We start from the raw sequence: 131,993 nt of genomic DNA, 5'->3' as shown, positions 1-131,993 counted from the left end.
AAAAAAATTGAGACACGGTTCCCCAGATAATATAAGTATGGTTATTTTCCATAGTTTGATGACAAAAAAATAAAAAATGACTTTGATATGACGATTTAAAATTTTAGGATTTTTATTCAAAATCAATCATTTTCAAAGGCATTTTTTTCAAATATGTTATTTTTTATGATGATCAACGATATTTAATGCACAAAGATTAAATAAATAACAATTATTACTAAAATAACTTAGTTTAAATGACATTTATGTGAATACCAAGGAAAATGTCTGTTGTCACCTTAAGGAAGTAATATTCTGATACCGTTTTGTGCACCAAACCTTGTCTGAAATCCTTGCAATCTATTTGAACTTATAACAGGAATAACAAGAATATGTGTTTGATAAACACAAATGCCCCCGCGCTCACTGTTGTCAATAATTTAACTTTAGAGAGTGAAGTAGCTAATTTGTATGTGTCTTCTCATCTGAGCATGTTTAACTCTTTCCTACAGTTTCTTTTCCATCTTAGTCTTTTCGTCTCAAAAGCCTTAAGCTATTAAACTCGGTAAGTAAATGCCTTCATTAATTGTTAGCACTTTTTTTAAATGATAAGGAAGAACAATTTGTTACTAAGAGATGCAAGCAAATTATCGCAGTTCGTGAAGAAAACCAATCATGTGTAGAAATCTGTAATTGGTACCCTAGACCTTGACCAACTGACCCTTACCTCTATAAAAAGGAAGAATATCATGCAAGTTATTTTCCTACCAAATATGAAATAAATCTGTCAATAAATAAAGGCTGTATGGGCAAAAGTGTAAAAAATCTATTTTTAGCACTGGTGACCTTGACCCAACTGACCCCTAACTCAATCCAAAGGAAGAATATCGTGCAACTTATTTTCCTACCAAAAATGAAATAAATCTGTCAATATATAAAGGCTGTATGGGCAAAAGTGTAAAAATCTATTTTAGCAATGTTGACCTTGACCCAACTGACCCCTTCCTCCATCCAAATGAGAATACCTCAATTTATGTTCCAACAAAATATACAAGACATCTGTCGATAGAATAAGGTTAATACACCTGTAAAAGTGTAAAAAATCTATTTTTGACATTGGTGACCTTGACCTAAATGACCTATTACTAAAGGAAAAGGAAGAGGACCTCCCTTGGTATGACTATTATAAACATGAAAGACATTAACTTGAAAATAAAGGCTGTATGAGCAGAAATGTTTAGATTAATTTTTTTACACAAGTGACCTTGACCTTGACCTAGAGACGCCTTACGCCACAAAAATTAGAGGACCGTTAAAGGTATCCACCTACCAAATATGAAAGATATCATTAAATAAATTAAGTAATTAGGTGAATTCTTTTGATAAATCCAACTTGGCGGAATAGGTTTACCATACACGGCCCTATTTTCAAAGTGATAAAAAGGGAAATTACTGGCACATTTACATAACTAGGCAACATCATGTACATTGTATTGATAAGTAAAAGTGAAAATTATTAAAATATGATAAACAAGATCAACAAGGAAAGGCGGCGTTCAATGAACGCAACCCCCATATGACCCAGCAACAAGAACCAACGGCAAGGAGCCCAGGCGGACCCCAAACATAAAAAGGACAGGGCAACGACATGTTAATCATTAAATGATAAACAATTTGTAACTGATTAGGAATCCAAAGAAAATAATAATAGGCCCACAAAGGGGAAGGGGACAGGAGACCGGGGAAGGGGGGGGGGTAATCAAAGAAAAAAAAACTATAGGCAATGGGGAAAATACTTACCGTAGACGAGAAAACAACAAGGGACACAAGCAAAAGTGTCACCAAAACAGTATGAAACAACATAGACATACATCTGAGGAACACAGTGGGGCGCCGCCTTGGAACGGTCAGCAGCATAATAATGACTGCTGGGGAGTTTAAACCGGTTAATGGTGCACCAAACCTCGCTCTTAGCCCCACCATATTCCTATAAACGAGACAGTGTAAATAAAATGAATCCCCGCCAAGTGAAATTCTAACAGTTGTCATGGTTACAATAGGTTAAATAAGTTAAACACTAAAATGATCATGTAGAAACATATAAAAGTAAACCCAATGACCATAACAAAAGTACTATTAAGCCATTAGTTCAGATAGAACATGTGATATTTCCAACTTGCCGGTTTAGGTTAACCATTATTCATTTCCTAAGTGCTAAAAAGGGCCATAACTAGGTGCAAATGGAAGCCATAGTTATGTAACTTGCCCAGATCATATACTTTGTATGGATTAGTAAGTGTGTAAATTATGAAGCCATTGGTACAGGTAGAACTTAAGAAAAATCCAACTTGCCGTTCTTGGTTAACCTCGTACGGACAGACGGACGGACGTACGGACGGACGGTTCAATTACTATATGCCCGGGGGCATAAAAAGAAGGATATTTTTAAACAATAGCCTGACCTGTGTATACTCCTGGTCACCTCTAAAGCTACTACCAAATATGGTAATAGGTTTGATATCACCTCTCCTAGACAAAATCTGTTGTATGGTTGCTAATGTACCATAATTCTCTGTTAACAGAAGCAGGTATCTACTCTCACTATTTTAGATAAAACAACAACAAAAACTCAGTGTTTTACTTTAACATAAAACGATTTTTCAATTTATCAAATTTATACACTAAAGGCTAAAAATTCGTGTTCTATAACTTGTTCAAACATTGAGCGATTTCTCTTAAACCGGTCTTTTTCTTCATCTAACTAACTTAAAAATAAAGGCTGTATGAGCAGAAATGTTTAGATTTATTTTTTTACACAAGTGACCTTGTCAGGTGAGATGTGCATATGATAAGCTAAGTTTAAGCAAACATAAATTAGAATTTAACGTTGACATAGCTGGATCCTAGGATCTTACTCGTATTGATGATACAATATATAATTTAGCATTATCAGAGATCCCGTCTGCAAAACGGAATTAAGCTCATTGAATAACATAACAATGTTCAATTGACACTCCATCAGTCTGCACTACATCATTTACTGACTGAATAAAAAAACATTTCTATTATGTTGAGTAAAAACAAACACATACCTTTGTGTATTATTTGAGTCAAATAGACATGCCTGTACTAAGCTCAAAGGTCTGCAGTCTGGATCTGTTTGTTTCGGCTTAAAAAGGTAAAAAATATTTGTTTTATAAATCTGTGCATAATGCTTGATCAAATACTACCTTGCAGAAATCTTTGAAATATATATAATGTTGATGAATTTATGAGATATTTTAAGAAACACTTTCCTCTGCTACTAATGGTTTTAATGAAGTCTATTGATAATCCGCAATCTTTTAACAACTGATTCAGTTGATTTATCCATGCTTGTCAATTATAAACTGTCATTGACTAAATACTTTATTCGTTAGGAACATATTGTATATTACATGAGACATTCGTACCGAAGGAAAAGACAAATACTCTCAGCAAGTCTCATTTTTACCTTGCGCCTAAATTTAAACATCTTTTGTCAGCGACCTAGGTACCTTCCAACAAAAATAAAAGGTGCTGAAAAGAGTTATTGCCAAGTGTTTTTTGTTTCACTAAACATTGAAAAAAGAGTCCATTAAAAAGAATCACGTACATCTTTATATCGGTTTCATAGTATTGCATTGTAAATATGAACATGAAGCGCCGCAATGTGACGAAAACCAGGTTTTCAATGACCAAGTATTGATGTGACAGGAATTAGGAATGAAGTAAAGCAGTGAAGTAAAAATAATGCTGATTTGTACCTTCACAGAAGGTTTGTTTCAATATATCAAACTGAAAACAAACCAGATATCTGAGAAACAATGCCAGGGTGTATTTTCTTGTAAGCTTCACACATGCCAAATTAAGTATCAATAGGTCAAAGTGTACTGAAGTTATCGAGTAGAAGCTAAAAATGGTATTGTAAGCAAGTGACACAAAGTAACGCAGAATTGTGCAATTCAGTGGCTTAAACAAGCACCACAGTAAGTAAATAGACCAATATTTTTATTGTACACAAAATTGGAAGAAATTAATTAGCGTATACGGTTGCTGAGACATACTTTAAACCTCATCAAAACTATTTCCATGAAAGTGTTTTTTAACATCGTTCGTGAAAATGACGTACTGACTAGCGTATTGATGGCGAATTTTTGTTACGCTGATATCTTTAAATACAATAATGTATATATTACTTTAAGATTTTTATATTCGGAGTACCTGAGACATTTTCGAATCTTCTCGTGTCATATTACACTTGATTTAGCAGATAAAACGCAACTGATACCTTTTAATGAGGTAACGCCGAATACGTGAAGCACTGAAGCAACAGCGGTTATCTCATTAAAATTAGCTAAATCTTATTTTACCGGCTTTCTTTTATTGTTATACGGCACTTGTAGTTTGACAAATGTCTAAGGTATGCAGAATATGAAAAAAATGTTTTAAATGTGTTAAATGAACATATTAAGTTGGAGAAACACAAAAGTCAACATAAAAAGGTTGCCTTTCTCACGATTGATCTAATAATTAAACATATTTCAGGAAAAAGGTAATGATGGTTACATTGAATTTCTATTTTTAGCAACAGTGACATCGACCTTAATCATAATCACCTGGGTAGTAATCCCAAGTAGCGTCTTGATATAAGCTACCCACATACTAAGTTTGGTATCAATATGCCAAAGCAAACTGAAGTTATTGAGTGGAAAACTTAATTTACAATTTTAGCAATATTGACCTTGATTACAGACGCTTGCGTAACTATCTTGATCACAAGTTTGGTGTCAATAGGTCTCAGTAAACTTAAGTAATTACGTTGAAACTGATTTTCTATTTTAAGCAACAGTGACCTTGACCTTGATCACAAACATCTGTGTAGCAATTCTAAGATGCCTCTTGATATAAGCTATGCAGATAGATACAAAATATGGTAAACAAGACTGAATTTTTATTTTTAGCAACATTGACCATTACCTTGATCACAGACACCTAGTTAGCAATCATATGCTGCCTCTTGATATTATCTAACCACCCATAACATTTCGGGTAATAAGTCTAAGAAAACTTAAAGTATAGAGCGAAAACTTAATTTCTATTTGAGCAACAGTGACCTTGACCTTAAAGCAGCACGCCTCCAGATTCATGCTAATTTTCATGAAAATTTTGAGAATGTATTTGAATGTGTAATATTGTTAAATAACCAAATGAAAGCAATTTACACATTTTCAATGTCACTTAAAACCCACGCAAATTACCAAAACGTGGTCAAAATATGCATAACTAGCCCTTACTGCGTTAGTAACGCAGTAGAAATATAGTTGTAAATACTGAAAAATCAGTCATTTTTCGCACATAACATGTGAAATATTACTTTAATCTTGAATCATTTTACTTTTCCTAAAATCTTAGTACATATTTTTCAAGTTTGATTTTATAGTTTTTTTTACTCATCTGGATGCATGCAGCTTTAAGCTACCCATACATCAAGTTTAGTGTCAATAGGCGGCCAAACTAAACTCAAGTTATTAAGCGGAAACCAAAAGTTGGTGATCGCCTACCCGACTGCCTGCCAGACCGCCAGCTTCAGCATTACAATAACCAGTTTTCGATGAAAACGTAGTTAAATCAACCATGCAGACAAGGTGATCGAATTACTTTTTATCTAAATATTGGTCCTTATTAAATGATATCACAATTCACCGTTTTTCAGTCTATGGATTGAAAAAATGGTCTATGATCGGAAAAGATGGTTTGTAGATGGACAAGGGCAAATATGTATGACATATGCCATAAGAGGGGATATGTAAGTAGTATACTTACCCTTTCATCAAACTGAACAACTTTAGAAAGGTTCTCCCTAAAACTCCTCACAGGATTAACTTGGTCCAGACCGCCAAAGTTTCTCAAGATTGCATGTAACATTTCATGCCATGTTGGCCTTTGTTTGGACTTCTCCACAAACCCATACACCATTTTCACCAAACTGAAATATCATTGACATTTGTAACATTTGTAGTAATCATTTCTGTTCCTAACACCCAAATACAAGAACACGGCTATTCATTCATCTTGTTGAGAAATTAGCACAATTCTTTGAACTTAAAGGGAGTTTAAGATAAATCTTGACAAATATGAATTAAAAACAAGACACTACCATGTTCTCATCAAGAAGAGTAAAGGTTATTAAATAAAACTATAAATTTCTTATTATTCATAAAACAATTGTGGCATAAGGATTACCTGTAAAAATCTCTTAATCCATAAAATTCTCTCATGTTCTTTGAGGCTTTCTCAAAAATATCCAGATATGAAATTGCCATTGGCTCAATAAGTGGTTCAATCAGGCTGCCAAGTTTATCGCATGTTATACCACTGTAAACATTTGTAACGTTATTTGTCTTAGTACAAAAAGAAATTACTAACAAACATATTAATGATGTATTATCCGATCTTATTATTTAGAGGAACATAATGCATATGAAATATTTCATATAATGTTGACAACAAGAGATCATGATAATATCTGACTTTGATATTCTAGCACTTAAATATTGAAAAATAATGTTGACAAAACTCTAACTGTTATTAAAAAGATAATGGTACCACAAATGTAACTGTAGTTGAAAGACCATGATGACATAAAATATATTTACAAAAATAAATGTTTAAAATAACTACGTTGTATATTATAAAGCATATGTTAAAACTCTTCTATCGAAAAGATAATCTTGAAAACTTTAGTCACAAATTGTTACCACTGTTCAAGGAAGATAAAATAAATTGCTATAAATGTATTTCCGAAATTATTTCAATAATATCTTTATCAGAAAGATAATGGTTACACTAGTCTGTTTTTAGGAAGATGATGCTGAAACAACTGTAGATGTTTTTTGAAAAGTTTATGTTATCATAATTCAACTGCATCATACTTTGCACTATTTTTCAGTTCTTCAAGATCAGGTACTTCTATCTGTACCAGAATTCCTCTGTTCATGTTGGCAGGATCCAATGCCAAGTTTGAAATACCGATAAATGCAACCTTCAAGTAGAAATGTCAAATATACCAGTATCTACCTTAATTTTGATTCACTAATTCAGTTTTGGGGAAAAAACAAAAGGTCTGCAAAACAAAGGGTAAGCCTCATCAAAGTTGCATTAGTGACATAGTGTCTAGGACTATTTGGTATGTATTCCACAAACCCTATGACAGCCAGTTTCGAATATAACATCAGACTGGTATAATGTAAAGTAAAAATGAATAGGGTTAACTGACTATAAGTTGTTAAATGTAACACTGTCGAATTGGTGGTATTTGAAAAAAGTATATGTGAAACTCAACTTAAAACATTACAAATAGAAAAATCTTACACAAACTGTCAGCGTCACAACAACTTGAAATTAAAGCATGACCATCTTAATTGACAAAATGAAACAGAAGAAAGAATAATCCCTAACAAACCTTCATGTGTTTTTCTGGCTCTTCATCGCCTTGACAACCATCCTCCAATAATAGATGAAGTGTCTGGTTAGAAACAGAGTAATTATGTCAATCAAACTTTTTAAGAAATCTAAATCAATAAAGCTGTGTAACAATGTAGTTTACATTTAACCAAAACAGGTCATTCAAATTATAGAATGATAACACTGCCTGATGGAAAGAGGCTTAGATGGATGCTTTCTTGACAGTTTCTCTATTGAAATTATTCGTCATATCAGACCATTTAAATAAAATACGAGATAATAATTACAAAATTGCTATATTTAAAAGAAAATATGAAATAAGTTTTACATATATTGTTTTTTCGTCTACGGTAAGTATCTTCCCCCTTCACCCCTAGTTTTTATTTCTTTTATTACCCCCCCCACTTTCCCCGGTCTCCTGTCCCCTTCCCTGTGCCCTTTGACTTTGTGGGCCTGTTGTTCAATCATTTGTTTGTTTTCTTTTAATTCCTAATCAGTTACAAATTATTTATCATTTAGTGATTAAACTGTCCGTGCTGACTTGTGCCCTGTCCTGTTTTTGTTTGGGGTCCGCTTGGGCTCCTTTTTGCCACTTGTTCTTGTTGCTGGGTCATATGGGGGTTGCGTTCATTGAACGCCGCCTTTCCTTGTTGATCTTGTTTATCATATTTTTTGCAATGTATACTACTATTTCGGAACAAATTCCCATTGGAGTTTCCCCGTTGGAGAGTTTTGACATGGTGGGGGATTATTTCATTTCCTTTTCCACCCAGATAAAATATTTCAAACTGCACTAGAAGAGTTTTTGTCAAAAAACATAGGTCTCCTTAAAGTATTTATGGTCACTCATGTTTGTCAGCGAAACAGAACGTGCCGGTGATGTGAACATCTTAGGATGGTAATGATCACTCCTGTAAAGTTTTGTTGAAATCCCATGAGTAGTTTGATTTGTGCAAATCGGACAAGATGTTTCTATTTTAAGCTCTGGCGGCTATTTTGTGCAGCGAAGCAGAACGTGCCGGTGATGTGCACAAATACGGATGGTACTGATCAATCCTGTAATATTTGCTTGAAATCCCACCAAGATTTTGACATGTGAAGGCCGGACAAGATTTTTCTATTTTTAGCTCTGGTGGCCATTTTGTGCAGCGAAAGCGGAACGTGCCAATGATGTGCAGAACTAGAGATGATACTTATCACTCCTATTAGGTTTTGTTGAAATCCCACCAGTGGATTGACATGCGAAAGCTGGACAAGATTTTTCTATTTTTAGCTCTAACTGCATTTTTGTGCAGTGAAGCAAAACCTGCCAGTAACGTGCACAACAAGGGATGGTACTGATCCCTCCTGTAAAGTTTGGTTGAAAACTCGTCAGTAGTTTGACCTGTGAAGACCGGACAAGATCGTTCTATTTTGAGCTCTGGCGGCTATTTTGTACAGCCAAGCGGAACGTGCCGATGATGTGCACAACAAGACATGGTACTGATTACTCCTGTAAAGTTTTGTTGACATCTCACCAGCAATTTGACCTGTGAAGGCCGGACAAGATTGTTCTTTTTTTAGCTCTGGTGGCCATTTTATTCAGGGAAGCGGAACGTGTAAATGATGTGCACAACAAGGGATGGTACTGATCACTCCTGTAAAGTTTGATTAAAATCCCATCAGTAGTTTGACGTTTGAAGGCAGGACAAGATTGTTCTAGCTTTAGCTATTGCGACAGTTTTGTGCAGCAAAGCGGAACGTGCCGGTGATGTGCACAGCTAGAGACAAAACTCATCACTCTTGTAAAGTTTGGTTGAAATCCCATCAGTAGTTAGACCTGTGAAGGCCGGACAAGATTTTTGTATTTTTATGTCTGTCGGCCATTTTGTGCAGCGAAGCGGAACGTGCCGCTGATGTGCACAGTTAAGTATGGTACTGATCACTCTTGTAAAGTTGGTTGAATCCTACCAGTAGTTTAACCTGAGAAGTCCGGACAAAAATTTTCTATTTTAACTATGGCGGCCATTTTTGCATTGAAGCAGAACGTGCTGGTGATGCTTGTAAAGTTTAGTTGAAATCCCACCAGTAGTTTGATCTGTCAAGGGTGAACAAGCTTAACGAGGACGGATGGACAACCGGACAGACAGACGGGCGTACTTACGAAATGGTACTTATGTGACTTTTCCTTTGATCATTTAAGCCATTTTTAGTCACACAATGCTTAAAAAGACACACAAGTAAAAAGGGAATGAATAGGATTAAAGAGAATTTACTGTATCTATTGTTCTCCAAGTCACACAAGTACATCTGGGTTTGTACGGACGGACAGACATAATAACTTATATGTTATTTTTAGAATAATAATTTTTTTCTACAGGAAGTGTTCTTTTGCGGACTATTATACTTGAATCAGCACAATGAAACTAAAGGAATGTCAAATGTTGATGCAATTTATGTTTAATGTGAAAATATTTATAAGTTGTCATTTATGTTTCATATAAAAAATGAACACAAATCTTGAAATAATTAAGAGTTCTAGAAAACATTATTTCGATAAAGTTACCTTCAGTGGCATTCTTGGACTGTCTTCAGCCAATCCTACTTGATCAAGGACAACAACAGAGACAAATGTATCCAAATCTTTGTCTCTCTGGAACTGTGCACATTGTCTAAATGTTGCAACTATACCATCTGGTGTGGCCAGGGCACTACACTGGAATGACACCATCTGGGCCTGAAAAAATCATAATATAATAATGAGACCGTCGTACAGTCTCATTAGGCCCTATTAATTAATACTGTAGGTACTTTTTTTCAATAAAACAATGAGTCCTTACTAAAAATTTGTTTCAATCACATTTAAGTACAGTAGCTCTTATCTTAATTCAAATACTCAAAACCATTGAAATAATTGAGACTTAGGGTAGTATTGCAGCAATTTTGTCATTCAAATATTGCTGAAAGTGTAAAAATAGGAACTAATGATCTCAAGAGAATAGTTATATAAGGCTATTGTCATAGCAATGCATTTCTTAAAAAGAAAATTATTAAAAACTTGACATATGAGTGGAAGAAAATCTACATACAAATTACCTGTTTCAGTTCTCTAAACAGCTTTTCTGTTGCAGCATTTCCCTGCATAGCATCAGAAACAATGGTTTTGGCAAGAGATTTGGAACTTCCAGGTTTACCAACAAGGAACAGTGGGATACGTAGTTCTATACATACAACCATCATGAAAACATTCTCTCTCAGTGCCATGTTACAAGCTATATTCTTCTCCAGATGAACGTGATCTAAGAAAACTTCTTGACACCTTTTTAAAAAACAATAAGTTACTAAAAGTTATCTAAGGGAACATATTTGGATTCACATACAATTTAATTAAGAAGCCATACCTGTGAAGCCCATCAGCATTTCAAATATAATTGCATAAGCTGTTTACTAATACAAATCTATCAGATATTGTACAGATAAGCTTGTTTACCAGTATAAATATATTAGATATTTTATAGATCAATGATACAAATATATCAGATATTGTACAGATCAATGTTACAAATATCAGATATTGTACAGATCAATGTTACAAATACCAGATATTATACAGATCAATGATACAAATATATCAGATATTGTATTGTTGTCAAAATAGCCACTTTATTTATGAAAAGAAACACAAATGTCCGCCATTTTGTATTATGTATTGTTTTGACGTGACGTCACAATTGTGGCGTTCTATCCGGTTCGCGCGTTGTGTATTTATATGAAATGAAATTGGAAATAGAAAAAAGGAAGAAAAAAAATTGATTTAGCAAGAAGCTTCATATATTGTCAGAAAGCTGATTTTCAGCAAGCCTCCTTGTTGGTGAGCAGGTCCAGTGAAGGAACCGAATAAAGCAGCAAGTCTAGAAAACGGTCGGCTTTCTAGTGAAGAGTTGAGCCTTAGCAACAGTCCGCTTCCCAGTAAAGAAGCAAGTCTTAGAACGGTCCGCTTCCCAGAAAAGAAGCAAGTCTAAGGAGCGCAGCAAGTCTAAGAAGCGCAGCAAGTCCAAGAAGCGCAACAAGTCCAATAGTGCAGCAATTCTAATAGTGCAGCATGTCTAAGGAAAGCAGCAAGTCCAATAAGCGCAGCAAGTCTAAGGAGCGCAGCAAGTCCAATAAGTACAGCAAGTCAAAGAAGCGCAGTAAGTCTAAGGAGCGCAGCAAGGCCAAGAAGCGCAGCAAGTATAATAATGCAGCAAGTCTTAGGAGTGCAGCAAGTGTTAGAAGCGTAGCAAGTCTAAGAAGCGTAGCAAGTCTAAGAAGCGAAGCTAGTCCAATAGTGCAGCAAGTCCATTAGTGGAGCAAGTCCAATAGTGCAGCAAGTCCAATACTGCAGTAAGTCTTAGCAGTACAGCAAGTCCAGGAGTACAGCAATTCTTAACTTATAATCACAATACCGCTCAGAATATCGATAAAAATCTCATAAGTGAATTCCAAACTTGATTATTGTTTTGTATTGTATTGTATTGTATGTTGTATGTATACCTATGTTACAGGTTATATTGAAGAAACAGTTAATTATTATTTTCTTCCTCTTCACCAAAAAGCATATAGTTTACCTTTTACAAGACACTTTCAATGCTAAGTACAAACATTATTTCAGACATTTTTTCTCTGTATCCCCTTTCATTGTAAATGTTATATATTTAAAAAGTCATGCATATTCAACTATCCAACAAAGGATATATCGGATACTGGAGTTTAAACATATAGGAAGTGTCCAATATAGGGAATCAAAATGGATGGTCATGTAAAACAAAACTGAATTCATGCATTATTTAACTCTACTAATTAATTTAAACTTCAACTTACAAATAGATTATTAAATAAGAAGTTTAATAAGATATTAATCTAATTTTGTCAATCAACATACTTTTCTATCTCTTCCTGTATTTGATCGGCACCACCTGGAAGATGACAAGGTGCACGGAATTTTGGTGCAATGTGTGCACGATACTGCGGTCTAGTTTTCAGACAGGCATGATAGCAAACACCAAGTGCTAGCATAAGAGAACGGGTAATATCATTGACTCTGTCACCCTGTTAAAAATATTTTAATGTAGGCATTGAGAAAGCCACAATAAAACCTTAACAATACAAAAGCAACCAAAGAATGCGTTATAACATCCTAACATATTTGACGACATGTTATATAATCAGTAATAAATGTCTGTTATCTCATGTCATCTTAAACAGAACAACTAAACAGGATGTACAGAAAATGCAATGAATAGATGTGATGTATTTAAAATTCACCTAAACTTGAGTCATTTTAACTTGCATACATCTCCAAGTATTTGAATACTTTGATTTTTTTTAAAGTAGCCCTTTCTCCTAGCAATATATTTTCACTACCTTAAAAATGTAACATTAGTCCGTTTCTGTGGAAAAAAAATATTCTGGAAACAAAGTGATCCCTCGAAAGCAATAATCCCCACAAAATTACAAGATAATTGCAGACTTGGTTTGATTGAGTCTGTACATGAGTGATAATGGATGCGTGCAACTTCCTTCACGTCCCCTAGCACCAGCTTGAAAGGTACTCAATTCTCAACACTTAATACTGTTGGCATCAATGATCCCGAAGGACCAGAAAATATAACAACACTGAAGTGAAGTACGGGGCAACTTTTTACAGCTGCCACCCACACAGCACTTGACACCTGCTGTTGTGAAGTATAAAATTCTGGAAACAAAGTGATCTCTCGAAAGCATTAATCCCCACAAAATTACAAGAGAAATGCAGACTCGGTTTGATTGAGTATGTACATGAGGGATAATGGATGCGTGCAACATCCCTCACGCCCCATAGCACCGACTTGAGTCTGTGAGTCTCCATATCTTTTTTTATGGTATATATGGTAACCATAGTAACAGAATTGTCACTCTTACCCGTCCATCATCTCTAATCATTTGATCATTCTCCTTCTCATCATCATCATCTTCAGAAGTGAATTCGTCGTCACCATATAGTTTCTCGTCCATTAGGTCATATAGGGTTCTCTGCCCTTGACTCTGTTGGTAAAACCAGCTCATTACAGTCAATACTCTGTCAACATCTCGTAGTGACACAAAACTACACTCATCCTGCAATACAGTTGTAAGACAGTTGTAAATAACTCTAAAAAATAAATAATGGTTGCTGTGCATGAACTTAAAATCAATAATAAGACGATATGTGTCTTTTTAGTGAAAATGGCTATATTTTCATGATTTCCTTAAATTTTCACAAGTCGGAAACTACTCACTAACAATGACCCGACTAAAGAAAGTGAAGACATATAAAACATGTTATGTTTTTTGAAGCAATAGTCATACTTCAATTAAAATAGAAATATTTATCACAAATTATTCTCATTCATTTACCTTCTGTTCCCTCATGTAGTCTTGTGAGGAAGTTAAGATTGCACTGACAACTTCTATCAGACCCCCAATGCTAGGCAGTTTGTCTTCACGTATCTATAATAAAGATATATTCATCAATAATATCTTCCTTCATTTTCTAACTCAAATACTATGGTTTCTTTCTTTTCCCCATAAACTGCTGGATGACTTAAAAGGAACTGTTCAACTTAAATTTCTGGAACTGTCCATTATCAAGTACACATATGAAGATTCTAAGATAAAAAATCTAAGTTGGTCAGACAATCGTAAAGAACCTGGTCAGACTGTACTAAGGTACAAGCTGGCCTTGCTCTATACAGGTTACTTTCAAATCTTAAACAACTTTAATCTTATCAAATATTCTTTGAGAAACCAATCAAATAACTTTATAATGTTGCTACATTTAACTAAAAGATTGTGATGTGCTAATAAGTGATTGAAATTATCAGAAAACCAGCCATCGTAAAATATGTCAAGGCACTTGATAAAGATAGACAGTGAATATTCGGATAAAACTTCTTCAAGATAGGTGGTTTTAACGCCAAGACAATTTGCAGACCGCTGTCATTCACCTATCTAGTAACAAGTTGGTGGGTTAAAATTTCTATAAAAATGATAAATTAAAGTAATTGTTAAGTGATCAAACATCAACTTACATATCTTCTAACCATTTGTCTTATATAAAGGTCTTCCACTTGAGTGTTCAGCTGACCAAAGTCCCATACCAGGGGCAGTAAACTTTGTGGTAGAGGCTGGACCCTGTATACAAGACATCTCATTGGTATACGACCTAATCTGTTTGTCGTTTCATCAGCATCAACATGGAAACCAAGTCCTGCTTGCTCTAACTTTTTGATTACCTTTTCCGAGTGCCTTACATCAAAATGAAACGTGTATTTTAGACGGACCAGCCATATTTACTTTCATAAAACACTGTCATAAATAAAACGATGTTATAAAAATTACGTGTAAATTATCTTTATTTCTAATTTAAAAAGCCATGTCATAAAATCGCATTCTATTGAAAAACTATACACTAAAATAAACATCACTGTCATTAATTGAAGATGATGTAGACATTTTCAAAGCTTTTCAAATGTGTGATTTTCATATTAATGCTTATCCTGTCAAATTTGTGTAATAAGCTTGGTCTGTTTTGAAATAGGCATTAGGTCTGTTTTGAAATAGGCATTACTAATTATCAAAGAAAGAAATAAGTATAGAAACTCCGCTTATAACGAACTCATTGGGAAATTCGAAATATGTTCCTTATATCCGGAGTTCTTTGTAAGCATATAGCGAATTATTTGCTTGTATAGCGAACAGATTTACACATAACGAACTGATTGTTAACCATTGTCCTCCATTTGAAGAGCATTTGTTTGAGAACAATTAGCCATTTATTTCTTTTTTAGACACAATACCCGAGAGTATATTTTTTGAATTTGAAAATCCTTTGCTATTTCAGTTTTAGTTTTACCCTCTCTTTCAATTTCTTATGAAATATCATATTTTGTTTCTAAACCCAGTGCTTTTCGTGTTCTTTTTTAGATTAAGAATAAGCAAGATTTTCTATTTTTCATTCGTTTTATATGAAATATATAGATTTCTTATTATTTTGATTAAGCGTACTTTGAAGTTTTCAATGCATTAGCAAAGAGAAGCATTAGCAGATATTTTTGAATTCGTTATAAAAGTGTACTTTTCTGTAGTGTTAACTAAATTGGGACAAAGAAATGAGTTCCTTATAAGCGATAATTCCTTATAACCGTGTTCGCTATATCCGAATGTTTTTATTTCAAATAAAGAAGGACAAAATTCGGACCAACAAAATGTGTTATTTATAACCTGAAGTTCGCTATAATCGTGTTCGCTATAAGTGAAGTTTACTGTATAATGTTACTTTTTATCAAATATCAAACAGAAAACTTACTAAGTTCAATAATATATAAAATGTTCTTTGATTAATAAAGATAGACTGAACATGCATTACAGTTTTGCTTTAATTCAATCTGCATGCTGAATAATTTACATGTGGTAACAATCATAGCCAAACATACTTTCTGTATGGATTACAAGCAGCAATTATTTTCAGGTTTTCACATAATTTCAGTTTCTTTCCTTCCATACTTTTGTCACATATGATTTCTTTAATAAGTCCTATAGCTTCTGTTGTGTTAGCTTCATCAAAGAACAAAACAGTGTACACGTGGTCTCCATATTCATATTTGTTTGCCTCTGCAACTTTATCAGCTTGTTTTACTCTCCTAATTATGTCTTTGTTAGTTGTCCCCAAATGAACCTTATAAAAAATTCATATTATTTGTATCATCCATTTTCTTTATCGTTTTTTTGACATTTATTTCAATAAATCTAATATTCCAAGTGGAAAAGCAATAAGTGCCATAAAATTTATACGATCATGATAACAGAACTCTAATCACATTTCTTACGTATTGTACTAAATTACATATTGTAATAGAAAATCATACCACAACATTTAAACAAACTGTAACAAGTTGAATTATCTCTTCCATTTTACAGGGATGTTTAGGAAATAACATTGGATTATTTTTATTATTTCAATCACAACAAAAATACACTTTGCTACAGAAATTATTTTTTTAATCAAACAGGTACTGTTAAGGTCAAATGGCATATTTCTGAACATCATTTATGCGATATTTAAGGGTTTAGTAGGCATTTAAATAGAACCCTCTTAATAATTATAAATAAATAAGACCTTGCCCTTTTTGATGACCATATAACAGGATTTCAACGTATAATAGTTAAAGTCTGTTTTATTGCTTTTTTTGGGGGGGGGGGGGGGGGTTGCATTATCTTAGGGTCCAAACGATTATCCCCTTCTCGACTATTTGCCCTTTCTAAACTTTGCCCCTTCCGGATATTTTCCTTAGTAAAATAGTAAATAAAATTCGAAATAAAGCAGGCGAAAAGTGTAAAAATCTAAATGTTAATTAGTCAGTGCTGTCCGTTGTTATTGTGAGGCTTTACTCCAAGTGAAACCCTCTAAATGGTCCACCGATAAACCTCATCAACAAAGCCAGAAACCTCCGTTTATTCAATCCACAAGAGAATTTTAAGTCCCCGGTTTTGACATATGTTTTGACATATGAATCAATGTCACTGAAATAGTGTTCTGGTACTGTTTTTTGAAATCATCGCCGACATCAAGAAATTCTGGTTTCTATCAAGTTATGTCAAGTTTTGACATCTAGGGACACTCCAAAGTCATTTTTGGACTGTTGCAGTCTTTCTAGAATCTTTGTGCAAATAGATTTCATATCACTCGCACATATTAAAGCATCCCTTTTAAAGTATGCATAGTCACGTCACCCAAGGGGCACAGTTTAAGTTTTGATGTTATGAATGGTATATTCCTCCTTTTGCGCACTAAGTCCCGCTTAAGCAAAGCAAAATTATTGGTCAGGGCCCTCACCGAATATATACTTTTTCGATTAAAGTTGAGTTACTTAAATTTGGCAACTTCTTTTGAAGCATCCTTTAAAAATCCTTATTATCAATATTACCATATTCCCAATATATATACTATCTAATGAGAAATCAGCAGCAAACACATTCGTTTCAAATTCATTACAATCTTTAATAATACCTTCATGAGAATCATGTTTGTCATGTCAACACCAGGTGGTTGTTGTAGAGAACACATAAACTTGACCAATCTTGATTTACCACATCCTGTCTCTCCCATAATGATAACTGGTATATCATACCTTAAAACACGCAGAAATATGAAACAAGAGATTCAATTGTAGTACTTGTTAAATTATTAGATAAGCATTATATTCACATAACTTAAAATAACAGTAGAAACGTGTACAAACCTAAATATTTAATTCCATCATACATGTACAAATGCATTTTTCAACAATGCATAACTAATTGTGTTTCAAGAATTTCTGGTATTCTTTGTTCCGAAATAGTTTAAAAATAATTATTTTATGAATTAGTATCAGACATTTTAATTAATTTGCAAAATAACTATCTCCGTATGAGTCAAATTTTAATATAAAGATGGTCATACAATCTTTTGCAATACAGTAGCAGAAAAAGTTAATTTATCGTTTTGCAAACATACCTAAATCTTATATATATTGCCATGATTTTCTTCACATTGTCAGTTGTCAACTCATAGGTATCATCAGGATCATGAGGCATATCTAAACCCATACACTTACATAGCTTCACGATTTTTTCGTGTCTAAAAGCATGTAAAATTATTTATTAAATTAAAGCGACACAACATTAATTTATTATAAGGTAACAGGACTTTATTCAACAAGAATTTTCAAGTAGACTCCCTTACGTTCATGTGCTTTTTAACAATAAGGCATATCTGATAAATCACATTTACCTTAAGGTTGGAAGACGGATTACAGAAGTCAATCATTTTCAACAAAAAATAAATCATTGAAAACAACGTAGTGCAGAAGACTAAAAAATGTAACCTTAAACACATACATGTTACCCTTGGCAAAATTTGAGCAATCAAGAACATATAACAGCAACATAACACACATTGAATCATACTGGTGTACATAAACAATACCACACACACCAACGACATTTACACAATTTAAGTTGTAGATAAAATATCGGCCTTTGTAGCTGAGTGGATAATATCTAGGTATGTCTATTATTCGCAACTTGTCTCGGTGGACTGATTTCTAATTTGGATGTTTTTATATGAAAAATCTTTTCAATATATAGAAGGGTAACTTTACATAGTTAATTTATCAACACAAATACCAGTACCGCATATCTTCGATTTTATTTTTTTTCTTCTCACTTGTGTTAAAAATCTGAAAAAAGTGATCCCCGGGAAGCATTACTCACAACAAAATTACATATAAATTGCAGACTCGGTTTGGTTGAGTCTGTACATAAAGGATTATGATTAAGTGCATCATCCCTCACACCCCTAGCACCGGCTTGAGTGTTACTCAAGAGCGACACTCTATAGTGATGGCATCAATGATCCCAAAAGACCAGAAAAATATGACAACATTGAAATGAAGTAAGGGGCAACTGTTTACAGTTGCCACACAACACTTGACACCTGCTGATGAGCAGTTTAAAAATATAGAAACACAGTAATCCCTCTGAAGCATTAATCACAACAAAATTACATGAAAAAGTCAGTTTGATAATACCCACCCTAAATGCTGAAATTCCTACTGAACAAAGTTGTAAATGAATCTTTAAAAGATATCGTAACTTAATTTACAGCTTCAATGTACCTCGGCAGGTTATCAAAGTTTTCTTGTATTGGTGCATGGTTTCTAACAAGGAAGTCATACAAATTTTGTGTCATAATTCCTCGTTCTAATACTCTCCCTGTTTGTTGATCTATCAAGTTTCCTGAACTTTTCTCAATATAAAAGCCAAGGAAGGGGAAACTTAATCTGTCAGAGTTGAAAAACAGGTATGGATGTGGACTGAAAAAGTATGAAATATGTTTGAAACATTGCCATGTATACAAAATATATGAATTTTCAAATTTAAAATATTTAAACAAACTAGATGTTTTTGCTTTTTATACAAGGGTTTGTGTTTATATATCATTCATTATATTGGAAGCTAAGAGCATCATTGCTAAATTTAATAAATTATAGCCTCAGCATGAACAATTTAAAATACAATTGGAAAATGATATTTATAGTGCAAAATACTACATATTTTCCAGGATGTAAGATATCAAGACTGTATAATGCATAGGCTTGTGTTAAGGGCAAGAACAATTCTGCACCTTCCATTATCTTTCATGAACATATTTAATTTAACAGTCTCTAAATTTGGTTTTTCAATACTTGCAAGAAATTCCAAATTTCAAGAACTTCTCAACACATACTGTACTTAATTATCAAATAAACTGTACCTGCTCTCCCATGTTCTTCTCATCTGATATGCCTGTAACACACTATCATTATTATTTTCCGACTCGCCACTATCGTTCACCTCCTTTTCATCATCATTATCACTATCATCAATATCACTTTCATTTTCACCAATATCAATTTCCAAATGGATGTTATATTGTCTACTTTCTAGTCTAACTCCTGATGACTCTTTCTTTATATCCAAAGACCTTGTTGAAAAATCCTGAAGTGCAACACCTATCATTCATTTACCAATTTAACTCTCCATTTGCGAACGATTTGGCAAATACATGATTTGTTATTTGTTGTAATACTTTTTGTCATTATTCCATAAAATATTAACAACATTTTACAAGCATAATACATTTGATGACTTAAATACCAAAGAAATATCATTTAAGAACAACGTTGTATACCCGTACGAAATTTTTTCACGGATTCTGGGCGGAATTGGCACGGAATTGGCATGGAATCAGTGATTTCTGGGCGGACCAGGGACAGAAATGCAATTTCCGTTTCATTCAGTCTCACAAGGAAAATATTTTGTTGACTTTTCTGGGCGGAAAACTAGAATTATTCCGGCTAGAATTTTATTTCGAGCAGAATTTTATAATTAAAAATTCCATCTAAGACGAAATTATCAACTTTGAAATTTTCTTGGGACGGAATGGTCTTCACTATGGGCAGAATTGTATACTTAAACATTTTTCTTGAACAGAATTTCACATAAAATATTATAAGATGTCCAAATCATAATTCTACTCTTGATTTTGCACTAACATATAAGTTGTTTTGACCTACTTTACTTCTTACTTTTGCTGAAGTATGATATTTAACCAAGAATTATTACAGGTGTATTTTTAGAATCAATAGGTTATTTTTTTTAGACATTTAGGCCTGCTTAAAATGATATATTGTTAGAAAATACTAATTTAGCAAGTTATTTTTGTACTGAAAAACAACTGTAATAATCTAGGTGTAGAACTTGAAAACATTCACCTCCAAAATTCGTAAGTTTAAAATATAAAGATTGTTCATACAGCTTGTATATACATAATAATTATACTGTATTATGTAACTTTAAATATGATTTTGGGACATCATCTGAAAGCAACATTGAAATAAGAATGCTGTTTAAATTTGAATATACTGCAGAATATAGGAAAGCCTACAGAACTCATTTTAAATTCTAAGAATTCATGTTTTTGTTTTAACAAAAATATATATATATATATAATAATGATAATAATAATAATAATAAAATAAATAAATAATAAACAAAAACAAAACACAAACAGTGCATGAAATAATCTCATGTATGATACCCTTTTAATCTATATAAAAATTGATCAAGCAATATGCCAAATAATTGCTTTTATTTATGTAAATAAATACTATATACACCGAGATTTTACACTACACAGATCAAAGCTCTGGTAAAACTCAACTGACCAGCATTTTCCCACCATCTGTGCATGACTAATTTATTACATACTGTTTTACATACAGATGGACCTGCCCTGAGTTATACAGTTGTAAATTTTTAATTCTAAGATTCTGGGTCATTGAAGATTGCAAATTACAGAGGATGTACTTGATATCTTAGCAATTTGAAGATATAGTTTTGTTTAAGCTCTCAAAGTGTTTAAGTATTTTTATGGTAAATAAGTGTGATAACATGGGACAAGGATATGTACAACATAATCAGGTAATTATAAACCTTTAGTTACATTAATGCAGAAACAGGTTTTATATCAAACTATCAATGATAGCAAATTAAAATTTGTAACAAGAGATCAATGTTGTTTTTGTAACTTCATACATTTGTTTTTCTGATAACTGTTTTAAATCTATACATGTATATCACTATATAATTTGTAAGATAAAAATATTCAATGATTCTATATAATGATTGTGTATAGTGAATAAATAGCATGTAAGTAGATATTTTTCAATTCCTGCAAATTAAACAAATTAAATCAAATTGATAAAATAGGACTTATAATGAACTAGATTTGTCCTGAATAATTTACTTTAAGCATTATGACCAAATTCATTCCAAGCACTGTTGTTTTCTCTGTCAACACTTTTTTGGCTGAACTTATATTTAGAAAATTATCATACCCTTGACATCTGTATAAGAAATCGGAGAACAAACTTGGAGAATCCAGGAAGATCTTCTGCAGCAGTTGCACTAACAAAGTTATTCTCAAAATCTACCAGCTGTTTGTTCAGAAACCAAACAAATTGATGAAGCTCCGACCAAGATGGATCTTCTTGTCCACAATGTCTGGAAAAGGTAATAGTTTATGATTAATTATGTTTACATCTATCATGACATAATCACATAAACATACATGTATAATGTCATTCTGTTATGAAGCATCAGTAAAACAATTATTGCAAACAGGAACATGTATTTGGAAAACACAAGATAACGGCAATTAAGAAACTATTAAATCAACAAAACCAAGGAAATCGATCCTTATAATAAGTTATAAGTTAATAACAGATGAATGGCTGATGTCATGACAACAGAAAACGACATTTTACTTTCATAACATTTTGTACTTGTCATCGAATTAAAAAGTGTCACTGTTTCTTGTATGATGTGAAAAAGTTGCAAAAAATAAGAAAAAAACATGAAAATTGTTGACATGTTAAATAACTTAAACAGTGATTGCGTAAGCTAACTATTGGAAATGCCCTTTTAATGAAAATAGTTGTCAAGGTTTGACAACCTATCGCTGTTAAGACTTTCATATTTTCCTATAAAAAGTGCCAAACGCTGCAATTTTGCTATAATTTAGTTGACAAATAACCAGTTAATTAAAAATACTTTAGGAAGATGACTGTGAAAATGGATGCAAGAGTTGTATCTAGCAACAATCATGGCCATTGTATTTGTATTAAATTGTGCATTAGTAGTGTGTTTTGGTATGATGCAATTTATATATCTAGCTAGTAACAAATAGCATGACTCCTGGATTTGTAAATGTATAATATACGTTATGAAGTATAAAGCAGCTGGTTCAAACAAAACTTTATACATACTAAGTTCCCGCAATATATGTATTTTCAGAGTTCATAAAGAGGATGATGGTTAATGGTAACAAATAAATGTACATCACTGGCCAAAATTTCTACTTTTGAAATGACAATATGGAGGACTTGTGTATAGTTTTAAGCCATTGGTACAAGTAGCCAGTTTCAAATATATTTTGAACAGATTTCAAATGAAAAATGTTCTTCGGAACCTTAAAAGAGTTTGAAGGCATGTTTGTGGATCTTCTTCTGGATTGTCTGGCTTGACATCATCAAGTTGTCTCCCTTGATCTAGTCTCAGTAAGTACTGGAATGTACGCTGGAATACTGGGCTTCTAAACTGTTTCTCATCAAATAACTGATCAGAGTCCTTGTAATCTAAATATTTCAGACAAATAAAAAGATACTGTTATCATTTGTATACTATAAGGACTACATTTTAAAGATATCAAAACATACATCTGTGAGAACCGCTTTGTTTCCTAAAATTAAGAAAAATAAAATGTTCAACTTTGATAATTCTCAATTATTACAGAGTATGTCTAAGCTCAATGCTATTTACCTGGTTCAATCAAAAATATTATGGTACATTTTAATTAGGTCCAAAGCCAGAATTCAACGAAATGTATGGTATGTTAAATGTTGCAATATTCAATAAATTTAATTTTTGGTCTATATCCAATATCTATTTTGTATAACTCTAATTTTATGTGCTATACCATAATATTTATTCTATCTAAAAATATATGTTCATCAAAAAATATTTGTGTGCGATAATTTTCTATATGTATAGTTTTATATTTGAAAATATATATTGTATATTTCAAAATATTTGTTGGAAACAGTACTGAAAAATACCTATCCGATAATTTGAATCATGGGATAGAACACTTAGCAAATCAAGCCCCGCCTATAAAGTAAGCACGGATTTCTGATAAAGCGTTATCATCCTGATAGACTGTAGTGGAAATGATCAGTGTCCCTGTGAATGACACTTGTAAATAGTGCATATGCTTCGTCCTCCTTATAAATATACGATATGTATCGTATATGTATGTCTAAAAATGGAAAAAGATTTTAAAGTTTTCAAGACATACAAGGGATGATCAAAAAAGAACCGGACTGTGACTGTCAATTGAAGAATTATCAAACTATCACTTATTGTTATATATCACAATTGATCGGAAAACTATACCATATCTAATTTGATAACGCATATAGCTTGTACGTAACAGCGAATTGAAAAAAAACATGGCAACGCTCATCCGGCGCAGTGCATAAATTTGTGCTAGCTGACAATAGGCGCTTAATGAAGCGTATATTTTACAAGATGACACAATTAGATTTCAAAATACGAAACGTCATGAGCCATATTTGACGTTGTCAGAAAAAAATGACTTCATTTAAACCAGATTTATCTTTGCAATTACAATATGTCACTTGTAAAAGAAAAACTTGCGTAAAAATTATGGTCACGAAATTCAATTAATAAGAAATTGTGTCAACAGTAAGTCGAGAAACTGTCTAAAACATAGAAAGGAATAATGAAAAAAGGGAAAAGGTTAAGGTAGCCACAGCATAATTTTTATTGAAATAACTGAATAAGAAAGGGTGATTGAGAAATTGAAAAAAGAAAAAAAGGGACAGGCAGAAAGAAGAAATTTACAAGGACGTTGGTGACATCAATCGCCGAGAGAGACATTCAAAAGTGTCAGGCGATTGACTGTGGACGATGTTCGACAGTAGCTACGGGACTGTGCAATCAACTCTAACTCACCGTGCATATCCAATAACGCAGGAATGTGCAAATAACATAAAAGTAACGCCGATTCTGTGCAACGCTAATGCCAAAACGAATAACACAGTAAGTAAACGAACCAAACTATTTTATTCTAAATCAAATTTAAAGAAATAAATTAGCGCATACGGCTGCTACGATATTATACTTTAACCAGCATTACAATGTTTTTCAGGAATATTTTTATTTGTTTAGATCATTCGCGAGAAAGACAACCTGATTACCGTTTTGAAGGAGACTGTTGTGTTTCGTCAAATGAATATGTACAAAACATTATTTTTTCATATTCTGTAAACCTTTGTCAAACTACAAGTGTCGTATAACAATAGAACGAAGCTGGTAATATAGGATTTAGCTACTTTTAATGAGATAACCACCGTTGCTTAAGTGCGTCATTCACGAATGCAGCGTTACCTCGTAAAAATGGTCTCAATTACGTTTTATCTGCTAAATTAAGTGTAATAAGACACGAGCAGATTGGAAAATATCTCAGGTATACCGAATATAAAAACATCATAAAGTAAAATGTATGTTATTGTATTCAAAGATATCATCAAAACTAAAAATAGCCATCAATATGCTGGTCAGGTCGTCATTTTCACATATGATCTTGAAAAATAAACATTTTCATGGAAATATTTTTGATGAGGTTTAAAGTATAATGTCTCAGCAACCGTATGCTCTAATTCATTTCTTTCAATTTTGGTGTACAATGAAAAATATTCGTCCATTTACTTATCGCAGTGCTCGTTTTAGCCACTAAATTGAAAAATTCTGCGTTACTTTTGCACGATTTTTGTATTATTTGCACATTCTTGCGTTACTGAATATACACAGTGTTACTAAGGAATTTAACATGATAAATATTAATGCAATTATTATCAAACTGGCCATAGCTTTTGCAGAAGCGGTTGGTTCATCGCAGTGGCGGTGGAGATTTTGTCGCAGAAGCGGTGGATAAATTATGGTTGTTTGCTGCTGTCGGTAAATTTATGACTAAATTTTACTTTATGTTTTAATGTTTTACCGGAAACACCTAGTGAGACTGGAGTCCACATATGTACGTTTCAAACTTATTACACTCACAGGGTGCAGTTCATTGCCATTTGCTAACTCTTATGTACAGTTTGACGTGGGGACGCCACTTTTGCCTATTTAAGGTTAAAACACGTACTATTGTGTGCAAAAATAGCCCCTTAATACACCAGTATAACATCATATGTATAATACTTGCACCAAAACAACCATAATTTTGAATTTTGAAAATTGTTATTGCCTTTTTATAGAAGAATTGACAAAAATTGATTACAACGCAGACGGCAGTTGATTCGATTACAACGCAGTACGGTGGTCCCGATACCATTAAATTCTATTGTGAGGGTTTAACTTGACATAACGCATTTTTCAATTTAGAACATACCTTTTCTTACGTTGACATCAGAGACATCTTTGAGTGTTTAAAACATTATAATTATATGTTATAAGGATCTTACACTGGCTGCCGGTACAGACCGGAATGTCTTGCTCGAGGTTAACTGTTTACTACGGTAACGAGGCACTGCCGAGTTGCCGCTTAACAGTTACCCCCCAGCAAACACATGACGTTGTTTCAACGTTGCTCAGACGTTAGAGTCCGACGTTGGATAGACGTTGGAATTTAGTTGTATATGAAAGTTTTTTAGACGTCAGAGTCCGACGTCAATCCAACGTCATAAAATGACATAAATCCAACCTCTATTCAACGTATATACAACTACTTTCCAACCTATTCCCAACGTGAATCCAACCAGTTTCCAACATGATTCCAACCAGTTACTTACGTAATACCAACTAGTTTCCAACGTAATTCCAACCAATTCCCAACATAAATCTGACCCGTTTTCATTAAATAATTCCCAAATAAAGAGAAAATACAAAACTTTCTATACTCGAAAAGTGATTTTATTATTTTAAGAAAGTGATCATAAAAACAATTAAACAAAATGTATAACACAGTTTCTGATTTATCTATTCATGTAAAACTTAATATACAGTAAATATATATTTCCAACACATTTGTATAACATCACAAAAATGACTCACTTTTAATCATTTATAGTGATAATAAAATAAAGTTTGATATTTATAAATTGTATATAAACTATTAAAATTAAAAAAAATAAGAGCTACATGTCTTTTCAAAATTGAAGTTCAACATTTATCAGACCTCTTTCAGTCAATACAATAATACACATTTTGTAATCCAAAATTATAACAAACAACAGTCAACAAATCATTTTCATTTAAAGGTCTACAGTATACATTAACTATTACAATATATGTCAATTAAAGTATTCATGTTTACAACATGCTTAAAAAGGTTTTCTTTTAAATTACTCATAGAAAATGGAAATCATGGAAAATAAAGCTTTCTTTTGCAGTTGATTTCATCGGTAACAAGTGAGGGAAAATATTCCTTTCTGTCAAAATTAAGTGTAACACACAAAACAATAAATAAATATTCACATTTAAAGAAAGTAAGTAATTTTTTATCTTTATTCTTTCAAAACTAACTTAAAAGTATTAAATTTGGAGATATACTCCTCCATGTGAATAATTTTGGTATACTAAACGTCCACCACTGGATCCTGATTATTTTCATCTACGAAGACACTGTGTCAAACTTGTTTTGAGGTTCAACTTGTTTTTTTTCCTTGAAACTGCAAAAAAGAAACAGAAATAAATAAGTGTACATAACAACTAAAATGGTCAATTAAATTATATTAAATAGAAATATTATTACCAATAGATTACCCTAGCATATCATAAATTAAAATCAGATGTCGATTGATGATGTAGAACACTCAAAAACTGTAACTTCAAATATATGTAATTTGCAAAACAGTTCATGTAAAGGTGCAAATTCAATCATAAGACATTTCACGTAATTATTTTACAGAAATTACAGTAAATAACAAAATCAAAATCCATATATTACCTATACCTATATTTGATGCACTTATCATTCTTTTATGTCCAAATGGTGTTTTCTGCCGACTGTTTTTTCATGCAGCTAATTGTCATCACACAAAAATTAAGTGTCAGTCTATAAAAAACAAAACCAAATGATTATTGACAAAAAGTCATAAATTTACTTTGCCGGTATATTTATGTATTGATAGATCCCTACTTTGACCTTTAACATGTAGATCTATTTGAATAACAATAGATTAAATCTCAAATATTGACAGGTGTTCCTTTGTTAACAAATACGTTGTGGTGAAATACCTATTGTTATCTAGTCTATTAATCTGATAAATCGAAATAGAAAGATTAAGGTCATGTAGGGATCTTGGCTTAAAATGACAACACAAATAAAACAAAAAGTTTGACAGAATTTCAAACAATTTATATATCAATTGAATCCCAAAGTACGAGTTAAATGAGGGCGAATCAGACTACATCATTAACTGGTTTAGAACTGAGATACTTGAATATCATGAAAATATAATTATATTCCTAATGTAACTAATAATTTTTCAGTTATTATACTATGCATGCAGTAAGTTTAATACTAATCTACCTTCAAAAATATCACTTACTTTTCACTATGCGAGTTGTCTTCTATGATGTGCATAATGTCCTTCCTTTGTCTTTGTTTGAATTTGAAAACAAATTGTTGTTGTAGCCTCGTTTTGAAATTCATCAAGTTTCCATTATTTTTTTCAATTTATTTAATTGAAATACTAATATTGTTCCTTTTTATGGTCTAGTATAACAACAATTTTTTTTAAAAAATGTAATGGATGTGAAAAAAAAATGAATAACAAAGTTCGAATGATTATCTTGACCTGAAATTAGAGCCACCTATCGGGTTTATAAATCAGAACAGAGGGAAGTAACTCAATCAAGACTACTTTGTTGGATTACACTGAAATCCGACGTCCTATCGACGTAATTTCAACACGTTGATACGATGTCGCAAATACAACGTTGTTTCAACGTTGTATTTAGGATTTTGACGTCATGACATAAATCCAACTTTGATCCAACGTTGAAACAACGTCAGGTGTTTGCTGGGGGCCAAGAGCAAGACATTCCCGGCTGTACCAACAGCCGGTGTTTGATTCTTTTTCTTGCATATTACATATCAATCATTTTCAGAACAGATGTCGCAAAAACTGATATTCTCATAACGCGCTTTTTCCTTATAGTAGCGTATGAAATTACCACTTCATTCATAATGGTAAAATGACATCTTCCTAAGAACGCAATTCATTCATAAATGGCGCGCGGCAATGACGTTATTTAAAGCGAGCGACTTGTCTTACATGGGGGTGTTAGACGGATTTTTCTAGCATCGGTGTAAACGGTAGATAACCCTGTAACAATCTGTATTATACTGCATATAGTTATATAGCTTTATATAACGGATGCTGTCAATTTATGAAGAAATCATTTGTTTTTCAATAAAAAAAAATGCTTGCTGTATTATAAATTTGTTATGAAGATTTTTACGGGTTATATGGTCAAATATAATCGATTGCAACAAAACTTTAGCTTATCAGTTCGGCAACAAACGGCCATATAACCTGTCAAAAAACGGTCACATAACCTGTCAAAAATCTTTATAACTTCTATTATTATACTGCATGATTATCCAATGGAAATCGACGTAACAAACAAGCAGTATTATAAAGACATATAGGCAAAATTAAAGATGTTCGGCATATATTCTTAAAACGTGGCATGATGATAGAATATGATAAACATTTCAACCCAAACAACTTAGGAGTCACCGATCTCATTTTCTGCACATGAATTTAATTTATGTTTAGTTATTTGGGATAATCTCAGGGGCAGATACCTTATACATACGTCTGAAAAAATCTTTTTTTTTCCTTTTGTAATGTTTTCCAGTATATTTTTCCATATTTTCAACCAAAAAAGTCCATGAAATATTTCTGTTACATTTTTCATGAGAGGTAATTTGAAGTCTTTAAAGATATACCATTTTTGAAATTACATACCATTTTCTTCGATGAATGCCACACTTTAAGCAAAAGAAGAAAAACTTAATATTCTGTTCTTTACTAGTTACAAATACAGAGAAGGTTAGCTAATAAAAATAAGAAAAAAGGATCTTATTTACTTTTCATGTGATAAACTTGAAAAAAAGATCGGTGAATGGTTTTCTCTAATGCAAAGTTTAGAAAAATTTTAAATCTGACTCCAAAGAGGTCCTAAAATGTTACAGTTATTTCTTTTAAGTTTTGACTGTAAACTCTAATTATTTTGGAAATGTGATAAACGTATATTTTCTATTACCAGGGCTGGGAATCAAAACTGCGTCGTATCCTACAAAATGTAAACAAATGCTGCCATCTTGGAACGAAAAATGTATGTTTTTGTTTATAACTCCTTTTGTTGGAAATGACTGAAAACCAGATATATGTATTAACACGCTACACATTTTCCACTTCGTTCGGTATATGTTGCTTGCACAACTATTTTGTAAAACAAAAATTATAGCGAACTTGCAACACGAAGCGGAGCAGAATTTTTATGAAAATGTGTGGATACGACGCAGTTCATATTGCTTTATCTATCTTTTTTCCTTCAAATCAATTATATACTCGTTTTCAGAGTTCACCATAAACTTCAAAACATAATTTTGCATCATTTACTAAACTTTCATTAAGAAGAGATGTTTATTTTCCAAGAAAATAATGATTTTTACGAAATTACGACGCAGTTGAAAATAAAATATGATACGACGCAGTTGTATTTTTGGCGGTCTTTTCAACAGGAATAGTTTTGGCAATATATTTCTATTTTATGGAATAATCACGGGCTAAGTAAAAACCCCAGATCATTTGCGGTGTATAGCAATGTTCTATTTAGAATACATTGTGGCATGTCCAATATAACATTTAATTTGAAAGTTTACATTGCAGTTTTGATTCCCAGCCCTGATTACTTAAATCATTTATCGTTGGTTAAATAAAGTAGTAATATTTTATCAAACGTGTTCAATAATTCAGTACTGAAGTACTGAACCCTAAGCGACCATGTACTGCACAGTCTGAGTTAAACATTGAAACTTAAAAAATTGTTTTCCTATTTCTCAAATTATGTTTCTTTTCAACCAAATGTAAGACTGTAAGTGGCTATTGGTCTACAAAAGCTCTCTTGTATCATAGGCAAAAATAAAAACACGTTCCCTGTTGTCGCAATATGAAACTTTTTTCTATCGTAGGCAAAGATTAAAACACGTTCCCTGTGGACGCAATATGAAACCCCCCCACCCCCCACCCCCCAAAAAAATAACCGATGAACGAGCATCTAAATATGTACTCTCCCGTGCACCGGTCGAATATTCTTCTATCGATCACTTTCTTGTCTGAAGTAGCGAGAGTGTATTTTAGTGCCTGCGGGCGGAGCGTACTAAATAAGACATTTCTATTGTTATCCCTTTCACTGTGCACCAATCAATGGACATGCTTTCAAGTGCGGGTAACTAAAACTGCACTCAAGACAACACACTATGACCGTATACGTATACGATTGAACTCTGACACATTTTCAACAGAAAGGTCCCCAAACTATGATACAAGTATGAATTGGTGTTTTCAGTATGGTAATACAGTGTAACTTCCGAATTCCGGAACTTCTGAAATCCGGAAACTTCTAAAAACCGAACAATTTTTTCGGTCCCGATTTTTCCCCTTCTATTTTCTATTAATATAATACTTCTGAATTCCGGAACTTCTAAATTCTGAATTCCGGACGATATTTTCGTAAAATTAGAGTCAAATCAATGCAATTTTACCTCCAAAATCCGGAAATATCTAAAGGTGTGAAATACATTGTAAATCGAGAATGTTTACCCTGCAGGAAGATTTAATCTCCCTGTCAATTGTTTACTAATTAGCGGTGATCGTGTAATTGGACACGCGTTAAAATCACAAACTGAGAAATGGCATGTTTGAAGTGATGCGGTCAATTAAAGTAATTTACGGCGGTCAGTTAATTTGAAGTGTTTATTAGCGGATTAAATGACAATTAATTGGGACAATGTGTGCATCAAAAGTCTTTAGGGATTTTATTGCATTTGATGTACTAATTAATTAACTAGCATCGGACAATATGCAAGTTAAATTAAGTGTTAAATATCAATGTTTTCTTTCCTTCACATCTTTATCTTGATTAAAAGACTATTATATATGATATAATAGTAGTGGCCACATTTTCCTTGACATTTAGTGACATGTAATGGCTTAGTCTTGTCCACATTATCCGAAACCTCTGAATTCCGGAAACCTCTGAAATCCGAACTTTTTGACAAGACCCATGGGTGTTCGGTTTTCAGAAGTTACACTGTATACCACAGTGACATTCAAAACTGAGATAGTTTTTCATATTTAAGAAGCAGGTTCTGTTAATCTTTACAAGAATTTCTTTTATGTTTGTTGTTAAACCTCGAACTCAAGGTCTTTTTAAGTTCCAGGTTGAACGTAAACTATTCTACCAAAGAAATTACAATGGAAGGAAAATAGAAGCGCAACTCAAACATCTATTAGCATAAATAATCATATTATTTTAATTAAACACGTGTCTTAGAGGTCAAAGTAAGAAAAGTGTTGTATGCTATAAAAAAATGAGTTATCTCAAGTAAACCCTCATAATGGACAATTATTGTGTCGGGACAAACGCACTGCGTTGCAATCAAATCGACCGCCGTCTGCGTTGTAAACAATTTTTGTCAATTGTTCCATAAAAAAGGCAATAACAATTTTAAAAAGCTCCAAAATATGGTTGTTATGTGCATTTATCATACATACCATGTAATGTTGGTGTATTTAGGGGTCGTTTTGCACATACGTGTATGTGTTTTAACTATAATTAGGCAAAGGTGACGTCCCCTCGTCAAACTGTACAGAAGTGATAGCACAAATGGCAATGAATTGCACAGTGTGCGCGTAATAAGTTGGAAAAGTACATATGTGGGCTCCAACCAAACAGCAATATTTTATCCACAGGTTCTGCGACGAAATTTCCACCGCGGCTTCGATGGACCCACCGCTTCTGCGAAAGCTTTTGCCAGTGTGAGTATTATGTTCTTGTTTTACTATTGTATAAATCATTTTATTATTCTTCGTACTAGTCTAATCGTGATTGTTTTTACAATTTAACAGTCCTGTCCAAAATTGGTTATGCGTTATATTTTTTAAATAATGACAATTTTGTTCTTAGTTGTATTATTCTTTTATTTTCTCGTATGTATGATACATTATCATGCATCAAAATTATATTAATATAAGACATATAATAGTTAATTACATGTGCTATCAAATAACAGAAGAAAAGAAAGGAAGTTTGCGTCATTACAATAGCTCATTTATAATCATACAGTCTATAACAGTAACATATGATACCGACTTGTACAGATATATATAGGCAGTGGATCAGCCGCAAGAAACACGTATTAGCCTACGTAAATGTGTAAAGAGCTGCGGACATTTTCACAAAAAAATCTTACGATTTATCTCAAGTTGTTGACTTACGATAATCGTAAGTGAAATCTTAGATCATTTTCACAAAGCTACTCTAAGTTAAAAATTTATCATAAGATAAAAATTTACTTACGATAAAAAAAGCCCTAACAACGTTGATTTGATATTGATGTACCTGCTCTATATTTGGTCCCGGTTTTAAAATCGAGTAATAAATAGCTTGAAATATGTATTGAACACAATCAAGTTACAATAAGAAGAAAAATGATGTATTTTCTATCTTGATTGAATATTAGTTCTATGTATCTAAGTGATTAGGAAACGAAGTCTGCTATGTTATTCCTAAGGTACTAATAAATAAAAAGGTGAAACTAGTACATGCTGGTAATAAAATCGAATTCACAAAATTGTACAAATTATCAGTTTTTAAGAATTCTATCTGTAGTTCACATTTAAACTATTCATAACCCAAAACCATATCATTCTAAATTAGGGTTTGTAACGACGCTTACTGTTGTTTAACACAGATGTAAATAATCATGGAGCTTACTATAAGCATGCATATCTATAAAGAATAAAACAATATTAGAAATCTTCGACCATTCGGGAATTATTTTGCTTGAAAATTAATGCGCCTGTCTTTTGACCATCTTTATGCAGTGATCTCCCCTGAATTTTTCGGCATTAGTTTACATATAAAGGGAAGTATCCGCTTCAAAAAAGCGGACTATTTTCGGCATTTGCAATTAACAGCATTAGAGTCTGAAATTTCGCTACCATTATTTGTTTGGTCTGACGACCCAAACAAATAAAAACGATATTACGCTAATGTTAGCGGTCAACAGAGGCTCGCATAATATTGTTTTATTCAACAAGTTCAATAAATTTATTATTAAACCTACATTTATTCTATATCTTTTATTTATACGATTGCATGTCCTGAATACTTTAAAATCTATTTCCAATATTACATATACCTAAACATTTATAAGGAGGATTAAGCATATGCACTATTTACAAGTGACATTCTTAGGGACGCTGATCATTTCCACTGCACTATAGTGTAGTTTTATCAGGATGGTACCTAACGCTTTATCAAACATTCGTGCTTATTTTATAGACGGGGCTTAGTCTGGATTACCTGCCCTTTTCTCTCCGTTCAATAGATTTTATAGTACGACGGGAACCAGACTAAGACGGGGCTTAGTATGCTAAGTGTTCTATTCCATGATTTAAATTATCGAATAAACATTTTTCAATTGATCTACATGTATACAATAAATATTTTGATTATACAATATATATATTCAAATATTGAATATACATATAGAATATTATCGCACACAAATATTTCTTATGATGAACACATATTCAGCAGGATTGAATAAATATTATGGTATAGAATATAAAATTAGAGTTATACAATATGAATATTGGATATAGAACAAAAATTTAGTTTAATGAATATTGCAACGTTTAATATGCCATTGAAATGTATATTTATAATAATATTCCTTAGAATCTTCTATAAATATTTGTTTAGACATAAATTATACTATATTCAAAAATTAAGCAAAAATACTTCATTAACGTATACCTTTAAACTGTTCCCCAGAATAAATTTGTAAGCTTTCCTGAGGTGATCGACATGTAAGATCTGGTAGAATATTCAACATTGGGTGTACATACTGCAAGTTATCTCCCTTTATATTACAAACAACAGTTTTTCACAATACTAACCAGCAGCAAACATTTACAGACTTATTGTTAAACAATAAATACTGATCATATATTTCTAGTCACTTATGTATATATTGATGCACATGGCTTATATGCATTACATGATATATAATGCTATTATCACGAGTTATTGCCAATATTCAATATGTAGAATTAAATTGAATAAACACTAAGCTACTGAGTTTTCTTATATTATATAACTATGAGTTTTCTAAATACATCACTCCTATAATATAAGTTCTAAGGAAAACAGAGAGTAATGCTTATTATTTTTTAAAGTGAACAATGCATTTTTAAATTTGATTGAGGGGAAGTGTACAAAATACAAAATTAATTAAAAAATTTTCACTACGTTTTGTCCAAGTAGAAGTATATTAAAGTTGAAAATTTGCCAGTCCATTTCGCATTAACTGTCCTTTTTAACCAGGCATTTAAGTTACGTCTATCTGAATAAACCATACGCATGCCTAAGTCAAAGACTAAGTTCGTTTTACACTGATAGAAAAAGTTTCATCCTACCTCGCGTATTTTAAGCTGAAAATATGTTTAAATCTAACTAATATAAAACAGCAACAACAAATGAACGTATCATAAAATAAGATACAATTGTGTGCAAAAGTGTAAAATCATAGTTTGCTAAGTTGAGTTGCCATTCTGTTTCTTTATGACAAGATCATTACAAGTTGTAAATGGTTACCTTCCTATTAGCAGTCTGCATCATTAAAGGCGTGGTCTCAATGAGATACATATCGGTAGCAGATTTCCTCCAAACAAAACCTGTCTTGTCTGTCAAACAACCAAGAAGCAGAAGGTTGAACAGTAAATAGTCAACTCCATTTTCCACCTGAAAGATAATTGAACAATTTATCATCTTAAAAATGTATCTGTCCTACTTACAAAATGTACAATATTTTTATAAATAATAATATGAGTCGTAAGGATGTGAATCGTATTAATATAACTACCTCATGAGCTACATCAATATGGAACAGTCTGGCAGTGATCTCCCCTGGTTTTGCTGTGTGTTCTAGAAGTCTCTTTATCACATAATGAAGATTTATTGTTTTCTCTTGTAGTGGTATAGACACTGTCTCGGTATTAACTGACCCTTTGTTAAGTCGAGATACATCGGTCTCTCTCCTGTTTTTATATAAGGTTTTCCCAACTCCTGCTCTCCATGATTTAATGACACAAACAGAATGCCTACAATTAGTATGATAAACCTGTATACGAGTATTTTATTTCTCAATAATAAAATATCATCATTATGTTTACAAGAAACATAGTAGCACTGAAATACACTAATTCTAACTTCACTGAACGCAGGTCTGACCATTATCAATTCAACATTCATATCAATTTATATCTCAGAATATGCAATTTTATTACATTTTGGGTATATACAAGTAACATGTATCTATACATTGCTAAGTTATGATAAATTTTTACTAATTATCTGACCTTTGATGATCAACACTAGCTGCAGGTCTTGCTCCAGATATAGTTAGCTGTGAGACAGTAAGTTTGTTTGATAGGTATTCCCGTAGATAAGATATATTTCCCAACAATGGTTGTCTCTTGAATTTGTCCAGGGAAGAGGCCATTGTGGATTTATGCTCATTGTCAGAACCACAGATAACAAGAAGACGGTAATTCAAGTCTGAAATAATTTTATATACAATATTTTCAATCTGAACGATACTGCCAGCCTGCTTATTTTGGCATCTGGAATGTGGTGCCTAATTCACACATTATATATTCTTTCGTTTTAAAGTTGTAAATTTATCAAACTTTGAGATACACAATACTCTTTTAGTTAATTACAGTACTTAACTTTTTAAAATTCCTAAATAGATTATCTTTTTAGCAAAAATAACTAGCAGAAAAATAGGTGCATAATTTATTCATTTAGTCGCCCATTAAAACAAAAATACACAATTAAAAATACAGAATTATTATTTATTAAAAAATAAACAATAAATAAATGACATTGCAAATGAATGTTTATTATTTTGCAACTTTTACGTTTATGTCATATGCTTTGAAAATAAAAGATGGGATCAAATTTTTATAAAGCTTGACGTGAGCTTGAGGTTTGTAATCTAAATTGGCAATTTAATTATAAGGTAATTATCATAACTACAATAAAATAGCTGAATAAATTGGGCTCCTGTCTAACTGAGACCAGTTAACTACATGGCGCAAGCTAGTTTTAAGCAAGCTAGTTTTAAATTGCTAAAAAGAAGTGACAGGTGTAATGTACCTGTCAAACATGCCATTGAAAAGAGCAAACTGCAGTTATTTCTTTACGATATTTTATCTTGCTATGTATGAATTCTAGGTGAAAAGTCTGATAACCGAGTGCAGAAAAGCTCTCTCACCTAATAATGCATTGCCCATGTGAAATGTGCTGGAAGAACTTCCATGAAATTCACAGGTTATAATCTTAAAAGCATCAATTGTCCGTATTTTAATATTTAAGAATAATAAAAAGTACAATTTTAATCTCTAATATCTGAACATACAATCACACATAGATTTAAGCATACAATATTTAGAACTTGTTGAATTACATTTGATACAGCAATATAAGTAATTCACAACTGTATATCAGAATGATAAAAAATCTAGCATTTTTCTTTGAATTGTTTAAAGAGACTCCTCGTCATATGTGACAATTTTAGGATCCCTTTAAAACGCACATGCCAGTCTCGACAGTATTTTCATAAGTTCAGGTATCTAAATACCTTTATTGTGATAAACTTCCAGAAGATATTCCTCTAGACATCTCTCTGCAGCTTCACTGACATCATAATCTAACATGTCAGCATTTACCAGACAGTGAATCTTTCTTCCTCCATCAAATATTGCTCTCCTCCAAAATATATCAACCTAAAGAAAAAAAAATCATAACAAATTACACAACATCTGGGAGAAATAAAACTTTCAAAAAAAAATCTAATGTTTGAAGAACAAATGTCCCTGAGTTCTTTTTTCAATTCTTTCACATATACATGTACACAAAATAATATATGCAGGAGCATGTTAAACTTCCTGTCCTCAGATGATGATTAGACCAGTACTAAAAGAGACTTTACAATGTCTTCAATCAAATCACTGACAAGTTTGCTTAAACTTCTTGAGTAATAAAATAACAAATTTAAGATAATATATCAACAAGACGGCCAAGATGGCCCTAGATCGCTCACCTGACCAATCAAACTCATCAAAGCAAATAACTGAGGCATGCATCATGACCATGTTTGATGACAATTGAGTCAAAATTGTGCCCACTAAACAGTCAACAAGGTTAATCCAAATCTGGGCAGTGTGACCTACTTTTTGACCCCAGGTGACCCATATTCAAACTTGACCTAGAAATCATGCAAAAAAAACACTTTCAGACAAATTTCCAGGCTATTTGAATCAAAACAGTATCCACTAAAGTGTTAACAAGATTTTTCTATTTTTAGCTCCTGTGACCTAGTTTGTCATCCAAGATGGACAATGTTTAAACTCATGCGAGCAATTACCTAGACAAGCATCCTGACAAAGTTTGATGATGATTGAGGCAAAAATGTGACCACTAGAGTGTTAACAAACAAATGTTCAGGTGAACTAAAATGTGTTTTAAATTTGTTGTAATATAATTCTGTTAACTTCTTACTTCATCTTTGGTTGTGTTAGGTGTACACAAGAGTATTTCATCTGACATAGGTAGAGGTTGATCTCTGTCCATCATATATATAGATAGTGTGGTCATCAATACATCTCCTACAATATAAAATATTTCAACATTGTTATTTTTTGGTTGGGATCCAATAAGTTAGGAGGGTGAAGATTAGATACACATTTGTTTCAATCCATAAATGAAACAATACATAATACAGTCATATTCTGTGGGTTTGGCTTAGCTTTGTTATTTTGTGTTGATATTCAAGTTTAGAACAATCAAGCTTACCTGAGGGACATATAATCAGGTTGGGTTGACCTTCTTTGAATCCTAGTGGTAGTAATCTGGATACTTCTTTTATATCTAATAAAAGTAATCATAAAAAGAAAACTTTACAAATTATGAGTTTTGGCTTATGAAGAAAGCTGTAGGTAAACACGTTAGTTTGCTCCCTAGAAATAAGCAGTATTTGTTTCTTAGATGAAAGAAATCAGTGACCCAACTTGGGTTTGATCAATGATCCCTGGATTGAAAGACAAATACCCTAATCCTTACTCCACATTCCCTCTATCAAAATCATTAATTCCATTGGTTTTCTTACAACAAGATTATATGGACAAAATAATTGAAGTTGCTCATAAATCTCTATACCTACAAATGTAGTTAAAGAACAACAACTAAAATAGATAAAATGCTTTGTGATAAATGCTGGTAACTGCATGCATATACTTCATTTAAAAAAAAAAGCATGAAAAATACATTTCAGAAGAAATTGTAAATATATCTACTTAATAACATAACAATTTCACTCTGTATTTCAGATCACATTTCGTATATTTTCATAGTTATCATACCTTTTCTAGCAAGATATTTCAGTATAAGGCCAAGATGCTCCAGACTTAGATAGTCTCGTATATTGGAAGATATAGAATCCAGAAACTGTTTCCATAACGCTGTAAGATCACTGATCAGAGGAGCCGATCCAACATCACTGTAATATAAACCTTGATTTTTATAAATTTAGTCAAAATCACATGTTTATTTAAAGTTGCTAATGCATGCAAAAACTTAAATTCTCTCAATCACCATCATTATTGTAATAGTACATATTATTCAATTAGAATCAATGTTATGTTAATACTTTTTCAAGTTGACTTATCAGAAGGTATTAAAAAGAGCTACATACGTCTGCTTCCTCAGTCCAGATATGTTTGTTAGAATCATAGTTTGTATGTCAGTTTGTGATTGGCTCCAGCCAGTGAAAATAGGTCTCGGTGTAACCTGCTCTCTCATTGGTTGATTATCAACTTGCGGTTGTTCCACATAATCAGACATATATAAATCCTCATCATGATCCATACACCATACTATACCTGAAGTTTGGAGATAAATTTAGCCAATTATCAGTATGTAATCATTAAGTTTATAAAATGTTAAGATGACACGTAAGAAACATAGCATTTATTTAACAAAACAAATCTAAACGTAATATTCTATAACTTTATCAGTCATTTAAGATCTTTATATATGTTTTGACCGAAATTTAAGAAAAATTCCATACAATGTCAAATACATTTTGTATGTCAATGTAATTGCAATTCTTCTTAATGTAGTAAATTATATTATTATAATTTTCATTTTTAATATTGATTTGATTAAGATTTGGTAAAATTATTACCAGCAGTAACATCATCTGGACTTATAAACTGCAGCGCCCTCAGTGCAAGGGCTTCATCAAAACCTGCTATAACAAGTTCCTGTATAAAATTTTGTCTCTTCTCGTCTTCAGTGGCATCAGTTGGCATGTCCTCTCCCTCATCATCATCAGCATTTCCACCTACAGCTTCCATATCTACATCACCATCTATCTCTTCTTTAGCAGCAGCCATAGCCTCTATAAGGTCATCTAGAAATAGAATAAAGTTGATACGTAAATATCTTTATTTTTTCTCTAAGTTGCGTTATAAATGACTTTGGCAAAAAAATGTCAGAAATGTTAACAGTAACTATAACTAAGGAAAGTTGCATTAACAAACAAAGGAAACACCCCTAATTGAATAATAATAATAATAATAATAATAATAGATGGATAGTGACTGAGATTTCTTTGATTACTTTGAGATAGTAAATATTTCAGTATAAGACAATACCTGGAGTACAATTTTCTTTTACAGCAGACAACAAAGGGTACACCAGATGTGACGGCTCTGATTCTATTCCCATTTTAACCAGTTCTCTCTGAAGGATAACAAGTTGGTCTACAGTGTAGTAGTTCAAGTGAAGATAAGTCTTTCGTTTCTCCTTAATATGATCCAGCCATTCATCAAGACAACATTCCATAACCTTGGCTAGTTCAGGAATTATATCCTTCAAGTCCTCCTTCTCAGATCGTCTTCCCTTTAGTAAAACAATATATTAATTACGCACACAACTTGTAAGTCGATTGTTGCTATGGAAAGTAAATGGTTGCTATAGAGGTCACTGGTTGCTATGGAAAGTCACTGGTTGCTATGGAAAGTCACTGGTTGCTATGGCTGTAAGATTGTCTTCCTTATTGTACAAATATATATACATAACCATCAAAAAACTTTTATTATAATAGTTATACTTAAAGGCTTCTGAGAACAATTTTGTGATTATGTAAATACAGGTGTGAAAAGAAGCCTGCAAGACCAAGCTTCAGACCACTTAAACATCATTGCTATGGGTTAGATTTCTACAACATACTTAGAAATATTTCATACATAAAACCTCTTAAGCTAAGTTCCTGAAGGTATGTTGGATTCATTAAAGTGCCAACTTCTGTCTTAAATAATTCATGGGAAGCGCTAGCAATTTCTTTTGCCAAAAGTAAAGCTCTAAAGTCATCATATGACCTTTGCAAGGCAGGTTAATTTAAATAATAAATCTAGCTCAAAATAAAATGTTTTTGACTGTTTTAAAACTGTTAAAGATAACACTAAACATTGCACTGAAATAATGAGTTTATAAACGTTTATTCGATAAAAATTAAACAGGCTCATAATAGAGTATTATGTTTTAAGGCTTACCTTCAGCTGAGGTACACTATCACCTTGGCCAAACTCTAGTATGGCACAAACTGGACGATCAGGTTTAGGATAACACAGGAATCTTGCTGTCCAGTCTTTAAACAGCACACACCCAGATGAACAAAGTTTCATGTACACACTACTTACTCTAGTTATACTGTCAAATATCTAAAAGACAAATTATCATAATTTAATGATAACTGATTTATGACTATAAGTTATTTGGTAAAAAATGGGCATTGATGGTCCTAGATCGCTCACCTGAACTTTCCTTGAAAAGGTTAAAACCAGTAATGAGGTCACACTGGCTTCGTCATGTTTTTCAAGGCTGCTAAATTACAAAATAAGTGACCCCAATGCAATTTGGCAGTGTTACATGCAACTAATCTTAAGTATTGTCATTGTAATTTCTCGCAGGAAGACTGAAATGTATTTTCGCATACAAGTGTACATATGCTATGTGACCTCTGGTCTTTGCAAATTTTCACCTGCAAGGCATGATTTATATTTTTTGTAAAAGACCATACGTGATTTTACAAGCAAGATATCTGAATCTTGGCATTGTTATTTATGCAACATTTTTACTACAAGTCTAAGTAAAGTATGTGACATCCTAGACAGGGCCATCTTTTACCAAAGGGGTATGACTTGTATAACTTTTGTAGAGGTCCACGGTATAATGCTGCATGTTAAATATCTAAGCTGTATACATTTCAGTTTTACAATAAAAGACTCGAAGTATTTTTCTATTTAGTTTATATAAACTACTGGACAACATAGCGGGGTCAATTTTTCACAATTTTTCACCCGCGAGACCTGATTTATAGATATTGAAGACCACATTGTGATGATTTGTGAAAAAAAATCTAACATCTTACAATCAATTTTTCAAAAAAGATTAGATACATATCTACTTTACAAGTCTAAAAAAGAAGTCACCATAAGGTGTGGCAATTTTGTTACCAAAGGGGATGACTTCAGTAGCTTTTGAAGAGGTCTGCTAGGCAATGCTACGCGCTAAATATCTAAGCTAATGGCATTGTAGTCTCACAAAAGAAGACTTGAATGTATTTACTGTACATGCCATTCTTAAAACATTTTTTGTAGTGCTCCGGCCGACCCATGAAAATGGCCTCGTTTTCATTATTTTTTAAAGGGCTACCGAGATTTGTTTGCGATCATTATACATCGATTCTGTTAAAAAGAAGTTTTAGATTTGTGAAGTAGAAGAGAAAAATAATTTGAACCCCTTACCCGCCCCCCAAAAATATTATATATTTAAATACACACACGGTTTTCATTGATGTTTATCCAAAATTTTACGCCAAAGACCGGCATTTCACATTTGGCAGAAACGCTAACATTTCGCGAGAGAAAATTCTCCGTATCCAAGACAAACTTAGACAGAATTGTTCTTAATATATTCAATCAACATTAAGTCTATAGTAGTGGAGTTCCAATAGCTCCCTTTTGAAGATATTTGATAAAATAATTGCCGATCGGATGATTCTTTAACACACCGTGTGAAACTGTACTTCCACTAAACGCTGCCTACCTATATGTGCAGGAAAATGGAACCTAAGCGAATGTTTTACAAATATGAAGTTTTGGTCTTTAAAGTGGACCTATTTAACCAAAATAAATTTGAAATGAAGCTTACTAATTTATTTTTTGTTTTGTATAGGAGCGAAAAAAAATAATAAAAAAAGGTTGAATATTTGTTTCAAAATAATATGCATGCATTAATCACGTTAAAATGGATCACCGTCCGCAAGTAAGCAACCGACTGTATCCATATATTTTTTACACAAAATAGCAATATATATAATACAAGAAGAGCAATACTGTTAACATAAATAAAAAGTGCTGAAAAATACAAATCGAATGGTTAATTTTTTGCGGAAAAATTGCTTAAACTTTATCGGTCTTTTTCCGATTCTTGTAAATATTTTATGCCTGTGTTTTCTTCATAAAAATGATTATTTCTTTTATCTCATTTTCTTTTATCTTAAATAAATGGCCATATTTTCTAAACTTTGTGCTTAATTATTTAAAAATTATGCACTGTCCTGTTTTTTTTATATTTTGTTTTGCTGTTGCTGTTTATCAGAAAAATATATAAGCTTTCTAATTGGCTATATGACAAAATCCAATTGCTGTTCAATGCTCTTTTGATTCCACTCTTGTATACAATTACACAATTTACATGTATACAGAACACACTGCTTAATATGGTACCTTCACAAAATGTGTGACAGTCGAACACACAAATGTGTGACAGGTGTAATATACATAGTAATCTCTTATACTGGATAGCAACTGAGTTAACTAGGTCAATACAGCAGGGCCTGGCAGGGGCATGACCATCTAAATTTTCAAGGGAAAATTTAAAATTTAACAAAGGAGGTAAAACAATTACCAGTCAATAAAACCTAAGGTAGTAATCAAAGCAGGTGGTAATTTCAAATATTGTATCATTAGTTTTCAAAATAAAATATCTATACTTGTAGTGTAGATTGCATTTTCAAATTACAATGGAATATTAGTATTGAGTCATTCAATTCTGGTTGGTCTTTTCAGATGGCTAGATCTATCAAGTACTGAATTGCATATTTTCTCAGACGACCTGTTTTATTAAAGGTACATGTATTATACTATTTTCCAGAAATTGTCAACGTAGTAAAATAATACCAAAGTACAAATATTTTGTTGAAAGTTGAAATAAAAGTAAAACAAAAAAAAAACAACAACAACAAAAATTGTTTCATTGTATGTCTGTTAATATTTGAAATATCAAACAAAGAAAACTTCGACAGTGATACATTTTCCTTTACATTTGAATTCGTCTAGTTACATATTTAATGTTCAGTATATTTGACATAACAGACTATATACTGTGTATTGCTATATGCTCAATTTCTGTAAACTGCAATTTCAGAATTTTATTTTGCTCATGTGACCTACTAAGGTATCAGACTGGAACCATTTATATAACTTTTTGTAGAGGACCATCTAAGAATTATTCATTTCCTTGGTCAAAATCCATAAAGTGATTTAGAAGGCGAAGTTGTTTAAAGAAATTCTCGACAACGACGGAGAATGGGCGGAAACACACAGCCATCTCATAAGTTCACTTTGTGCCAAAATGTGCTTAAAACAACTGAGAACAAGGTCAAGATTAGGTTTTAACTTTAACCTAGGATACAACAATACATTGTACTTGCTTAAGTTCTATTCATTTGTGTTCGTTTTGTATACAGGACTGTTAACTGTAACAAATATTTCAAAGCACTGAGACATTTTCTTCACACACAAATGATACATATTATCCTTATCATCATGTTCACATAAAACGTTTCTAAAATTATACTTGCCATGGTAAATCTGTCAACACTATCTGAACCTTTCTCAGCCTTGTCTGATACCAACATAAGTCGACTCTGTAAATCTTGCAATTGAGAGAAGGTATAATTTTTCAACTCCCTTTTTCCTTCTTGTTCTGGCACTGTCAACTTCAGAATATCTGACATCTCCTAAAATTAAAACTATAGTTTCTGAACACTAAATGTCTTATCCAAACAATAACACATGCTTCGCAAGAATGTCTGTTAGGCTTGTTTAAATGCTGTATATAAAGATGTCTTTCCTTGTTTGATCTTCCCTGAGAGTGAGAAATAAAATAATAATAACTGCATCAAATTATATTGCCTATAATGACAAAACACTTAATATTAAAACTTACCATAATTGTTCCATCAATAAGTTGTGTCTGTGTCTCTTTCTTCCAAGTATTTTTACCCACTGTAAATACTCCATTAGCATTAATAGCTTCCACTTGCATAAGCATAAGGGATGTTATCTCTACTGACTCATGAGCTTTCTTGATTTCTTTTAGCCATTCTAGCTGGCGTGTGGTGTCTAGCTGTAAAGAAAAACGAAAGGTTAAATTCTACTTTAGAGAAACTAAACTCAGGGCAATAAAATGCAATAGTTTTCCAAAAAATGATATAATAAAGGTAACTCAATGTTTAATGATAACAAATAATCAATTTTATTACTATTTCTTTGAGAAGAAAAACAACTTATTTCGCAATTTGTTTTAACAAATTTATCTTGAAATATTATTTTAAGTATATGTTTAAGCAGATTTTGATAAAATCATTCTTCATAAATTAATCATGAATATGATGAAGCTGAGTTCTGGTTTACATCCTAGATAGAAATTCACTGAACATCTATAATTTACCAAAAATGGTCTTTTACATCAAAATTTGATTTAAACAAGCAAATACAAGTATTTGAAAATAAAAAAACACTTTCACTATCAATGGTTATTGCTTAAAAAATACCAATTGTTCCGGAAGGAAAGGATTTGCCTCAAGTTCTTTCCAAACAACAGCACAAAGATTTAAAAGTTCCTTGTAACCACAATTCTCATCCAAGTCAAATATTAGCGGGGTATATCCTGTCACAGCTGAGTGGAGACACTGAACGCGAGCAATGTTAATTGGTTCATCACCAGCTGACATAAATGCCTGGTCAACAAATACCTTTAACTCTTTTAATCCAGCTAAAAAAAACACATCATTTTTGAACTTATTTTACAGTAACATTTTTAAACAGAGCTACATAATTATGTACAAGAATACAAAACTGTTACAAAATATAATAAATAGCCGATATATTGCAACAAAAAAAAAGAGATATAAAAAGACAATCATCGCAAAATAATGTTTACAGTTTTATAAAAAAAAACAAGCATTTTGACGATTTTACAGCTTTAAACTTAGTTAATTACTTGTTTTAGCCTTTTAATATCGTTATGGGCAGATTCAATAGCGTACCACAAAGATTTGCATTTCTTTCTAAATAAGCTTGAAATTATACATCAAAAACTTTGCATTATTTATAAGGAGGAAGAAAACCAATGTAAAATAATTTTGTAAATAAAAATTAAGGCAGAGAAACATTATTACTGCATATACTAATATGTTTCTTAAATTCCACTTCTTAGTTGAACGTTCTTTATATTGTGAACTAAAAGTTTCGATTTAACCCAATTATGGCCGGAAAAGTCCAAACATATATATATTTATTAAATAAACGTCAAATAAATCAATATCTATGATAAGGAAACCATCAACTTATATTTACAGAGCTTTCGAACATTCAGTTTCTTCCAGTAACATTTTATTACAGGACATCTTTACTTGTTATGGATATATGTTTACAATATTTATTTATTTATATTATTTATTTATTTATGTCGTGTGGCGGCTGTTAAATGTCTCCCCGAGTATTTGATATGTGATATTTGATGTTATATTTCGATCCTCCAAGATCGTTCAGCACGACATTATTGCTATAAAACATGTTATGTGGTATTTTTAGTTCTTTCTATTATGGCTTTTTTCAACTTGGGTATTCCCAGTATTCGTACTTAAATACTGTATAATCATCCTTAGAATACGTTGACTGCTTTTTAAATTGTCTTTTGACGTCTTGTCTGAGATATACAGGCTTCATAACCTCAGATACCATTTCAAATTTCATATTGTTTCCTCATTTAGGGCACACGCATTTATTTTACTAGAGGACCATACGCCGCTTTTCATGGAAAAACACTACTGTCTCGCATTAAAGGTTCCATAAAAACTACCGTATGAACACATTTGCGGATGTTTCTAAATTAAAACCTTTACTTTTTTAATCCCCTTCTTCGTAGCGTAGGAATGGCCTTTGTCTGTAAGTCCGTCTGTCTGACCGTCCGTCTGTCCGTCCGTAACAGTTTCGTGTCCGCTCCATAACTTTTAAATCATGGAACATTTTTGGAAATAGCTTCAAGCTTGGCAAAATGATGACCATTATGAGACGATGTGCATTGCTGAATAATTGGGTTGCTACCCCTAAGGGCGAGGGCACACTTAAAGGTCATGTGTTAAAATGTGAACATTTCATATCTGCTCCATGACTTTAAACCGTTGAATTTTTTGTGAAATAACTTGGCACCAGTGACCACAATTATGAGACGATTTGCAGAGCGCATTAATTTGTTTGCTACCCCTAATATCAAAATCCTAATTAAAGGTCAAGTGTTAAAAGTGTACATTTCGTTCTGTAACATAACTTTTTAACCGCTGAAAATCGTTTGAAATAATCAACATTAAAAAACGATGTGCATAGCCCAATAATTGGGTTGCTACCAACAAGGTCAATGTCACACTTAAACGTGTATATGTTGTGTCTGCTCCATACCTTTAAATGTGCTGAAAACAGTTGTAAAATAACTTGGCAGAAATGAATCCCATTATGAGATGAAGTGCAGAGAGCAATAATTAAGTTGCTACCTCCAAGGTCATGGTCACACATAAAGTTCAAGTGTTAAAATGTGTATAATTCGTGTCCGTTCAATAACATTTAAAACGCTGTTTTTAAGATGGCAGAAATCATCATGATGGGCAGAACCCAACATCCAGTTTGCTACCCGTAAGGTCAAGTTTAATGTTCTTTATAACTTTTTGACTTTTTGGAAGATTTAAAATCACTTGGCATAAACAATAACTATCAATGTCATGGTTTGTTTAAGGTCAAGAAATACACATTTGTGTCTTCTGTGGAAGGGGATTTAGCTGTCATTTAATGTTGAATTCTGCTTGAGCCGGTGCTAGGGGTGAGGGCGGTAACTTGTTCTTTCACGTACTGTCCATGAACAGGCTCAATCGAACCGAGACGTCAACATTTTCAATTTTGCCGTGTTGGGTTTTCTTAAGGGATTCTGTTTTACTCTAAAAACTAGACACTTTAAACTAATAACAATAATGATGTTCAGAACGTCCTTTATTCTTTTGTGAAATGAATAACTGCAAAAAATGTCACTCATGCGATTGTAACATTTTGTGGATGACGTTGTCCTATTGTTTTCTGTAAAACAGATTTTGTTTCAATTAAATAAAAACTTTAAATCAAACATTATTTAAATGCACATAGGGAAAAGACCTTTCAGGTCCGCCCTGACTTATCTTGTACAATGGTTACACAAAATAAGTAAACAAGTTAAAGCACATAAGGACAACTGATAACAAGACCTGTACGCGGAAAGACCGCTCTACTTTTGTCAGCGAGGGATAGTTCATTAAAATCAACACAGAAAAGGGGCATAATTCTGCAAATGTGCTTAGCAGACTTACCTGCCCATGACAGACAAAAATATTTCAAGTAGTTTTCAATACATTTTTCTGAGAAAATAGCAAATATTCTTAGTCTAGAAAAGACGTACGTAAATAAGCAAATACGCTTCCAGGGTTATCTGCCTAAAAGAAATACATTTCAAATGTCATAGTGAACATACTTCGATTTTAAAGTAAATATGTTTAATACTTTTTGATAAATGTACATGAACAATTGTGCATGAAAAAAAATACATTTTGATAGTGAACACGTATATCAAGTTTAGAGTGTGAAAAGCTTTTATACTTCCTGAGAATATAACCTTAACAAAAAACGGTTAACCAGGACTGAAATCTAAGTCTAAATCTAAAGGGGCAAAATGTAGCATTAATTAATAAGTTCAACAAGTTTAAAGTTGAACTTTTATAGATTCTAAGAGAATGGACCTTAAAGACAAGGATTACCAAAGCCGAGGCCGGCGAGATGGTCATGACAATAATTCTTCTTTCTTTCTTGACAAAAATGGAACTTAAAAAATGCAGAGATTATATATAGACAATCAAATTTAACCTACATGTCTTCATTGACTCCTTAAGCCATTGTACAAGTGGTCCACATTTCACAAACGTTTCCAGGCATTTTTCCTTTTTTGGTGTCAACTCTTTGAGAAATTCACAGGCTTTCATCACACTGTTGTCAAAACTTTTCATGTTTTGATCGGTACTCTAATAATACAATAAGCTATATACATGTGTTTTTATCAAAATAAAGTTTTACGATACATATCAAGCTTACTGGCAGCCTTAGTATTCATTTACTCATAGTTCCTTCATCTTGAATCTACTAAGACCAAATAACAACAACAGTCATCTCCTTATTACTACCTTGATCAGAATTTCAATATTTTCCATAATAATAATAGTCACACACTTGTCATGCCCTTGATAATGATAGACTGTTCTCTAGAACAACAGGACCCTGAAGCGCTCACTTAAGATACATGCATTGCAAAAAAGGTCACGAATTTTCATATAAATATTTTAGTAATTAGCTGATATTAGGTTGGCATTTTGACACAATCCGCAAAGTTTTTAAAAATTGTTGAAACTAAATGCAAAGTATCATAGTTGTAAGCATGGAAATTTCATTAAAGAAGTTGTTTTACTAAGTTAGTCTGTCTATTTTAACTAAGAGGCCCTGTGACTGGAACCTGTTTTTTATCAAAGGGACATGGTTTACGTCAATGTAGTGCACTACAAAAAATCTAAGCTATTGGCATTAAACCTTGAGTTTCATACAAGCAGATTGTTAGTATTTCCCATATAAATCTACATAAACTAAGTAGCCCTGGTCTGGAGCCAATTTATTTTTGGGGACATGAAGTATATAACTTGTCTAGAGGACCACAATATGGTGCTACATGTCACATATCAAAGCTCTAAGCATTGTAGTTTCCAAAATGAACTTCTTAACCCTTCACTTCATATAGACGTGTTTTAACGGCTTTCTGCCCCACACCCCCCTTTTTGAGGCCCCAAACAGTGAAAAATGCCTAATTAAGGCCCTTAACTTTGTTTTTTGTTGTAGATATGTAAAAAAAGTGATCACATTTTCGGCGCCGCACCCTATCAATAAGGTACTTCAAGCGGTTGCCAAAAGGGGGATTTGTCCTTATCTGTTTCGGGGGTTTGAAGGGGAGGGGGCAGCCCCCCCCCCCTCATCGCCAAGAAAATTTCGAAAATGTGACGGGCTAAAAAATGACCTCAGGTCGATTGTTAGGTAACGTGTAGCCAAGGCTGAAAAGACATTTACTCTATCTCCAGCGATTTAGAAGTTTCAGCACTTTGAACTCAGTTTTGATGGTAAAAATCAATGCGAAATAGTGATTTTCGGCAATTTTGAGACGTTCCCCCGTTGCTATGGTTACAGGAAATTTATGATTGAGCATGCTGTTACAGGAGCTATTGTCCAGTCAACATGTGTGCCATGTTTCATTAGTATTTAAGCATTTTTCATAGTTTCATAGCAGTTTGAACTTGTAACAGGAGGCTTTTCGATAAAAACGGCCATTTTTTTTTCACAATATGCTGATTAGGTAAATGATTAAGAATTTTTTATCATGCAAGTCTAAATGATTTAAGTGACCCCCAGTGTAGAGCCAATAGCTTTCTTATAAACCTTCAGAGAAATACAATATGGCATTTCTACATGCAAAACTCTAGGGTCATGTCATAGTAACTGTAAACGTTACATCTGTAAAAAGTTGCCCGATACTTCACATTAGTGTTAAAGATTTAACATCACTATTGCCAGCGCTAGGGGCATGAAAGATGTTGCGCTTTTTATTGACTCATTCTAAAATACTTAATCAAACCAGGCATGCAATTTTAATACATAATATTGTTGTTTTCATTGCTTACAAGGGACCACCAATTTTCAGAACGGGAAAACAAAAACAAATACTTCCCTATATGTACCCTTAGAATGTAACAGCGGCATGTAAATCCCAGCAGTAGCTTCACCTGTCAAAACCGGACAAACCTATGCTGATCCCAGAACTACAGTTTGTACGGGATGAATCTTACAACGTTAAGGTGTACACAAAACCTTACGCTATACATTATGTATTAGTTATCCCCCTAGATCGGACAGACAATCGGATGTACTGGATGTACTGTCCTATATATATCCATATAAACTAAGTGACTTCAGGACGGGACAATGGACCAAGAGGTGATGCTACATGCCAAATATATAAGCTCTTGCCATTGCATTTTTTAAAAAGAAGTTTTTAAATACTTTTTTAAAAGTCAAATTTTGACCTACTGATACATCGACTGGAACCATATTTACAAAGAGGGTCACCTAAGAATCATTAATAAGTTTGGTCTACATCAACCATGTGAATAAGGAGGAGAAATTGTGGATAATAAAGACAGACAAACTTTGGCGAATCTATAAGCTATTTATGAACTAAAACACTAAGCTAGTCATGTTGACCATGGCCTAGAGTATAGCTTTCCAAAATAAAAAAGTCCTTCACTTCACATGAACTTGATTAAGATTTAAACTACTGTATCTTAAATATTTCAGTCAACTTACGGTTGCAATAACTCTTATCTGTGAGAAGTCTCCGTTCAATTTGCATTCCTTAGCAAATGTCAGTATTGTCTTTGCTACTTTTACACATGTTTCTAATTGTCTGAACGTTCTAAGCTGGTCAATACGCTCACTGATAACGTTCTCGGTGATACCCATTGTTCTTAACTCAGCTTTCATCTGGTCATAATCCTCTCTATACTTATGGCCAACTATCCTCTCAAAGTCTTGAAATTTTAGATTACCAGACTTTATCTTATTTGTTATTGTGTCCCATCTGTAATTTCATATCACAATAAAAACAATAAAAAACGAAATTGCAAATATTAAAAATGCACACAAAACAATTTTATGCAGTATGATGCCTTTTACATTATTTTCCAAATATAATCTTTCACTAGTTTGCAAAAAAGCGAATTCAAAATTTGTTATAGCAAACCAATTTGACAGATGCACTGTATAAAGTAATAATAAACTCACACTTTTATCGTTTTTACCATTCTGACACAATGGAAATATAATAAAAACTCACTGGTTTTTAACAAAGCTCCAGACATTTTGCATATCAGCATCCAAGTTTGAGCACTGGTTAACAGGAGCCACCACAAGGCGGGGACATCGCTCGACGTTGCCTTCAAGCAAACAAATAAATTGTTTGAACACATTTTTAAATGAAAATTAAAGAAACAAAAATTCTATCTTTTCTTATTTTAATATGTCTGTCTAGTAACACTTGTGGTTTTGTACAAGCATATATATCCTTTCCAAAAATAGATGCCAAAAGTAAGGACATATCAGTAAAATTCAATCATATGACCTTGGCGTTCAAATTCACTTAAAGGTCAAAGTCATATTTCACTTATTCAACAAGTCCGCTTGTTCACAAATGTTGTTTTGTCCACGTATGAATCTAATCTGTATATGAGGCATGATCAATTTGAGTTTGTTATACATAAATGTCCTGACCCAAAATATGTTGTGTCTAAATATGAAGTTTATTCATTTATAAATAAGAATATGTAACCAACATCTTCCTCGTAAGCGAAACTTTACTTGAAGGACAAATCGTGCAACAGACTAAATAATGGATCTGAATTTTGGACTGAATATTGATCAATGCTAAATTTGCATGAAATGAAATTGAATGAAATAACTACTGTGTATGTGTCAACAGAAATACATTTTTGTAGATGTTATATCACTATTTCAAAATTATAAAATGTAACAGATACAAAACTAATACAAACCATTTAGAAAACAGAGGCTTTGACCTCCAAAGAACAGACCATGTTCAGTTTTGATCTCCAAGTGTGATCTTGACCTTGCAAATAAGGGTCCGGGTGTTGCACATGATACATTGTCGTATATTTGAGATAATTCGTTTCAAATTTTTTTTTTAATTCTTTGATTGACGAAAAGTTAACAATATAACATACCATGTCAAGCTTTGACCCCAAGTTTGGCCTTGACCTTGAAGGTCCGGGTGTTGTGCATGACACCTCAGTTAATAATTGTGAACATATGTGCCAAGTGATTTTAAAATCTCTTGAATAAGAAATTTCATAATCACATAAACAATGAAAACATTATAGACCGGTTAAACAATGTTTAGCTTTGACCTTCAAGTAACATGTCGTTCCAGTATTGTTAATATTTCACCAAAGTAATTTCAAAATCTCTCTTATGTCCCTGTCAGGATTTGAACCCACAGTGGTGAAGGGCATTAACCATTCGGACACAGACACCCCACACACCCTCAGGCATAATGTTTAACATTTGAACAATTAAGTTGAAGAACACCTGTTCAATAATGAAAAACTTGGTGATAGTAGGATACTCTGGCCTCAATACAATATAAATTTAACTATTTTAAGCTCTGTTTATATACACTCACCAGATACATGTATAAATATTTATTGAAATAGAAATTAATTAACAACACAGGGGAGTTCCATTTCATACATTGATGAATTAAAATAACTACATTCATAGCATTGAAGAATGAATTGCAATTGCTATTAATTATTGTAACGTTAAACACCTTTGAATCATTTATTTATTTTGCAAAGTATATATTCTATTTCAATAGGCTTCATTTTATTCAAACCAGCAAAATCAATATTAATCAAAAGAAAGAGATTTTAAATGTCAATACCACAGCTTTTATTACAATTGAAGCCTTGGCCTTGTCAATAACAAATTCGCTGTATACAAATTGTTACTCATATATCCCAAAATTTCTCAAATATTTTAAGTAAGAAATATAAAGCACCATCCCAAACGCCGTATTCCGGTCAATATCGTACACAGCACTTGAATGATTAAATGCTAAAATCTCGCCTTTTCACTCGTCCGAAAGCTTTTTTAACATTCAATTCACATATTTTGAGAATTGGCGATAAAAGCGATATTTTCTTCGTTGTGATCATGATTTCAGCAAGCATCCAGTACGGCTTCAACACTGTAGCGAGTTAAATTTAAAAATATTGTTCGCCATATATTGCAAAAGAAATCCTGGCTCAGATCAAACTAACTTTAAAAAAAGTTCAGAATCATATCAGAAATAATAAAATAATTGAATAGTTCTGTCAACAATATATAATTTTTTTTTACAGCAGCCTATGTTCTTGATGGAAACATTGTTATTTTCATTATAATTATGACAAAAAAATATAATTTTCTTTAATACCTGTTTTGGCTTGTTGTTTCAAGTAATATCCACATTCCATACAACACTTTGCACTGTGCTCTACCACATTACCACATTGAGGACATGTATGTTGGAAAAGAGACTGATCAACTTTTGTCCCACAATTTTTACAAAATTTCTGATAAGGAACAAGTTCTGCTCTACATGCAGAATCATCATCTAGCTTTCCAATACAAATCACTACTGTATTCATTTTCTTCTCCACCATCTTTGATCCACACTCCTCACAAAATTTTCCATCACCCTCATTCCCACAACTGGTGCGAGAGCACCTCATCTTATTAATCTTATTAATCGGTTCACCTATATGCTTGTAAAAATATTAAGAGAACATCAAACTGTATTTTCAAATTATTTTCTGAAATGATTGTTAAATATATTGCCTCGATTGAATTTTTAAACCTGTAAGTATATATAAATGTTCATATTTACTGTTCTATAAAAGTTAGAATCGTCTCCAGAACTGAAGTAACCGGAAAAATTTCTAAATTTTTAGAACAGTAAAGGATGAATTATAATATTCCTAGAGGCCGATGAAAATAAAATTTAAATAAAAAAACAGCGTATCTGGTTCACACACAATATTAATGGCGCCAGTGATAAAATATTGCTGCAGTGATGAGAGAGATTCAAAATTAACAGATTATAAAAGAAATTTAGAGTTTCAAATTAAATGAAAATACCATTACAAACCCAAAATAACCCGTTAAAACCTGTGATAAATGTGTACTTATTTTTAAAGCAGTCCCTGAAAGTCTCCGTTTAATAACATTAACTTGCAAGTTGTTATAACGCTATTATGTTTCGATTGGAAACATATTTTGCAAGAAATATGATTAATTGATAATAAAAAAATATTTTTGTACCCAAGAAATAGAAGATAAATATAAAAAAAAATGTGATCCTTGAATTTATATATTATCAAAACCAAAAGTATTATCAAAACCGAAAGTAGTCTATAGTGTTACAAAAGCTGAATCTTACCCATTTAAGTACATAAATAATCCACTTGAATTGTTAAACCACAATCGATACACAATTTATGTAATTACACGCGTGGAAAATCAATTTCAACAAACTAGCAATACAACATTATACCTTTATGTAAAATTAAGTATGTCTACCAATATCTGTACACACCGACTTCAGATAGCTCAGTAAGAGGGTATTAAACCTGTGAAATATGCATACACATTTGGATATTCGTTTAAGCTTATCCTTTAAAATTATCATTTCAGCCATCTACATAAGCCGTTGTATTCAAATACTTGTTTATATTATCAGTTAAAGCTATGCTACTTCAATAAAGTTACTGTATATTCTAACACGACCCGCATTTTTCCCTATTGAAGATAGAAGAATGGAAGTGTGTGTAAACGGAAACAAATCAGGTGCAATTTAGCTTATTATCAGGTACAGTAACATTTATTGTTGATGTCGTGTTAGAATCAAAATAATATATCCAAATCGGTGATTTTATCGCTCAATAACATCACTGTTTGTCGTTCGGATGCGCATCATTATATCACTCGGGCTACGCCCTCGTGATATAATTCCTCGCATCCGAACTCCAAACAATGATGTTATTGAGCGATAAAATCACAGTTTGGGATATATTATTTCATAAATAACAAAAAAAAAAATAAATAAATAAGAACGTCTTACTTATTGACATATAGGACTAAGGCTAAAACGAAAGGGAGACAATCTAGTTCCATTTATGCATCATGTTGTAGGAGTGACATCCCTTATACTTCTGTGCTTATCTTTACTAAAATTGTAGTAACAATTGTATGTATGCAACAAATATTACTGCAGCATTACTTTATGATTACATCAACAATGTTTCTTACATCAATAACATTACTACTGAGCAATAAGACTAGTACGTTTATTATCAGCCAGGAAGACATATTTAGCAAGTTTACATAACACACCAGATTGACTGCAAGTTAACAGTGCTTGAAATTTCTGAATAGTTGGCCAATGGCAATAATATTGTGGGATACATTGATTTCTTATAGTACGATACTGCGGACAGACACGTACAAAATGATACTTGTCTTCTATGACATTCATGTTACAAAAGATACATTTCCTTTCCACCCTATCAATGTTTCGATAACGACCATCTTCTATTGCAAGTTTATGAGCAGAGCACCGCAGTCTAGTTAATGCTATTCTATGCTTATTCACCTTAATCGATAACAAATATTTTTCAATATTTTTACGTTTAGTTTCTACTTTTCGGCCATTTCAACTTGGGTGGTTCCAGTATTCCTACTTGAATACTGTATAATCACCCTTAGGTTATGTTGCCTGCTTTTTAAATTTGTCTTTTGACGTCTTATCTGTGATATGCAGGCTTCATAACCTCAGATCCCCTTTCAAAATTCCATTTCATTAAGTTCCGCCCATTGTTTCTCGTTTAGGGCAAAAGCATTCTTTTACCTGGGGACCATACACCGCTTTTCATGGAATGGCACTACTGTGTCACATTGAAGGTTCCATGATAACCGCCGTATGAACACATCTGCGGATGTTTCTAAATTCAAAATTTCTCCAGTTTCGTGTTAAATGTTGAATTCTGCTTAAGCCGGTGCTAGGGGTTGTGGACGGTAACATGCACTTTCAAGTGCCGTCCATGAACAGGCTCAATCAAACCGAGCCTGCAACATTTTCAATTTTGTTGTGTTGAACTTTTTTTAGGGATTCTGTTTTTCTCTATTTTATTTTTATAACTTTATAATGTAGTATGTTTAGGCATACTGTCTAAAGTACCAAAAAAATTCTGACAAAATTGACTATATAGGCATTCTATTACTTTACTTAATTGTAGGTCAGTAACAGATACATTATTCCATAAATAACTGAAACCCAAATCATCTAACAGTGATTTAACCCTTAGGGCCCATGATTCTTTCACCAGGTTAAGCTTATCATGCATAAAACATTTATGAATTAATGTATCCGGAGACCTAACAATCTTACATCAATACTTAAAAATTCTTTCTTTTCTTAAGATATCGAGAGGCACTTTACCAAGCTCACCATAGACAGTTGGTATTAAACATTCAAAATTGATTTCAAAAACTTAATATAAACCTTTTCCATATCTGGGGCTTTGTGGAACCCCCAAATCTCACAACCATAATGTAATATTGGCAGTATCATTGAGTCAAAAAAACTTGAGTTTTTCACTAATACCAAGACGTACAGCTTCAAATAAAGAATTTAATGTAAACAAAGCTTTTAAAGCCTGTTCTGAAACAGCTTTTTGAGCACCAAAAAATTTACCATTTGCAGACAATGTTACACCTAGATAACAAAATTTACTAACAACATCTAAACGTGTGTTATCGTAATATACATCAATATGTTCTTGCCTATTACCTAATTTACAGATCATAACAAATGATTTACTTCTGTTTACAGATATATTCCATTTCATACAGTAAGCATGTAGTTTGTTCATTAAAGTTTGTAAACCATCTACAGAGTAGGAAAATAAGACTGTATCATTAGCAAAAAGTAACATGAAAACTTGCAAATCGTTTAAGGATATGAAATCAGCATTAATATCAAAAACACTCTATTCCATATCATTTATAAACAATATGAACAATAGGGGAGATAATGTCTCACCCTGCTTAACTCCGTTGTAACCAACAAAATAATCAGTCAATTTACCATTGGTAAATATACATTATTATATATATACATTATTGTATATACTTTTAACATGTTTATAAACTTAGATGATAAATCATAACTTAACAGTTTATACCAGATACCATTTCTATAAACAAGGTCAAAAGCCTTTTTTAAAATCGACAAATGCATAGTACATTTTCTTTCTTTCGAGCTGAGTAATCCTATTAATTAAAGACTGTAAAACAAAAATGCAATCAATAGTACTTCGTTTTTGTCGAAAACCAAATTGAAAGTCAGTTAAAATGTCATTATTCTCAACAAACAGACGTGCCCGATTATCAAGTAATTGAGAAAATATTTTAGAAAAGATACTAGTTAGCATTCTACCTCTATAGTTATCTACATTATCGGTATCCCCCTTTTTATGGACAGGGACTAATATACCCTTTGTTCAAGATTCAGGGTGAATTCCCTTATTGTATATGTAGTTAAATAATTTACAAAAAATAGGAGATAAGATATGTTTTGAGTCCATAAAAAATTCTGATATTAATAAGTCTTCACCAACACTTTCTGCCTTTTTAATTCTTCAATAGCTTTATTCACCTCGTCAATTGTGAAATCACAATCTAGAAAATCAACATAACAATTTACATTCTGATTTAGAATTTCTTCAATAGCCTGATCACAATATACATCAGTATCAGAAAATAATCCTTTAAAATGATCATAAAAATCCTCCGCAGTTATATTAATGGTATTTTTACATTTCTTTCTAAATTTTCTAACAAGATCCCAAAACATTTTTGGATTACTTTTGATGCTGAATGCAACTCCTCTTTCTGTTTACTTACATACAATTGTTTAGCTGGACACTTAATTTTTCTATAAAAACGTCGTTTACCAATAACTACACAATAATTGTAATGTGTCCTTGACAAACGGTATTGTTTGTTAGCATAATTTAAGTCACGCTTGGTCTGCAGACAGTTCTCATTATACCATGAGTTAAACTTTTTTCTGTTACCCCCTACACTACCAACTGCATATTTTCTCACACCAAAAATCGAATATGCATTATTGTAGAGTATGTTCCCAAAATCTTTTATACCTTCATCATTTGTAATATTAGAAGAACAAATGTTTGAAACAATATTATTTAACTTTGAAGTATCAGCTAACATTGCTTCATTATATATGTTTACCTTATTTGCATCTTACACAAGTTTATTTACACAACAATTATCAGTACTAACATTATTACTCACAAAACTGGCCTTAAAATTCACTTGAATAAGTACATGTGTAGAGAATGAGTAGATATCATGAACAACAAAATTACTGACAAAGGGAAACAAGTAAAATGGTTTCCTGCGGTGAACATTTTAATGATATAAAGATATTTCATTTAATTATTTTCAACATTATTATTATTTATTTATTTTTTTTTTTTTTTTTTTTGGGGGGGGGGGGAATAAATAAACGTTTGTATCAAGAATATAGTTGACAATTGAATAAACGATCAATATAGAAGAAGCTAGGTCTTTGAAAACTGATGACCGTTGAAGACCGGAGAAGGTCGAACATAAAACAATTATTTCTTTTTAAGAAAATGATTAAATAGGCCTACCATTTTATGAATAATTCCGAGCAAAAAAATAATTAAAGTAAACACACAAGTTTACGCAGAAAATATCTCTATTTATTATGGCGGATGCCACTACGAATATTTTAACTTTGTAGATTTTCAGTATAAACAATTTATTGTTTGTAAAATTTGAGATAGATATTAAAGAAACATTGATAATTTTCAAACACATCATTCAAGTTTTTCCACCTTAAACGGTAAAATAATTATAGAAAATTAGAAAAATCACGTAATAGTTTTTGTTCTTAATTAGGGGTAATTCGGACTAATTTCCTACAGGTAAATCCGTAACGTACCGGCAAACGGTATTTAGCTAGGATTTCGAAAAGGTCAATTAACCAATCATGTACGGTTTACAGATCACAAGCTCCTCCATGTACCGAAAACAGGTCACGTGCTCCTCTATGCCTCAAAAGTTAAACGCGTACCAATACCCTGCGGTCTCCAGACCGCAGGGAATAAGTGATATGATTAAATTGCATAATCTATTACACTTTTTCCTTTATTATACATAAAAGTGAAGCGTCCAACATTTTCATCATCACCTAATCGGCCATTAGCAATTCTAAGATCACTTCTACAACATATATCTAATAACTTAATACCTGAAAAATTACAAATTTCATCTTCACTGTACCTTTGCTTAATATCGATAGGACATTCATCATAGTAACTGTCGATTGTATCAATATATCTATCAAAAATACAGAAGAAGGTACAATAGAATCAGTCCTAGATGCTGTTCTAGCATTTAGATCACCTATAATGCATATTTTACCAATCTTAGAATATTTAATAATGCATATTTCAAGCTGTTAAAAAAACAATGGCATGTGATTTACAATAAACAGAGTCACTAGGAGGTATATATGCAAAGGATATACATATATCTGTACTTAAACTAAAAAAATCTTTATTTAATTTTACCCATAAAATCCATGTTTATCCTTTTCTAAAATAGAAACACCTTTAAGAATGACATTTTTAATAAACAGACATATTCCCCCATGACCTCTGAAACTTTTCCTATCAATAGATACACTTTCAGCTCTAGGTACACAAATAGATGTATAACCTTCTAAGATAAATTCATCAGATTTCTTTTGCCAAGTTTCACAACAAAACATTAAATCAAAGTTAAAATCAAAGTTACAAACAAAATTAACAAATTCAGAATCAGATAGACAGTTTTTAAGTCCTTCAACATTCCATGAGATTCCCGAAAGTTCACACTCTTCTCTCCCGTCCTAATCCGAGTCTGGGGAGTATAGTATGTTGTTGATATATAGTTTATCACGCACAAGGTAAGCTCTATGACCTTTTTTACGTGCATATTCCATGATGGGAATGAGCCGCTTCCTTTGTTCCTGTACATCACGGGGGAGCTAGTCAAACAAAGCAAATGTTGTTTTTCTCAAGTCAACATGTTTTAACGCCTCTTTCACAACCATTTTGGACTCGGTATCCATAAAGTTTATAACAATTGGACGTTTTTTTCTTGTGACTGATGAGCACGATTTATGCGTATACGCGACTTTGCATCCTTAATGTTAAGAATTTGTTCACAAAATTGGTAAACTTTAGCAATACAGTTTTCAGGTGCTGCAGCACTCTCGTATGAACCCCTTGTCTGTTGATTTGTAGAACCTAATAAATGGCCACTGTCAGCTGTGGGTGCACTATGACCATCAGTTATATATGTATGATCCTCGTCATTGGGGGATGCATCTAATTGCATGTTGTTACTTTCAAAAATTGTTGTCATAGAATAGACTGAATCAGGACTATCATGTATGCATTGTTTAATAATAAATTGGCAATATTTACTCAAATGTCTACAAAATATTTTGCCTGGCGCTGACGTCACTGACTACACTGATCTGGACTCGAATATAAACTATTTATGTTTTTTCCTAATAATCTATTTTCCATAGCATGAGTTTAGTTGAAAGGCCATTCTTTATGATTTAATCACCAAATGAAACCTTTCATACAACAGAAATTTACGCACACTATGAAATGTCATGAAAATTTCATGATGAGAAGTTACTTCCCTTTTATGCTAGAGTTACGTTTCCCAATGTGTTTTTGGGCGTTTATTTTTGTTTCGACTTAATAAGAAGAACAAAAATATGTGAAAAATTTGACACCTTAGTTATTTATTATTTATTTAAAAAATAATGCTATAGAAAAAAGATTTTTAGGGGGAAAAATAAATAATTATCTTCAGTCCATAGAGTGTAGTCAGTGACGTCAGCTCATGGAGTGCCAGACAAAATTATTTGTTGACATTTGATTAAATATTGCCGATTTATTATTGTATTTTCTGATCGCAGATCAGGAAATACAATGCTGACATTCAATCTCTGGCACAGCGCTTCACGACAAATCTAACAACAAGTAGTTCTCAAAACAGCTTAAAATTAGCGATGTAAACAAGTATCCAACAAATTACAACGCATTCAGTTGTAAAAGTTTAAAAGAGCGTTGGCTTATAGAATTGTTAATAAATGCACATCACAAATTACGCGAATGAATATCATTTTAATCAATGAAAATGCTATTTTTAGCAATGTCTATTACCGAATACTTTAGAGCGTATTACACAAATAAATCTGACTGTCGAGTAGTGGAGTATATACATGTCAGATAGATTTGTCGAGAAGATTTTTGCTATATTATTTACATCAGTGTTAAACAACAGGTTTATCGTGAATATCATACCTCGAAATTAATAAGGAAACGGAAATTCTAAATTTAGAACTATTTGATTTTATTCAGGCTTCCTTCGTGGTGTAGGGGTAACGCGGTCGTCTCGGGTGTAAGAGGTCTAGGGTTCAAATCCCAGTCGAGGCATCTATTTTTTAAGAGTCTCTTTTAAGGAAGTAGCCGCGATATACAAGGATAAAGTGTGGCTGTCATAAAAAATGACCACAAATGAATTTTTGATGCAACTCTAGTCATGCAAAATTTCGTATGTATCAAACTCAAACTGTTATAGTAAAAAATCTAAATATCGGTGCCCTGCAAGATGAATTATAGTATATAAAAATAAACTTATACAGGAAAATACGTACGATTTAGATTGCAAAGATCAGAAAATACCACAAAGCTTGCAGCCCTTTCTTATGCAAATATCAGCGATTGTAAAAGGTATAATTTTGTATTGTTTATCGACATTGCCAATCTAGTTTGTTGAAATTGATTTTCCAAGCGTGTAATTAGACAAATGTGTATCGAGTGTGCAACAGGCGTTGCATTCCTTGCGTTTTTAGTATAGAGGGGTATTGTCCAACAACATTGACCTGGCACTCTTGCATTTGACCCTGTAATCGATATATTCCGTAACCGTTACGATTTACTTTTAAATCAATATGGATGTAAATATCCAATTGTTACAATGGTAAAAATTGAAGATTTCTCTTCACGCAGTTAGTAAAGGGGTTTCACTAGAAGAATGTAGGCCTAAACTGCATAGGTTCAAATCCTATTTCAGCGATTTCTTTTTTATATTAATTTTTAAGTTCCCATTCTCTAGAAACTATTGCAAACCGTTTTGTTCTGCGTACTTTCTGTGTAGTATTTTTAATACATGTAACTGCCTTTATAGCGTGTGTGAGCTAAAGCATAGTTTTAAGATTGCATAATGTCACAAAGAGTTCCGTTGAAAGATTCTGTAATGAAATAACAAAATATAGTTGTGTATAAAAACACCCATTAAAAGGTATTTTAAAACCAGTTGAAGTACAACGATTTCAAATTAATTCTTGAAAGTAAATTAAAAAAAATCATGACGTGATGTTGGTAAGGATTCAAACTAGAGACTTTCAGATCGGTAGTCCGACATCTATACCAATACACCACACCTCACTGACGAGTGAAGTTAGCAAATATATCGATATATTCGATAGATATTTGTCAGTGTTTATTCAAGTGACCTTTGCGAAAGTTAATGAAATGTCAGGTCAATATTGTTGGACAATACATTTGCCGTTATTTTTTTATTATTTGCTTATATTTTTCAATAATTGACAGAATGTCAATCTCATGTGGTTACACGTAACATTCACAAGTTCATTACAGAATAAAAGAAAATCTTAACACCTGTCCGATGATTTTCTCTTCATTTGTTTGTCCTCTTTTAACATACATTTCTAGAAAACTAAAAAAAAACAATAAAAAAAACAACAAAAATTTGGTATCTGCCTTAAAATACGCTGTACAATACTGTTATTACGCCTTTATATTCCGTATTCAACAACATTTTCCATAATGCTACGGTATTTGAATGATTACAAATAATCATATAAAGCTGACGTAAAAAGAAGTCATTTTCGAAATATTTATATGACGTAACGGTAATAAATTTAATTTTTTGTTTAAAAAATATTTTTTTATTTTACTCGCATAATACCAGTTTTTATTTATGTTCAACGTGCACGCTAATTCATAGCAGCAGCTGTACCTTAGCTACATCAGTATATTAAGACAACTAAAAGAACTTTTACAAAAATTATCGAGTTTAGGCCGGAATATGTGCAGATTTTCACAGGTCTACTAGTCATTTGATACAAAAAAAAATGTTCAGACTCAAACCCGGAATGGAAAAGGATTGCATTCCCGAGCCCATGGAAGCTCCTGAATATCACACAAAAGCTTAATATACCACATAATTGTATCAAAAATCACGCAGAGGCTAAATATATTAGACAGAGGATTATTGATCACACAGAGGCCTAATAAATTCGACAGAGAACAAAAAACCCACAGGTGCCTAATATATCAGACAGAATACTAATAATTCCACAGAGGCTTAATGTATCAGACAGGAAACAAATAATCCCACAGAGGCCTAATACATAAGATACCACAGAGGTCTAATATATCAGATAGAGGATCAATGATCACTCAGAGGCCTAATAAAATCGGCAGAAAACAAAAAATCCCACAGAGGCCTAATATATCAGACAGAGAACAAAAATCCCACGGAGGTCTAATATATCAGACAGAAGACTCATAATCAATCACATAGAGGCCTAATATATCAGACTGCGGATTTTTAATCACATATTGACACAGACTCCTTATATGTCACAAAGTAATTTAGTAAACCACGTGTACAGAGTCATAATATATCACACATATCCTGTATGTTGTGATTAAAGTGGTTAACCACATTAAGTGAATTCATATACATATATATAATTATGCTAATAAAACAATTTTCAAACATCAAAGAATATGTAAAATATGTACTGCAAATATTTGTGCATATTATATGTCATCATGAAAATATATGCATTCATTTCTTACTGTAAATTTGACTCAAACTTGATAGACAATAAATTTCTAATTACCTCTCTTTATATACATGAACGTTAAATTTGGTAATATCTTTAAATATAATGCTTTTTAGAACATACAATATTGTTAAATTTTAATATGAATATCATATTTATGATTTAAAACCATAACAAATTGTGTTACAGGATCTTTAAGCTTTTGCCGTTGCAAGTCAGACCAAGCAAATGACAGTTAGCTTCAAGATTCACTTATAAGTCTCGTTGATCAGTTATTTAAATGACACATTTTGTAATTCATTAATGAGTGTTAGTATTTTTTTCGATATCAGCAAGCTCTATTTATAGATGCAATTACCATAACTTGGAGCAGAATGATAGCTCATGCTTACCCCATAATTCGTTTGATACCCAAAGTACTTCAACATATTGCTCAGTATCCGGATTGTCAAGAAATATAAGTTGCACATCTGTGGCCGTGAAGACAATGATACACATCATTAATTCAGTATCTACCAATCATGAAAAAGTTACTAATTTTACCTAAATCACAAATATTTCATCCAAAATAAGTTAACAACATGGCTGCTTTTAGGCAAAAAGCATTACTAGACGGGTGAGAAATTTACTGTCCGCATCATGGAGATCTGGCACAAGGACAAGTTATATATTTAGGAGATACAATAGCTTGAGTAGTGAAAGGGAAAATATTTCTATTCACTCTATATATGAGGACTTTACAGAATTTCTGACGGTCCACTTTTTATGATGATAATTTACAATATAGAATAATAGCTGGTAATAGGTCAATACTGTCTGCAGTGTTACCTCATAATTTTAATGTTGCTGTTGGTCAACTCCCATATTTCATTAAGGGGTATATCTAATCTAAGAGCTCCTGTCAAGAAACTAACTCCAGAATGAGATATATCAAAGGTGTTAAAGATTGTACAAAACTATCCTTTTGAGCCAATTAAAAATACATCACAGTTTTTTATCATACAAGTCTGATTTTTTTTGTAGCAATCGCGACATTTAGACGGTATGCAGACATTCAATCGTTGCAGCTGGGTGGATATGTTACATAAAGCTAACATTTTATTCCTGAGGCAAATATCATCTAGGCAGGACTGACATGGACATTCAGGAAGCAAAATTTGGGCTCCAGCATTTGTTGACAATACAATATTAGACCCAAAGAGAGCATTAGCAATTTATTTGAGGAGAAGAACTAAACAGTTCAGATCTAGAAGTTATTATTATCAAACCAATTTATTTTTATCTTTCATAGAGCCACTTAACCCAGTGTCCACACGAACTATAGCTAATTGGACTGTGATGTCTATGAGGAAGACATTAAATTTTATGTTCATTCAACTCGTGCAATAAGTACATTTTTGACTATATTTTAAGGTGCATCATAAGCATCAATTTTGGAAGCAGCTGACTGGAGCCGTAATTCCACTTTCATTAATGTTTATTTTAGAATCGGATCGCTAAAGGCATTGTCATGAAGTAATATCTCTGACGTGTTGCTGGTAGTCAGATATCTATTGTATTAGATGGTACATTCATTCGAGAAACGAGTACAAGTGTACATATAATAATAAGCCACCAGAAGATCGGGATTTATTTATAAGAATATTTCAATTATTGTATAATTATGATTAAATGCTAAGCAAGACTTAAGTAGGTAAACATCAATATGCTTCACTTGGACGACAATGTGTATAATTGTGGATTTGTAACAGATGTTATATTTGGATAGACAAAAATACTACCACAGGCTTTGTAATCCTATCCTTATGTATTTTGGGTACAATAAGTTAATAATTGGTTGGAATGAAATTAAAAATTTTGTTATCAAATTATAACTTAATTAATGAGATTATTAACTAACCATACCTATTACCACAAACCAGTGCCCAAGTATTCATTTCAAGGTGTCGCCTTGGCGCCTGTATTAACTGAAGTTATTAGGCATCTATCAAATATTGACTTGATTGTTGCGCTTTTCTGATTGTCTTTCGTGTGTCCAATTCACTTTAACCGGAGTATATCCGAACGTATTTTTCGTATGGTAAGTTATAATTTGATAATTTTTCAATGGTTCTCAATTTAACATTTTGTTGTATATATGTTGATAATAATATTATTATGAAATATTGGAAAAGTGACCTTTGGAATATTTAAAAAGATGGTTGCATCTAAACATTTTGAAGCTTATCAAATAGAATTTATTTCCTTTAAGAAGTTACATTTGATCTAATGCATTTACCATTATTCATGTTTTAATCAAACACTCAATAGAATTTAGGTTTTTTAAATATCTTTTTGTGAACACAAGTTCTTCAAATATTCATAAAAATATTTCATTTAATCATTATTATCATAAGATCTAATGTATCATAAAACAAACTTAGTTATTGGCCGACTACCTATGAATGTATCGTTTCTAGGGCGAATAATTTGATAGTTGTATTTGCCAGAGCATCTCTTAAATGGGAGTCGGAAGTATGAGCATTTATAACTACCGTCTTTTATTCAGTAAACAATATCTAATACATGACGTTTGTATGATATCTTTTAATTTGAAAAACGACTGCCAGAACTGACAAACCACGGCCGACAAGCCTACTCTTGACTATGATCAACTGGTTCGTACATAACAAAAGTTCGTAAATACTCTGTCTTATAGTGTTGGAGCGTCATGCATGACTTAAAATCGTTTTACGATGTAAATCGAGGGGTGAAAGCGAAAAGGTTCTAACTCACTTTTTTTTTTACAAAATTCACTTTTTTATATATTTGTAACATAAACACCCAGATACATCTTATGTCAAAATATATTAGATTTAGTTTACTTATAACAGGGTGAAATGAAAAATTGTCCAAAGGTTCTAAGTGAAATTAACTTTTTTTTAAAAAAAGCGAAAAGGTTCTAACTGCAAATGGCAGTTAGAACCTTTTCGCTTTCATTGAGTATAAAATCTACAAGATTAAATAAAAACAACTCAAACTGCATTAAAATAAATGATATCAAAATAATTTTGGAAGCTTAACCTTTTATTGTATATTATTAAATTATATCACATAAGAAATTCATTAGTTTCAGAGAAGATGCTTTGATTTTGAAAGAAAACTTAATTACTTAGAACTGTTTCGCAGTTAACTCCACTCATGAAATTATCAATTTCTTAAAAGAGAGAGAGTTCTAAGTGTACAAGGCCAGTAATGATCACACACTATTTTTTATGGTTTTAAGTGCCTGTGAGAAATTGTGTGGTGATATCGAACGTAGGGCTATAGATGACGGTAAGAAATCTGATAATGTTACTGAAAGTGACGCTTTAGCTGGTTGTAATAAATCCAGGGACGGAGAAGCTTTAAGATATGGTCTCAAAACCCGGCAGAGCCCTGGTAGACGTCCGGGGATGATTTGGGAACAACCAGGGTACATCTGTAACACTGCCTGCACAGTCCGGGATTGATCAGGGAACATCAGGCATTCGACCCCGGATGGAATAAAATAATTAATTATAATATCACCGGGCTGATCCGGGAAGATGTAGCTTTGCCGGCTTCATCCTTAGCCCTTCCGGGAACGACCGGGTTACACCAGGGAAGCACTGTAGCTCTGCTGACTCAAACTGGGGATGATCCGGTGTATTGTATAGCCAGTAGAGCTACGGTAAAGCCCTGGTGAATGCCAGCAGAGCCCCGGTGAATGCCGGCAGAGCCCCTGTGAAAGCCGGCAGAGCCCTGGAGGATGACGATTGAGCTACAGTTGATCCCTGTAGTGTCCCGGCAAAGCCCGGTTCATTTCAAAAGAAGTACGGCAATTTGCAATGATTGCACTTGTTTGTTATAAAACCCTTCCCATTTCCCTCCAGTCCAGTCTTGCATAAGGATTATTCAGAAAATCATCATGAATTACTTATTAAATAGGAGAAAATATCATTTAGAACCATATTATTGAAAATTATGTATCAATGTCATCATTTTTGCGCATTTTCAATCCACTGGGGTTCTACCGAGGCTCTGCCTGGGTCAACCCGGGCTCAGCATCCAGGAATGACCTGGTAAGCACCGATATGAATCATAGCTTCACAAGGGGCTCTGCCTGGATGGTCCGGGTGCATCCTGGGTGTTAGTTGGGAATTACAGTAATGCTGCTGGGGTAAGTGTGACAGCAACAATAAGTTCACCACGGATCATCCCAGTAACTTACCGAGGTGCTCCTGGGCTCTGCCAGGAGTAAGTGAGACCGCAACTTTAGATGACAATAGGATAAGTGATGTTCTTGAAAGTTAGACTTCAGGTGAAAATGAGATATTTAGAATGGTTAAAAAGAATTTTTTGATGATTATCAGAAATCTGGGCAGGAAAGGTTATACAAGATACTGTGACTTTGATATATTGGGCATTGCAAATGAACTTGGAGCTATGTATGAGTCCAAGAAACTGAGTTGTGTAAATATAGATAGTGCTTTGTGTGACACTGAAATATTATTACTTTTATTTATTAGTAATGTGAATGAAAGTGGGGCTATGTGTGCCTTTGAGATATTGAAAAATGTAAATAAAGGTGGAGCAATGGGTGACTTTGATGTATAAACAATGTAAAATAAAGTATAGGTATGGGTGACACTTATGTTAATGAAGGTGGCCTTTGGGACTTGGCCTTGAGACATATGATCTCTTTTATGTATTGTTGCTACATGAGGGTGTCTCATGAGTAATGCACATAATTTAAAAAATTGTGCAAGTCTTATGTAATGCACAATTTTTAAAATATATTTTCAGTTCAAAAATATTCTGGGACTGTTTGTGAAACTGTTTATTGCAAAGATATTCTTTGAATGAAGTTTCGGACAAGTCCAAAAAGTTTTTCAGAGAATATTGTTCACTATTATATGATCTAAAAATAGCTGTTAATATTATTTGAGCCGTGTCACGACAAAACCAGCATAATGGGTTTGCGACCAGCATGGATCCAGACCAGCCTGCGCATCCACGCAGTCTGATCAGGATTCATGCTGTTCGCCTACTAACCCTATTACAAGTAGAGAAACTGATAGCGAACAGCATGGATCCTGATCAGACTGCGCGGATGCGCAGGCTGGTCTGGATCCATGCTAGTCGCAAACGCACTATGTTGGTTTTGTCGTGACACGGCTCATTTCATTGGTTCAAACAGTGGTAATCAGAACAAATTATAAAATCATATTCACTGGGTGAAGTATCATATTCACTGGCTGAATTGGATTTTCCCTATCAAAATTAGAATCAGACTCATATTCTAATTAATCGTACAGCATGGGGATGCCAGATGAGTTGCGTCATTTTAGCGCATTTTATTAATGAACAGCTTTAAAATGTCATTTTTGCGCATTTATTAGAATGGAACTATGTGTTAAGGATGACCTCATTTAGCCACTTATAATATTAAAGTTGTTTAAAAATAAATGCATATACATATTGTAAGGAAATAGTTATGGATGAAATGACATGAATTTCCATGAATACATATCTTATTGAAGGTAACCATTTTAAATAGGAAAGAATATGAATGTAACTGTTTTATTTTGAATATTAAAGAATATGACAGAAAATGTAAGAAAACAAGAGCTGTCACAGGAGACAGCCAAGCTCAACTAATCAAATACTGGACGCAGTAAGGAAGACGAAAATATGAAAGAAAAATCAATTTATGATATAAATATATTTCTGTATCAGTATCAAGAAAGCAGTCAAATGTTCTAAATTTTTGTACAACATAATTATCTTGTCAATAAATGTTACTTTAATGGAAAGACAGCAATTTGAAATCTGAAGTCAATCCCTTCAAAAACAAAAATGATAAGAGCAAAAAGAATTTAAAGTTTTTAAAGAAAAATTATAAGTTCAAAGTGGAAATAACCCTTGAAAAAAGAAGCTAGAGTTATGAACCTTGTCATGCATGATGTGAGCAATGACAAAGAACAATTATTTATCTTAAGTCAAGAGTAGATACCATTTATAACAACAAAGATAATACTAAAAAAATCAATTTATAAGTGAATTTCAAAAATTAAATGGGGATACTTCTGGAAATACAGGAGCTTGCGTTTTATAAGTCTTATCCATATAACAAGAAGTTATAGTAAAAAGAAAATAACATTTGTTAACATAAATTCAAATTTCAAGGGGGAATAATTCTGGGAGTATGTACCATGTGTCACACAACATGTGTGTAATGATTAAGAAATAATATCGGCATTTGAGCGGTGTTTATAGGCTATTTAACACCGGTTTGGAGTTTTGATGCATAGGAATTGACCAAGAAGGCTGTAGGAACATATATTTCAAGTTTGAAGTTGATACATTTTTTGAACCTTAAGTATTTTACTGCACCAAACCTTTAATCTGAAATCTGGACGCGGATGCCGGGGCGAGTAGGACAGCTCTCAATATACTTTGTATAGTTCAGCTAAAAATGATTATCAAATTAATTGGCATTTTTTTTAACAGGTGTAATTAATGTCCATAATGTTCTTTAAAAGATTTGCACACTACCAATTATGACCTTTATTTATGACAATAATGTTTCTAATTTAAACAAAGTCAAACTTAAAATTTCATAATCTTGAAAATGGAGTAAGAGAATGTCTCACATCAGAATAAAAAGTAAAATTTATGCGAAACAGTCCTATCTGGCAATTTATACTCCATCTCTTACTGAGTAATTAGAAATGACAAAATGTTGCCCAATCTTAAATTAAATAAGAACAAGGGTGCCATAGTCACAAAATACGCCCGTTTACAAAAGCTTTAGATGGAGATGGGGGCATTATGGATAAGTGTTATCTAGCAAGCAAGTTTTTATCCTTGGCACTGTGTTGTTATATGAACCTTAAAACAAATCAGTAGGGAAGATAAAAAGTACATGTAATTGTAATTTAATAACTAAAAAATTCTGATTTAAGATTTTATTCTAGGGAAATACATTTCATTACAATTCTTAATCTTTGAATGAGCTGAAATGATATTTACTTGAAAATTAAAATATAATTAAATTTCTATGAGAAAGTATTTACATTTGATAAGGTAATTACTGTATGATCTTTATGAACAAATACCAAGTCTACAGAACACCATAGTTATCACAGTTAAGAATCTTGACCAATGAATGAAACATGTGTAAATAAATGTTACATTCTTTAGAACATACTCAATTCCAAGAAAGAGGATTATTTTATGCCCTTTGATTAAATTCTATTTTTAGAATTGAAAGTGAAAGTAGAGCAAGGGGAGTAATTGTGTAAGTCATTTATGAACAAAGTAATAACTTTGTTGTTGCCCTTTGATTAAATTCTATTTACAAAATCTGGATATTTCATCATCTTTAGTGACCTTGACCTTGTATATATTGACCTAAATTATATGTATCACAGCAATAGTCTTGATAATGACCATTTGTGTTACAATCCCTCAATAAATGATGACTAAATGGTCCATATACACATCTTCATATTTTTATCTGAACTTTGACCTCTATGTGTGACCTTGACCTTGGCCGCAAGGACCTGAATCTTGCACGCGACACTCCGCCTCACAATGGTGAACATTTGTGCCAAGTAATATTGAAATCCCTCTATACATGTGGAAGTTTTGCATTTTCAATGACCTCTAAATGTGACCTTGACCTTTGACCTAGAGACCTGGTTCATGTGCGCGACACTGCTCCTCATAGTGGTGAACATTTCTATGAAGTTTCATTAAAATCCCTCCATACATGTAGGAGATATGCTCCGGACAAAATTGGACGCCGCCCGCCCGCCCGCCAGGGGCGTTCCCATAATACGTCCCGTTTTTCAAACGGGCGTATAAAAAAAAACATGCTTTTGTTCATTCAAAATGTCACTTGGAACCTTTTCCCTTTGAATAAAAAATTCAAAATATAAGAAATTTTAAGTGTGAAACAGTTCTAAGTTACATTTTATTAAATATCTTGTTTGTCAAGTCTTTCCAAGAATTTTTATTATCATTGACATGTTTCTTAAACATTTCTATGTGTAAAATCAAAGTGTTGTGGATTTTTGCTATTTTACAAACATTTGAGACAGTTTTTTGCTTCTCCTGTAAAATTTTGGAAAATGCACTTAGAACCTTTTCGCTTTCACCCCTCGAAATCTTCCTTTGAGTTATCAAACATTCTACTGTGTAAACGTATTCATTACTTCTGCAACTAGAAACACGTTTTCTTAAACTCTACTTTCTGTATTCTAGTTTTACATTTCATTTGTATCGATTTTATTTTGTGACCGATACAGATAGATATCTAGAAGTTTGCGATCTTCTAGTACAGACTCAATCAAACCGAGTCTGCAATTTTCAAGTAATTTAGTTGTGATTAATGCTTCTGAACCAGATTTTTACACTTCACAACAGCAGGTGTAGTGCTGTGTGGCAGCTGTAAAAAGTTGCCCCCTACTTCACTTCAGTGTTGTTATATTTTTTTCCTGGTCCTTCGGGATCATTGATGCCAGCACTATTAAGTGTTGAGAATTGAGTACCGTTTAAGCTGGTGCTAGGGGGCGTGAGGGATGTTGCACATATTCATAATCCCTCATGTACAAACTCAATCAAACCGAGTCTGCAATGTTCAAGTTATTTTGTTGTGATTAATGCTTCCGAGTGATCACTTTGTTTACAGATGTTTTTTTTATTCTTTATGTATTATATACAAAAAAGATAGAACTTGATAATTACTTGTGTTTTTATGTTATGCCAGTTTTTTATATCCACCGTGCATATCCAGTAATGCAGGAACATGCAAATAACGTAAAAGTAACGCCCAATCTCTGCAACGCTATTGCTAAAACGAATGACACAGTAAGTAAACTAACAAAATATTCTAATCTAAATAAAATTTAAAGACATGAATAAGCGCATACGGCTGCTACGACATTATACTTCAACCAGCATTACATTTTTTTTCAGTAATATGTTAACCATGAGAAAAGTAAACTGATTACCGTTTCGAAGTGACTTTTGTGTTTCGTCAAATAAATATGTGCATTTAACACATTTTAAACATTATTTTTTCATATTCTGTATACCTAAGACATTTGTCAAACTACAAGTGCCGTATAACGATAGAAAGAAGCTGGAAAAATAAGAATTAGCTACTTTTAATTAGATAACCGCCGTTGAGTCAGTGCTTCATTCAGGAATTCCGCGTTACCTCGTATCTGCTAAATTAAGTGTAATATGACACAATGGCCCAGGTACACCGAATATAAAAAAATCATAATCATATGTACGTTATTGTATTTTAAGATATCAAAGAAACTAAAAATCGCCATCAATATGCTAGTCAGGTCGTCCTTTTCACGAATGGTCTTGATTCGAATGATGTTGTCTCAGCAACCACATGCGATAATTCATTTCTTCTAATTTGGTGTACAATAAAAAATACTGATCCATTTACATATCGCAGTGCTCGTTTTAGTCACTAAATTGCGCAATTCTGCGTTTCTTTTGCACAATTCCTGCATTATTTGCACACTCCTGCGTTACTGGATACACACGGGGATTCTATAATTAAGTAAATGTAGATAAGGTTAAATTAAGCCAAGTTCACTTTTTATAATATATACGGTAGTTATTTCCCTTAAAGGCCAAACCAAATCTATTGTGGTGTTATGTGTTCATGTTTGTCTTTGTACCTTTTGTTATGAGTGATTGAACTGGTTTTGCAAGTTTAGTGATGGATGATTGGTTTTGGTATGCAAGTTATTTTTAGATGATTTGGTTCTGGGATAGCTAATATTTCTTGGTAACTGACCACTCCTTTCATTGCATTCAAGGCAATAACATCTCAGACATTCTAAAGATCTACTATTTCTTTATAGAAATATTGATAAGTTTATCATTATTCATACAATTATTATTTTGAAGATCTCATCTATTTAAAGCCTGGTATGTATATATTTATTTTAATTGTAATTGTGAAATGTTTATAATGTCTATATTGTAATTATTGTAAATTATGAAATATGCACATGAATTTTCTATTGTATTATATTTCTCTTTGTTATTTGTATTATTATCATTTGATTTTGTTATAGGTTTCTTCTACACCTGAATAAATATATAAACATCATCAAAGTGTTTATTATTGAAGAAACCCCCCACTACAAATTGGCTCCCCGACGAGATTTCAGAAGACGAGCCAGGCGAGCTGTTTTCTGGTTGGAGGCCACCTGGGATCCAATGGTGGATCTCAGAATGTTAGGTACTCTGGCAGAAGATCATAAATCTAAGTGGGCAGATTTTGTTCCTTCTCTTGTTCAGGCTTATAACGCCACCAAGAACTCTTCTACAGGTTTTTCTCCTTCTGCTCCCCCATCTGCACCTTCCCCAATCTTATCCCGTACCCCTAAGATTCCACCTTTTTCTGGAGATGACCCTACCCCTAAAGGTGAAATTTCTTATTATGAGTGGCACCATGAGGTACAGTGTCTTAGGAAAGATACATCTTTACTTGACTCCCAAGTTCGTCAGGCTGTGAGATCTTCTTTAAGGGGCACAGCTAGACGTTTGGTAGTTTCGTTGGGTGAATCTGTGTCCATAGATGATATTTTACACAAGTTGTCTGTGAATTATGCTGAACCTTCAAGGCAAGGTGTTACTATGAAGGAATTCTTCAATGCATCTCAGGGCGTTGATGAATCGGTAGCAGCTTATGGGTGTCGTTTAGAGTGCACTTTGCAAAGAGCTTTTGAGGGTGGTTCTGTACCAAAGTCTGCTAGGAATGAATTATTATGTGAAAAGTTATGGTCAGGTTTAAGGTCAGATTCTTTAAGAGCAAGCAGTAGACATAAGCTTGACTCTGCTTCTGACTATGATGATTTTTTTAATGGAAATCCGTAGGATTGAGAAGGATACTATTCCGTCTGTCCAGCCCAAGTCTAAAATTTCTGTAAATTCGCAGGTGTCTGGTGAAATGGCTTCTATTTCCTATGTAGAAAAATCTATGAAGGACATGGAACACCGTTTCACTGAACAAATGCGTGGTTTACAGTCTGGTGTTGATAGGAGATTTAATGCCATTTTACAGAAACTTGATAATCTCTCATTACCTACACAACCTACTCCTTTGCCTCAATGGAACACACCACCACCCCCAGTACAGACATACAGATATCAGACACCACCTCAAACAGCACCCAAAATAACACACCAGTCCGTAACACAGCTTACAATACCAATCGCAGTTGGCGTGGGCCGTAGTAAGGGTATAAATCAGCAGGGCCATGTTGCTGCGCAACAGGGATCTTCTGCGGTTTACCCAAACTAGGGTCCGCCTCTGTTGTTGGCCAATCAGAGGCGGTTATTGAGAAGCAATCACTTGTTAATAGAATTATTGGATGTTCCAATAAGGCCAATATTGTATTTAATGGTATTTCAGCCATAGCTCTAGTTGATACTGGCTCAATGGTTTTCAACAGTATCAAACTCATTTTATTTCTCATTGTCAAATAGACCGCCACTGTTGAATTTGACAGATTTCAATATCAACTTAGACATTTCAGTTGCAAATGGGCAATCTTTTAGATATTTTAGGGTACATTGAAGTTCCGATTGCTATACCGGAATTAAACCTTCAGTTGCCTGTGCCTGTATTAGTTGTTCCCTGATACACATAACAACATATCTTGTCCTGTGATATTGGGTACCAATGTTATCAGGCTCTGTAAACTTTCATCTACTGATTCAAATTTGTCTCGAGTTTGGCAATCAGCATTTGACAGTTTAGTTTGTAAGCCTCACACAGTCAAATCTACCAATGACCATCCTATCACAGTTGCACCGTATGAGTCTATTTCTGTTAATGGTCTTGTTAGAGGTGTCTCTAGTGATACTAAGCTTGTGACTGAAAACCCTGATGCAGATGTTTTATATATTGTTCGGCCACAAATAGTTTCAGTGTCCAATGAAAGCGGTTATGCAAAGGTGCCTGTACGCATCTGTAATCTGACTGCGAGGACATTGACTATTAAGCCGAAATCTAACATTTGTGTGGTTAATGAAGTTACAGTGCTAGACAACCTTGCTTCTTCTCATTCTGTTTCTAATGGTGTGAACTCTACCACTTCACAGCCAGATTTATCTTCTCTTGGTTTAAATATTGATACTGAGAATCTGTCCCCTCAGCAACTTCTGCGTGTTCGCCAAGTTTTAGGCAATTGGAATCATGTATTTTCCAAGGGATCAACTGATATTGGTTGTACTGGTCTCACACGCCATAAAATTGTTTTAAATGATGACACCCCTTTCAAGCAGCCTTACAGGAAAATTCCCCCTGGAATGTATGAAGAGGTGAGGCAGCACCTTAAGGATATGCTTGATTGCGGTGCCATCAGGCCTAGTGACTCTCCTTTCTCTTCTAATGTAGTTCTTGTTCGGAAAAAGGATGGTTAACTTAGGTTCTGTATTGATTTTAGAATGCTTAACTCAAGAACAAGAAAAGATGCCTATATGCTTCCTCGCTTTGATGACACTGTAGACCTTTTAGTGGGTTCTAAATTTTTTCTCTAAACTTGACTTACGCAGTGGTTACTGGCAAGTTGAGATGGAGGAAGATTCAAAGCCCTATACTGCTTTTTCTGTTGGTAATCTTGGATTTTACGAAATTCAATAGGCTTGCCTTTGGATTAGTTAATTCAGGTGCTACTTTTCAGAGAGTCATGGAACGTGCCATGGGTGACCTTCTTTTGCGTGAATGTCTTGTTTTTGTTGATGACATTTTGGTCTTTTCTGAAACTTTTGAGGAGCATATTGTTAGGCTTGAAAATGTTTTTCAACGTTTATTTTTCTCATGGTCTTAAACTTAAAGTCTCTAAGTGTGAAATTTTTCAAAACGTCCGTTTCTTATCTAGGGCATGTTATCTCTGAGAATGGTATTTCTACTGATCCCGAGGAAAACTTTCTGCTATTTCTTCTTGGCCAGTCCCTAAGAATATTGCTGAATTAAGGACATTTCTTGGAAACTGCAGGTTTTTACAGGAGATTTATTAAGGATTATTCCAAGTTGGCCAAACCCCTTAATGACTTACTTGAGGGTCATGGTAATTCTCCCAAATCTAAGTCCAAACGTTCTAGAAAGACTGCTACATGGGTATGGGGTGATGCCCAGCAATCTTCTTTTGATATTCTTAAGGAAAAACTTACTTCTCCTCCTGTTCTTGCTTTTGCTGACTTCAGTAGACCCTTTAAAGTCCATATCGACGCGAGTGGGTCTGGATTAGGGGCTGTGTTACTTCAAGAGCAGGATGGCTCAGAGCATGTCATAGCTTATGCCAGCAGAGGTTTAAGACGTAGTGAACGTAATTACCCTGCTCATAAACTTGAATTTTTAGCTTTGAAATGGGCTGTCTGTGATAAGTTTCACGACTATCTTTATGGCAACCAATTTCTTGTTTCTACTGACAACAAACCCTTTAACTTATGTCCTGTCCTCTGCTAAGTTGGACGCGACAGGTCATCGTTGGATTGCTGCTTTGTCTGCCTATGATTTGAAATCATATATAAGTCAGGTAAACAGAATCAAGATTGTGATGGGCTATCTCGCCGACCACAACTTTTCAGCGAATGCTGTCAAGGCAGTGTGCTTTGCTGCTTCTGTCTCTCTTTCTTCTGCTGAATGTTGCTCAGGAGATGAGGTCCCTCATATGGCCAATGAGGAATCTTTTCCTTCTGAAGCTGCAGTCAGACCAGTGGATTGGGCGGGTAGAACAGTCTAAAGACACTGATATATCTTCTGTTCTTTCCATCCTACGTTCTGGTTCTCGTCCGAGGGGGAGGAGATGTCGAAAGACGTCAAATCTCTTCTTCGTGACTTCTCTCGTCTTTCTATTAAAGATGGTGTTCTTTATCGTACCGCCACTCTGGATGGAGAAGAAGTACAAACAACTTGTTATTCCTTATTCTCATAGGAATATTGCTTTTACTGGTGTTCATGACAATGTAGGCCATCCCCGGACGTGATAAATCTCTATGGTTTAGCTCGTCAACGTTTTTATTGGCCCGGCATGGAGGCAGATTTTAATAGTCGCAATTTCAGGTTGCAAAAAGTTGTATTTGCAGAAAGACACCGGTAGTACCTGCTGCAGAATTGGTTCCAATCCAGACTTCAAGACCCATGCAACTTGTGTGTATGGATTTCTTGAAGCTGGAGAAGTCCAAAGGAGGGTATGAGGACGTCTTGGTCATTACCGACCATTTTACCAGATACGCCAAGGCTAATTCCTTGCCGTAAATCAAAAGGCGACTACCACTGGCTCGTGCCTTATATGAACATTTTATTTGTCCACTATTCTTTTCCAGAGCAGCTGCATTCTGACCAAGGGGCGGAATTTTGAAAGTCGAGTCATCAAGGAACTTTGCAAGATTGCAAAATGTTCGAAAGACAAGAACCACTCCTTTCCACCCCTATGGGAAATCCATCAGCGGAACGATTTAATCGGACCCTTCTCAGAATGTTAGGTACTCTGGCAGAAGATCATAAATCTAAGTGGGCCAGATTTTGTTCCTTCTCTTGTTCAGGCTTATAACGCCACCAAGAACTCTTCTACAGGTTTTTCTCCTCACTTTCTTATGTTTGGATGGCATCCCCGTCTTTCTGTTGATGCCTATCTTGGTACTTTTCCTTCTAATTCTGAACATCCTTTCTCCTACTACTTATGTTTCTCGTTTGAAGGAACGCCTTCAGTATGCTTATCGGTTAGCTGGTGATGTTGCCAAGAAGCGGGCTGATCAAAACAAGAAGCAATATGACCGTAGAGTTCGCGAGAACAAATTGGTTGTAGGCGATATTGTTTTGGTCCGAAAAGTCAATCTTCAAGGGCGACAGAAGCTGGCAGATAAGTGGGAGAAGGATCCTTTTGTTATCATTGACATACCATTTCCTGACCAACCTGTATATAAAGTACAACTTGAGTCTCGAAAAGGTCCTGTCAGAACCCTTCACAGAAATATGCTTCTTCCATTTATTTCTATCCCTGAAGAAAATACAGATATACCTGTTGAAGTTAAGCCTAAACCAAAACCTAGACGTGTTCCTATACAGAAAGAGTATGATGCTGATTCTAGCTCTTCTGAATCATCATCTGGTGTATACATCATACCACAGAGGAGATTTCCAGTTACTCACAGTCGCAATACTCGTGTTGATTATGGACATTCTTCTGATGCTCCTTCTATTTCTATCCCTTCATTTGTTCCCAGGATTCACCCCAATCCTGCGACGTATTCCCCAGACAATGTCCCAGTTACTCCAGTAAGTGTTCCAGTTACTCCAGTAAGTGTTCCAGTTACTTCAGTAACTATCCCAGTTACTCCAGTAAGTGTTCCAGTTACTCCAGTAAGTGTTCCAGTTACTCCAGTAAAATGTACCAGTTACTCCAGTGAGTAGACCAAGTACTCCAGTGACTATTCCAGTCATTCCAGTATATACGCCCGTTTTATCTTCACGCCCTATCCCACGCCCAAGACTTGTGATACATCCATCGGATAGATATGGAGAATGGATATAATTATTGTATAATGTTGTTTCATTTTTTTGTGCAGTCCTTTTAAATTTCATATAGGTCCTATGTATGGAGGTATATACTATGTATTTATTATTTTTAAGTAGAATTGACAACTCTACTGTATTGCATTATTTTCTTTATATTTTTACTGTTTAACTATTGCAAAAATAGTTATAGGAGGGCAGTATATCTTAAATAATATGATATATTTATGTCGTCATATGAATATACAGTGTATTGCATTTTTGTTTTTCGAATTTATTATAATGTTATTTTTTTTCATAAATCCAGGTTTTCATTAATAATTGTTTAAGAAAATGCCGGTGTCATTTTTAACTAGAGGGGGAGTGTGTGTAGATAAGGTTAAATTAAGCCAAGTTCACTTTTTATAATATAGTACGGTAGTTTTTTTCCCTTAAAGGCCAAACCAAAATCTATTGTGGTGTTATGTGTTCATGTTTGTCTTTGTACCTTTTGTTATGAGTGATTGAACTGGTTTTGCAAGTTTAGTGATGGATGATTGGTTTTTGGTATGCAAGTTATTTTTAGATGATTTGGTTCTGGGATAGCTAATATTTTCTTGGTAACTGACCACTCCTTTCATTGCATTCAAGGCAATAACATCTCAGACATTCTAAAGATCTACTATTTCTTTATAGAAATATTGATAAGTTTTATCATTATTCATACAATTATTATTTTGAAGATCTCATCTATTTAAAGCCTGGTATGTATATATTTATTTTAATTGTAATTGTGAAATGTTTATAATGTCTATATTGTAATTATTGTAAATTATGAAATATGCACATGAATTTTCTATTGTATTATATTTCTCTTTGTTATTTGTATTATTATCATTTGATTTTGTTATAGGTTTCTTCTACACCTGAATAAATATATAAACATCATCAAAGTGTTTATTATTGAAGAAACCCCCCACTACATAAATTTGTTATCTTCAATTAAAAGACAGGATTAAGAGGCGTAATATTTGCAATGCACAGATACAGAGAAATTGCTAAGCATACACGTTCGCATTGTAAAATATAGTTTTTAACACTTCACACGTTTAGAAACTTGGCAACGAACGCCCAAGGACAACAGGTACAAATGCGAAAATTAAGAATTTGAATAAGTAGCTTAACACTTTATTATAGCATTATGCATATACTTAACTTGTTATAATTGTCATCGTGAATTGTTAAATATTAGCCCTGTGCGAAATTATTCATCATTTTTGTAAAAAAAATTGACACTTGAGAAAAAAATGTGACCATTCGAGTGTAAAAGAACTGAATGATGACGGACGATGGAGAAACAAAGACGATAAAAGTTCACCTTGAGCCAGCTTTTGTGAGCTAAATATTTCCTGAAAAGTCAAACTTGGAATTGACCTGAAACTTGCACGCGATTCATCGTCTTATTCTGAGCACTACAGATTTATGCGAAATGTCAACATTTTGCCTTTATGGCCATTTTCTGGGATCTGTACGGAATGAACACAGACATGTATCCTATCATGTCGCCTAAGTGGTCCAAAACGCAAGAACGCTGGAAAAACTATCTGCTTACCCTAAAATTAACCACGCCAAATCATGAAACGAAACAACTTTTATTTAAAATAATGTGCAACACAAACTGATTACAAAGAAAATAAAAAGAAATAACATGCATTTATATAATCAGATAAATAAGTATGTTTTGAGTACTAGACTGTATTCTAATAACAGAATTATCACATTCTTTGTGTCATCATTTCAATTGATTAAAAGTCAATGACAACAAGGCATACATGTATAATAGGTAAACGAGAGCTGTGGATTTTTCACTTCACCTGGTATAATGTAATTGATTTTAATACTCCTTGTGATTTTGTATACACAAGAATAAAAAACCGGTGTTAAACTGCCAACAGACTCTGGTTAGAGACTACATCTATATGCGGCTGTTATGTTTTTCTTCCTCGACGAAATAGTTTACAGTCTTTTTAAGGCAACAATAATAATGCACTTTTATTGATATTATCCGTTCTTATTATGTTTTCTTTTCATATGATGCTAATGTCACTAACGCCACATGGTTGATCCATATCCGTTCATAGATTATTTTTAGAAGACAAATCTGCGCAAGCTCGTAAACAGCGTAGTGATGTCATTTTCGGTATGCAATTCATTCATAAAGGCTACAGAATAACGTCATTTAAAACCGACTTGGGTAGGGGTGAGAAGAATGATAAATCAAGCACAGATGTAAATACAATACGATCTAGTCTGACGCAAATGTTTAAATTGTTCAAAACTTGATAAAATAATTCTTGAACAATAGGGTGAAACTTTTTTCTTCTTATTTGTTTGTTTAATATTTTTCCTTTACATAAGCGACAGTAGAGTGTTAAATAGAACAGCTTCATATGAAATGCGGTAGTAATCTCTGCTTGTAAAAATAGCGTTATTTAACTCCTTTATTTTGTCCTAATAGAATCGAAATACTATCGGTCTGAGTGTTGTTTATTGGCTATTTAATATCGGTTTTGTCGTTTTGATACGGCATTAAATGTCAATTCCTACGCATCAAAATTATATAAATGTGTTAATAACACTTTGAAAGTACATTCCTATGGAAGGTTTCCTTTTTTGCCGGTATTCTATCATCATAACCTGATCTAAATACAAAATGTTTTAAACAGATATTGTAATTTGAATTTTTTAACCATAAAATGACTTAAACTGTAATGTATCCACATACAACAACATATTATTGAAAACTAACACCAATACTGAAGTATTGAAATTTCATACTAAATATGTCCTAAAACAAATATTCTTTTAAGATCTGGCTACACTACATCAAGCGAAGTCCCTCCATCCCCCAAAAAGATATAACAGATAATCAAAGCAAGCAGAAAAAAAAAGCAAAATAAAATCAAAAGAACAAAATAGAACAAGATAATTAGTATAATTGTAGAACAATATGGCACTTTATCAATATGTATTATAAATGTTGTTAAATAATCAATTTAAAAGCAGCAAAACAAATCTTTATCAAACAGACACTGATTAAATAAAGTTATAATATATCACATTAAAATAATTAAAGAATAAAAAAACACACACAAACACACACAAAAAATATTTATAACTAAACTACTGGTTAAACTAATTTGAATAAGAAATAAAGTATTTTTACTACACGCATATTTGTCACAATTTTTCATCACATTTTCATTAAAAGACCGCACATATGTCAAAAACTGTATTTGTAATCATCTTAATATATTACTTTCATAACAGGGATCATGTTGATAGGAATAGTTAGTTTATCGTATCACAGGCTTCCCTAATAAAATTGCAATAAAATGTCATAATTTATGTTGGAAACTTTTGAAAACTGTCACTGACACAGTTTATCTGAACCTTCTTGAGTTCCCTGTCTGTTTCTCAATCAACATGTTGTAGGTTCTAACCCAGGTTTGTACACTGTGTTTATAAAGGATCTCTTTGGGGAAGTCGGCCAGCACAGCTAGATCTAGGGTAGGATTGTCCATACCTTCTATATAACCCTTCAACCATTCACCTAGTCTGTTATAAACAAATATAGGACAAATACATTAATACAAAGATGAACAAGGATGTTTGAAAAATATTCTTAATTAATATCTAATTTAATATCAAAGTTTAAATTGACATTCAATAAGAATATCAACAACTGAACAAATGTATTACAAAAAAAGTACTTCAGGACCATTAATCAAATAAGATGAAAAGCCTAGCACAATGCCAAACAGAGATGAAGGGCCAAGTAACGAACAAAGTAAGAATTATTTTAATACCACGCAAAGTGTCTTAACATGTATGTAATTAACCAAGTATCACTCACATTCTCTGTTGTGAGCTCTAAAAATTTCTGAGCAGAAAATATGAAAAACAAAATCAACAAAGAAGGGCGGCATTCAATGAAGGCACCACCGGCAAGAAGCCCCACAGGACAAAGGAAACCAAAGAAACATACAAGGCAATTAAAGATAAAAATTAATAAAAAAAATCTACAGAAGAACTAGGATGTAGGGGAAGGGGGCAGAAACACGGGGTGGTTGTAGACATGAAACAAATCAAGAAGGAAAGGGAGATACCGTATACGTAAAAGACACAAGAGACACAAAAGTTTCACCACAATTGTATGACAAAGTAAACAAGACATACATCTGAGAAACACAGAGGGGCGCCTCATTGGAACGGTTAGCAGTATAAGCAAAATATGGGGAGTTTAAAACGGGTTATTTTGCACCAAACCTCACTCACATGTTCCTTTTAAACGAGACGATATAAATTAAGTATTGGAACCAATGAAGGACTAATATACTTAAACAACACTGAAATAAAGTATGAATATGTGTGTTCATGATGTATAGATTTCTGTCCATAGGTAATGAATGATGCCCCTCATTTTATGAAATATGTAACGAACTTGTAATTTAACTAATTATTACAAATTACAGATATCTAATAAACTTTTAATACCTATTACTAAATGTTTCAATGTAATCCTCGTCTGTTGAATTCTGTCTCACAGCCACAACTAATAGAATATATTCATGCAAGACTTCCAACAATTGAGTCAGCTTTTCTACTGATAATTTTTTCATGTATGCCCAATATTCATTTGTCAATTCATCTGGTAGTTCTTGGTGGAACTCTTGTTCAAGACTCTCAAAAGTAGACTGCAAAATACAGATGGTACATTAAAATGTTTCTACACATTAAAAGTGGGAAATCATTTACGCGAATGCAACAAAAACTATTCCACAAATTAGAACAACTTAAAATGGAATCCAATCGTATGTATTATGTATTATTTCCAGAAGATTATTATAAACGAAAAATGTTTTATATTTACTAATTTTAAGACGATCACAAAAGGATCAATAATATTGGAAACATATATTAGCAGATTATAAACCTCTGTGTGTTGATTATTTCCAATCATCTTTTTTGATTTCTGTAGTGACAGCAGTAACCATAGTGACTGTGCATGTCTTAATTCACACGCCTGCTGGGCCTACAAACAAATGTTAAAATATATATTTTAAACCCCACTTATAATCAGTATGACATTTTGAAAGCTTTTAAAATACAGGAATCACGTTACATCATTTACCTATTTCCAATTTTTTAAGCATGGTGCAATTGATCAAATAATACAAATGAAAGGAATGTATTACAAGCACTGAAAATGTTTAACAAAGTCTTGTGAAAATAAAAAAAAAACGAACATATTTACAACAAATACTATTTTTTTTATGACTTATGTATTGCTATTTTCTGCTCAGCACTTTTGTAGACAAATGTATCAATAAAACATCTAAGAACAAGTTTCATTATCCTTTTTTCATACATTTAAAAATATTATATTTCTAATTATTTATAGTTGTAGCAAGTAGTCAAAATATGAAATAATATAGATTCAATAAAAACATCTAAGAACAATTTTCATTATCTTTTTTCAAACATTTAACGAAATATTATATTTTAGATTATTTATAATTGTATCAAGTAGTCAAAATATGAAATAATATAAATTCCCCTTCTGGCTTAGTAGGGGGTATTTTCCCCTTTTTAAGTGTTTTTCCATAAATTTTATTTAAAAGGGTTTTATCGGGTTTTGCCCCTCCTGTAGACTTGAGAAAACTTATTGTAATGTCCAGATTGTCTAGTGATGTACATAGATCAGGAAGGTTCTTTATTTCACTGCATATTTGATTCTTTGTGACAGCACTAAGTCTCTCCTGAATATCAATAGTAGAATAATCTGTTCTGCTCTACTATACAATAATTGTTATAACTATGTAAAAACTTGAAAATACTTGTATATGTCGAAATAATAGTTTCTGGTTTAGCAAACATTTTAAGAATAAGATAGTATGAGCTTGTTTTTTTACAATCAAATCTATGCAGGGTTTTGTTTTATAGAGTTCTTGACTTTATATTAACTTTATATCTTCTTACATTGACTGGATTGGTTTATTATTGTTATTTCTCGTCCTTGACATATTAGAACAATTCCAAATCACTAATAAATTAGATGTTACTAGGAAAGATATGTTTGCTATCATTAAACATCTCTTGTGTACTTACCTGTGGAATCTTGTCAGCAAGTTTTTTGAATACTTCAGCATTGGTAAACTCTGTCCTGTATGTCATCTGGTCAATCTGAAATATATCTCACAGTGTTGATATAAATTTGTATCATAAATCAACGGTTATATATTCAGTGAAAATAAATTATTTATTAATTTAAAAAAATTATAAACACTATATATGTGTGTGTAACAGTATCTGTGGCCACATTAAACTTGTACAGCCTACTTTTGTGAAACTGTTCTATGCCTATTGCTTTTAAGTTTGCAGATATTGATATGTTTATAAAATATATTGTATATTATGTTTCTGTTGATATAACAGAAATGGTCATAACAAACATTTTTGCACTAATTTGTTTTGCCAATTAAGCTTTTCAGAATGCTATGAGCCAAGAGTTGTCAGGTAAAACGCATGGTCTTATCGGGATGAACATTCGTACATAGTTATTTCAGAATTTTCATCTTATGATAATCATAATCCTAACAGACAGACTAACATCTAACATAAAACTGTCACTTGTGGTGATTAAACTAAATTAGATCTCACATGGTTTTGTTTTGGCAATCATGGTAACTATTAAGATGACTTATTACTTGAAGAATATTGAACAATCAAATTATTCAACTCCCGACCATTCCAAACACAATTATGTCCGTTCAAATCAGTATTGAATTCCAAGCGATGAAAAACTTAGCACTTACGTTGACTCTATGAAACTTTATCATGTGATAAATTACGTTTCTAGAAACTTATCTGATTAAAAAATAAATAAATAAATACAAAACACAGAAATCACAGATATCAATATGTCTTACATCCATAGATATTTGGCAATTTCTATAAGAAATAAACTGATATAAGACTCTCACCATTAGCACTCTCCCAACTTCAATTCTTGACTTTGAAAACAAGAATCTGTCCATCAATTGTCTCTCTAAGGCAGCAAAGTCATACTCTATCTTTGTCCCTTTACCCATCTCAAATGAATACTGGCAGTTAGCAAGCACTAAAGGTAAAATGTCGTGCTGGGGGTCGTAGCTGATTAGATGTGCTGAAGTCACCTCTTTGGGGTTCACACTGGATATACTACTTTGCTTTCTATAAGAAAAGAAACACGGTTATACGAGTACTACAATGTAACTTTGATTTTAAAACAGACAAATTAACTTCATTAAGATCTTGTGTTTATAACTGTAACAATTAAAATATAAAATGGAATTGAAAAACTGAATACATTTTCAAAGTAAAAATTTCATAATCTAGAGTTTAAGTTTGAGTGTAATTGTGCAGCAAAAGAATTACATAGCAAAATTAACCATTTGCTTCTATATAAAATGATTATTCAAAGAATCAATTTATGATAGGACAGCAAACTTTCAATAACTTTTATAAAAAATATATCTAATAAGCTGTTTACAAACATTTAACCTTTTCCCTTATGAGCATATTGTAAAATGTGGCCGTTTTCATTGAAAAGCCTCCTGTTACAAGTTCAAACTACTATGAAACTATGAAAAATGCTTCAATACTGATGAAACTTCTCACAAATATTGACTGGACCATAATCTGTAAGATAATGCTCAATCTTAAATTTTCTGTTACCATGGCACCGAGGGGGTGTCTCAAAATTGCCAAAATCACTCTTCTCCCTTGTTTTTTCAACATGTTCAATCAAAACTGATTTCAAAGTGCTGCAACTTCTCAATGGATTGAGATAGAGTCAAAGGCTAAAGTTTCAACGTTGACTACAAATTACATTATGATCGCCCTGGGGTCATTTTTAGCCTCTCACAAGTCAAAAATTTTCTTCGCAATGAGGGGGAATGCCGCCCCCCTTCAAACCCCCTAAACAGAAGGGGGCACATCCCCCTTCTGGGAACCCCCTAATATACCTTTATGATGGGGGACGGCACCGAAGAAGTGGTAACTTTTTTTAACAACATTTCTCAAAAGAGAAACGGTGTTTGGGGCCTACATAGGGCATGTTTACACTGTTTGAGGCCTCAGAAAGGAAGGGGGCGCAAAGCCGTCAAAACACGCTTATATGAGGGAAAAGGTTAACCGTCTCAACCAATAATAACATTTACCTGGATAACTTTCATAAAAGAAGTATCAAATGACACAAGATGTCAGATTGTTTTGATCATAAGTTATAATGAAATAATGATTCATTTTTGTTTTCAAATTCTTCTTCCCTTTTCACCCCAAAAAAATTTAAAAATTAAAAATTTGAAATGAAAAAAAAACATATTTCATGGCCATTAAGGGGCCAACACTAACAAAAATTTTAATGATGACAAAAATTTAAATTCTGTTAACCCCAATTTTTCACAGTAAATAACTAAAAGGTTTGGGTTTTGTAGTTTTTTAAGGTATTTTAACCTCAAAACTTTGGATGGGGGTTTAGGGGCTTGTTTAGATAAAAAAGGGTTTGAGTAAATGTAAAACAAGATACAAAGCAAAATATAAAGTGTTTAGAAAAAACTAAACTGAAAATAATTTGTATGAAGTAAAAGAAGATTTTACATAAGGCATTGCCAACCTAGTATTGTACAAATTTGTTATACAAAAATATATGTATTGTTTATAAGTTACTTAAAATAAGAATGGCTGTATGATAAATCGCAAACCTTTGTGTTTCCTTTAAGTATTTATCTAGAAAGTCATTCTGTTTTCTCATCAAGAAATCTAACATTGCATATGAGCAGAGGCCTGCTTCTTTTGTGGTAGGTAGAAGCAATGATATTTGTGTTTTGTCATTGATGGTTTGTTGACAATACTCCTTTTGTACAGTCATAGGACCAAGTTCTGTAGGACACGCTGTAAAAGAACAAGGAAGTTCATTACTACATGATCAATCTTAACAATGATAGATGTTGAATTTGCGATCATCATTTAAGTTGGAGCCATATTTATAAGTTGTTTACATATAAAGTTTCTCATTCGTGCATGCACTAAGTCAATAGTCTCTATAAACTGATATAAATTAGGGTCAACTCATGGTATAAGTGAATACTCATTTGTCACAAGTAAACAACAACTTATTTAGCTCCTTTATTCAATAAATTCAGACAGTGGCCAATACCTGGTAAAACCCCTTTCTTACAATATATAAGCTAGACGATAGCTTCCCTACGTAACGAATATTTATAATTTTTGTGATGTGAACCATAGAGACAAGTTATTTGAAGTCACACATTTTTTGTCACTCTACCATAGTGACTACTATAAATAAATAAAACTATCATACATTATCAAAAGTTGTCAATCATAAATAACAACGATCTTTAACTGATGTAAGACAGCAAACAACTCACTATATAAAGCCAATGACTCCCTCACTAACTCCCAGGCAGCTGTAAAATCTTGTAATAATTGCAATGTTTCACCACCAGCTATTTCCTCTGTAATGAATGTAATGAACAATATAAATAGTATTCTACTGTCAATTGAATCAACTGGATGCATCAATCATGTATTATCATTTAGTGCTAACTTTTATTCTATTCAAATTTCAATAACTGTAAACGCATTTTTGCACTTTTGTCTGCATGTTAATGGCAATATTTATGTTTGTGTTTCTAACAAATAGTTACTTTAGAAATTTCTAAGAAATTGCAATAAAGTCAATCAATAACTACCATTTTTACAATATTGACATAATGATGCCCAAACAAATTGTGAATTAGATCTGTATAATTAATACTCATTTGAGTTTAAAAATAAAAACTTTTGTTACACCAAGCTACTAATCATTCTGCACAATTTTGTTTAGAATGCGATAAGAGTCCTGCTATTTATCTGACTAAATACTAAATAATATATACCATAAGAAATTTCTTACCTTACATTTAATAATGTGCACTTAACATAACATACCTCTTTTCAATTGAGCAACATTTATTTGTGACGCCTCAGCTTTGTCTAGTTTTCTCTGATACTTTTGAAACAGAGCTCGATGTAGACGTAAAATACTTGGAATGTAGCGAATAGCTCTTAGATGATGATCCTGAAAGATAATTTAAATTTTATACATCAGTTTTAACAAAGGCAATATTAAGAATGTAGTAACAAAGCCGGTGTTTGAACATGATGTTCTCTCTATCTCACCACTTATACTAATCTGGCTTTAAGCAGTTTTAGTTATCAGTTTACAACTAAAATGGAATGGCCAGACAGACAGCACACTTACTATCCTCTTGACATTGATTTATTATAAGTAAAAAGCAACAGCAGTGGCCTATAATTTTGACAGAAGACATACGTAATGTTTCAAAGAAACGCCTGCAGCAAAGGTGAAGAGAAAACTTAAATGCAATACGAAATGTCATTCACAAAGGTGTATAGTTTTGTTAAATGCAGAGCAGTTATATTTCTCGGTTGAACCAACGCCAAGATGAGTAGGACAATATTCTTTAAGGCTTAATATTAAGCTTTATGCTCATATAGATAGAAGTTGATATTACATCTGCAAATAGCCATGCTTTAACTGATGCATAAAACGTCTTAAACTGCATATAGAATAAGCAGATAACAAGGCAGGTAGAATAATCTTGATATATGACATATTTTATTAATCTACCTCTTTGAGAAAGAGTTGTAGAACTTTATGCTGTTGTTGAGATACTTTAGCTTCAACTTCTTGTCTAAGATGTTGTAGAGATATAGGTGTTCTATAACGCCAGACTCTTGGAATGTCTTCAAGAATTGCTGGATTCTCTCTCTCAACATTGGTGTCTGTCTCATACAGTAGACAGAGTAGAGGGTCTGCTCCTGTAACAGTTAAACATCTTATATGTACTTTATATTCGAAATTTAGTAAATAGCAATTAAGAGAATATGCCATAAAATGGAATATACAGGTAAGGAAAGTATACCTACATTTACTAATCCACTTACTGAATTATATTAAACAGTACTGTTTATACATATTAAGTTCACATAAGTAATTAGGAATGTTTTAGTTTTGATAGCAACAAAAATTAATTCAGTTCAGTTAGAACTGAATCAAGGACTTAGCTTACCTAGTCTCTGATCTTGTGCTATATCTTGGTTACATGCCTTTAAATTATTGTCAAGGTTCTGAAAAAAAAACAGCATCACAAATTTGAAATATAACAAAATGACAGAATAGAATGCAAGATAAGTCAGAAAAAGTAATGTTATTAAATTGAATTTTAATTTATTATAATAAACAAAAGAATTTAAAGCCAGACCAATGCAACTATGTAATGAAATGTAACCCAATTTATTCAGTGCGGTAAGGTAAAACTATCTAAAACAATATTGACTATATCAACTAAAATAATTTATGTGACATAAGGAAAAGTATCTCACCTGTAAAGATACTCGCAAAAAGTTTTCAGAGAAAGCAATTTCCCATTTACGTCTTCCCTCCTTGGTTGAAAGTTGGCTTATGTCTTGAGTAACATGTGTACCTAAATGAACAGTTTGAAGAAAAAAAAAACTGACAAAAATCTGTTTAAACTTTAAAACATCTTTGCAGTTTATTATATCTATAAAAACATTTTAGACTTGTTTACATAAAATATCCCAAATATGAATACACAGTACAATATAAAATAAAAAAATCATTGTTTCACAAAATTGGTTTGTTTTTTGTTACATGTGTTTTTGCTGGGGAATCTAAATATTAAATGGGACAACATATTTGAGTGTTTTAAGTGCGACTTCCAAAAACTTGCAACTCACTACTGAAAGTTCAATTCCCGCCTGAGGTTATGGATTCTTTCAGGTGATATATGCAGCTCCCTATATGACCTTTACAACAGTGTCAATGTGATAAAACACCCCCTAAATAAATCTTAGATCTAAACTATATACAAGCCATCAATATAGAGTAAGTATATGTAATTAGCTGAGCTGATATATTTTAAATTACACAACAACAAATGAAATCCTCAGGACATAATAACAAACAACAAATAATTAGGACAGACCATCATTGTGTATTCTCATAATTTGATTGACAATAGTATGCATCAATAACAATGCGTCATCTATGCTTCTACCAAGGGTTCTTTGTAGATCATCTATATCCAGGTTTATATGAGCCCATAAAAACTCAACAACATTGTTCACATCTATATCTGGTCTGATCAATCTCTGTATAGCCTATACATTTCCGAAAGAAAGAAAAAATGTTGTTTAAGCAAACATAAACAAATTTTGTTTTTTGCATTATATTTTGTCAAATTCAAAGATAAAACAACTGGTGATAACATAAATCTGACATAACATTTCAAGATTAGGGATTATAACTTTACAGCAAAACTCCCCTATTCTAAATGTAAGCATCATCGGTATTAAAATTATTTAATGGGTCTGCCAACTGTCTGCCTGAATAATGTTGATGCCTTTATAAGCCATGTTTAATACAAATGATAACAGTTCATACAATCAAGAACTTGAGTACCGTAGTTAATATCTTTCTTCAGAGATGCATGTTTATACAGACCTTTAGTTGGGGTAGAAATAATATTCATCTTGTGAACATAAACCATTAGAAACTCTAATATTGAAAATATTTAACAGTTTTTCCAGTATTTACATCGAAGGCTTTTCACATTCCAATAACCGATACTAATATTTTAAACAAATGACATTAAACTTCTACATAATCTCAACATGGGCAAAATCAAGAATATAAATTGATGAACCCTGTGCTACACCTGAAACCAGATCAAACATTTATAGTTGTTGATTTACACCGGATTATGGTCATATGTACCTGTTGATTTACACCGGACCCAATATACATTGCCATGTGTAGTAGAAGTCTAACTGCAGCACAGTATGTAGGTGAAAGTGTCCTCTCTGGCTTAGGACCTGGCCCCCTAGTTGCAGCACGGCCGAGAATATGGCCTGTCTTTGTGTTATCATTACTAGGAAATCAAAAACAAAGAAATTTGCTAATTATGACCTGTCCATACTCAAACATTTTTAATTAAATTTCAAACACCAATTAAGCCAAAAAAAATACTTACCGTAAGGGTTTATTTCTAAAAATATTTGTTTTCAAATTCAGAGTTAAAACTTATTATCATTGCACATATGATAGAACCAACAATCTGATTTACATAAACCCTTAAGTAACGCTTCACATTACCACATATAAGATTGAAATAGATCAGAATTTATGTCACATTGGCATCGATTTGCTAATTATGCTTTTGAAACTTAGTACAGTTATTGGAGTGTTAAGCACTGAAGTCAAAATACCACTTTGTATACATTTTTCTACTTTCATGACAATCATTTCACACTCATTGCTACTTTCTTCATGTGATAAATAATTACCGTTAGGAAATATGAAGCTTTGGCAAAACAACAGTGAATTCTATGACAATAAATGTTCTCATGCTCATAAGAGTTCAAAGAAAAAAAACTGAAATTTGTTTACTTCGTTGAGTATATTTAATACTTATTTAAAATGAGACAATTCGAAATGTGTTACTTTTAAGAGTATATGTTTCCATACCTATTCAAAATAAACAAATTGATAAATTTATGATAAATATTATACGAATATGAACAATTAAATTAATTCAGATATCGACATAAGGAGTTGCCAATCAGGGAAAGGCATTTCAAAGCTATTTATAGATAACAATGTATAATATAACAAAATGAAATATGTAATGGCTTCATTTCTTTGAAAAAGGCAATCCCAGGCAATAAGAGACATAGAGATAAGATATACATTTTGTATTTTTTCAAGGTTATATTTCATTAAACATTTTTGGAAACACTCTTAATATGGAAACAGTATTCGTATGCTACGGAACACTACAAAAATATAACAACCAAATTCGTTAAATTGATATTCACATTTGAATTATTCAATCAATTAACTGATGTGTCCTGGTTTTATGTATCTATGTAATATCTAATATATATTCAAATGTTACAAGGTACTGCTCCTATGCATTGTAGTATATTTTATGTTTTCATGACAATTTAATATGGCTACATAAAATACTTTTGGACTTAAGTAGAGGTCCACTTGGCAATGCTACATGCCAAACATCTATGCTCTCTGAACCGCTGTTCAGGTACAAGTCTTATATACCCGAATGACATGTTTAATATTACTTCTGTGAAGGTCCAATAGGCACTTGGGCAATATCACATGTGACCTTCTTATGCATATGATAAGAACTATCAAAATAACTTTTCTAGTGGGCAAAATATGGATCGTTCCTGTGAATTTAGGTCAAAATGCACCAAATAAATTAGACAATGTTGTTTAGAAGAGGTGGATAACATCGAACGTTGACATACTGACATTTTAAACGTTTCGCTTCTGAGCACTTTGTGTTCAGGTGAGCTTAAAATTTGTTTATATGTAAGCACAAAAGTGTTCAGGATGGGCAGTAAAACATTATTGTTAAACCCACCAAGTGTCTAGTTTATTAGTCGGAAGCAAATTGTTAATATGTCCTCCTATTTTCGCCCTATTAGGCACCTGGCTATTCCACACTACTCACATGATATTGTTTTGATATACAAACTTTAAGGCAGAATGTTGATGTAAGATCGCATCGTGTGTGGTACATATGATTTGGTCATTTCATTATATTTCTTCAGGGATAACATCATGGTTGAAGTACATGCTTATAATATCATTTGTTTAGCACTGACAATATTTGACATTCTTTTCTCACAGAAATGACAAAACATATATCAACACTTGTAAAGATGCTAAACTGACTTAGAAATATACTTCACACATCAGCCCTCACCCCATTTTACATCAAGACTCAAAATGATAATGATGAAACATAATACATGTAGTACCAAACAAAAATAGTAGCCACTGACCTATTGTCTTTAATGTTGCCTGGTTTCGGAATGTGATTGTCACCACCAATAACTGCACCACAAGTAGGGCAATTGGTAACAAATGTTGGTCGTCCACACTATATCAAGCAAAATAGTATAGTCAGAAAACCTTATTGTCTTTAAATAATATTGTTACTGGAAGCACACTTAAATCTTTATTATTTATTAAAATATAGAAAAATATAAAATATAATATTTTACATGCTCTACTTTATACAAGTTGTTACAATAATATGGGCTTTTTCTCTGGAACAAATATTTTTGTAAGACTCCATGTAGATATGCACACAAAGAATGCCCATTTCTTGATGTTTCATTCTCACAAAAACTCTGTTTCGAACTGCTGATTTATTGTACGTGTAAATACTGTCATTTATAGCGCACATATATTTTATCATTCCAGAACCCATCGGATATATAAATATTTAGACAATTGGACATCTATATATTTACTGCACAAAATATTATACTTTGCAACCATATAATTATTATCATGTCAGTTGAAGGAATTATAAGAACTACCGTCCACGATACAGGCCAAGATATTACGATTATTCACCGACACAAAATCAGTAACTGTCAGTTTACCTTCTATAATTATTTCTGTATGAAAAGTAAGCATCTATGACTATAAGGAAATATGTGTTGTTCTTAGCTCCACATAGATAAAGCAAAATATGAGATTGTAATAGTAAATGAACTTAATATTGCTGTAGCACATACTCTTATTCTAAAATCCGCCATTATTATGTATCATACTGTTAAAACTCACCGAAAATTATTGTTTTGCAATATGCTTGACCGTCTTATAATATAAGGTAGTTAGAAGTTTGCCAAAACTGTCATTTTCAGATTCAGTTACAATTTTGTATTTCACAAATGCATAGAAACACCTCCACAGAGTTTACTAGAAATGTGTCCATAGGACACGGGTGCCCACACACTCCACTGTTTTGCCAATCTTATGACTCTAGGTCAAATATGTTTTGGCTACATGTGCCACAAGTTGAAAACTAAAAATCTTTTACTAAGTAAAGGGCAAGAACTTTACAAATACTGAATAAATCCACAAGCGATATCGCTAAGGGCATAAGTACACATGCTGACCATCATTCTTGTAAACTTTCAGGCCTACCGGTCAAATACTTTTTTGCAAATTGCAAATTTATACTAAGTCAAGGGAAATAACTCTAACTAAACTGAAAAAATCAACATGCAGTTACCAGAATAACTCTGACAAAACATACCAGGTAATAAAACCACAAGCAAAACCCTAGGTGCACAACTTCACATGCTGATCTCTAACAATAGAAATTAATTACTCTAACAATACTAAATATATCCACACTAAAATACCTAGATGCACAACTACACATCAACATTCCTGTAAAGTTTCATGACTCTAGTTCAAATACTTTTTGATTTACATGTGACACAAGTTGAAAATTGCAAATTTTTACTACGTCAAGAGCAATAATTCTAAAAATACTAAATATATTGACACAAAAATACCCAGGTGCACAACTACATATGCTGATCAACATTTTTGTAAAGTTTCATGACTTTAGGTCAAATACCTCTTGAGCTTCATGCGACACAAGTTGAAAATTGCAAAGTTTTACTATCTTAAGGGCAATAACTCTAAAAATTAAAAATATATCCACAAGAAAATACCCAGGTGCACAACTACACATGCTGATCAACATTTCTGTAAAAATTCATGACGTTAGGTCAAATACTGTTTGATCTACGTTTGACACAAAATGAGAACGAAGGACGGATGGATGTACGGACAGACAGACGGACAAGGGTAAATCTAAATCCCCTCCCCCTAAAGTGGGGGCACGAAAAGTAACAAATGGTAAGTTAACGATATGTTAACATGTCAGTTAGTCAGTTTAAAACCTAAATCAGACCATATTAAATTTTACTTCTTTTTAAATAATTTATACTTACATCACCGACAACGTACACATGACCATTGGGGCATCCTGTAACAAAAGTCAGGCTATATAAAATTCTTGTAAGTAATCTGTCTGAAAATTATATAGATTTTATCATATTATCTTATAACTAGTATATTTTTTTTTCAAAAAAAATTCTTACTCATTCATTTATTTGAAAAATGTATTATAATGAACAGAAAGATCTTTTTTATATAGATATTCTGAATCACATTAATCAGCCTTAATTAATCTTACTATAAAACACAGGGTTACTATCTGCTCCTCTCACTTGATTCCTGGCAGCTAACAAAGCCTCTTTTACATCTTCAAGGTCATCTTGGGGCATGGTGGGTAAATATGAATTCTGTTACAAAAAAGGTACTTAATATCAACCTAACTTCCCAATAAGAAATTGTCACAACTTACTTTTCGAGACTTTTATGATTACCTGCTGAATAATCAACTCCAAATGCCATGCAATTAAGCTCTGCGATTGAAAATTAGATACCAACATTTTTTCGTTTCCTCTGAAACCAATTGTATAAATTAATTCCTTGTAAAGTAAGTAAAGTTAAGAAAAGATTAATAACTGTCATGTCCTCCAAAAATGTAAGCGACACGACCAGGAGCGAGCTGCGACGTGGCCTCAGGAAACAACCCTCCAACAGAAGCTTTATGGTGATGTTGAGGACCTAAGACGGACCACATCCTTCATCGTTGATACTGGCGTAGTCGTGTAATTGCGAATGCAAGTAAGTAAGTAAGTAATAACTGTCATAAAATTTCATAACCTGGAGATGAGGGTGCCCCTTTTTGTGTTCAAGTTTAAGAACCTTACATTGTCCGCCAGGAATATACAGTTTGCAACATTTTAACAATACAATTACTGGTAGTTTTCAAAAATAACACAAACAAAAAAAATTTCATTTAGCATTTTTTGCATGTAAAATTTACATCTCCATTCATAACAGCAGTTATTCATATTTTTCTCAAAACAAATGCAATTTTCTTAATTCAAGGGACTGTAAAATGACATTTTCTAGCTACAATACATTTCACGGTACCTGTACCATGTGAGATTTTACGATATGCGTGGATCAAGAAACAAATATCCCGGAACAACCAAAATTCAATCAGTTAAGCTCTTTCTGGCTAATAATAAAAGTAAGGGCAAATTATACTTTAAATTTATTTTAGCTATTAATGCACCTATTAACGTTTATTTATTTTAAGGTTGGTACATTTTCAACAGGTCTTGAACTTTCTTTGAAAACAATAAAAACGATATGACCCACTTGGGTCACTCATAGGAATATTTTAACATAAATTCAAACAGCAGGGTAATCATCACTGAAGAATTTATTCAAGATAAATCAGGGCTACTAAAATTGTAGAAAATTTCACAACAATCTATTCAACGATTTTCAACAGTTTTTTCAAGAGTTTTAAAAACCTACACTAAATTTAATAACATATGTACAGTGCAATGCATTGGTATATGTATAAAAAGTGCAGTTAAAGGTTTCACCTCTTAGTATGCTTTTTGGGGTGTAAAATAATAAATGCATCCAACCATTACAGCCATTTTACCTTCCCCATTTTATAATATTACCAAATATTGAATCTTGTATAGATATGCCAGGTGGTATCGCTTACAAAAGATTTATTCTACAATCATCAAATGAAATAAACTTGATAACAATTTAAGAATTTATTACTAAGGACCCCAACGTAAAGTCTGATGAATATTTAGTGGTACATATATAAATAAATGTTTTAAATACACCCAAGACTGAGGTAAATGGTAATACTTTTTTTTAAACAAGTGCTATTTTGATATAGTTAAAGTATGAAAATTTACATTGTTTCATGTAAAACGGTTTTTCTGATCACATCTGACAGTAAATCAAGAATAGCATTTCTACAGGAGTGGAAGTTAACACAACATATGACTTTATGCAAATAAATCTGACATGACATCAGCGCTGCAGCATTAAGAATGTATTTGAATTTAGGTTGTGATTGAAAATTAGTTGTTTCGGAATACAATAAAAAAAAACGCGGGTTCATTTCCTTCCTCAACTTTTTAAATATTTGATTTTCTTAATACCTTCAAACTCCAGATCATAGAATGATACAGGAAAACAAATAGTAAATTGACGAAACTATTTGAACGATCACTTGGTTTCATTTTTCGAAAAAGTCATGATTTATTACTCAAAAGCATTTTACGTGTTGGTTCCTCACTAAAATGAGCTAGATTATTAAATTAATTATATATCAAAAATGTTATGGCAGAAAATGAAACATGAACCGTCTTTTGTATTGTTCTTTTTCCATTATTCAGATCATTTAATGTCAAGTTAAAACCCTGTGAATTCGATACAAAAGAAATGCAAAGAAAGAGATATAACTTACAGTATAGTTCTGTGGATTTGTCATCATGGCAATCAAAGGCTGCAACAAAGTACCTGCCCCATTAAAACGTGACATCACACAAAGGTAGTGTACAATGAGGCACTGTAGCCCTTGTGAGCGTAAATTCGCACCCTCAATGACTGCTAAATGTCTGGGAACAAGCTGGTTCATCATCATGGCATTCACCAATGCCTGTAAATAGATTAAAAGTAAATAAGTGAAACATCATGGTTTACCATACGTCTGGTGAATTCCATAATGTTAAGATAAGTTTTAGGCTATAAAGTAATAAAAAAGATCCCAGTTTTATATTAATGAATGTAGTGCCAAATTATAACAATTAATTCTCAAATTGGTCTTCTGACTTAAAATTCACTCACTTGCTAACAAGAGGGTCATGTTGGCTTAACATCGCTCACCTAAATATTTATACTCTTAATGACACGGAACAAGTAAATATTGTTAACTGTCAACGACAGCAGATATAAAATCTTATCCTTAAACTGATATCGCAAAGTTTATATTTGTTTCTGAAATAGTGCACATATAAAAACATAACCGATTTTATTACCAAAGGCAAACAACAGTTACATAAGAAGTCACCGATTGCTATACAAAATAAATGGTTACCTTTGAAGGCTGCTATTAAAATCAATGGTAGATTCACTCATTGTCATGGAATGTTAATGTTTACAAGTCAAGTCTTTGGTCTTTATAAACAAGAGGACCATGATGGCCCTGAAGTCGCTCACCTGTATATAGCCCCCCCCCCCGGAGCGGGGCCAGTTTTAACCCCAGGGCTTTTATTTGAACAAATTTGGTAGACACCCATTAGAAGATGTTTCATGCTAAACATCTAAGGTCTTGCTCGTTGGGTTTTTTAAAAAAAGATATTTTAAGTTTTTTCTTTACACATAAAAATTATATTTAAAAACACCCCTGGGGCTGGGCCAGCTTTGACCCCAGGGCTTTTATTTGAACAATCTTTGTAGACACTTACTAGAAGATGTTTCATGCTTAATATCTAAACTCTAGCTATTCGGACTTTTCGAAGAAGATTTTATGTTTTTGTTATACACATTTAAGGAAAATCAATGTCCCCCGGGGCGAGGCCAATTTTGACCCTAGGGCTCTTATTTGAACAAACTTGGTAGACATCTATTAGAACATGTTTCATGCTAAATATCGTAGCTCTATCTCTTTGGGTTCTTTAAAAGAAGATTTTTAAGTTTTTACTATATTCATATAGGAAAAATCAATGACCCCCTGGGGCGGGGCCAATTTTGACCCCAGGGCTCTTATTTGAACAAACTTGGTAGACATCCATTAGAACATGTTTCATGCTAAATATCTTAGCTCTAGCTCTTTGGGTTCTTTAAAAGTTTACTATATGCATATAGGAAAAATCAATGACCCCTTGGGGCGGGGCCAATTTTGACCCAAGGGCTTTTATTTGAACAGACTTGGTAGACACCATTAGAAGATGTTTCATGCTAAATATCTTAGCTCTAGCTCTTTAGGTTCTTTTAAAGAAGATTTTTTTAAGTTTTTACTATATACATAAAGGGAAAATTAATGACCCCCTGGGGCGGGGCCAATTTTGACCCCAGGGCTTTTATTTGAACAAACTTGGTAGACACTCACTAGAAGATCTTTCATGCCAAATATCTAAGCTCTAGCTCTTTGGGTTTTTTAGAAGAAGATATTTAAAGTTTTTTCTTTTGGTTGCCATGGCAACCAGAGTTCTGCATGGAATTAAATTCTTTGAACAACTTTGTTAAGGCTTCACACAAGGAACATCCCTGTTAAGTTTCATTATGATCTGCCTTATGGTTTCAGAGGAGATGTCGTTTTAAAAGTGTGAACGGACAGCGGACGACGTACGACGTATACGACGGACGAAGAGTGATCCTAATAGCTCACCCTGAGCATATGCTCAGGTGAACTAAAAATAACAGCTTGCTATGAAAAGGTTGATGGCTGCTATAAAGTCACTTACTTGCTATGAAAACTAAGCTTTAGCTCTTGTACATTTGAAGAAGAATTTGTTTTTCTGTAATGCATACATGTAAATAAGTCTGTGTAAAATGAGTCGCCCTAGGACAGGACAATTGTTCATCCAAGTTTTTGTCTTCTGGTTGCCATGGAAACCAGAAATTTTTAAAGAGCTTCATGCCAGGAACATTCCTGCTCAGTTTTAGCAATATTGGCCTATTGGTAAAGAAGATGTTGCTTTCAGAAAAAGTTTGACGCCATTAAAGACGCATGGCGGATTCAGAGTGATCCAAAAAGCTCACCTTTGAGCACTTTGTGCTCAGGTGAGCTAATAAAAACCAGAAAAGATTCAAAAAGACAAAAATACATTTGAGTGTTATTACCTTATTTCTGACTTCATCACTAGCACTAGTTTCAATGAATTGTGTTATAGTAGCCTTTACCTGGGAATAAAAAAAAATGGCATTTATACATTTACATCTAGCCTGCAAATAATTGTTAAAATAGACAATAAAATGCTAATTTATGTGTTTATAACTATGTAAAAAGATCAGTATATTGGCATTTGACCAAAACAAATGGTGACTGAAATGGTTTCAGTAAAAAATAATGTTATATTTTGCCACAATTGTTTTTAGTTATATAATCTATTTGATCCTAAAATTGATCCTCGCTTTGATCCATTTACTTTTGTATTTGTTTTGTTATTTGTTGATTTTATCCTAAAACAGGTTGGTTTCTTTGCAAATATGCAATTATTTATATTTCGAATATTTACCATTTAATTCTAGCATAATACGATCAGTTTTAGTTTTATAAAACAATGAAAATAAAATCAGGATCAACTGATCCTGATCTTTTATTTATGAACGCGGGGCCTGATGCTCAAATGAGGATCATCAATAATCCTAAGTTTGAAAAGCATATCTTACTACGATATGACTATTCATGTAAAAGGAAGGAAAGTTACAAATTTAAATAAGTTTTGATCAATAAAAATATAATTATGTTTTATTTCTTAAACTGATTTCAATGTATACAGATCTTTTTGTATGAATGTCACAAATTGTTGGATGATTAAAACAATATATGTTGTAAGGAAACTAAGAAACGTGTATATTATTAGTTATAAAGATCGTTGACGGGTTATACTGCCCTATATAAACGGCTATCTGTAAATATAATCCGAGCAACTAGGCGAGGGTTATATTGCAAACAACCGTTTATATAGGGCCATATATAACCTGACAACAATCTTTCTAACGAATTTATAATACCGCAAGCATCATTTTTTAGAGAAAAAAGTAAGATTTCGTCATGAATTGACAGTAGACGTGTTTATAAAACTATAAAAACGTCACGATTATTCAATGAAAAACGACGTTACAAACGTGCAGTATTATATAATTTCAGTTAACTGCATGTAAGTAACATTTTTCATTTTAACATACAGGGTCTTCAACTGACTGATTTACTATATTAGCATAGACATTTAATAAGCATGTAATTGATTGACAATTAGTTAACAAAAATGACAATTTTAAGTTGAATATATATACTTGTTGTGTAAGTTTCCTTTGATTTTGTGGGTACAAATATGAGCTAGTGATTTCCCTATGAACAGCAAGCTGTAAAAATGTCTCAGCTCTTCTTCCTGCAGTATGAAGTTCCTAGAAAATAAAAAAAATTCATCTTATTGATAGTCCAGCTAAATGTATACCATGATTAAAGTGATGATAAGTTTATAAATATATCGCAATATAAAGCAAAACCTTCGGTTCTTCCTAAAGCTGCGAAGCATTGAGTATTTAGATTATATTCTTAGAGTCTCATTATAAGTGCCCCTCTGATAAATATTCAATGTATACATAATACTTAATGTGCACTTTTTTACATTAATTTAAGGAAAGGTAAATATATACAAAACACTTACATTTACTTCGATTACGAAATAGGAGAATAATAAATTTACCTGCATAATTTCCTCTAGGTGTTCTATACTCTCTCCGATAACTACTTTTGTTAGAGCTTCTCTCACTTGCCTGTAACTTTCACCACACACAATATATCTATCTGATACCTCAACTACCTACAACAACACAACCACAGCATAAAAACACATCAAAATAATTTACACTAAACCACATTCATTGTCATTATTTTCTTTGTATCATACATGATAATTATAATTATGGTCTATTTCATGTATTCAAGGTTTGGGAAGACAATGGTTTCATCCATAGTAAAAGTAGATCAGTTATCAGAACAAGTTTAACTCTTTAAACAACGAGAGGACTTTTTGTAGTTGTGGAATATTTGTTTGATTCGAAAATGTTTAATAAATAGGCAGAATAGTCTTGTTATCGTCTTTTTTCGCAGTTTCCATAAAATCAAAATTGGAAAAATGGGAAGGGTTGGGTACAAATTCCTGGGGCATATTATATACCCCGGGAACTAACGGGGTCCCGGCAAAAATTTTTGGGGTTTCTGAAAAAAAAGCGGGAAAAGAACTGGGTGAAAGGGCCCAAATTTTAACGGCTAAATTTTTATTAAAATATTGTTTATGTCTTAAAGTATTTTAATTTTTTTGTTGTTTTTTTTAAACGATTTATGTGTTCAAATAAAAAGATTGTTTAAGGTTCCTTGATCTAAACTGTTTTAAAAAAAAATTTTAAAATTTGGGTTTTAATTTTTTCAAACAAAAATTTAAATTTAAATTTGATAAAGTAAAAAGGGAAAAAACCCCCACTGTGGGGTTGGTGGGCCTTTCAATAACTAATTTCATTTTTTTTTCAAGTCGCGAAAAATTTTTGAATGTTAACAAAATTTTCGGGGGCGAAATGTTCTACAAATTTTTTAAAAAGGATATTGGGGTATTTTTATTATTTAAAAACAAAAATTTGAAAAAGAGTTACCAAATCCCCCCCGGGGGAAATTTTTAGAAAATAAAAAAAGGGGCATTTTTAAAAAATTGAAGTATGGATTAGGCCCTTTGCCCTTTGATCAATGTTTGTTTTGCAAATGAACAATTTTTTTAAAGAAATTTGTAAATTAAAGGGTTTTTTAAAATTTCATGTTCCTTTGCCTTTGTGTGTTGATTGGAGGGTGGGGGTGAAAAGGTTTTTGTTTTTGAATATGTTTTATTATACTTTTTGGTCCCAAAGTATTTTAAAAATTTCCCTTCTTGGAGTTTTAGCTCGGCCCAAAAAATTTTTCCCCTATAAAGCTATGTAATTTTTTTTGCCTTTTGTGTGATTGGGGGGAAAGGGCCATTTTTTGCGCCCGGGAATCTCTTATTTTTTGTGTTTTGTGCCAAAGTTTTTTTTAAAATTTCTTGTCTAGGGAAAATTTTTTGGGAAATGGACACAAAAAAACCCCTTTTTAAAACCTTTGTAAATTTTTTGCCCTTCTGGTGTGACCTTGCCCTTGGAGGGGGGCCCCACGTGTTTGGGGTATTTTTTCTTGGGTTGACTTTTGTGTATTTTTAAAACCCCCTTAAAATTTTGGGAAAAATTTAAATGGACGGGAAAAACAAAATATCCCTTAAAAAAAAGACTCTTTTAAACCTTTGCCCTTTCTAAGTGTGCCCTTAAACTTGGGGTAGGGGTGAGGGTTTTTACACCTGTTTAAAATTGTCTTATTTTGCAAACCTTTTTGGCCCTAGTTATTTAAAAACCCCAAGAAGTTCTGATCGACAAAAAATATCCCTTAAAAGAAACTAAAATAATCAATTTAACCTCAAAAGGTGTGCCCCTTAATTGGGAGGTGGGGGTTTCGGTGGGCATAACCGTTCTTATTTTATTTTGCTATTTGGGGCAATTTCCCAACCCCTTTGATCTTAAAAAATTTTAGTCCCGGCCCCAAAAAATATCCCCCTGTAACAGACTATGTTAATCTTTTCCCCAAGTGTGACTTGCCTTGGGAGGTGGTGCCCCGGTTGTTGCAATTACCCCTTTTTTATAAAAATTGTGGCAGTTTTACAACCCTTCAAAAAAAAAGTTAGGGACGGACCAAATTTAATCGAAATTTGACTTGAATGAGCAATGCGGCTTGACCCTGAAGAAGGGGTTGGTTGTTGCAGCATGACCAATCGTCTTATTATAACAAACATTTGTGTCAAGTTATTTCAGATTCCTTTGATAAATGACAAAGTTATGGACCGGACACGAAAGTGTGACGGATGGATGGACGTACTAACAAAATGGTACTTATGTGACTTTGATCTTTTTGGCCGTTTTTAGTCACACAAGGCTTAAAAAAGACACAAGTAAAAACGGAATGAATAGGATCAAAGAGAATTTACTGTTACCAGTTGTTCTCCAAGTCACACAAGTATCTCTGGGTTCGTACGGACAGACAGATAGACGGAGCCTATTACTATATCCCCCTTTTTTCTTTGAAAAGGCGGGGGACAATTAAATGAAATAAATCAAAGTTTCAAAATTTACAAACAAGTAACATACTTGATCTCGGTTTAAATCCTTCATTCTGATCCACCTTAAAAATGTTGCATGGCTACGGCATATTGCCTGATACACATCTACACCGTAAAATCGACACAGGTGCTTCACCAGGTAAATTCTGTTAATGAAAGACAATGAGTTCCGAGAATTTTATATTTCCAGCCACAGTATGGTTATAAACAATTTATAAAATATCATGCCCACGCCTCACTGATTTAAAAATTTGGTTCATAATAAAAATAATTGTATTTAAATTTTTTTGCGTTTCAAAAAATTGTTTTGTTTTTTCCCGTTTTTTAAAAAATATTTTCGAATTGAAATACGCCCAAGTATTAAATAATATTAAATTAAAAAACAAATGTATTTTTTTACTTAAAAGTTTTTTAGCCCCTTATGGCATTCTTACAGCTGTTCACGATGTCTGTGGGAATGTTTTTGGGTCCCTCGTGTATCTATTTTCTGTTTGTGTTTAAAAGCAAAAACATAAACATTAATAAAAAAGCCTTTTTAACTTAACAATACGGTTACAAAATAAGACAATACTGAAATACCAACATTTACTCCCATTTATTTTTCTACCTTGTCTTTTAAAATTTTATCTTAACGTTTTCCCTTTTATTTTCTCTTTTTATTTTTTTGTTCTGTTCTTATGCAAATATGCTATATATTGGGCTGCAACGGGACCCTTCAAATTGGAAACCCCAAAAATTCCCCACTTTGATTCATTAATTTTAATTCTGCCTAGTTGAGTTTTTTGATGCATACTTCCCCTGTCTTCCCCAGCATGATTTGCTTTTGTGGGCTTTCCCTATAAAAATGTATTAATTTTTTTATATTTAAAAAAAAATTTAAAAAACAGAGATATCACTAGGCATCATCCCCCCAACAGAACTTTTTGAAATAATTGGTCTTAAAAAAAGTTTAAAATAAACCTTACTAAAAAATAAGTTTGAATTTTAAAAAAATAATTTAAATTTTGAACCCAAAAAGCAAAAAACCCGTTTTTATTTCTTCTCTCTGTTTTGTAAGAAACCTTTTTTTATTTTAAAAAAACAGTCCCCCTTGACCCGGGGGGTAAAAATGTGACAAACCGGGGTTTTAATAATTTGCTTATACAAAAGCAATTTATTTTTGGGAAAAAACTATCCCTACAGGTTAGCCCAGCAACTTTAAAGGGCCTTGGGCTATTCACTAAAAGTTTCAATTTTTTCATTATTTTTTGAAAATTTTTGTAAATTCTTTAAAATGTCACAGGAAAAAGTTTGTAAAGAAAGACAAACGACGGGCTGAAAGCACTTAAAATTAAAATTTGAAAATCCCTGTTACCCCAAAAAATAACATTATTAAAAGCAAACTTCTTAAAGAGGAGATAACTCTTGAAATAAAGACAGTGTGGCCATACCACGTGACATTGACGTCATTTTCGGCATCATTTCCAAGACAAATTACGCTCGATTCGGAAAAGAAAATAGCCGTAAATATTTTATTTCTGTACCAATTTCTTTGAGATATGCACCAGTCTACGGGGAAAAATATAAGCTTTCCACAGAATATTGGATCTTTGTCAGTTTATAAGCCGTTTTATCAAACACTTTGCATAACCTTGGAAGTTGCTTGTATTAGAGCGGGCTTCAGTTGCAAGCTATTTCGTTTTCTAGCGTTATCTGGTCTACGTCATGATTAAAAAGTCAGGTTTACATCAACCGGGAGTACGGAAGGCAAAACTGTACCTAAATATGTTCATATTTTTATTTTGAATGACATAAATCTTAAATTTTTCTTCAATTGTCAATTTTGGCACCAGTTCCAAGTCGAAAAAAAAAGGACTACAGTTTAAAGCAGATTTTAGAATCCGTTCCAAATGTAAAGCAACATGCCTACCGTTCTCTTTCTAAAATTTAGTTTTTCATTGTTGATCTTTCACAGAGAGATGGTGAAAAAACTGATTGTTCCTAAAAGCAATAACACTTACTTGTATCGCAAAAGTACACGTCAAATCACGTAGATTTAGTCCTGTCGGAAAATAATATTTTGGTTTCGTTTTGAAGATGTTTAAAGTATTGCTCATCTTATCCTATGTAGTAAAATGTGTTTTATTCTATTTCTCAATGGCGAAATTGATAAGAAATGTATGTGCTCTCAGTGAGAGAAAGAGTTAAAATAATAAAAAAAGAAACACTTTTGTATGCTATGGAAAGGGTTACACTTTAGTTAACGCGAGTGTTGTAAAGCTTAAGATATTTTTTCAGTTTATTTTTGTAAAGAGTAACTGACAAACACTGACACTCGTGAATGTGACGAATAGGTTCTTCTGTCTTCAAAAGAGAGACTTTTAAAAAGTATGTATTTTTCTGGAATTGTTGTATAATAAATTTCTAGAGTTTGATAAACGAAATCACAATTTGAACTTGGAAGTGATTCTCTATTTATAAAAAAGACCTAAAATAGCCATGAATAAGAACGAGAATGGACGCCATGTGGAGTAAACAAAGTAGAAAATAGTAAACAGATAAATGATTTTACAAACCAACAGCCATCGATCACAGTCAAATTTCTTGAAACAAAACATTCAAAAAGACGGAAATAACAATGATTATCAATAATTATTTAAATTTACATTAACATCTGTAATTAGCAACATCGGCAAGATCTACGACTGGGGTCCATATGCCACTGATGCGTCCATTGAATAATTGATAGCTAACATAAGCTTAGTAAAATTACGATTACATTTGAAGAGTATATTCAATTTTTATCCTTCAACTGTCAAATGACTTACTTCTTTATTTACATATTTGATAATTCACTTATTTAGTATATGCGTCATGTTTGTCATTTTTTAGATTTTAATGTTTGGTCCTTTTTTAAATCTTAAAATGCCACAAAAAGCCTGTTGAGGACATCTGCAGGTCATGCCGTGTGCAATAATCCATGCATTTACAGCCAATGACTACATCGATAAGAAATAGTCCCAAATAGCCCTATCGTTTTTATTCAGTTGAAAGAGACATTATTGTTAAAAAGTTCTCCTCGATTTAAATGTTTTCAAACCATAAATATTCCGTTCCCTTCCTCTCTTTACAATGCATATTGGTGAGCTCTCTGATAAAGCTGAGTTGACTGATATAATTAACTAAATTTGTCAGATATGCAGTTTATCAACAGAAATAAATGCAAATACAAAATAGATAGTGTTTAAAAGTGTGTTTAATAGTGTTCTTAAGTGAACGAAGTTATATCCAGTTCACGAAAAACGGTTACCGTGGGTATGAAAACAGGATGTAAAAATATTTTTTATCAACGAGTGCCACTGTGTTACAAAGCTGAATCTATCATACCAAAACATTGCTACAGGTTCTTTATATATATGTGTGGTTATACGTATAAATAACTCTTTACAAAAGAAAAACCTTTGACTTTAAATTGCCGCGTTGAGGCGTAACCCTTTTCACAGCATACAAATCGAAGTGATCCTGAATGTGCACGTTCATTGGACAGGCTAGCTAAGTCAATCCGAGCCTGCAACATTTTCAATTTTGCCGTTTTGGGCAATATTTAGGGTTTCTGTTTTCAATTCCGCGTTTAATATTGCTACATGACACAAATAGATTTTTCATAATCACTACCGTGAAAGAACAATGATTAAAGAGCAAATCAATTTCTTTACAAATGCAGACAACAAGTTTACGACTTTTAAAATCACTTATAGCGCAGCGAGAAAAAATTATTTAGATATTCATTTGTGTTTATGTAAATCGTATAGTAAATAAAATGTTTTTCATGGTTAACATAATTATAGAAAGAGAACGAAAGGCATGTTGCTTTGCATTTGGAACGGATTCTAAAATCTGCTTTAAACTGTAGTCCTATTTTTTCGACTTGGAACTGGTGCCAGAATTGACAATTGAAGAAAAATTTAAGATTTATGTCATTCATAATAAAAATATGAACATATTTAGGTACAGTTTTGCCTTCCGTACTCCCGGTTGATGTAAACCTGACTTTTTAATCATGACGTAGACCAGATAACGCCAGAAAACGAAATAGCTTGCAACTGAAGCCCGCTCTAATACAAGCAACTTCCAAGGTTATGCAAAGTGTTTGATAAAACGGCTTATAAACTGACGAAGAGCCAATATTCTGTGGAAAGCTTATATTTTTCCCCGTAGACTGGTGCATATCCCAAAGAAATTGGTACAGAAGTAAAATATTTACGGCTATTTTCTTTTCCGAATCGAGCAACATTTGTCTTGGAAATGATGCCGAAAATGACGTCAATGTCACGTGGTATGGCCACACTGAAAGATGCAATTTCATAAAAAAATTTCAGGTCTTTTTGTTTTATCACAAATATTGTTATATTTGCCATGTTTTAAGCCTATTTGTTGACATGGTAACCAATTTTTTCAAAATAGGAAAAAAAGAGAAGACATGCATAATCTCCAGACTGCCATCTACACATATGTCATATTTCATAAAAATATTTCGAGTAAATTTTGAGTATCACTGGATTCAGTTCATGTGTAAAATTTGTCATATTTTCAGTCTATTTGATGCCATGGCAACCAGAATTTTCAACATAGGAAGAAAAGAAAAAGACATGCATATAATCTCCAGACTGCCATCTGTACTTTTTGCGCTATCACTGGATCCAGTTTATGTGTAAAATTTACCATATTTTCAGTCTACTTGTTGCCATAGCAGAATTTTCAACATAGGAAGAAAAGAAAAAGACGTGCATGATCTCCAGACTGCAATCTACCCATATATCAAGTTTCATTGCCCCTTATTCTATTGTTACGGAATGAACTCTATTGTTCCCTTTTGTTTTGTTTACTGTTAGATGGCCCCCTAACCCTATTTGGTTGCTCGGACGGACAGACGGACGGACGTCTGACCGATTAAGAAAAAAGTGCCATTTCTATTGTTATTTTCTTTTGTTTAATAGAGGGCCATGACCCCTTATTCTATTGTTACGGAATGAATTCTATTGTTCTCTTTTGTTCTGTTTACAGTTAGATGGCCCCCTATCCCTATTTCAGTAGTGCAGACAGACGGACGGACGGACGGTCGAACGGAGGGTAAACCTAAAGTCCCCTCCGGTTAACCGGTAGGGGTCTAAAAATTGATTACAATACCCCATTCCTAACTCTAGTTATTGTCCAGAAAGCCTTTTTTGTTGAACTTATCTTGTCCCCAGGATTTCTAAATGCAATACCATCCGGATATTTATATAAGCTTACTATATACCGAGTTTGATTACAATATCTCAATCCTTTCTCTAAGTTTTGTGCGGAAAACATTTTTAGTAACAGTGATCTTGACCTTGACCCAAGGGAGTCCATATGCAATACAGACATAAGCATATAAGCTTGCTATAAGCCAACTTTGATTATAATATCTCTTTCTTATTTTCATCATAAGATCTACATAAAAGAAATAAGAAGATCTGAACTTCAGATTGATGAGAAAAGTAAACCTTCACCTCACTTTTAGTAAAGGCTGTTACTCATACTACATACAGAATGAGTTAACATCGTTTCACGCCAATGCCTTAAAATTCAACTTTTCGTATAAAGTCTAGGTATAAAATGAAAGCTAAACATAAATCTTACCTCTAGGCACTGTATGACAAGCAGGCAAAGTTCAACATAATGCTGCTCCTGGTCCGGTGAATCCTGTCGAATGAATGCTGCCGCCTCTCTTAAATATCCCTCCAAGTTTTCAGTAACATTTTCCTCGCTAAATATTTAACAAAAGTAAGAAAATATGACATAAATTAAATATAACAAAATTATGATAACAAAATCACACATTGAATGGTTGAATTACAGTATAAAAGAGATAACAAGAGCCACCGCCGGGCAGGGGCAACGCTCGACTTTTTACTTTTTCTAAACGCAAACATAGAAAGGTTTGAACATATCTTAACGTTTCCTTTTTATAAATTTAGTTGGTCTGTCTTGTCACATTAGTTTTGTTTATCTATTTTGTATATATATATGAATAGAAACACGCAATTCAATAAAAAGAAACACGCAATTTCTAAAAATAGAAACATTACGCAATTTCTAAAAATAGAAACATTACGCAATTTCTAAAAATAGCAACATTACGCAATTTCTAAAAATAGAAACATTATGCAATTTCTAAAAATAGAAACATTACGCAATATCTAAAAATAGAAACATCAATTTCTAAAAATAGAAACATTTCGCAATTTCTAAAAATAGAAACATTACGCAATTTCTAAAAATAGAAACATTATGCAATTTCTAAAAAAAGAAACATTATCCAATTTCTAAAAATAGAAACATTACGCAATTTCTAAAAATAGAAACATTACGCAATTTCTAAAAATAGAAACATTACGCAATTTCTAAAAATAGAAACATTACGCAATTTTTTATGCAATTTCTAAAAATAGAAACATCAATTTTTTATAAATAGAAACATTACGCAATTTCTAAAAATAGAAACATTACGCAAATTCTAAAAATAGAAACATTACGCAATTTCTAAAAATAGAAACATTACGCAATTACTATAAACAGGAACATTACGCAATTACTAAAAATAGAAACATTACGCTAAAAATAGAAACATTACGCAATTTCTAAAAATAGAAACATTACGCAATTTCTAAAAATAGAAACATTACGCAATTACTAAAAATAGAAACATTACGCAATTACTAAAAATAGAAACATTACGCAATTTCTAAAAATAGAAACATTACGCAATTACTAAAAAAAGAAACATTACGCAATTTCTAAAAATAGAAACATTACGCAATTTCTAAAAATAGAAACATCAATTTCTCAAAATAGAAACATTACGCAATTTCTAAAAATAGAAAAATTACGCAATTACTAAGAATAGAAACATTACGCAATTACTAAGAATAGAAACATTACGCAATTACTAAGAATAGAAACATTACGCAATTCTATAAATAGAATGTTGTTGTTGTTGTTGTTGTTGATGATGATGATGATGATAGATCTGTTCTGTTATGATATGAAGTTGATCCCTTCAATAATAGCAAAGATACAGTCAGTTACCGCCAAAACAATGAAAATTTCAATAATTTGACCTTCAAAGACAATGTCATTAATGAGTGAAGGTCAATGTCTTTCGGTATATTTTTAACAGTTATCTCTGAAGATTATTATGTTCAAGTTTCAAGACAATCCATTGAAAAATAACAAAGTTACAGCCAATAATAGCCAAAAAAATGAATATTTCAATAATTTGACCTTCAAAGTCAAGGTCATTTATGAGTGAAGGTCAAGGTCTGTCTAGTTATTTTTAAGGGATATCCCTGAAGATAATTATGTTCAAGTTTGAAGACAATCCATTCAAAAATAACAAAGTTACAGCCAATAATTGCCAAAAAAATGAAAATTTCAATAATTTGACCTTCAAAGTCAAGGTCATTTATGTGTGAAGGTCAAGGTCGGGCTAAATATTTTTAAGGGATATCCTTGAAAATTATTATGTTCAAGTTTGAAGACAATCCATTCAAAAATAACAAAGTTACAGCCAATAACAGTATGAACAAGCAAAAATTGGACTTTTAACCTTGAAGGTCAAGGTCATTTATGGATGAAGGTCAAGGTTAGTGTGGTCTACTGAAAGGTCTTGTCCCAAGGGATGTTGTGGCCAAGTATGAAGACAATACACCAAGAAATAAAAAAGTTATGATCCAGGTACAAGTTTGCGGACGGGAACGGCAACGGCAACGCCGACCCGACTGTAACAATACCTCTACTGTTTTTTTTCAAAAAAAAAAAAAAGTCGAGCTAAAAAACTACAAAAACAAATAAAACAAAACAACGTAATTAAACAGTGTATGGCCTTAGTGAAATATATTTCAATATTATATCACTGGTCAAGTCCGGAAGTTTATACATACAATTTTGGCGCAGAATCTAGTAACATACTAAATACATGTACCAATCAGTCATAAACTTAATTAGACAAATATGTGAATTTCAATCTATTTGTATATTTAACAATTAGTAATAAACAAGCAATTATCATAGTATTGCAAGCAATCCATAAGTCCCCTACCGGTTAGAACCCCATCAACATTCTGAAGGGTCATTGGTGTTATGTATGCAACATATTACATGTATATAATTTATATCTGACCAGTTGGTATTTCCAATATTATGATTGTTCTATTTTTAGAACATGGACTACATGTATGTACTAGAACTTTCTTAACTGTTGTAGAAAATGCCAGATTATGATTCATGCATTATATTTAGATAGAAATTTTCGGAATGTTCTTTATTGTTGAAATTGCTAGATTATGAGAACATAATAGACTTTTCTGGAATGTTCCTAGTTTATATATATATATTACGGGATATTTTTCATTTCTTTTACCTTTTAAGTCATCAGTGATCTTTTAAGTCATCAGTTACTTTTTAAGTCATCAATATATTTGGAGTATTATTCAACTTGGATATTAAGTGAATTATTGGAACCCGTTCGTGCCTGAATAATGCACGGAAGGGCACCTGAGGTCTTCCTCCACCAGTAAAGCTGGAACGTCGCAATATGACTTATACTGTGTCGATGTGACGTAAAACCCAAAAACAAACAAACAAACAAGAATTATTGGAGCTTGGATTTTATAATAAATTATTCTTGTCGATTTTATTGTGGGAATTTATTCTAAAGTGTTCTTGGATTTAACTTGGATTTAACTGTGCTATTCAAAAAGGATCATTCCAGGATCAGACTAGAAATTTAAGATTTTATTTTTATTTGGACTTCAGGTATTTGTAAACATAATTTGTTATTTTATTTTTTCTTTAATATTTTTTCTGAAATAAATTTGTTATTGTTACAAGTTTGTTGCTGGCTTTTCTTTCTCGTTACGCCTGGCTCGTAACAGAAATTGGGGGCTCGTCCGGGATTGAATATTTCTTTTTGGCTACATTATTGGAAATTATTACCGTTTATTTTACATTTTATTATTACCGTATTTATTCATCTGAGTTGATATCATAGTTGTTCTATTAAGTGTGCCTTTCAATTCTGATTTTTTTTTTAAACACACCATATTTAAGTTTAAAACCAGCAGCAAGCAGTCATGTCTTTTGATTTAGAAAAGTTTGTAGCTGAACCTTCCCAGGATGTATTAGATTTGGCTAAGAAAACTGATTTGCTTGATCTTGCAAAAAAGTTTAATTTATCAGAAATTAAATCTTCAATGCGTAAACAAGAAATTAAAAATCTTCTGATTCATTATTTTGCGGATGAAGATATTTTTGGACAAGATGCACATTCTCACATTGTTGAAAAACACTCTGAAATTTCTGAAATAAAAATAAAAGAGCTTGAACTTTAATTTAAATTTGAACTAGAGAAAATGCAGCTAGAAAAAGAAAGGGAAGAAAGACAGTTAGAAAAAGAAAGGGAAAAAAGACTGTTAGAAAAAGAAAGGGAAGAAAAAGAAAGGGAAAGACAGTTTGAAAAAGAAAGGGAAGAGAGAAAATTAGAAAAAGAAAGGGAAGAGAGAAAATTAGAAAAAGAAAGAGAAGAGAGAGTATTTCAGTTGTGAATGAGAGAATTTGAAATCAAAGAGAGAGCAAATCAGTTTGAACAGAGAATAAATTCAAAATTTGATGTCACTAAAAATATTAGGCTTGTTCCACCTTTTCAAGAAAAAGAAGTTGATAAGTATTTTCTTCATTTTGAAAAGGTTGCTGAAAATTTAAAATGGCCAAGAGAGCACTGAACATTACTTTTACAGAGCGTCTTAATTGGTAAAGCTCGTGAAATCTATACACAACTTACTGTTGAACAAAGCTCTAATTATGATAATGTAAAAGAATTAATTCTGAAAGGTTATGAGTTAGTACCAGAGGCCTACAGGCAAAAATTCAGAAATTCTAAGAAAGAAATTGGTCAAACCCATGTCGAATTTGCAAGAGAAAAAGAACAACTTTTTGATCGATGGTGTCTATCTAAGAAAATTAATAAAAATCATGAAAAGCTCAGACAGCTCATGTTGGTTGAAGAGTTTAAACGTTGTATTCACTCTGATGTTAAATCTTTCTTAGATGAAAAACAGGTAGAAACTTTAGAAGAAGCTGCCCGTCTAGCTGATGATTATTCTTCAACCCACAAAGTCTCATTTATAAATAAAGGGAAGTCCACACCCTCACATTTTAATTCCAAGTTCAGTTCTGGTAATTTATCTGGCTCATCTAGTCAGTCAAATACTCCCAAACCAAAGTCATCTGATGAACATAAAGGTCATAATCCCTTATCTCGTCCTACATGCAATTATTGCAAGAAAACTGGACATCTTATTTCTGATTGCTTTACCTTGAAAAGGAGGCAACAGCAACGTGATGAGGCCAAACCCACAAGTCTTACCACTTCAAGGTCTGAACCTCAGTCTTGTATTGATAACAATGCAATTTTGAAGGTCAAAGAACCCAAGTCTGTATCTATAATGGAGATTTATGAACCATTCCTTTCGGAAGGTTCCGTGTCACTTATCGGTGTAACTTGCCCACCTACTCCTATTAAGATTTTAAGAGACACAGGAGCTTCTCAATCTCTTATTTTAGCAGATACACTGCCTTTTTCTGAGAAGACTTCTTCTGGATCTAGTGTCCTTATTCAAGGTGTAGAGTGTGGTTTTTCCAATGTCCCTCTCCATAATATTTATTTGTCCTCAGATTTGGTAACTGGGCCGGTGGCTGTAGGTATAAGATCTTTCTTACCCTTTAAAGGTGTTCATTTATTGCTAGGTAATGACTTAGCTGGAGATAAGGTAGTGGTTAATCCACTTGTAACTGACACTCCTTGTGTGGATCAGAAACCTGACCTCATTGAGCAGGAAATTCCTGACCTTTACCCTTCATGTGCAGTTACTCGAGCTATGGCTAAGAAGGCCATTCAAGAAGACAATTATTGTTCAGATATTGACTTTTGCGTTCATTGAACGCCGCCTTTCCTTGTTGATCTTGTTTTTCATATTTTTAGCTGATACTTTTATAGGTCAGTCTTTTGATAATGAAATAATTTTTTCTCTCACTCCTACTCTGCCTGAAACCCAGACAGATTTTTCAATATCTGATTTTTCTACACCAAGATCTAAAGATCAAGGTCATGACACGCTGTCAAGGTCACAGCTTATCCAGGAACAACAAAATGATCCTGAGATTTCAGTCCTTTATCAAAAGGCTTTTAGTGAAGATGAAGCTTTACAAGTCCCTGTTTGTTATTATGAAAAGAATGGGATTTTAATGAGAAAATGGCGACCGCCCGATGTCCCTGCTGAAGAGGAGTGGACTGTTAATCACCAAATTGTGGTCCCTAAATCATATCGCCAGGAAATATTAAGCTTGGCTCATGAAACACCCATGGCAGGTCATTTAGGTGTAAATAAAACCTACCATAAAATTCTCAGTCCTTTTTATTGGCCTGGCCTTAAAGCAGATGTATCTAGGTACTGTAAATCTTGTCATACTTGTCAGATGGTTGGAAAACCTAACCAGACAATACCTAAAGCTCATTTACAGCCTATTCCTGCATTTGATGAACCTTTTAGTAGAGTTATTATTGATTGTGTAGGTCCATTACCAAAAACTAAATCAGGTTCTCAGTACTTATTAACTATTATGTGTGCTTCTACGCGCTTCCCTGAAGCTATTCCTTTAAGGAATATTAAAGCCAAAACTATTGTCAAGGCTCTTGTGAAATTTTTCACTTTTGTTGGTTTACCTAAATCAGTACAGTCTGATCAAGGGTCAAATTTTATGTCTGGTATTTTCCAGCAGGTCATGCATGAGTTAGGAATTACTCAATATAGGTCTTCAGCCTATCACCCTGAAAGTCAAGGTGCATTAGAAAGATTTCACCAGACTCTGAAAAATATGATAAGGTCATATTGTTTTGACACTGAAAAAGACTGGGATGAAGGCATCCATTTATTGTTATTTGCTGTAAGAGAATCTGTTCAGGAATCTCTTGGTTTCAGCCCTTTTGAATTAGTATTTGGTCACACTGTCCGAGGACCCTTAAAACTTCTTAAAGAGAAATTCCTGTCTGAAGATGACATATCTTTAAATTTGCTTCAGTATGTATCAGATTTTCGAAATAGGTTGACTAATATGGAGGCTATTCGTTGCCAAAAATCCATCCTTGTTGATCTGAGTTGAACAGTTTGTTAATGGAAAAAATACAATTGTATTTCTTTGTATGTAAACTCCAATGTTGCATACTGGGATTGAGTTTGCCGATTTAACATTGTAGACATGCATTTCAACAAAATACATTTTGTTAAACGACAAAACATTAACTGATAGTAGCAATACCAAGTGTTCGAATACTCAAAACAGAAGTTACATTCTTAGCTTTACATTGTCGAACCATCATGATTCAGATCAGCATAATCCAGCTTTACACGTTTTTCAATAGGAGATAAAATAAGCTCCTCCCATTTCCCCGCCCACTAAATCATCGTAAATAAACGTATTTTCCGCTCATTTTCGGTATTTACAGTCGGCGACAAGAAGCGGCGTAGTTTCCGTTTATCATACCTTTTAGGTGTTTAGTTACTAAACATAATTCACTTGCATGATTGCCTACAATCAACATCAGCGGACTTTAAAGGAATATAGGCATATAAGTTTTAAAACGTTGTAGACACCACATTTCCTGGAAAAAGAAACTTAAAAAAAACCACCAGGTTACATACTGTCTGAGGTTAAATATTTTCCAAGGAAGTGAAAACGATTGAAAAGACTATATTCAACGACAAATAAATTTTACTGATGGTATTTCAATTTGCATAGGAATGAGTAACATTTACAGTTAAGCTGCTACCTTACCACTTTCAAATTTTCAAGTCAACATCTGATAGAGATTTTGATACGACTAATTACTAATACAGACTAAATTCTGGCTGTTGTCTTTCCTTGTAGTACTATAACATTAGTAACCTTAATTCTAGCGTATGACTTGACAAGAAAAAAACTTTTAACAATAGTAAAATTATAACCAAAGTTGTATGTACCCTTTCGTACATAACTTTTTATTTTTACCATAATTATATTTTCCCATTTTTCCCATTTTGTTTTTCAATAAGTAAAATTTAAATGAGTCCAAAGTTATGTATGTTGATTATCAATTTATGTATACTTTGTTTATTTTATCTCTTAGAAAGCCATCACTTACAAAACTTAATAAATATTCTGTGTAGTATATCATGTACATAAAAGTAGTTCTCTGTTTTTGATCATAAAGACAGCAAATCTAGACAGCAGATCTAGGTAACAGCTAATGACAGCATTTATAAACATATTTTAGAGGTGCTATTGATTCAGCACAATGCATGAAAAGACCTTAACCTACGCCAGCTTACATATATTTAACAAGAAAAGGCTAAATCACATCCTATGACTCAAAATACCTCCCAATGGAGGTAAACAGAGTTGCTAGGATACACTGAATATTTATTTCAACATTAAAATGGGACAAATTCACAAGTTTTGGTTATACAACGGAATTATCGATAGTAAACTTTGCATTGTTTCGTGGTTATACACTTGGTCAAAAATATGAGTTTTTCTACAATCCAACATAGTCCTTTAAAGAAAGAAGGCACAGGCTTATTGTTCAGTTCTCTTTATTCGTGTTGCCAAAAGTGCCTTCCATGTATCGCATTCTAGTACCATGTATCGCATTCTAGTACTATTTGCTGAAGGTAAAAAAAAAGATAAGAGTTTTGCCGTGGCTCACAAAACCCTATCATTGATATCAATGATTAGTGATGTGTGTCATTATATATGGGAAGCATTTCCTTATGTTATTTCACCAACTTTAGTTTTTGCATATTATTATGCTCATTATCAGTATATACGTTGTTACATTTTTACATTATATCTTAACCAATTTTGCATTACTTGAATATCCTGTACTAGAATACGTTTTAACAAAATCAGAGGATGTTCAAAGTCAAGATTGATGTAACAGTTTCTATATAATTTGAAATATTTTTGTACCAGCAACAGTTACCTCTCTTTATATTCTGCTTTCGTGAAATTGGCTCCGCCTATTAATTTTCGTCTATTTCCGTGATAATTCCATATATGGAAGTTGCAAAATCGTTTACAAATGTTAATCGCGTTAGAATGTAAAAGGAAAGTGTGGTGTTGTAAACCTGAGTGTGTCAAGTTGATGCAGTTACATTCTCAACGTCATGATGCACAGCTTACATTTCTACATGTCGCAAATTTGAAATTATACATTTATTTATACAGTTTGCAATTTATCTAAGTTGCATGTTAACAGCTTTCATTTTATCAAATCGAGATAATCAAAATACTTAATACCAGTGCAGTATGTAACTCTCAGATCGACAATTAGATTTTTACTAATCTGTTTAGTAGAACCGAAGTATGCATTGTCAAGTTTCAAAGGCTGGATTTTTGGCAACGAATAGCCTCTATAGACTAATGCATGTGAGTTAGCTAGGGTTAATTTAAAATCAACACAAAGTAAAATGAAATCAAGGTATGATGAGAATGCTCAGGAAAGAAGTTTTAACCCTGGTGATAGAGTACTTGCTCTTTTACCTATACCTGGAAAACCATTACAGGCAAGATACTTTGGTCCTTATACTATTGAAAAGAAAGTCAGTGACCTTAATTATATTATTAATACTCCTGGGAGGCGAAAGCAAAAACAAATGTGTCACATAAATATGTTAAAAGAATATTTTGACAGAGATAGCAAAATTAGTAAACCTATATCTTTTGTAAACTCTGTTCCACAAAATCAATGTTCAGTTGAATCTAATAGTTATGAAAATTTTGAAAAGTCTGATCCTGGTTCAGCAAAGCTTGAAAACTCTGATATTCTGAAAAATCTGGATGAAAAACTTGCTCACTTAGAACCGTCGAAACGAGATGAACTGAAACAGCTTATTTATGAATATGAACATTTATTTCCTGATATTCCCACACGGACTGATAAAATACATCATGACGTCATTCTTGAAAACTCTGAACCAATAAAACAACATCCATATAGAACGAATCCTGTAAAACAAAAATACCTAAGACAAGAAGTTCAGTATTTATTGGATAATGACTTTATTGAACCAAGTCAAAGCAGTTACAGCTCTCCATGTATTCTTGTACCAAAATCAAATGGAACATATAGAATGTGTACAGATTATCGTAAAGTGAACTCTGTAACAAAAACTGATTCATTTCCTATACCAAGAATTGATGACTGTATTGACAAAATTGGAAAAGCAAAGTATGTAACAAAGTTTGATCTTCTAAAAGGATTCTGGCAAGTTCCACTTACTGATAGAGCTAAAGAAATATCAGCCTTTGTAACACCAGACGGCTTATATCAATATAAAGTCATGCCATTTGGTATGAAAAACTCACCAGCAACTTTTCAGAGGCTTATAAACATGGTAATATCTGGTCTACACGGATGTGACGCATACATTGATGACGCAATCATCTACTCTGATGAATGGGAGGAACATCTCAAAACTATAAGAGCATTCTTCGACCGACTTAGTGATGCTAAATTGACAGTTAATCTTGCAAAAAGTGAATTTTGTCATGCAATTTTAACATTTTTAGGACATGTAGTGGGACAGGGTAAAGTTAAACCAATAGAAGCTAAGGTCAAAGCTATCTCTGAATTTCCTGTGCCTACTTGTAAAAGACAACTGATGCGATTTCTTGGTATGGCAGGGTATTATCGTAAATTTTGTAATAATTTTTCGGTTATTGCAGAACCATTGACAAATTTGCTAAAGAAAAGAAACAAATTCATTTGGAATGACAAGTGTCAAATGGCATTTGACAGCCTTAAAGCCATACTTAAGAGTGCACCAGTTCTCTTGGCACCAGATTTTAATAAAAACTTTAAGTTAGCTGTAGATGCTAGTGACATAGGTGCTGGAAGTGTATTGATCCAAGAAGACAACAATGGTGTTGACCATCCCGTTTGTTACTTTTCTAAAAAGTTTAATGAACATCAGAAAAATTACTCTACTATAGAGAAAGAGTGCCTTGCTCTTATTCTTGCTATTCAGCATTTTGAAGTTTATCTAACTTCTTCAAAGTTGCCTGTTGTTGTCTTTAGTGATCACAATCCCCTCACTTTCTTGCATAAACTTAAAAACAAAAATCAAAGGTTGTTGAGGTGGAGCTTGTTTTTGCAAGAATATAGTCTTGACATTAGACACATTAAAGGGAAAGATAATTTGATCCCTGATGCACTTTCACGTGTCTAAACTGTTATTTTCAGTATGTTAAATTTAACATCTATATATGATTGATTATTTTTGTTGTTGTTGTTTGCTATTGTTTATAATACACATATATATGAATGTATAAAATTGTTTAACATTTTTCCTATGTTATTCGTAAGTTACATTGTTTGGATTTATGTAAAAGAAATATTCATTTCATTCATATTTCTTTTTCTTGAAGAGGGGAAGTGTTATGTATGCAACATATTACATGTATATAATTTATATGTGACCAGTTGGTATTTCCAATATTAGCATTGTTCTATTTTTAGAACATGGACTACATGTATGTACTAGAACTTTCTTAAATGTTGTAGAAAATGCCAGATTATGATTCATGCATTATATTTAGATAGAAATTTCCGGAATGTTCTTTATTGTTGAAATTGCTAGATTATGAGAACAAAATAGACTTTTCTGGAATGTTCCTAGTTTATATATATATATATATTACGGGATATTTTTCATTTCTTTTACCTTTTAAGTCATCAGTGATCTTTTAAGTAATCAGTTACTTTTAAGTCATCAATATATTTGGAGTATTATTTAACTTGGATATTAAGTGAATTATTTGAGCTTAGATTTTAAAATAAATTATTCTTGTGGATTTTATTGTGGGAATTTATTCTAAAGTGTTCTTGGATTTAACTTGGATTTAACTGTGCTATTCAAAAAGGATCATTCCAGGATCAGACTAGAAATTTAAGATTTCATTTTAATTTGGACTTCAGGTATTTGTAAACATAATTTGTTATTTTATTTTTTCTTTAATATTTTTTCTGAAATAAATTTGTTATTGTTACAAGTTTGTTGCTGGCTTTTCTTTCTCGTTACGCCTGGCTCGTAACATTGGCCATTCACTAATGTTTCAGTTTTTCTCTATTTTAAGTAAATTTGTTGGAAAAGGTCTTTTAAAGTTATCACAGGAACAGTTTTTATGAACAGACAGACAGACGGACTGAAGGACACTCTAAAGTTAATATTTGAAACATCCCTGTTACCAAAATGTAACATTTTAAAAGCAAAATTCTTAAAGAGGAGATAACTCTTGAATTAAAGATGCAATTTCATAAAAAAAATGTCAGCTCTTTTTGACTTATCACAAACATTGTTGTATTTGCCATGTTTTAGGCCTATTTGTTGCCAAGGCAACTGATATTTTTTCAAAATAGGAAGAACAGATAAGACATGCATAATCTCAAGACTGCTATCTACCCATATGTCAAGTTTCATAAAAATATTTTCAGTACTTTTTGAGTTATCACTGGATTCAGTTTATGTGTAAAATTTGCCATATTTTCAGTCTATGTGTTGCCATAGCAACCAGAACTTTTAACATAGGAAGAAAAGAAAAAGACGTGCATAATTTTAAGACTGCCATCTACCTATATGTCAAGTTTCATTAAAATATTTCCAGTACTTTTTGCGTTATCACTGGATCCAGTTTATGTGTAAAATTTGCCATATTGTCAGCCTATTTGTTGCCATAGCAACCAGAATTTTCAACATAGGAAGAAAAGAAAAAGACGTGCATAATCTCAAGACTGCCATCTACCCATATGTCAAGTTTCATAAAAATATTTCCAGTACGTTTTGCGTTATCACTGGATCCAGTTTATGTGTAAAATTTGCCATATTTTCAGCCTATTTGTTGCCATAGCAACCAGAACTTTCAACATAGAAAGAAAAGAAAAAGACGTGCATAATCTCCATACTGCCATCTATCTATATACCAAGTTTCATAAAAATATTTTTATAACTTTTCAAGTTATCGCGGATCCTGTTTTGTGGACGGACGGACGGACTGACAGACGGAAGTTCTCACAGGACAGTAATTATGTGGCTACTCTATTCTTCTCTCTATTGTTCTTTTTAGCCACACAAAAGAAAATAGCCACATAAAAGCATTACGGAATGAATGACATCAAAGAGAAAGAACAGTTACCTATTGTCCCTCTAGCCACATAATTACTCTCCTGTAAGTGCGGACGGACAGACAGACGGACAGACGGACGGAGGGTAAACCTAGTCTCCTCCGGTAAACCGGTAGGAGACTAATGAACGTAAATATAAATTTTGTAAAAATATTCACTACATACCTTGTCCTCATAAGAAGTTGTAACAGAAATGATCTAAACACTGGGTTGGGATCTATTCCAGTGTCAAATATTGACAGATTTCTCGTGCGCTGCTGTTTGAACCTTGTTATGAAAAATATGTAACCAAGCAACTTGATTACAACATCATGTGAGGGGGCAGTGTTGCAAGCAAAGCATAACTGTGACACAACATCCATGAAGAAGGTGTTACACCTCTTTTGGTAGTCCTTCAGTTTATCTATTGCATTCCTGAATGAAAATATGGAAGAAAAATCGCATAGTATGCATTAAACATTTCTATCTATAGATATTTTGGATTCTCGTAGATGCTTTGCATTCTAGTTCATGTTATAAGTCAGTAATGAATTGAATATTATAACGTAACGGGAACCATTAATGGATTAGATTAGTTCTGGTCAAATATCATCTTTAATTTCATATTGTTATTAAGTTACATTTTCATTACTAATTAATTGATAAATTGTAACAATTGAAATACAATTACACATTTTAACCATCATTACTTTTGTGCAATTTGACGTTTTGGTTCCCAGTTCCCTGTAAATTCCCTGTGACATTTCCCACAAATGTTTTCACCCAATGCCTTCATTCCATCAAAACACTGGTCACATAATACATCTTTACATGGTAGTACAAAAGGCGGACCTTCAAGTACAGACTCACAGAGACAACATTTTACTTCTTCCCTGTGTAAGAATAATAAATTTATTATTAAATAGATTTATTAAGTTAAAACCTCTTTCTAAGTTTAGATCTTTACAAAGTAAACAATATTTTCTTTCTACTTAAATTAACATAAAAACTGATAAGTTAGTCTTAATAAATTATGTGATTATCTTATTAAGCTACATCACAAATATTTTTCATACAAATTATTACACTGGTTTAAAATGAATTTTACAATATTTACCCCATGTATTCTTTCATGGCCTGTTTATTACAACTTTTCAAGAACTTTTCAACACCTTCAAGCGATTTCACTTCCTTTAAATCTGTATCCTCTCCTAGAAGCTAAAACAGCAATAATATTTATACATGTGTTATGTAATAGATGGACTTTCTACATAGTAAATAAACAAAGACAGGAAAGAAATCACTAAATTAAAACACAAATTATGACAGTGTTTAACAATTATCAACAAAAGTATCAACAAAATTCTAATCAATCTACACTTACCTTCCATAGTGGCATACAGTATTTGATAGTAATCCTGTCTTCCTTCTCAGATGCACAGACATGTTCCAGAAATAACTTTACAACCATCACTCTACTCCATAGTCCTCTATAGTATTTATAGATAAGTTATTATCAGGTCAACGCTGGTCAGTAAAATAGTTCTACCACCCTATCTTATTCACAAAACTAAGGTAACAAAATCAAGCTAAACGGTGTACATGAAATTGTTTAAAGCAATCAAATTAAAATAGAACTGGTTTTTATTTTCATTAAATTCATTAAATTGATACAGTCGAATCAATTACCTTGCAAGTTACAATTAGACAGTTATCTTCTTAACCCTTTACCTCATATATACGCGAAACAACGCACTTTCGACCCCCCCTCTTTTAGGCCTCAAATAGCGAAAAAATGTCCTATTTGGCACCCAACACCTGTTTTCGTTTGAGAAATGTTGCTAAAAAAAGTGAGCACTTTTTCGGCGCCACCCCCTATCCAAAAGATACATGAGGGTGTGCCCCCTTCTGTTCGCCAAGAAAAGTTTGGACTTGTGAAAGGCTAAAAATGACCCCAGGTTGATCAGAAGGTAACGTGTAACCAACGCTGAAAAGCCTTTGACTCTATCTCAATCCCTTGAGAAGTTGCAGCACTTTGAAATAAATTTTGATGGAAATATCAAGGCAAAATAGTGATTTTTGGCAATTTTGAGATGTCCCCTCGTTGCCATGGTAACAGGAAATTTAAGACTAAGCATGTCGTTACAAAGGCAATGGTCCAGTCAACATTTGTGCCAAGTCTGATTAGTATTTAAGCATTTTTCAAAGTTTCATAGCAGTTTGAATTTGTAACAGGAGGCTTTTCAATGAAAACGGCCATTTTTCACAATATGCTCATAAGGGAAAGGGTTAAATGATGACAATGTCACATAGTAGTATGAAAGCGATATATGCATGATTTATACAGCTACACTCTAGATTTAAAATACAATGACGACATGAATTTATAAATACAAACATGTACAGGAATAAAGAAAAATACACATTTTGGACAAAAATCGCCAAATTTGAGAACTCAAATGTAAAGCATTAAATAAATTTAAATATTAAAGATACTAATGATGAGGAATGCTATCAAATGACAAAAAGAAATCTTTCGCTGCGTTGTGTAATATTCACATGAGAACGTACCTTGCCCTTCGTACTGACTGTACACTGTGAGCTCCATACTGCCCTTTATCCTCAGTTTGTAAACTGATCACCTTTTCTACAACAGGTCTGTAACGATGTACCCTTCTTAACCATTGTGAACGACCATAGTGACTGTTCAAGTCAGCACCTTTTGGTGACAGATTCTCTAACAACAAACATAGTGCAGAAAATGTCTGTAAAACAAAATAATATATGTCAACTGAATTTCAAGCACTTTATGAGATGTTTTTTATGTAAAAATGTTTTCAATGGACGACACAATAGGGGGTCACTATAACTCAACATAGGCAATTTGTGCTATAGTGAGCTAAAATAATAAAACATAGATAGACAAATAAATTGGAGAGTGTTGATCCTGATGACATTCTAATGAACTCATAATGAATTTTATATGATGAATGCACTGGAGTATGTTTGTTTGGTTACCCAGATGGTGCTCAGTCTTTGCTCAATACAATCACATTAAGCCAATTATCATTCCAAAACTGACATTTTCACGTTTCCCTATTCCCTTGTAAATTCAATAGACCTACTTCTGAGAATAAAACAATATCTAAATCTTCATGTTAGGAAAAAGTTCTTTAATGCATATATTCTTCCTCATTTAGACTATTGTTGCACTATTTGGGGAAATTGGAGTAAGGAACTATTAAACAACGTGTATAAATTTTAGAAACGGGCAGCTAGAATCATATTGGACAAATATTTTGATGCGCCCACTAATGATTATTTTTCCGAATTCAAACTAGAACTGCCACTATCATGGCGTGAATACCCCCGCATACCACTTTGTCAGAATCAACAGTGGCCATTAAAAGCTCAAGGACAACCTCCCTGTCAAATCTGAGGTTACTAAGCCAGTTATGTATTCTACATGCTTCAAATGTGAAAATGTCAAAAACAATACACTGCAGACAGGCATTCTTAAGCAATTGAGGGGAAAAGCTTTTTTTTGTCAAGGTCCCTGTGACCTTGACCTTTGACGCAGTGACCTCAAAATCAATAGGGGTCACCTTATGGTCATGATCAACATCTATGCCAAATAAGAAGACTGTGGGTCAAAGGTTTCTTAAGTTAATGGGTGGACAAACTTTTTAGTCAAGGCTCCTGTGCCCTTGACCTTTGACCCAGTGACCTAAAAATCAATAGGGGTCACCTATTAATCATGACTAACCTCCATGCCAAATATGAAGACTGTGGGTCAAAGGAATCTTAAGTTATTGGGCAGACAAACTTTTTGAAGTCAAAGTCCCTGTGACCTTGACCTTTGATCCAGTGACCTCAAAATCAAAACGGGTCATCTACTAATCATGACTAACCTCCATGCCAAATATGAAGACTGTGGGTCAAAGGAATCTTAAGTTATTGGGCGGACAAGCTTTTTGAAGTCAAGGCCCCTGTGACCTTGACCTTTGACCTGGTGACCTCAAAGTCAAAAGGGGTCATCTACTAATCGTGACTAACCTCCATGCCAAATATGAGGACTATGGGTCAACGCAATCTTAAGTTATTGGGCGGACAAGCTTTTTGAAGTCAATGCCCCTGTGACCTTGACCTTTCACCTGGTGACCTCAAAATCAATAGGGGTCATCTACTAATCTTGACTAACCTCCATGCCAAATATGAAGACTGTAGGTCAAAGGCATCTTAAGTTATTGGGCGGACAAATTTTTTGAAGTCAAGGCCCCTGTGACCTTGACCTTTGACCTGGTGACCTCAAAGTCAAAAGGGGTCATCTACTAATCATGCCTAACCTCCATACCAAATATGAAGACTGTGGGTCAAAGGAATCTTAAGTTATTGGGCGGACAAGCTTTTTAAAGTCAAAGCCCCTGTGACCTTGACCTTTGACCTGGTGACCTCAAAGTCAATAGGGGTTATCTACTCATCATGACTAACCTCAATGTCAAATATGAAGACTGTAGGTCAAAGGCATCTTAAGTTATTGGGCGGACAAGCTTTTTGAAGTCAAGGCCCCTTTGACCTTGACCTTTGACCTGGTGACCTCAAAATCAATAAGGGTCATCTACTAATCATGACTAATCTCAATGCCAAATATGAAGACTGTGGGTCAAAGGAATCTTAAGTTATTGGTCGGACAAGAAAAAACCGACGGACGGCTGGACGGACAAGCTGATTCCAGTATACCCCCCTGACAACTTTGTTGTGCGGGGGTATAAAAACTGGATGAAATTCTCTGACAGAGTGAATTATAAAAAACAGCTATTTTAGTATACAAGTCCCTAAACAATCTTCTCATGATTATATGCAAAATCTTATTACTTACTCAGAAAACATACAATTAAGATCATATTTACAAAAACAAATTCAAAACCCTATACCTAGAAGTTGAGTTTTGCAGAAAATCTTTATCAGATACTCAGGCTCAAAACGTTGAAATTCTCTTCCCATAGATATAAAAAATTTCCACAAATTTACAGACATTCGAAAATAATTATCTGAAATTGTCATTCTCTGGTGGAAATAAAACGCATCAAGTTGTATAATAAAATGATAAATGTATATCTTACTAACAATATCTATATTTTTATTATTTTTTTTTCTATAGCTTTTCATTTTACATGTTTTTTATCTATTTGTAAATATGTTTTTGTTTTTCATTCCTTTTGTATGTAAATGTTTATATTATGTACATTGTAATTTTGATATAGGCGCTCATAGGGAAGACTCAGAGCACGCCTAACTGTGTTGCATCTATAAGCAAGAGGGTCATGATGGCCCTAGATCGCTCACCTGACTTATCAAACTCATCCAAACAATTACCTAGACAAGCATTCTGACCAAGTTTGATGATAATTGAGTCGAAAATGTGATCACTAGAATGTTTACAAGGTTTTTCCATATTTGGGCGGTGTGACCTAGTTTTTCATCCAAGATGACCCATGTTCGAACTTGACTTAGAAATCATCTAAACAAACTTTCACACCAATTAACAGAATATTGATCACAACAGTAGCTACTAGAGTGTTAACAAGATTTTTCTATTTTTAGCTCCTGTGACCTAGTTTTTCATCCGAGATGACCCATGTTCTATTTATTCCCAGCAATGACCTAGACAAGTTTCCTGACCAAGTTTGATGACAATTGAGTCAAAATTGTGACCACTAGAGTGTTAACAAGGTTTTTCTATTTTTAGCTCCTGTGACCTAGTTTTTCATCCGAGATGACCCATGTTCGAACTCATCTGAGCTATCACCTAGACAAGCACTTTGATCAAGTTTGATGATGATTGATGCAAAAAATGTGACCGCTAGAGTGTTAACAAGGTTTTTTCTATTTTTAGCTCCGGTGACCTACTTTTTCATCCGAGATGACCCATGTTCGAACTCATCCGAGTATCACATAGACAAACATCCTGATCAAGTTTGATGATGATTGAGGCAAAATTGTGACCACTAGAGTGTTAACAAGGTTTTTCTATTTTTAGCTCCGGTGACCTAGTTTTTCATCCGAGATGACCCATGTTCGAACTCATCCGAGCTATCACCTAGACAAGCATCTTGACCAAGTTTGATGATGATTGATGCAAAAATGTGACCGCTAGAGTGTTAACAAGGTTTTTCTATTTTTAGCTCCGGTGACTTACTTTTTCATCCGAGATGACCCATGTTCGAACTCATCCGAGCTATCAACTAGATTTGCATCCTGACCAAGTTTGATGATGATTGAGGCAAAACTGTGACTGCTAGAGTGTTAACAAGATTTTTCTATTTTTAGCTCCGGTGACTTAGTTTTTCATCCGAGATGACCTATGTTCGAACTCATCCGAGCTATCAACTAGATAAGCATCCTGACCAAGTTTGATGATGATTGATGCAAAAATGTGACCGCTAGAGTGTAAACAAGGTTTTTTCTATTTTTAGCTCCGGTGACCTACTTTTTCATCCGAGATGAGACCCATGTTCAAACTCATCCGAGCTATCACCTAGACAAACACTTGATCAAGTTTGATGATGATTGATGCAAAAATGTGACCGCTAAACTGTTAACAAGGTTTTTCTATTTTTTAGCTCCGGTGACCTAGTTTCTCATCCGAGATGACCCATGTTCGAACTCATCTGAGTTATCACATAGACAAACATCCTGATCAAGTTTGATGATGATTGAGGCAAAAATGCGACCGCTAGAGTGTTAACAACTAAATAAGAACGGACGACGGCCGACGGACGGACGACGGACAATCATCGATCCTAAAAGCTCACCCTGAGCATGCTCAGGTGAGCTAAAAAGTCTTTATTATTTCTATGACTATTATTATAATAGACATCTTGTATGATTTTTCAATATCTTATTATATTTTAATTGGCAACGTCAGTGACTCAGCTTCGTCTCTTATGGAACACCATTTTTATCGCACATGGTAGGACTTTTATTATTAACAGTGTGTCTTGTTGTGTTTTCCTATTCATTCTTGATAAATCAAGTAATCAAATATGTTGTTATATTTGTACTTAATAACTTTATTTAAAAAAGCATGTGCATTTTGTATTCATTTTTATGAAATGATGGGTCTCGTTTAACCGCTTACTCTCGCTTTATTGGTAATACAAAAAGCCGGACTCTTAA

At 32.9% G+C, this 131,993-nt stretch overlaps 3 protein-coding genes and 1 long non-coding RNA gene across 5 annotated transcripts; all 4 read right to left on the bottom strand.

The window, feature by feature from the left end:
• Positions 1 to 123: 123 nt before the first annotated feature.
• Positions 124 to 55,810, bottom strand: LOC132742087 (E3 ubiquitin-protein ligase rnf213-alpha-like). 2 transcript variants are annotated; one of them, XM_060730392.1, is made up of 39 exons: positions 55,672 to 55,810; positions 54,553 to 54,883; positions 52,396 to 52,495; positions 51,867 to 52,140; positions 49,339 to 49,489; positions 45,947 to 46,167; positions 45,340 to 45,519; positions 44,972 to 45,130; positions 41,598 to 41,765; positions 40,698 to 40,944; positions 40,226 to 40,453; positions 39,734 to 39,920; positions 39,402 to 39,538; positions 38,836 to 38,910; positions 38,542 to 38,648; positions 37,622 to 37,766; positions 36,336 to 36,534; positions 35,840 to 36,077; positions 35,572 to 35,718; positions 34,732 to 34,837; positions 23,054 to 23,219; positions 21,921 to 22,086; positions 19,796 to 20,019; positions 19,158 to 19,355; positions 17,996 to 18,118; positions 17,510 to 17,630; positions 15,936 to 16,177; positions 14,532 to 14,748; positions 13,858 to 13,950; positions 13,384 to 13,578; positions 12,365 to 12,531; positions 10,540 to 10,762; positions 10,010 to 10,180; positions 7,463 to 7,525; positions 6,933 to 7,042; positions 6,244 to 6,375; positions 5,824 to 5,986; positions 3,072 to 3,148; positions 124 to 2,580 (listed from the first exon to the last, which is right to left on the bottom strand). In XM_060730392.1, the coding sequence occupies exons 2-39, from the start codon at positions 54,848 to 54,850 to the stop codon at positions 2,391 to 2,393; spliced, it is 6,408 nt and encodes a 2,135-aa protein (XP_060586375.1). In that variant the 5' UTR covers positions 54,851 to 54,883; positions 55,672 to 55,810; the 3' UTR covers positions 124 to 2,390. The 2 variants fall into 2 exon arrangements, with proteins under 2 accessions (XP_060586375.1, XP_060586365.1); XM_060730382.1 differs by having other exon boundaries at positions 55,558 to 55,695.
• LOC132742080 (uncharacterized) lies at positions 26,906 to 28,445 on the bottom strand. Its single transcript, XR_009627390.1, has 3 exons — positions 28,221 to 28,445; positions 27,623 to 27,724; positions 26,906 to 27,338 (listed from the first exon to the last, which is right to left on the bottom strand). It is a non-coding gene; the product is annotated as an uncharacterized LOC132742080 (long non-coding RNA).
• A 28,352-nt stretch (positions 55,811 to 84,162) lies between the features above and the next one.
• On the bottom strand, positions 84,163 to 106,724 carry LOC132742064 (E3 ubiquitin-protein ligase rnf213-alpha-like). The gene is made up of 22 exons (XM_060730352.1): positions 106,584 to 106,724; positions 104,093 to 104,209; positions 103,680 to 103,790; positions 102,504 to 102,563; positions 100,126 to 100,317; positions 97,963 to 98,071; positions 97,718 to 97,752; positions 95,741 to 95,838; positions 93,648 to 93,801; positions 92,857 to 93,031; positions 92,234 to 92,334; positions 91,921 to 91,978; positions 91,479 to 91,669; positions 90,776 to 90,905; positions 90,214 to 90,300; positions 89,527 to 89,716; positions 87,766 to 87,994; positions 86,891 to 86,965; positions 86,422 to 86,541; positions 85,716 to 85,814; positions 85,277 to 85,476; positions 84,163 to 84,337 (listed from the first exon to the last, which is right to left on the bottom strand). Exons 1-22 carry the CDS (start codon positions 106,605 to 106,607, stop codon positions 84,163 to 84,165), a joined length of 2,730 nt encoding a protein of 909 aa, XP_060586335.1. The 5' UTR covers positions 106,608 to 106,724.
• Positions 106,725 to 112,128: 5,404 nt separating this feature from the next.
• Positions 112,129 to 127,579, bottom strand: LOC132742074 (E3 ubiquitin-protein ligase rnf213-alpha-like; the record flags this gene model as incomplete). The annotated part of the gene is given in 6 exon segments (XM_060730364.1): positions 112,129 to 112,325; positions 125,001 to 125,249; positions 125,525 to 125,707; positions 125,932 to 126,032; positions 126,199 to 126,304; positions 127,386 to 127,579. Coding segments are annotated over 6 exon segments (1,014 nt in total), but the record flags the coding sequence as incomplete, so codon positions are not given.
• Between the last annotated feature and the right edge of the window lie 4,414 nt (positions 127,580 to 131,993).

This window comes from Ruditapes philippinarum, unplaced genomic scaffold (assembly GCF_026571515.1).
Source record: "Ruditapes philippinarum isolate M1 unplaced genomic scaffold, ASM2657151v2 ctg3264_1_1_1_1, whole genome shotgun sequence".
In the NCBI taxonomy this organism is placed as follows: Eukaryota; Metazoa; Mollusca; class Bivalvia; order Venerida; family Veneridae; genus Ruditapes; species Ruditapes philippinarum.
Note: the sequence above shows the minus strand (reverse complement) of the source record. Positions and strands in the feature narration are given on the sequence as shown.

What these genes read in the sequence shown, in the direction of transcription:
- LOC132742064 (XM_060730352.1), bottom strand. Translation starts at nt 106,607, where the DNA reads ATGAAGGATTTAAACCGAGATCAA. An exon ending in CAAATCCACAGAACTATACT is followed by an intron (nt 98,072 to 100,125) that starts GTAAGTTATATC and finishes TTTTTGTAACAG; the next exon opens with AATTCATATTTACCCACCAT. An exon ending in TTTTGCGAGTATCTTTACAG is followed by an intron (nt 91,979 to 92,233) that starts GTGAGATACTTT and finishes TTTTTTTTTCAG; the next exon opens with AACCTTGACAATAATTTAAA.
- LOC132742087 (XM_060730392.1), bottom strand. Translation starts at nt 54,850, where the DNA reads ATGAGGTGCTCTCGCACCAGTTGTGGGAATGAGGGTGATGGAAAATTT. An exon ending in ATATTGATGTAGCTCATGAG is followed by an intron (nt 35,719 to 35,839) that starts GTAGTTATATTA and finishes ATTATCTTTCAG; the next exon opens with GTGGAAAATGGAGTTGACTA. An exon ending in TGCCTTCAAACTCTTTTAAG is followed by an intron (nt 22,087 to 23,053) that starts GTTCCGAAGAAC and finishes TACCTTTTCCAG; the next exon opens with ACATTGTGGACAAGAAGATC.